We start from the raw sequence: 105436 nt of genomic DNA, 5'->3' as shown, positions 1-105436 counted from the left end.
AGTGCTACATGACTGCTTTCTTGTTTTGATAGAATACAGACTAACACAGCCATCTCTCTGTCTCCATGTATAGTAAAATGAACACAAAAAGTTTTTCATTCAACCTTAACCTGGTTGCTGCTCCTCCACCCTCAGATACTGCTCTCCCTGCAGACTCTGAGACTCTGGAGGAGACATGAGCCCTGACATGCTTTCTTTGCCTTTTTTTTCCTTCCTGAAGGTAATTACAAGTTTATAAACCCCAGCAGCAAATTATCCCCTTCCAGGCCACAATGTTTGGGAAAACTTGTTTCTGCTTCTGATTATTCTCCCTTGCTACTATCCAGCTGTTTTGCCTAAAAGGAAGTGTGGCTAATTTCATGTGTCACAGGACACACTCCCTGTCACAGCACCTCCTGCTGGTCAATGAGGGAATTAGCGCATTTCCTCCGCTGGCACCTCCCTCTGGCCAGTGTGTCATCCACCGCTACTCCCTGCTCTTGTCTGTGCTCTGTTTGGGATTTGCATCACTCACAGGATTCTTGGGTCCTCTTTGGGACACTACCTTCCAGTTGTACCCACTCTCATTACAAAACAAGATGGGAAGAAAGGGCTTTCAAAACCAGGGGGCTGTTTTGAAAAGCCCCTGGCTGCCCGGGTGGCATACATTTGGAAACTGGCAGTTTCAAAGTGTGTGCGGCTCCCATTATGGTAATGAGGCACTGCATATTCATGGAGAGCCTCATTATCATATTCCGACGTGCCACATTACTATAGACCTTCCGAGAGGAGGGGCTAGTGTGGCCACGGTCCTTAGGAAGAAGGTTGCTTTGGAAATCGGGGTACCCTTTCAAAGAAACCTGGTCTACACAGCTATTTTTATTTCAAAATCAGCACTTTTGACAGGCTGGATGGCTGCTGTTATGCAAACGAGGTGCTGAATATTCATATCAGCGCCTCATTTGCATTTTCAAATAGCTGTATTTACATGCACATTCTGAAAGGGAGCAGGGCTGTATCTCCACATGCCGCTTCTTCCAGAAGCAGCATGTTATTGAGCTAGCCAGAAGATGCTAATGAGGCATGGATGCAAATTTTGCATACCTCATTAGCATATTGGCACTTGGTTTGGAACCTTGAAGAAGCTCCTCCAGACTCTGAAGTACACGTGGAGACGTGCGGCCAGCGAGGATCTTCCAGAAGGAAACCCTCCTTCTGGAAGCCCCTTCCCCAAAATTTCCTTCTGGAAGATCCCCGCGGGCCGGACATCTTCACATGTACTTCAGAGTCCGGAAGAGCTTCTTCCGGGCACCAAACCACGTGCCAATATGCTAATGAGGTGCAGAAAATTTGAATCTGCACCTCATCAGCATCTTCCAGTTAGCTCATTAGCGTGCCGCTTCTGAAAGCGTGTCTTTTGGACAGGACCCATGAGTCCCAGGGCAGCCTGGGAGATTACGTGGGAGGCCAGGTACAGGGGACCAACAGGTGTCACCCCACCCCCTGCACTCACAGAGGGGAGCAGGAAGAGGAGTAACCTGGGCTCTGCTCTGCTCTGCTCTGAACAATGTAGGGTTTGGGGGAGCAGAGGCAACAGGAAGGCAAACCATGGCAAAGTGGAGCGCTGTGGGCTAAGAGAGGGGCAGTGGAATGGAGCAGACTGTGCTGAGTGCAAGGCTTGCAGAGAAGCAGCGTGGCTGCCCTGCACCAGGCTGCAGGTCATCTCCCAGCTCACATCAGTGAAGAGGTTGTCAAGGAAGGGGTACAGTGGGGGTTGGAGGTGGCAGAGGTAGGGGCGTGAAGGGGTGAGGTGGGGGTTGGGCCTGGAGCAGGAGCGGAGCCCCTGCCTCAGGTCCCCTTAGGAACATACTTGCTGCATTCATTCACTCATAAATCAACAAATATGCTTGTAACTGGACAAAAGACTTCAGGTCTGGCCCGGGCTGGTGATTCTCTGGATTATAACCACTGCCGTAACTGGAGGAGTGCAAAGGCTAGTTAGTGTTAACCTGCACAGCGGCTGTTTGCATGGGGGAACAGAGGCCACTGGTGCAGGGAGGTAACAGCTAAGTGCCCCTGCCCTGCCCCCTCCCGGCCCTGCCCAGGCCCCACTCCTTCTCTGCCCATGCCCCTCCCTGTCTCCCCCTGCTGTGTGCCCATGCTCCTCCCCTCCCATCTCTGCTCCGCCACCGTCTGCCTCTTCCCATGGCAGTGCCATGACGCTTCTGCAGGGTGCAGGGGCAGTCCCCCCACTCCCATGGAATTGCACAGCCTAGGAGTAGTGCTTTTGGGCCGCACTGCTGTGGAGGAGGAGGGAAAGGATTGCACCTGTACTCATCAGAAGTGGTGCAGCACTCACGGTGAATGTGTGTGTGTGTGTGTGCCGGGGGTGATATAGGGATCCATGCAGCCCCCTATGAACCCCACACACATTACCTATGCTGGGGGAGATCACTTCAAGGTTTCAGAAAGGCATACAATCCCCCCATCCACCTGTCCTATGAATTAATTTTCTCCACAAAAAAGTCAGCATTGCTTGGGTACCTCCAGACACGTCTTCAGAGGCAGATACTACCTATACTGCTTTGGCTTTTGCCCCATCACAGACCTCACACATTACACCTTTTTTCCTCACTCTATCACCTCATTTGCCACCAGACAACAATGCAAAAGGTCTTAGAGGAAACTTCTGGGCTTTAGTCAGATTTCAATTTGGTAACCAATGAACAGCAAATCAGATGACAGATATTTCAGGGGTATAAATTACTGTCAATATCTAAACAGCAGAAATAGGAAAATCGAGTCGTTAAAAATCTTTCAGACCAGCCAAATGAAGATCTCTTATTCAAAGCCCCACCTCCAAAACAAACCCTTTAAAACTACTCAAAGAACTGTAGTTACACACATTAGCCCTACAGGTTCCCTCTCCTCTGGGAGGGGACATGATAATGAAGCAATTCGTAAGATGCAAATGAGGTGCTGACATAAATATGCAGTGCCTCATTAACATAATGGCAGCCATGTGTGATTCAAAAGTGCCACTTTCAGAATGTACACCACCTGTGTAGACAGGGCCTTTCAAAAGAACCTTCTGACTTCCAAAGCCCCTTCTTCCTAAAACCAAAGGCTGTGGCCACATTTGGCCAAAACTTCAAAATTGCCACGCTAATGGCCAAATCAAAGTATACGAATGTGGCACTAAATTCAATATTCAGCACTTCATTAGCATTAGCATAGTGCCGCTTTTGAACACGTGTGGCTTGGCATGGCTACACAGGGGTCCTTTCAAAAAGGACCCCCGTGTAGCCGTGCTGAGCTGCGCGGGTTCAAAAGCAGCACTTTTGAAGCGCCGCGGCTGGCAGCATGCTAATGCTAATGAGGTGCTGAATATTCAGTTCAGTGCCTCATTAGTATGCTTTGATTTGGCCATTAGCGTGGCCATTTTGAAGTTTTGGTCAAGTGTGGCCACAGCCAAATAGGAAGAAGGGGCTTTCGAAATCAGGGGGGGTCCTTTTGAAAAGCCACTGTCTACACTTGTGGCATGTGTTCCAGAAGTGTCACTTTCGAAGTGCACATGGCCACCATTATGCTAATGAGGTGCTTCATATTCATGTCACCGCCTCATTAGCATCTTCCAAACTCCTTCATTAATATGCTTCCCAAAAATTTTTGGGAAGAAGGGGCCTCCAGAAGAAGGACTTCCTTCCTGAAGATGCCCAGGGGCTGCGCTTCTAAACAGTGTTTTGGAGTCCAGAAGAATGGTCTTCCGGACTCCAAAACACGTGACCGTATGCTCATGAGGCATGGGGAATTTACATCTGTGCCTCATTAGCATATTTTGGGCCGTGCATTACCATGCCACTTTCAGAGAAAGTGGCCTGTGTGGAAACGGCCTCTGGGAGGAGCTGTCTCTTATTCCAGGTCCTCCAATAGGAACAGCTGCTAATTTGCATACAGCAGGGGACCATTAAATAAGCCTGTGGACGTTATTTTGAGGGTATTACTTGTTATGAACTATATTGTTATTTAAGTATTATTCATCAGTTTGAATTACTATTGGGGAGGGAGATAATGAGAGAGCTGGAGCTGAGTCACTCTCAGCTCAGTAAATATCATCCATATTTGGATAGTTGTCCTGCGGCCTTTTCTTTGTGTTTTTACAGCTCTTTTAAGATTTGTTTAAACTGGTTTTCTGGTTTTTGTAAAAAACCTTTATTTGGTTAATTTAAGACAAATGTTAGTTGTTTTAAGGTATATTTTTTTAGCTGGGTCTCTGACTTGTAAAAGTAGTATGATCTGATTGATGAAAGTTGTTAGATAGGTTTCCAGATATTTTTAGCTCAGATTCCTTTGGTTGTGGGGAGGGAACCAAAGCTGGAAAAAGTTTAAGTGGTATAGCTTGAAAGAATTCAGATGAATAGGAAGAGTGTGCACCTTTGGAAAGATGGGTGTGGTGTACGTGGGGAGAGAGGTCCTTGGTATCTCATTTTTTTAAAAAAAATTGCCTTTCTTAGCACTTGTGTGTCTGAAGAAATGTTTGGAGATGTGACGGTGTTGTAAGTGAGGTTATGATGACTCTGCAAAATACCTGAAGAAGGGAGAGGAGCCCTCATTGACCTTACTGCATGGAAGTCAGATGGGAGAGGAGCCCTGGTTAACCTTACTGCATGGAAGTCAGCATGGTAGGTATGTTGCCTTCAGCTATGCAGGCTGGTAGCTGAAGTCGACGAACCATTAAGGTAAGTGCAGATGAGGTCTCAGAAGCATAACTTTTATTTACTGTGATTTTTCGATTTTTATTCGGTATGTTTTCTTTTTGTTCTAAGGAAATCCTGTTTGGGGTGGGGGCAGGGCTGATAAGTAATTATAGGGGTTTTGGGTTTTTTTGTTTGTATTATCAGTTTTGGTGTTTTATATTTACATAAGAACATAAGAATGGCCATACTGGGTCAGACCAAAGGTCCATCCAGCCCAGTATCCCGTCTGCTGACAGTGGCCAATGCCAGGTGCCCCAGAGAAGGAGAACAGAAGACAATGATCAAGTGATTTATCTCCTGCCATCCATCTCCTGCCCTTGTACTGAAGGCTAGGGCACCATACTTTACCCCTGGCTAATAGCCATTTATGGACCTAACCTGCAAAAATTTATCGAGCTCTTTTTTAAACCTTAATAGAGTCCTGGCCTTCACCGCCTCCTCTGGCAAGGAGTTCCACAGGTTGACTGTGCGCTGTGTGAAGAAAAATTTCCTTTTATTAGTTTTGAACCTACTACCCATCAATTTCATTTGGTGTCCCCTAGTTCTTGTATTATGGGAAAAGGTAAATAATTTTTCTATATTCACTTTCTCCACACCATTCATGATTTTATATACCTCTATCATATCGCCCCTCAGTCGCCTCTTTTCCAGACTGAAAAGTCCCAGTCTCTCTAGCCTCTCCCCATATGGGACCCGTTCCAAACCCCTAATCATCTTAGTCGCCCTTTTCTGAACCTTTTCTAATGCCAATATATCTTTTTTGAGGTGAGGAGACCACATCTGCACACAGTACTCAAGATGTGGGCATACCATAGTTTTATGTAGGGGAAGTATGAAATCTTTTGTCTTATTATCGATCCCTTTTTTAATAATTCCTAACATCCTATTTGCTTTACTAACTGCCACTGCACACTGTGTGGGTGTCTTCAGACAACTATCCACTAGCTATTCCTGATCTGTCGTAGCTAAATTTGACCCCATCATGTTGTACATGTAATTTGGGTTATTTTTTCCAATGTGCATTACCTTACACTTACCCACACTAAATTTCATTTGCCATTTTGCTGCCCAATCACTCAGTTTGCTGAGATCTTTTTGTAGTTCTTCACAATCCCTTTTGGTTTTGACTGTCCTGAACAACTTGGTGTCATCTGCAAACTTTGCCACCTCACTGCTTACCTCATTTTCTAGATCATTGATGAACAAGTTGAACAGGATCGGTCCCAGGACTGACCCCTGGGGAACACCACTAGTTACCCCCCTCCATTGTGAAAATTTACCATTTATTCCAACCCTTTGTTTTCTGTCTTTTAGCCAATTCCCGATCCATGAAAGGATCTTTCCTCCTATCCCATGACCACCTAATTTACATAAAAGCCTTTGGTGTGGGACCGTGTCAAAGGCTTTCTGGAAATCTAGGTATATTATGTCCACTGGGTGACCCTTGTCTGCATGTTTATTAACCCCTTCAAAGATTCTAATAGATTAGTTAGACACGACTTCCCTCTGCAGAAACCATGCTGACTTTTGCCCAACAATTTGTGCTCTTCTACGTGCCTTGCAATTTTATTCTTTACTATTGTTTCTACTAATTTGCCTGGTACTGATGTTAGACTTATCGGTCTATAATTGCCAGGGTCTCCTCTAGAGCCTTTTTTAAATATTTGCGTTATATTTCAGTCCTTGGCTTTACCTGTTCTGTAGAGCACTAACTGCCTCTACTGGAGGGAATGATCTTCCTCTCAATGCACCCTGAAAGCTCTTCAAATAACTCAGAGCTTAAACCTCCAGAGGGTGCTATGGTATCCTCTCGCGCCGAGGATGCTTCTCCGGGGCAGGGAGCACCAGCTGTTAGGAAGAAGCAGGTTTTAGTAGTGGGGGATTCGATCATTAGAAATATAGATAGTTGGGTTTGTGATGACCGGGAGAACCGTATGGTGACTTGCCTGCCTGGTGCAAAGGTTGCGGATCTCTCGAGGCATCTAGACAGACTTATGGGCAGTGCTGGGGAGGAGCCGGTGGTCGTGGTACATGTCGGTACCAATGACATAGGGAAGGGTAGAAGAGATGTTCTGGAGGCCAAATTTAGGTTACTAGGAAAGAGACTGAAATCCAGAACATCTATGGTGGCATTCTCTGGAATGCTTCCAGTTCCACGCGCAGGGCCAGATAGACAGGCAGAACTTCAGAGTCTCAATGCGTGGATGAGACGATGATGTAGGGAAGAGGGGTTTAGATTTATTAGGAACTGGGGACACTTTTGGGGTAGGGGGAGACTATACAGGAATGATGGGCTCCCCCTAAATCAAGGCGGATCCAGACTGCTGGCATTAAACATTAAAAAGGTCGTAGAGCAGTTTTTAAACTAAGAGGTGGGGAAAAGCCGATTGGTGCGGGGGAGCACCTGGATCGGACGGAGACTTCTCTTACATGAGGCTCCATAGATAGGGATTCCCTAGAAGTTAGTCAGATAGGGAATGTGGGAAATAATATATGGGCAAGATCAGATGTGAAACAATCACATATAAAAAAATCCAAGGCGTCTGTGAAAGGCGGACATATAAATAGCGGTAGTTTTTTAAAGTGCTTTTACACAAATGCTAGGAGTCTGTCTAATAAGATGGGTGAACTGGAGTACCTCATAGCAAAGGAGGAAGTTGACATAATAGGCATCACAGAAACATGGTGGAATGAGGACAATCAGTGGGACACTATCATACCGGGATATAAATTATATTGGAAAGATAGAACAGGTCATTCCGGTGGTGGAGTGGTACTATATGTGAAGGTTAATATAGAATCAAATGAAGCAAAAATCCTAAAGGAATCAAAATGTTCCATAGAATCATTATGGATAACAATTCATTCCTCTAATATGAATATGGCATTAGGAATATATTACCGACCACCTAACCAGGATAGTGATAGTGATGCTGAAATGTTAAGGGAGATTAGAGAGGCTATCAAAATAAAAAACACAGTAATAATAGGAGATTTCAATTATCCCCATATTGATTGGGTACATGTCACCTCAGCACGGGATTCAGAGATTAAATTTCTTGATGCCTTAAATGACTGCTTCTTGGAGCAGCTAGTACAGGAACCCACAAGAGGAGAGTCAATTCTCGATCTAGTCCTGACTGGAACGCAGGATCTGGTCCAAGAGGTAACTGTTACTGGACCGCTTGGAAATAGTGACCACAATATAATAACTTTTAATATTCCTGTGTTGGGAAGAACACCGCAGCGGTCAAACACTCCGGCATTTAATTTCAAAAAGGGGAATTACACTAAAATGAGGAAGCTAGTTAAACAGAAACTAAAAGATAGAGTAACTAAACTAAAATCCCTGGAAGCTGCATGGAAACTGTTTAAAGACACCATACTAGAGGCCCAACTTAAATGTATACCCCAAATAAAAAAATACAGTAAGAGACCTAACAAAGAACCACCATGGCTTAACAGCCATGTTAAAAAGGCAGTGAGAGAGAAAAGGGCAGCTTTTAAAAAGTGGAAGTCAAATCCTAGTGAGGAAAATAGAAAGGAACATAAACACTCCCAAATTAAGTGTCATAATGTAGTAAGAAAAGCCAAAAAAGATTTTGAGGAACATTCAAAAAATTCAAAAATTCAAAAAATGATAGTAAAATGTTTTTTAAATACATTAGAAGCAGGAAGCCTGCTAAAAAAGCAGTGAGGCCCTTGGACGATAAAGATATAAAAGGAGCGATCAAGGAAGACAGTGCCATTGCGAAGCGATTAAATGATTTCTTTGCTTCAGTCTTCACGGCTGAGGATGTTACAGAGGTTCCTAAATCTGAGCCAGCCTTTTTAGGTGACAAATCTGAGGAACTCTCCCAGATTGAAGTGACATTAGAGGAGGTTTTGGAGTTAATTGATAAGCTGAATAGTAACAAGTCTCCAGGACCAGACGGTATTCACCCAAGGGTTCTGAAAGAACTCAAATGTGAAATTGCGGAGTTATTAACAGTGGTTTGTAACCTATCCTTTAAATCTCATGATTTTTACGCCATTATTTCTTAGGGCTTGATTGTTGAATGGCAGAGGCAGGCAATACTGGATTTGTTTACATTTTTAAGGTGAAACAAAAAAGTAAACCAGTTATGATTCAGCTTTACATTTCTAGATGGCACTGACCCAAACACTGCTTTTGCCACCAGAAAAATCACAGACTCAGATATTTTTGTTTTTGAAAGGGTGGTGACTTCTTAACGGGTAAATAATCTAAGGCTGTAGCCTTTCTTCCTGTCTCTCCTTTCTTCCTCGTCTCCCTGTATTATTCTTTCACTTTGCTTTGTGCTCAGCTTTCTCTCTCTCCTCTCTTAACTTGGTCTGTGATTGTGAGTTCTGTATTTCCTTACTAGACTCTGTGCTTCAGAGAAGACCAATCAGCCCGTAGCTCTCCTTGCTTCCTGTCTCTCCCAGCTAGAGTAGGTGTGCCCCACTCACCTGAAAAGTTAGACACAAATGAAATACCTTCAGCCTCAGGGAAGACAGAAAAACTTAAATCTGATTCCTATTGTAGGAACGACAGCAGGAACAGCGACTGGAGCTGGGCTCAAAGCAAAGCACTGGCCCAAAAATCCAGGATGTGACACCCAGCAGGTAAGAGAACTGGATTGTGTCTCTCTTTGCAGTACTACGGGAGGGGAACTTTGCTTTATTGCCACATTCCAGAGGGAGCTGGGAAGGGAGAGACGTGAGGCCTTGTACAGGAATTGCAGCTGAGCCATGTCAGAAGATTTAATCAAGAATGTAATGGTGTCGAACAAGCAACTTCATGAAAGTAGGCAGGAGAGAGAGAGGAGAGTGGTCCACCATTTTAGGATACAACAAGAAGTCCTGTGGCATCTTATAGACTAACAGTTATTTTTGGAGCATAAGCTTTCATGGGCAAAGACCTGCTTAGGATACAAACGTAAATCTCCAGGGAATATTCCCTTCTAGGAATAATAGCAAGGGGGCCTGGTTGGTAGGTATATTTCCCTTCCTCAAGCACAGACATCAGGGGACTGAGTTTAATTCTGAATGGGGATATGTCCCTAAAGGCAGTGACTGTAGAGTCTGGATTCAGTCTTCACTGCACACATACCCCTCAGGAGATGACACTCTGTGAGATCTGGGTTCAGTCAAAGGCAGACCTGCATCCTTAGGGATAGTAGCAAGGAGGCCTGGTTCAAACCCCAGTGGGTGGAGCCCCAGGGGAAAAATAACCAATGGTTCTGTTCAACCTGCAGTGGTTAACCTGCACCTAAGTAGGGGAAACAGCCTGGGTTTAATTTGTCCAAAGAGTAAATCTCCTTCTGTCTTCCATCTCCTCCCTCTTATCTTCCCGATAGTAAGTAGGGCCTGAGGCCTACATCGACTCCTGGCTTCAGTGCCCAGCAGGGCATTTAATAGTGCCCCCACTCCGTCGGCAAAGGTGGGTAACCATGGTATTTGCTCTGACCCTGACAAGGCTGTTGAGGAAGTTGACTGGAGGTTCTGGACTGTCTGAACCCTGGGCACTTTATTGCTTTCCTGTGTGGTTTATTTGCTGAGTTTTCTGACTTTTATGGCACATAGGAGATAGGAAATCAGAGTGAGGTTCATGGTACCTGAATACTATTACTCTCCTTTCACTCTGTGCTTACCCAAGCAACCTTGATGGTGATGAGCAGAGATGGTCACAAAAACCTACCCTAAGGCCTTAATACCCATATTTCCCACTTCACTTGTCCCTCCTCCCATAATACTTACACTTCCTGTTGTGCTCCTGTTACAGACCTGAGGTTGTATGGATTGTTACAGTGGTATACTGGAGGTGGATATAGTCAAAGGAGGAGGCAGCTATATGCCAGTTCCTTAAGATATGGCAGACCTGGATCGGATCAGAGAGGGGGTGTCTGATGTGATTCTCAGACATGTTTTGGAGCTGGAGAGTGCAAGGAGAGATGGAGCCTGTGATTTGTTAACTGAATGATTTATTGGAGGTGGTGTGGTCAAGGGGATGATCTCTGATTCTGTTCGTAGAGGGTGTATATAAGCTGGACTGATTTAGGGGAAAACTATATGTGTGATCCATACTCCATTCAGAATATAGGAACTGAGAAAGGTCTCAGGGAGGAGATACATGAGACCTCATCCATGAAGTGGAATATGCATTTCAGGAGAAAAGTACGCCTCATCCCTATGGATGGACAAGCCTTGCTACTTCAGATCCAGTATGTCACTTTGCTAACATGGGATTGTCTCCTACAGTGCATGTTAGTAGTTCATCAAGCTGTCCAGTCATGTGTTAACTATCCCAAGCAATGGGGCTTCTGAACGTTCTTTGGGAAGCTATTTAAGAGCTTGATCAATCTTACTGACAGAAAGATATTCCTGATATTCAGGCCTTTCTTAACTGCCTCCCATTATTCTGAGTCATAGCCTCTTGCACTGACTTAATTCCTCTCCTTCCTTGAGATTCACTCTTTTCAAAGACTTCTGGATTGTTATCTAGATGTGGATGCAAATGGCAATAAGTTTTATACAAATGTTAATCTGAAAAAACAAAAAAAGAACTTTCTCCATTTTTGCTCATGCCCCTTCTGTGTTCACTTTCCCTGGTTATCCTTGTAAGGCTCATTTTAAAAAATATTGTAAAATGTTTGTGAAAAATGATATTTGAATTCAGTCTCATGAGTGTTCACACCCGACATGCCAAGAGTTAACCATTTTATCAGGGAACCAAATTTTAGCTGGTGACTTACGTATCTAATCAAAACGGATCACATTTTGTACGGTGAACTTCAAAACTGCATGCAACCACTCCACAAGCCAAGAAATTATCAGGTAAATCATTGCTGGTTACAAACAAATCTCACAACATTGCCTGTTGACAATTTCCACTAGCAAAATGAAGCAAATAAATTGTTCTGAGTTATTCTCCCAGTTCCTTGTTATCATGCCCACTACCTAGTGACTATCAGCTAAATTAAATGTATTTTGATAATATAATAGCCTCTTCTTAGTCAGTCCCTCCAGCCTCCATAATAGTTTTCGTAGGTCTTGTCTGCAATCCCTATTTTCTTTCTGCTAATGAGGCACCTAGAAATGAATTCAGTGATACAGGTGTAGTTCTACCCAGGTCTCAGTCATATAGCGAGGGAACACTGTCCCACTACTCAAGGAGGTGAAACTTCTGCTCATTCAGCCCAAAATTAATACAGGCTGAAATTTGGAGCCCAGAATGAACCAATGTGCTCATCTAGTATGACTATCTTTATACCCAAAGATAGTCACCTAATAATGTAGATACCAAGCTCAAAGTTTCTGTTTGAATGTTCTGTTAGAAAGACATCAGGCTTGATTTAAAGACTTCAAGTGATTGGAAATCTACCACAGCCACAGATAAATTGTTTCAATGGTTAATTACCCTTACTGTGACTCAGGAAAGCCTTATTTATTGTGTGAAGTTGTTTAACTTCTGCTTCCAGCCATTGGATCTTTTTATGTCTTTTTCTGCGAGGTGGAATTCCTAATTCTTGTTTGTTCAACGTACTGCCCATGATCATTCCCTAAATTTTTTAACAGATTATGCTTCAGTATAATACAGGTTGAACATCTCTTGGCCAGCACCCTCAGGACCTGACTGGTGCTGAACACGAGAATTTTCCAAAATTTTGTCTCACAGCATTAGCAACACTTCCACTGTTTACTGGACTCTTAGAAGATACTTAGGGGCAAATTAGAGCTAAATAACAGCACAGAACATTGAGAGCCAAGACTAGTGGCTGTAAACAAACTGAACGGGACCATGAGAAATTTGGCTGTACCCTTGATAACTGAACATCCAGATAACTAACATTGCACCGGACCATGGATGTTGCTGGACATGAGCATGCTGGACTAGAGAGGTTCAACCAGTAGAACAGCCTCAAGTGATATTATAGTTTATAGTGGGGACAGAGGGGTGGGTGGGCCCAGAGTACGTAACTGAGGCACAAAGGTATGTCCAAGTCACTTTGTCCCTCAGTTTCTCGGGAAGGGCAGTGGGGTGGGGAGTGTCTTTGCAGGACCTGAAAAATGGTCTTCTGGTCCCAGTATGCAGAACTAAGGGGGATATTGTCTGATACAGCAGGAGGGTGCACTGAAGCTGGATCCTGGGAAGAGGGGTTGTAACCTGGTTGTGATGTATCTGAAACTGACACATGCCAAAGTCACGAGGGAACGATTGTTCCACTCTGTGGATGTAAGGCTGTTAGCTTGTTTCACAGATTGAGCTGTGTGGGTGCAGGTTTGTGATAACCTGTCTGAACTGGTCTTTTCCACTCACAGGAACTTCTGGCTCTACTGTTTGTGTAGTTGAATTTCAGACTATTTGTACTGATGACCCGTTTCACATAGCAAGCTTCTGTATGCCACCCTCCTCCTTATATATTAAAAAGGGGGGTTAATTTAATTTAATGGGAGCTTAGTGCTGTCAGCCTCATGGAGTTGATAGATTGGGACCCGCATCTGACCCTGTGAGGGGTCATGACCCTTCCAGTTTGCAAACTCCTGAATTAATCTATCAATAAAATACTTCTGCCACCTCACCTAATTCACCTCTTGAGTTTTACGTAGTTTTATGCAAATACAACTACAGTGGAATTTCCACAGGGTAATCAATTAATAAATTAATCCATCAGGTTCAGGCAGCAGTGTCTCTGACTCCGATATTGAAAGATGGTTCTGAGCTCAGCCAAGACATGGGAGGAAGGTGTCTGGCCATAACACTGGAGGATGTTTCAGAGTTGAATGGGAGCAGGGAAGGGGACAGCCTGTGACTAGAGAGTGCCTCAGAGCTGCCTAGGGTCAGGGGAGGAAGATCTTGGCTGTGAATTCAGATGAGGTTTAGGAAGTGCATCAGGAGAGAAAGCAGGTTTCTGTGACTTGGCTTTGGTGTTTTCGAGCTGGAGGATGTGTAGAGGTCATCATAAGCAAGTGTATGGGATATGGACAGAACTGTTGAGGAGACATCTGCAACCTAGTCTTTGGAAGGCATGATGGAGCTGGACTGAGCTAGAGGAGGTATATCCCAGATGGATTCAGCCAGGCAGAAGTGTTTGGTGACCTAATCACTAGAAAGTGAAATGGAAACCTGATTGCACTGAGCAGAAGACACAGTCACTGGAGAATGCATTTTGAACTGGATGAGGAGGACGGGTGGAAGCATATGCTATTTAGTTATTGAGGATATTTCAGAACTGCATCAGATTAGGGAAGGAGACTCTGTAACTACCCTCTTGTGGTTGTGTCCAAGTTGGATTAGATCAGCCTCAGAAAGGATATATCCAGAACTAGAGCAGATCAGGTGAGGAGGCCTCTGGAGTAGGGCATCTAGGGTTAGGAAATTACAGCTAAATCATTTCATAGGAAGAAGGACAGCAGCCCAGTTCCAGAAAGCTTAATCTTGCTGGGAATGTATCATGGGAGGAGAGATTAGCAGCCTGACCACCAAAAGGCATAAGGGATGAGGTCCAAGTCAAAGAAGGAAGTGTTCTGCTCAGGTCTCCAGAGAGTTCTGCACAGAGCTGGTTCCTGGCTGTGACTGATTATACTAAGTCTCAAAAGTGCTTGAGCTCGTAACACAGACTTTACAAGATGACCCAGGCTGTAAGAACTGAGTCAAGGTACAGTATGTTGGGTGTTGCCATTGTTCATAACTGCCACAAGATGGCAAGGCATCCTTGACTCCAATACCGACTGCTATGTTTTCCCTCAATAATCAAAACAAATACATTCAAATCTGTACAGCCCTATGCAAATATAAAAATATGTATCAACAACTGACGCATGAGCTACAAAAATTACTTTCCTGTTGTGAGATCTTGTTTTCGGTTGCATATGACTTTGCAAAATCATAAAAATAGCATGTAATCATGTAATTAAACACTGTACCACAAATATATATGCGGAAGGTAATGACTTAAAGTTGATCAGTCAGTCTTCAGGCCATCTGTGGTAGTTCCTAACATTTTAGTGCTTGACTTTGCAACTTTAATATTACTCTTTTACTTGTCCTGTTGTGTACGTAACTAATGCTAGACTGGGGAGGAGGAGTGGTGACCTGATTGCTGGAGGTACACTGAAGCTGGATAGGCTCAGGAAAGAAGAATCTGTGAACTGATCCCTTTTTATATTGAATTTTTTGTCAGAGGATCTGCGTCTCTGCAAGAATTATCAAAGTTGGTTGAAGTCTGGGGAAGAAGGCATCTATAGTCCGGTGTCATATAAAACCACTTGGATCTCTACCCCTTTTCTAGGTTCCTCTCTTTGGTAGACGACGTAGTACAGAGTTTCCAGAATAGTCATGTTAGCATTTCAGGTGACACTACTGACTGTTTTACACATGGTGGGCATCTTTCTGGGCAAACTGGATCTCTTGAGATAAGTTGATCAAATTGCTAGCCAATCCAAAAGAGTAAGTCTTCTGCCCTCCTTGCTTCTTCCTCATGATCACGTGTTTAGGGTGAATTCTTATTAGCATACTTGGCTTGCATGAAAATGAGTAACTATATTCTTTTACAACCACATGAGTGAGGCGTCATTTCCGTGGTTATAGCTTTCTGGGATTACTCAATAACATTTTCCCATGCATTGCTATCCATATGGTTTTGCTTGTTTCACAACTTTCCTTTGTTCATTTATTTTTCTTGCCTTTTTTGCATTTGTCACTTTCATTGCTTACTGCTGGATTCTGGAGCACCATCAGGAGCTGCATGACCATTCCTTCCTGAATGATATCAGTAGAGGACTTTTTGTGAGGGAAACTTAAGAGGAAGGCTTGTTTTAGGGTTAAGCCCTGAGTGGGACTCAGGAGATCTCAGCTCAAATTCTGACTCTGTCACAGGTTGCTTGTGTAACCTGAGACAAGCGAGGTGATTTCTCTCTCTCAGCTCCTCAGCTGTAAAATGGAGATAATATTTCTGCACTTGGTCTGTTTCATCCAATGAGTCTGTAAGTGTCTCAGGGCAGGGACTGCTTCTGCTTCTGACTGTAAGTTAGTTCAGTGCCTCCCACAATCGAGGCCCTGATCTCAGCTGTACACTATTGTAATAGTGCTACAAATAGTGGCGGGTGCAAAATGTGGCACTGTATCTCTGGAACTGGTGAATCATTCTAAAGGGCCTACAGTATATGGGTGAGTTCTATTATGCTTAAATCAGATGGTTTTGGGTCTTATTCAGCTCTAACATGGCCAAGTGCACGCCCAGGTTCAGGTCTAATTTGCTGTTCTTGATGTTTAATTAGCAGATGCCCACTAGCCTCCTATGCTGCAGCAGAGGCAGAATATGCACAGGACCCTGTGGAGAAGCCCAGAACACTCCCTACCGGCTGTGCAGTGCACTGTCTCTGGATCCTTAATTCTTTTTGGCAACCTCTGGGAAGAGGGGGAGCTTTACTCTCCCTTTGTCTCCTCCCTATCTTTCCGTGATGCAGGGCTAGATTTAGGTGTAGGTGTCATAGGTGACAAAGGGCCTGGGGCTTGCAACAAAAGGGAAAATACAATGTTTGAAATAAAATGCTTTAGGTATTCATTTTGTCAATTCATTTTTCATTAACCACCTAAAATGTTTTGGACCTTTGCTGAATCTTATCAAACCTTCCAAATTTTGGGGGAACTACATTTTCCTTGGACTTCCTAGAAAATTCTCAGCCATGCCCTCATGGGTATACAATGGGTGTAGCATCTCCACTCAATGAATAGAAAAATGAAGTGAAGTGAGAACCCATCAGCTGTGTTGTTTTATTGTGAAACTGTGAAAGTGTCTTTGTTCTTTAAGACTTGAGGAGTATAGGTAGTGATTAATAAAAGATATATTTGGTGAGCTACCAGAGATATCAAACTCCTATCTAAGCAATAGTATGAAAGAAATACTGTTACTTCTTTTGCTAAGTGTAACACATAATGTTTGATGACTTTCTAGGACTGCAGAGCATAGACTTTTATTCTCCCTAATACTGTCTGTTTTCCCCTGTAGAAAATAATAGATGCCCCTGAGAAACCTTCAGGAGCTCAGTATAGGAAGCAAAGAGCTCAGTTGCAATCTGCTTTGCAACAAGGGGCAAATGTGATGAGAAAATATCACAGAAAGAACAACATAGACTGGTCTTTTTTCAGTTGCAATTGTCTCAGTGCAGAAGAAGTTGAGGTGTGAACCATAAATGATGAAAGCCCCGTGTCTGGGTATTAGCAGGTTTACTTGAAGGTAAGGAATGGAAGTTAGAAGAAAATGATGGAGAATTGTCCATTTTTTCTGCTGGTGTAAAGAAGAGAGATGATGGTAAAGAAGAATGTGTCTCACATGAAAATGATTCCATATGAAAAGGAGAGTAATGACAAAGAAGATTCAGCCTTGTGTGATGACATACAACATTGAGAAAAAATGCACACCACAAACCAATACATCAGATCCTGCTTTATGGCCAGCAAGCCTAAATTCTGCCGGTATTGATTATACAATTTTGAATGGGTCAGGCAAAACTGAGGCTATGACATTTCCAGTAATGAGCAAATGCAACACTTCTCAGTGTTACACTGTGAAAGAGCACTGGAGAATGGGGAGAAAGTGAATTGATGTTGCTTGTTCACTTGAAATCAACTGACTGTGTTTTGTTTTTCTTGCAAAATATTTGAGAAGAATGCCAAATCATTGCTTGTGCTTTCCAGGTACAACTAATGGCATAATTCAGCTGATGCTCTGAAGCAACATGAAAGGTCACCTGGCCATTTTATGGCCTACTCCAAATCTAACCCAGGTCAAGCTTCATAAATACAAAGATACAGAAAACCAGTGCATTATTAATGAATAAATCCAGCATTGGAGAAACACGCTGGAGCATCTGATCTGAATTCTCTTCCTTGCAAAGAGTAATTTGGATTTCTAGGGCTCATTGAATAAAATGTTTGCTGAACCAGAATGGTAATCTCAGTTTGGTAGAACTCCTTGGAAAATACAATGATTTCATGCAAGAGCATCTATGGTGGGTCATGTAAAGAAGTTATGAACCATTATGGCAGCAAAACTGATGAACCTCATGGCAAAGAAGGTGCTAGGTAGCATACTGATGTGGCTTGGCAAAGGGATTGAACTCCCAGTAGTATTCACAGTGAAAAGATGCCATTTACAGTTTGTTGATGATGAGGATGGCTGTTTCCAAGTAAAGGAATACTTCCTCTGCGTATGGTCTGGATGATTATACTGGAAAAGGCCTAACAGAACTGTTTATGAATGTTTTGAATTGGAATAAAGTAAAGTTTCAGGACTGCTGTGGCCAGGACTATGACAATGAGACTGACATGAAAGAAGAAGCAGTGGTGTGTTTGCAAGGTTCCTTATGTTGAATTTGAGAGCATTTTCCCTTCCCTCAACCTTGTTGCAGTGACTATAGCAGGGGGTGAGATAGCTCAGTAGTTTGCACCTTAGCCTGCTAAACCCAGGGTTGTGAGCTTAATCCTTAAGGGGGCCAGTTAGGAATCTGGGGCAAACAGATTCCAAAAAAAAAGGGGGGGAGGGTGCTTGGTCCTGCCAAGAGGGTGGGGGGCAGGGGCTGCACTTAATAACTTCCCAAGGTCCTTTCTAGCTCTGTGAGATGTGTGTCTCCATACTACTTTATTTTTAGCCTCCAGGAGGTTCTACAAAAGATATACATCCTATTTTCAACTTCAGCTATCAGGTGGAAGGTCTTCAGGGACAGTATGACAAATCTGAGCATGAAGCTAAGTGACACTCACTGGGAGAGCTGCATTGAGAGCATAAAAGGTCAGTGAGGTACCAAGTGACTGAGGTTTTCAATATGCTGATGGAACTGGTGCAGTCGTGGCCAGAATCGCACACAAAATGCAAAGCCTGGCAAGCCAGGTAACTGACTTCAAATTTCTGGTCTCTATTATGGTTTGACCTGATATCCTATTCCAAGGATCACAAACGCAGTCAATGGACATTGCAATCACTACAACTTTGCTGAGAGACCTCTTTGATTTCATTGTGGTCTACAGGGACAAGAGTTTTGAAAATGCCATCACTGCACAGTTGAGCCTTTGTCCCAGGTAACTTGTAGTCATTGGAATAAGAGACAGTTTGTTATAAGGCAAAGATGAGGTGATGGGAAGATGGGTGCATGGTGACACTGCTTGAGTGTCTGTCAAAGGAAGGTTTGGACAAATGAAGCTCTGCAAAGAGGCCTGGGGTAGGGGGCTAGGAGGGGGGTTGTATGATATTAGTGAGCTATAAGCAGACCAAAAATGCTCTTAAACAACTTCATGGACCTTCACTGGAGGCTGACTCATGGGGAAGGTTTAGACGTCATGATAAAGACCTCTGTGTTGAATTGGACAACATCTGTCATATTTTGCAACATGGGAAGTAGTCAAGCACGCTAAGTTCTCCAGTTCATTCAGGATGCAGAGATGAGGGGCACTTTTCCTAATGTGTGGAGAGCTTTATGGATTCTGCCCACTCTGATGGTCACAGTGGCGAGGGTGAGTTTTTCAAAGCTCAGGCTCCCTAAAACATATCTGAATTGATGATGGCCAATGAAAGACTCACATTGCTTTTGCTATTTTATTACTTGAAAATGCCATTGGTCAGTCTTTGAATCTGTACGATGGTGAGCTTCAGTTTGTGAGGGCTCAGGCACGAAAAGTGACCTTTCGAGCTAAAGGATTACAGATAACATTTTAAGGCTGGCACCTACTGTGACCCACTGGTTGATACAGGTCAACCCAATGTTGGTGCACTGTCCGATATCTTGATGTTAGATATTTCAGTTATTCTTAAAACTGAAAAGATTTTATAAGCTGAAAAGAAACATTTTTGTCTTTGTGTGTATGCCTTGAGGTCAAATTGTACAGGCTTCTGCACTAAGCTCTGGAGGTCCCAGGTTTAGGTACATCAGTAACCTGTAGGTGGTTACAGAGAGCCATTTTGGTTTGATGTCTGCAGACTCAATGAGCAACAATGATATGCATAAATAGAGATTTTCAGATCCTAGCTCGCAAATTTATCTTCTTACATGATAGGGATAAATTGTGCATGCAAATCATGCATCAAAGTCATGAAATGGGCTACAAATGCAAAAAAAACAAAATGTTTTCAGAAGTTTAATAAATGGAACTGAGGAGGCTCATTGTCATTTGGCCTAGAAACAGCCCTGGCTATGAGGGAGGAGCTTTGTACTCATTATTTCATCTGCTCCCTGCCTCACTCACAACTGTGAGAAGTGGACTCCTGTCCTCTCTACTTTCCTATCAGGAAGTGGGGTGTGTCTTCTCGCCTCTGCACTGCTGTAAGAGGGCGACTCTTTTTATTTCTTCTCTTTCTTTCCTCCTCTCCCCTTGCAAGACAGAGGCTATTCTCTATCCCTCCCTGCCTAGTTGCTGTGATAGCTCTTCTGCTTTTTCCTAATTCCCCTCATCTCAACTCTGCTAGCCTCTTCCCCCCCTTCTCCTCTACTCCCACATCCCCAGGTAGGATAGTGAAATCCTTCCACTTTTTTCCTTCTTCTTCTGCACCCTCCTACATTTTGACCCTCTCTTTCCAAGCTGCTCAGAAACATACCAATCTCAGCTCTGTGCTGCAGCTGCCTCTAGCGCACTTCTGGCTTAGCAAAACAGTCCAGAGTCTGTCAACTCTCACTGATTTTAGTGGAGGAGTTTGATGGGGGATGACAGCAGCTGCTGGGGAGAGTGGCTGCAGGAGCTGGATGTTCCAGGGCAGCTTTCTGAACACATGTGGGGGAAAGTGGTTTGCAGCTTCATTACTACTCAGGTTGCTCCAGGCGTGTCAGTGAAAATGAGTCCAGGCTGGCAAATTTCACTCTGCCAGTGCTGCTTAGTCCATAGAAAGCTTGCTAGCTCACCATACACTGTTGTTCCCTCCTGGCAGCAGCTCTGTTGACTCCTTTGTGTCTCCCGCATCTTGTGTTGAAATTTATCTGTAGACGATGTTGTAAGGCAGGCAAAGGAAACTGTTTCTGCCACAAACTACAGGGTGAGTCATCATGACTGTTCAAACACTTTAACTGCCCCACACCCTGACTTCCAGCCAGCACGCTAAAATAGTGAGCACCAGAGTGTTTAGGCATATAGATCCTACTTCTCCACTCTATTCCTCCTTTGGCACAGGAGGAAACTGGGGGAGGGTGGCTTAAGCATGAGCTTCCATACTTTTGACCAAGCCCCTGGTATAAATTACAACAGCCTCAAAGTTGCTTTAGCTTACATTCTGACTGCAAGGCCCACTCTGAGCCTTGTGCTACCCAAAAAAAGCTGGAGAACAGAGCATTCTATTATGCCCTTACATTGAGGACTAGGAAAAAGGATGACGTAGAGCTATTTCATTAGCTGCATGCTGTCCACTGTGAACCTCCTTTCATGGGGTAGTCCCTGGGAGTTGCATTTTCCTAGTTCATAGGTTTATGTCCCTTGATGGAGGATTCCTGTGTTTTCATTGGCTCTGGTCCTATCCTTTGATAATCACAGTGTGTATGTGGTACTCTTCTTGGCAAATGACTGGCAGGGCTGATGGACAGAAGGAACATTCTGGGAGTAGCTCAGTTCCTTTCAAAGTGGCCGCCTATTTGATCAGACTATCAAGCTTCATATTTTGCAATTGATCAAGAGATAGCAGCATGCTTAAAACATATGTTGATTAGGAGATCATAACTAGTGGGGTTTGAATGACTATAACATAAAATTAATGCTTCAACCTTGTTGGGTCATGTCTGCTTTCTATCTTGAATATGCTTCATAGGCTAAAGCGTTTCTTGTCATTTCCAGAGAGATGCATGGGAAATGAAATGATTTGTTTGCAGAATTTACACACTAGTTGAAATCTAATAATATACAGGGCTGATCCTGGGAGTGCTGATTGTCTTTTACATGCATTGGAGACAGTGAGGGTTGAGGTTGCTGAGCATCTTTACAGGATTGGGCCAGATGCAAATGGGTCTGACTAGATGTCAGCAAATACTTAGCGTGTGTATGATGGATCGGATTGTTGAGCATGGTTAGCACTGACCATGATGACAAAATTATAGTCTGCCACTAGTTGGTCATTAGTATGTACAGCTCAGTATGTCAAATACAAATGATTTTGCAAACTGAATGGTTTAATTTTGTAATGTAGGCAAGGCTCAAACAACTTAAAACCACAAACTAGAGCTTTCTAGACAGTACTGGAATGGTGAAAGAGAATGCAGTGGTTAGTACAACTTTTCCCCAGCCAACCTTAGAAAAATGCTTTTCAGAGAAGGGTTCCTCATTTCCTTGAAAAGATCTTACCTAGATCAGGTGGGCTGACAGCAACACATGAAGAAATAACTTTGCTGCTGAAATGCAGTATTAAAATAAAATTCTTTTCTGTGCTTAGAAAATATGTAAATATTGGCAAGTGCTCATTGCCCACATAAAGAAGCCAGGAGGAAACCCCCACAGAAAAGCCATTTCACATACCCAAAGCTGCAGGAATTAAGTAGGGACTGAACAGAAAGACACTAATGCAGAAATATGAAAAAGATGGTTGCTGAAATTCCAGTGTTGCTAAGTGTCACGATTTTATTGTGAGCCTCCAGCTATTCTTTGCTTTTCTTAAAGACCCACTTCCTGGAGTCATACGTGTCTGGGAGACTCTCAGTTTGCATTTAAGAGAAGTATATTTCAGCCCACCTGGTGCCGATGACTAGCTCAAAAGCATGAAGCCGAAAGGCTCAAAACACAGAAGGCAAAGAAAAGGAACATCCACAAACAAAAAACAAACAAACAAACAAACAAAAAATGAAAACATGATCTTTAAGCCAATCCCCTGGTTTTGGTGTTTAACAGTTGGGGTTTCTAACACAAATCAGTATTGCCAACTCTTTTAATTTTTATCACAAGTCTCATCCTATGTCCTGTTTGCATTAAAGCCTCAGCTCCTTGATCATTGAGATCACTGAGTGTCACCTTTCCTTTTTTAAAAAAATAAGTTTTGAGCCCTCATCGCTGCAGAAAATAGTCTGAAATTTATGAACTTTAAAGACTCAAAAACAAGAGGGCAAATAAATAGAATCATGTATTTGTTCTTTTTTAAAGACATGCTATTTTGGGTTTGTTGCCTGATTTGTGAACCCCTTGAGGTCAGCAGTACTTTTACCAAGCATTGCTCAACTGGCCCAGTACTGAGGATGGCAAAGCTGTGAGTAAAGAGAAGGACAATCTTTATTCAGCTTTCTTTCAGCTTGCCATTACCAGAGACATGGTTGACTGTTCACAAAACAAAAAAGCCGTCCTGTAGCACCTTAAAAACTATCAATATAATGTATTAGGTGATGAGCTTTCATGGGACAGACCCACTTCTTCAGACCTGGAGAATCCTGATAACTGATAACTGAGACAAAGAGATTTTAAAGGAAAGATAGAAAAAATGAAATAAAAACTGGTGAAATCAGCTGGATAGGACAGAAGGAAGGAGCGGGGAAGGGGGAGAAAAGCAGTTTCTGTAAGTGTCTGTTAAGTTAAATGGTCTGCCTGGGGTCACTGTGAATATCAAAGGTGGGGAAATTGTCCTTGTCATGGGTAAGGTAATTGATATCTTTAGCTGTTGTTTGCCCTTATCTACAACAGCAGCTTAACTGTGCTCAGTACCACTGCAGCTAAAATGCTTGTTTGATGCCTGTTCTCTGCAATGGGTCAGTGGTTCAGTGCAGACAAGGCCAGTGTTTAAAGAGTTTTACTTTATTGGGGCATTTAACGGACTTTGTACCTATGACAACCCACATTTGCTTTAAATATCACCTATGCTTTATCTTTACAAAAAGAGACCCTTGCTATTCCATGCTCTACTAACCTGCATGATTCTGAATAGTAACAGAGAGGTAGCTGTGCTAGTCTGTACTCCATGAAAACAAAGAGGCAGAAATGTAGCACTTTCAAGGCTAACAAAATGATTTATTTGGTGATGAGCTTTTGTGGGACAGACCCACTTCTTCAGATCCATGATTCTGTTTTTCATGATCTCCATGATTCTGGTTCTTGCTATGGCCCCTGTCTGCTCTGGGGCCATTGCAGAAGAACATGAATTGTGCTTGCCACCAGCCAGAGAATTGCCCCAGGACTGGAACTGATTAGAGCCCTATGTAAATGGCCCTGTGTAAATCCCCCTGTAAATGCTGGCATTATGCACGTGGCATGTCAGGAGCATAAAGAACAGGTGGGCAACTCTCATGACATACATTATGGTGTGGATTCTTGGCCACTATGAAACAGCTTAGTAGGCAGCCTGCTGGAAGAAGGAATTGATATCAGGCACAGCATCTCCTGGCTGAAGGCTGCACTGGCACCTGATACAGCCCAGGAAAGATGCAAAGTTGACTTAATGGCCCTTTTGTCCTTGCCATCCCAGAACTATGTTGTATTTGCCGTCTCTCCAAAAAATGCAACACATGGTCTCTACTCACTGCTCAGGAAAGATTTAATGGCAGATGCTGTAGCGGAGTGTCATTAGCCCAAAATGTCAAGATTTTTAAAAATGAGACAGCATGGCATGCAATAGTAGCATCATTTAAACAAAACCAAAGGGGTCAGCACTGGGAACAAAGTATAAATGTTGGTCTTTCAAACAAGTGAGTCGCCAGGTCATTAAAAAGCAGTAAAGGAGCACTTTGAAGACTAACAAAATAATTTATTAGGTGAGCTTTCGTGGGACAGACCACTTCTTCAGACCATAGCCAGACCAGAACAGACTCAAGTGGGTCTGTCCCATGAAAGCTCACCTAATAAATTATTTTGTTAGTCTTTAAAGTGCTACTTTACTGCTTTTTTGTTTTGATAGTATGTAGACTAGCACGGCTTTCTCTCTGTTACAGGTCATTAAAAAGTTCACAATGAGCCCGCCGTCCATTAAGGCAAATTAGTGAGGTGCTAATGTAAGCTGAGCACCTTGGCATAATCTGTGCTTGTTCCCTATGGAGATCCTGTATCACAGTAGTAGCCCTGTTAGTCTGTATCCTCAAAAAACAAGGAGGAGTCCTGTGGCACCTTATAGATAACAGATATTTTGGTGCATAAGCATTCATGGGCAAAGACCCACTTCGAGAGCAGATGTGCATCTCACAAAGTGAGTCTTTGCACAAAGCTTATGCTCCAAAAAGTCTGTTAGTCTATAAGGTGCCACAGGACTTCTCATTGTTTTTATGGAGAGTCTGTCGTTTCCAATCAATCTGTAGCAGGAAATAGCTCTGTTTCCCCTTTTTTGGGAGGTGGGGGATTTGCTTTCTAGGGGAGCAGATAACATCGATTTCACTAGGAGATTTTCTCTCTCTCTCCCTCTCTCTCACACACACGCACACACACACACAAAACGTTCTATTGTGTTTTAGGTAAATATGCTGGAAGGACGCAGACGTCTGGAAGAACAGCTTTGATTTCCAGATGCAAGATGGACATTTACCCAAAGAAACCCACTTTAGCAGGGTAGTAACAGAGACGGAGCTGTGTTCATCTGTATTCTGACAAAACAAACCAGTGGACACGTAGCACTTTAACGACTAACACATCATTTTGCTAGTCTTTGAAGTGCTACATGACTGCGGGTTTGTTTTACTTTAGCAGGAGTGGCTGTACATACACTAGTGAGATAAATGTGAGTGAGGACGGCACATTCTGTTACAGAGTAGGTCAAGGGGGCAGGATCATAACTAGAGAAACTCCTGTCATCAGTTGCTCCCATCAAACTGCAGCTCACTTCCTCAACAAGCTGCCACTAACTACCATTTGCCTGGTGCCATCTTTTGTGGACCAGACACTATCATGCGTCTCTCCTCTATGTGTCTCGCTGTCCTCTCCTGGGCTTGTCAAGGATGTAGTGGTAATGAGCCTCTGGCCTATTGCCAGTACTATTGCTAATAAGCCCATAGGTATTTAAAACTTCATGCCATGAGGTAGGGGAGTGGTGCGATGAAATCAGCAACTTAGAAGGATTGGGTGGCAGGCTGGTCATGCATTCTCTGGGCACAGCCTGGTAGAGCAAAGTCAGATACTTTGACACATGGAGAGGCCAGGGGGTCATAAGCCTGCTCTTTAACACTGGCACCCAGCACGCATGTAAGTGTGCACCTGGGAGACCAGGAAAGAAAATCAAGGCCTGGGGGAGAGGAAATGGCAGGTTGCAGAGGTAGAAAGGGACCCCCTGAGCCAGCGTAGTCCATCCTGGCTTTTCTTAGAAGTGCTGAGCCCTTAGCAAAATGTACATGTGACGGGCTTCGAGGTTCATTTTCTTACCAATAGCAGACCGGTTTTTCCTTCTCTTGTGTTTCTTCACAAAAGGGGCGCACAGCTCTCCAGCTTAAAACTAGCAGATCTGCTGTAGGAGAACCACTGGCCCTGTCAAGGTGTCCGTCCATCCATCCGCCTGTCTGTGTGTCCCCCCCGCACTCCTCAGGACTCAGGGTGGTGTGAGGTGTCTGCGAAGCGCTAGAAGCAGCAAATGGAATGGAATGTGCAGCAGTAAACACAAGACCACACCCCGTACTAATGAACTCCTGGAACCAGGCTTAGCTTGAGAAGGGGGAGGGACTGGAGAGAAAACGGCGAGCAAGGTAGGCTCAGAAACTCCTCACGGGAGGGAGATTTTCATGTCTTATGTTGCTGTTCCCACAGAAAAGAAGGGCAAGTCGATCGGCCATCTCAGCCAGCCGTCTGTGTTAGCTCATCTCCGACACAGAGACATTTGAAGGGCGGAGCAGGGATTTCCCTGCCAGGTGGTGTGTTTCAACAGCCAGGGTGCGTGCGTGTGCAGGCTATGCTCTGCCTCAGCACAGCTGCCAGGGCCTGGGGCAGGGGAACTGGAACAGACAGGCAGCACAGTGTGCTCCACACACTGTACTAATATGTGTCCATAATTTGGGGAAGAGAATCTGAGAGCCTGCTGAATAAGGGCAAAGAGGGCCGAGAAAGCTAGAGCTTTTCTAATTTGAGTGTGAGAATCTTAGGGCTTGTATACAACTGGAGTCATTCCTGACTAACTGCACGTGAGACACGCTTCTTCCAGAGTGCCCTGTTCCCGTTTCATTTAAGAACTTGTCTGCAGTTGAAAACTGTTGCAGGTTAATGTGGGTTTCTTGGGCATAAATTGCCTTGTGTCCACACACAAGTCTGGTTTAAATAATCTGTCCCTGCTTTGATAAACTCACTTTGGAAGCAAGTTTACTGACATTCAGGGTAAGTTTTCTCCACAACCAAAGTTGGGGTGGAAACTGTGACAGATAGAGCGGTTTCCTACCACATACTTGGGAGACCTTATTGAGTGTCTATTATATTGTATGTATAATTGGGGGGCAGGGGTTGTGTTTAATTCCATAGGGGTGACCTACAGGTCCCCCAGGAACTCAGGAGAGTGGCAGAGGGTTGCCTGTATGTGTTGGGGGCAGGGTAATTAGGCTAATTCTGTCAGGTTTTAGTACCTCTGGAGAAGTACCAGTCTGTGGAGAAACTCACGTAGTGGTTCAAATAGGATTCTGGAGAGACTGGCAGACAAAGAAGGGACTTTTGGATAAACAGCCTGAGGTTAACCTGACTCAGGGCCTTCTTTCTGATCCAGCAAAGAGTTCGGACCTCCTGTCCAAGGGTAGCCCTAATCCTTCCTGGGAAGGGTCAGAAGGACTTTATCAGCTGAGACTACGTGAGAGTGATTGGCAACCTCAGGTAAGCTTTTAGCACATGCATAAGACCTTCTGGTGATTTTTATGTTTTCTCTGTAATGCTTTCACCTTAATAATAAATGGGCTTGCTTATGAAGGGCTGTGTGGTAACTTAGAACTGCTGGCCATCATGTTGTTCATAGGCTCCAAAGAGAAAGCAAAGATTCCAGAGTATTCCAGCAATCTAATTAGCTGGGAATAATACAGCATAGAATGGTGCAACCTGGAAAAATCCTAATCGGGAAGGAGAGAGATGCAAGTCTCCACTCATGCTCCGTGCATCTGCATAAGCATGTACCTTGCCATTTGCAGAGAGGACTGTGCCCAGGCCCATGTCAGCAGAATGCCCAGATCTCCAAGGTCCCACCCCTGGCCAAGCCAGAAACCAGGCCTGGCCCTTTAACTTGCTTCGGAGGCAAAAGCAGCCCCGGACCAAGTCCCTGCTTCGCAGGTTACCTACCCAGGGCAAGTGAAGGGTCTGCGGCTCCCCATACCTGCCTGCACAGCTCTTACCCCAATCTGGCTCCAGCTTCTAGCCTGGCACATTTGCTCCCAAGATGCCAAGCAGGACGTATTGATCCAGGCAGCCAGGGTGTCTGACCTACTAAACTCAAAATGCAGAGACAGTGCAGACACTCCTGCCAAATTACACTGGGAGAACCAGTGTGTCAGTACAGGAGAGGGAAACTCGTCCCATAAGTATGTGGTGCTCAGTACTATACCACTATTACAATACAACTGTGGGGGACTGAAATACCTTTGCTCCAGGTACTATGTGGGTACCCCCATGTTTAGCTGCCATCTCTCCACTCCTCTTTTAGCTAACTTACTGCCCCTTGAGCATATAGAGAAGCTTTCCTGCCTTCCATTCCTGAGTGGGAACACAGAGCTTACCTTCAACACAGCTGCCACTCCTGCACTCATAAAGTAACCTCTCATTGTGTATGAGGGAGTTCCCTTTCCACATCCACTCATGTCCCTCTCGTGCAGACCAATAATTCCAGCTTTAGCCTCACTGCAGACTTCTAACATGATTCCCACTCTCCCTGCATATCCCCTGTCCTCCTGCTAGCTTTCTCTCTTCACTGTCCCCAACTTCCCAATGCACCCTTCTCTTGTGGCAATGCAATCATGAGGTCAATTTCCTGACCTTTGATATTGAAGGATTTGGCAATATGGAGGGAGGAAAAAGTGATACATTTGTTTATCTGATTTTGGGTTGGGGAGGAAGAAATCCCAATTCCTTCCTGCTAGAAGAGCTAGTACGATGAATTTTCTCTGTGTGGCATTATCTAAAGACTCTGGTGACAGAATTGGGCACGTTGGTGAAGTAAGCTTTTATGTGAAGGGATATGGGATGATTGCTGTGTAACCAAGAATGAATGGCAGGACTGTTCATTGGCTGTCTGGATAGTTTGACACCTGAAAGATGAGGTGGAGAAGGTTTGTTTGGAGATGGGCCTGAAAGGACTGAGATGGCTGAGCATGGCAGAGGGGATTATAGTGTGGCTTCAGAACTAAAGTACAGGTTTTCCCATAGTGCTATAGTATCCAATACGTGATGTATGTAGCAGTTTAAAAGCATGTCTATCTTCCATTGATTTCATTAGAGAACATAAGAACGGCCATACTGACTCAGACCAAAGGTCCATCTAGCCCTGTATCCCGTCTTCCAAGAGTGACCAATGCCAGATGCTCCAGAGAGAGGGACCAGAACAGGTAATCATTGAGTGATGCCTCTCCTGTCATCCATTTCTAGTCTCTGACAAACAGAGGCTAGAAACACCATTCCTACCCATTGTGGCTCATAAGTATTGATGGACCTATCCTCCATGAATTTGTCTAGTTCTCTTTTGAACCCAGATAAAACCCTGATCTTCACAACATCCTCTGGCAAGGAGTTCCACAGGTTCACTGTGTGAAGCAAAACTTCTTTTTTTGTTTGTTTTAAATCTGCTACCCCTTAGTTTAATTGGGTGACGCCTAGTTCTTATGGGAACAAATAAATAACTTTTCCTTATTCACTTTCTGCACGCCTGTCATGGTTTTATAGGTCTTTTATCATATCCCACCTTAGTCTCCTCTTTTCTAAGATGAAAAGTTGCAGTCTTCTTAATCTTTCTTCATATGGCACCCATTTCAAACCATAATAATTTTTGTTGCCCTTTTCTGAAGCTTTTCCAATGCTAATATATCTTTTTTGAGATGAGGAGACCACATCTGTATGCAGTATTCAAGATGTGGGCACACCATGGATTTTATATAGAGACAATAAGATATTATTTGTCTTATTCTCTACCCCTTTTTAAATGATTCCTAACGTTCTGTTTGCTTTTTTGGCTGCTGCAGTACATTGAGTGGATGTTTTCAGAGAACTATCCAAAGTCACTCCCAGATCTCTCTCGAGTGGTTATAGCTAAATTACTCCCCATCATCGTGTATGTTCAATTGGGATTATTTTTTTCCAATGTGAATTTCTTTGCATTTATCAACATTGAAATTGGAGAAGAAGCTAGCACAACCATGGAAAATGGCTGAGGAAGAGAAACCATCTCACAGAGGGCAGGGACAAGATACGGCCCAGACAGGTAGAGGCAGTAGATTAGATTCTTCCTTGTTTTTCACACATGAACCCCCTACTAAGGTCAGAAAGCTTCTGTAGTATAAGTGTAGCTGAATTAGACCCATTGTTTTAGACCAGCACTGTCCCGAAGCCTCTCCAGCTGCAGCCCAAGACTACACCAATTTGTTTGTTGCCTTATCATGTTATAAACCATCACCCCTACCATTACTGTTTCCTGACTCCCTCCAGCTGTTTGGGTGTGTGTTTCATTTTTTTCCTCAAACACACGAGCTTCTTTCCTCCAAGCAGACTAGGTGAATCAGATCACAGTTTCCAAACTAGCCATAATATAAAGTATTTGCTTTCTCATTTACAGGATGTCTCACTGATGGAATCTGAAGAAGCCAATGTAGGAGACCCCATCCCCCCAGCAACCAGCAGTGCTACTGAGGAAAACCCAGATCCTGTACCAGCCGAAAGGGAACATCATGCCATAAGTGAATCCACAGAGATGAGCAGAGAGCTGCTGGATTCTGTAGAAGGAGCACAGATCTGCATTGTCCGGGATGCCCTGAGACATCTCTCAGTTGGGGAATCAGCAGAGATGTGTGGCAGATCCTCTGACCCTGTTTCAGCAGGGCTGGAACAAGGGGAGAGAGATTTAATGCACCAGAGAAGCCTGTCAGAGTTGGAGAAAGACCCTGCAGAACAAGAGACATCTTTGGAAACAGGGAGATGGGATCACTCCTCAGATTCTGCCCAGGGAAAATTAGCTTATCCTGAAAGCAGTCAGTATTCTTCCTTTCTCAACACAGTCCCACAGGCACCTGCCACTGACGACACAAACCTGTGGGAACAGTCCCCAGCCCTTCATATGGAATTTCCTGCAGATCAGAATCAATCCTTGCCCTGTCATGCTGCTGTCCCCCATGTGCAGCATAAGGAAACCTCCGTGACAGACACTGTTCCCAGCCAGAGGGAGCCAGCCACTAAACATTTCCTGGTATGTGAAGAAATTTCAGAGGTTCATTGCAAGACTGAGATTTTGCAAGATGACATTGTTGGGGATTCCCTCTTGCAGGGGTTAGATCTAGCAAATGGGGCTAACAGAGAGCACCCCCCAAGGACTGAAACAGTGGCAGGGACTGACAGAGACCTATCTCTTTGGATGGATGCAGCAGGCAGGATGAAACCCATGCCTTCTGTAGATGACTATGAAAAAGTGGGAGGCTTACAGGGAGGGGGAAAGGATACAGACTCTTGCTCTTCACATCTCCCATCCTACCCTTTATTGGATGACAGCCAAGGAAATTCCCACCCGAGGGGAGTAGATGCAGGTGATAAGATGGCCCTGTCATCCCAGGAGAGAGGGAACAATCCCTTGGCCACAGATCAGAAAACAGGAGTGGCTGCGAGGCAAAGTCCATCTGGTTCTATAAATCTCCTGCAGGAGGAGAAAGGAGCAGATGATGGAAGAGCAGAAGGCAGCACTGAATCTCCAGAAGAATGCATCTTCCACACACAGAATTCTGAAAAAAATACAGAGGAGGAGGAGGAGCATCAGCATCCTGAGCAGATAGAATGCGGGGAGGAGCCAGACGAGGAGGAGCAGGCAGAACAGAAGCAGGCACAGCTGGAATGGGAGGAGCCAGAAAGGAAGAAGTGGGAGGAGAAAGTGAAACCAGTGCAGGAAGAGCTAGCATGGGAGAGAGAAAATCAGAAGGAAAAGAGGTGGGACAAGTTGGAACAAGAGCCAGGGTGGGAAGAGGCGAAGGTAGAGGCTCTACCACCAGCACTCAGTCCATCACCACTTCTCTCCCAGCAAAACTGGCAACTCTGCGATGCGGAGGAGAACATCTCATCAGCTGATGGAACAGGACAGACATCTGTGCTTCAGGAATCATTCTCTGAAGATGACTGTCCTGATGAGTTTGTACAGTCCAGCAGAGTGGTAAAGGCCTGCAGTGGAAGAACAAATGCTGTGCTAATGTCCGACAGTCAGAACCCAGTGGATGGAAGTTGCATGACGTGCTCTCCGGCCTGCCACATCTCTGAGCACTGGGGGGACCTAGGGGCTTCTGGTGCTTCCAGCTCCATTTCTGTCAATGGCCAAGATTGTGGACAAACCAGTCAGGATGATGCAGCCAGTAACGGTGAGGACAACCATAGTGGCAGAGACGGATGGACAGTGCAGAGCTTGGATGATGGAGGAGCCATCTCTCCATTCTGCAGGGAAGTAACCTTATCTAGTGCAGAGAACCCAGACCCTTCCAGGACTCTGGACCTTTTTGCTGGTGCCAAGAACTTAGGATCCCTTGGTTATGCAGATCCTGCTTCTGTTGCAGAAAATGCAGTGTTTTCCAGTCATTATAATTTCACTCCTGCCTCACCATCAGAGCTCAACTCAGCTGCATCTGCAGCTGGCCCATCTCAGGACGATGCTGATGAAAGTTCCCATGGGAGCCCTGTGGAATGTACTGACTTGGAGAAAGCACCAAGTTCTGTACAGGACCTCCACAGCCAGACTTCTCCTTATCTGCAGGAGGCAGCTTGTGTTGAAGGAGTCTCAGTGTCTGCCAGCACAGAGTGTGTTCAGACTCCTCATGGGCTGCTGACACCTGAGAAGGGCCTTGATGAAAAGCTGACTGCCCAGCCTTTCACCTCCCAGGCTTTCAGAAGTTGCCCTCCAAGACAGAGCCTGTCCAGGGACAGAGAGGCACTAGAATCCACTTCTGCAGCTACAATGTACCTGGAGTCATCCGAAGCATCAGATATGGCTCCCACTCCCCACAATTACCTGGAGGAAGTTCAGAGGCAAGAAAAGCCCCCAGCAAGAAGCTCTGTTTCCCAGGGAGCAGAGATGGAAGCAAATATAGATCATCAAGCACAACAAAACATTTTACCTGATCAGTCACATTTGAGCTTACAGGTGGAAGTGCCAGGAACAGGGAGTGCCCTTAATTCTGTATTTCAGCCCCCAGAAGAAACAGTAATCCTTGCCCTGGAGCAGCACACACGGCCTCCTCTTCCTAAGCCTGACTCCAGCTCACCTCTGGTCAATGTGCCTGGCACCAACCAGCTCACCCACCCTCCAGCTCCTGCACCCAGCTCACCTCTATCTCCTGTGCCTGACACCAACCAGCTCGTCCACCCTTTGGCTCCTGCGCCCAGCTCACCTCTGTCTCCTGTGCCTGACGTCAACCAGCTCACCCACCCTCTGATTCCTGCACCCAGCTCACCTCTGTCTCCTGTGCCTGGCGCCAACCAGCTCACCCACCCTCTGGCTCCTGCACCCAGCTCACCTCTATCTCCTGTGCCTGACACCAACCAGCTCGTCCACCCTCCGGCTCCTGCACCCAGCTCACCTCTATCTCCTGTGCCTGACGTCAACCAGCTCACCCACCCTCTGATTCCTGCACTCAGCTCACCTCTGTCTCCTGTGCCCGGCACCAACCAGCTCGTCCACCCTCCGGCTCCTGCACCCAGCTCACCTCCATCTCCTGTGCCTGACGTCAACCAGCTCACCCACCCTCTGATTCCTGCACCCAGCTCACCTCTGTCTCCTGTGCCCGGCACCAACCAGCTCGTCCACCCTCCGGCTCCTGCACCCAGCTCACCTCCATCTCCTGTGCCTGACACCAACCAGCTCACCCACCCTCTGATTCCTGCACCCAGCTCACCTCTGTCTCCTGTGCCTGACACCAACCAGCTCGTCCACCCTCTGACTCCTGTGCCCAGCTCACCTCGGTCTTCTGTGCCTGACACCAACCAGCTCGTCCACCCTCCGACTCCTGAGCCTGATGCCAACCAGCTCGTCCACCTTCTGGCTCACGTGCCTGATGCTGTCCAGCTTCCCCAGTCTCTTTCCCTTGTTCCCAATGCCAGCCAGACTACAGCCCCTGCACACGATATTGACCAGCCTCTGCCTCCTTTATCTAGCTCCAGGCCACCTCTAGAATGCATAACAGATTCAAGTCACTTTCTGGCCACTGCCCCCACTCCCAGTTGCTGTGCCCAGGCTCCAGCCTCTGTGCCCGATGCAGACAGCCTTGTGCATGCTCTGGTCCCTGCCTCTGCTGCGGAAGATGGAGAAGAAAACCCCCTTCAAATGCAGAAGACCCGAGAGGTAATATATGCTGTCCAGTGGGATTCTGACCTCTCACTTACCCCAGATGTGGTGGACACCAGTGACTCAGGGGTCACTTTGTTGGCCAAGAAATCAGACTTCCCCAGTATAGAGAATGAGGGACCTCAAGGCCACTCGGACATCAGCCGTGAAGTCAGGGGTCAGCACCTGGTTACACAGGCACATAGTGGAAAGCCCACACCCGATGTCTCCTGGCCGTCCCTGGGATGGTGGGGAGCCTCTGTGGACTCTCATAGTAGAGATTCAGCACAGCCATCCCCAGTGCTAGCCTTCTCCAACCCAATCCACTTCCTGCAGCTCGGCCCGCCGTCGCCACCAGCCATCCGAACACTGTACCGACAGGAAGCTGTCTTTGAGGAGCCACAATGGGACCAGGCACAGGCAGGCCCCACCAGCCCAGCTATGAGGAACACATCAGCCCCTGCTGTGATGACAGAGACAGCCGAGGGTGCTAGAATACTCAAGCAAAGTGCGGACGGGCAGAGAGAACCACTTTGCCTCATGGCCCCAGTGAAAGGGCAGGTGGCCCGACATGCGCCCTTAGAGAAGTCATCAAGTTGTCCAGATAAAGTCATCAGGATGGACGTGAAGGAGCCGAGATTCAGTTCAGGGAGTCAGGAAAATGAGATCAAATGCCGAGCAAAAAGCAAAGACTGGCACCGGCAGGGCCTGAAGAAGACATCAGTAGTATCATACAGCTTACCAGGTGAGAACCCTCTCCTGCCCTGTGTCCCAGATACCAAATCTCAACATAAATGGTGGAGGACTGAGGGAGTGAAAATAGCTACAGCCATAGATAGCGGTGCTGATGGCCACCACAGGCTCCAGGGCAAGGTGGGATGGGGGGCCCAGCTCCACGCCCCAGAAGGGGCAGAGACAAGGGCAGAATGGGCAGGACCTATGCATTAGGACCACAGTGCCCCTGGATTACAGTGGTGGCTCCTCCCACCCCTCAACCATGTGCAGCAGCACTTCCTCGGCGATTCAAAGGGGCCCGGTGCTTCAGCTGCAACTGCTGCCAATGTAGTAGTGGCCACAGCTTTGGGTTCCTTTGTAATGCCAGGGCTGGGGGCAACTATCCCCTTTGCCTCCCCTCCCCCATTGGTGGGCCTGGCCAGAGATTCCTTTCCAAAGCTATCCACACAGAGCTTTGCCCGGCCTCTTTATCCAGCCCTGCAGACCTCTTGCTATTCCAGTTCTGGGCTTTGCTAATGCCCCTCTGTACCCTTAGGAAATATATCCCTTTACAACTAAAACTGAGCTGAAGTATTGGGGTTTCCAGAGATAAAAACCTATTAGCTTCGCCTCAGGTATTTTCCTGCTTTAAACTGTTATCTCCATCTCCATCTCCACTCTCCAGCTTGGCCAATGTAATAATGGCTACCAGCCACACGTGCAATTCCTATTCCATTTAATTAATCCCTCTTCAGCCACCTGCTCAGCATCAGTTCTCACCACCCTTCCAGCCGGCTCCTCCAGCTTCCCTTCTCTCCTGCCTTGCCTGCCCACTGAGGGAGTGAAATTAGTGATAGCCAGCACCAGTTAACAGACTCGGGTTAGTTGGGCTCCTGCCACTGCTCCAAAATCAGCTGTACTGGCAGCACCGTGAGGGTGTGTGGCTTGGGATGGAGCTCGAGTTCTGAAGCTTAGGGAGAAAAGGTGGGCTTCAGAGCCCAAGCTGCAACTGTCAGCCTCTGTGTGCACAGCCACTTCAGAGCACTAGCAGAGGCACTGCTAGCTAGTCTGGCTGAGGGTTGCCAGGTATCTGATTTTCAACCAGAAGGCCGAGTTGAAAAGGGACCTTGGCAGCTCCAATTAGCACAAGTGCCAGGGCTGTTAAGTCTGGACAGTGGTACAGTGTGGCTAAGGTAGGATCCCTGACTGTCCAAGATTTGCACTGTGACCTGAAAGTGGCCAACAAGTCTGGCTCCTAGTCTCGGGAAGGGAGAACGTGTTATGCTGGGGGAGGTCTAGGTTAGATATTAGGAAAAACTGTTTCACCAGGAGATCGGGGAGCACTGGAATGAGGTACCCAGAAAGGTGGTGGAATCTGCATCCCTAGAGGTTTTCAAGTCCTGGCTTGACAAAGTCCTGACTGGGATGATTTAGTTGGGGTTGATCCTGCTTTGGTGACGGGGCTGGACTCAATGGCCTCCTGACATCTCTTCCTGCCCTAGGATTCTATGATATGCAGCTCCATGTAGTACCCCCACCCTGAGTACCAACTCTGCATTCCCATTAACCAGGAACCATGGCAAATGGGAGCTGCAGAGGTGGTGCCTGTGGACAAGAGCACCGCACAGAGACATGCCCCCCCACTAGGATCTGGACCTGCCAGCCACTTCTGGGGCATAGTGCAAAGCCAGGAGAGGTAGGGAGCCTGCCTTAACCCCATGGTACCACTGACTGGATAGCAGTCCAAGGCAAACCCCAAGTCCTAACTTCTTGACTTAACCCTGAGCCCTGCAAATCTGGGGTCCTCTCCTACATCCAATCCCCTCATCCCTGACCCCACCCATAGCTCACACCCCCAAGTAAAGCTTGCCCCCCCTTTTGCATCCTAGTACTCTGCCTGAGCCTAGAGCCCCCACACTCACTCTGAAATCCTCATGTCTCGACCCACCCCAGAGCCCACACCTCCTCCTGCACCTCAGCCCCTTACCCCAGCCCAGTGAAAGTGGAGAAGAGCGAGCTACTGAGGGAGGGGGAAATGTAGTGAGTTGTGGGGACAGAGCCTCCGGAAAGAGGCTGGACATGGGGCATGTCCTTAGGGAAGGGGTAGGACTAGGGTGTTCTGTTTTGTGTGGAAAGTTGGCAACTTGTCTCCTGATCTGGCCTGGGAGGCTCACTCTGTAACCACACTCTGTTCTTATTCTGAGTTCTAGTCCTTTTCCTTAAGCATGCTGTGGTGTCACTGGTATTAACCCTTTTACAGTAAGCTGTTTGCCTGTGAGGGGTAGAGATCTCTGGTGCACTTAAAGGTGGCCCCTCTTTAATGACACACTTGAGCCATTCAATTTTATTCAGAAATCTTCAGCTCTCAGTCTGACCCCATGCTACTTTTGGCAACATTTTTCATAAGAATACAGATTTTCAGATAGTGCATCACAATGCTAATCTCATCAGATCCAGTGACCTGTCTTTGGTGGAAGTTAATGACCAGTAGCCAGTATGTACCTAGTGTGTATGTGGGAGGATGAGACGGCTATTCCCTTTCTAAATTCAGATACTGGGCTGGGTGAAATTAGTGAGAATTTTGGTATATTTTTGCCATTTTTGGCATATTTGCGTTTTATGTTTTTTTCCCCACTGCATATGTATTGGCGTTTGGGGATAATGGAAGTGGTTTTTACACTGATGCCACTTTGCTTCAAAAATTGCACTTATACATTTTTGGCCCTCAGAGTAGAAGTTAGTGGAGCAGTTTTCAAACTGTGGGTCAGGACTCCAAAGTCGGTCATGGCCCCATTTTAATGGGGTCGCCAGGGCTGGCATTATACTTATTGAGGCTCAGGGCTGAAGCCCAAATCCAAGCCTCACTGCTCACGGCTGAAGCCCTTATGCTTGGGCATCCTCCAGAGCAGTGGGGCTAGGGCCCGTTGTCCAGGATGGTGGGACTTGGGCTTCAGTCCCTTCTCCCAAGGTAGTGCAGTAATTCTCGCTGTCAGGAGGAGGTTGTGGTACAGTAAAGTTTGAAAAACCCTAAGTTAACTGTAAGTGGTCCCCTCACCTGCTCCACTAGGCTTTGTTCTCATCTCTGTCACCATCTGGTCTTAATAACCCTTTACCACATACGTAGTTCTTTCCTTGCATGGTGACAAGTATCAGAGAGGTAGCCGTGTTAGTCTGTATCTTCGAGAACAACAAGAAGTCCTGTGTCACAGGACTTCTTGTTCTCATAGTTCTTTCCTGACACTTCGTTAGGCCCCTCCATCAAACAAGGTCAATATTTTCACCTTTCTACAAACAAAACTGTGCTTCAGAGAGACTGACGTCTCAAAGGTCACCTAATGATCTAGAATCCAAATCATAATGGACCCAGCTCTGACATCCAGGCTCAATCCTCTTAAGCACAGCGCTCCCAACACATATGTATAGGGTGATTTTTCAGAGGTGTTGAGTACTCACAACTGTGAAGTCAGTCAGAGGTTTGGGACCTGACCATTTTCAAGAACAAGGCTTGGTTTTTCAGAAAAGACTAGTTAGTTAGGCTGTGTCATCCTGAGTCATTTTAAAGGGACCTCATTTCCCTAAAATGCTGAGTCATCCACCTTTTGATAAATCAGGCCGCTTTCTGGCACGCCAAATTGGGCACCCAAAGTCATTGTCACTTTTGAAAATCCTATCTTCTTCCAATTTGGTGGCTTGGAAAAGTGGGTGTGTGAAAGAAAAGAACTATTGTCTAAAGCAGGGGTCAGTAGCCTTTCCAAGGCGGACTGCCAAAATGTGACCTTTTAACCTTTATGTACAAACTCAGTGCTGGTGATACTTTTTAAAATCACTAATAGTCCTACTTACAACAGTTTATTCATTTTTTACCCATTAATAAATAAATAAAGATGCAGAGGTTTACTATTTAGGTGGCAGTTGGTAGCACTAGCTGGTCTTTGTTAACCACAGGTGGCATGGCTTTGAGCAAGCTCCTGGTTGCATGGGGGAGGAGGGGTGGGGCTGAGCTCCTGCCTCATGTGCCGATGAAAATTGGCTCGCATGCCACTCTTGTCACATGTGCCCAGGGTGGCTGATCCTGGTCTAAATGATAGGTGTGAAGTGTTAATTATTATTAGAGCCATGAAGCTGCAGTTAGGAATAAAACCTCAGGAGGGCACTGGTTCCAGTCCCAGACTGCTGGCTCTATATACGCAGGTTTTAAGATGTGGTACCCTCACACTGCTTCACATCCTTGAAGTTGGCTGTTTGAAATCTCTCTCTTTTGCTTGCTGTCTCATTGGGAGCAAGTGGGATAACCTCTCTTGTCCTTTCAGAGGAGGGAACATACAAGGACCATCGAGCCAGCTCAGACAAAGTTATATTCCGGTGAGTCTGTAGATTTGCTTCTAATCCCTTGCACCTGATATACTGGGGCCCAGAACTTTCTGGTGATTCTTTAGGGACCCAAAAACGGACAACAGAGCAAAATGGTCTCTGAGATGGGCTAGCTAAGCTTCAGCCCAGGCAATCCATGCAATGGGATCCCCTTTCACAAGGGGCAAGAGGGGAATCCATGTCCCTTTACTTCTGAATTTCCATCACCATGAAAACGGGCCTTCTTAGGAGACATGCAGAATGCAGACTCTGAACTTGACGGAGAAAGAATTCCCAGCTGTTCCATACTAAATGACCAAGATCTGGCTGAACTGCACCCAGTTCAGCATTTCTTATTTTCATCTATCTTCTCCTCTTCCCTGACAGGGAGAAGCAACCTGTAACCACACTGGAGAACCTCAGCCGCCGACATTCCAAACTGATCCACTCCTGTAAGTACCTCCCATCCAAGCGCTTGCCAGAACCCCAGCCATTACCCCTCCCATTTGGAGAGCTGAAGAGAGGATATCTGCAGCCTCTTGCTAGAGTGAAATTAGGTGGGAGTATCAGTAAGAGTAGATAGTGAGGACAATGTAACCATTACTGTATAATGTGATTAGAGATATGCAGAGCTGTATTGGTGCATTATAAACATCATAGGCTCTTACATGTCCTATGTACTGAAACCATAATGGAGCCTTCTCCACCCAGCATTACTGTACTGCAGGAGTAATGGAGCTTTCTCTACCCAAGGAGTTCGGTAGGAAGGGGAGTCACTGCTTTAGAATGAATATGAACTGCAGGCCTTCCTCCACAGCAAAGTTACTCTACCAAGAATACAGTGATGTGGCTCTGAACAAGGCAATCCAGAGCCAGAAGAGAGCAGATTCCTTGGCAGAGGACTTGGAACTGAACACTCCAAGCTCCCCAAGGTTACGAAGGAAAGGACAGTCTCCACAGGACTCTTACCTGCAACGTCTGTCAGTCTCAGCCAACGCGTCCCTCTGGCAGGACATCCCCATGATCCGAGGAAGCAGAATGCTGCTGAACATGTCCCGAGATGATCAGAAACTACAGGAGGTAATGGTTGGATGCCGTAGGCAGATGGATGGTGATTGGCCAGGTGGGACAGCATACATGGATGGACAAATCAGAGAGCATAAATTCATGAAGCAGGAATGGGTGAATAGGAAGAGAAATAATTTAGAATGTGCATCCAGTTTAAAAGGAAGTTTGGTACCTGTGACTGTGAGCTAATTGAATTTAGCATTGTACTACAAAGGTGTACAAGGGTAAGGAATGGGATGATAGCTCCTACCAGTACATTAAGGGAAAGCAAATTGGGAGTGATTACAAAATCTTGTGGCATGAGGGGAGTAAACTTGGAAGGGGTCTCCTGGGTTCTGAAGTTCAGTTATTAAGCTAAACCAAGTATGGAAGAAGCTGGAAAATTACATTAGTCAAGGCCATAAATGCTGTAGAAATAAAAAAAATCAGGATCAAAAGTTGGCGATTGAGTACATGAGGTGAACTTGGAAGGCACTGGGCAGGCAGATTCAGAGAAGCAGGATGGGAAGAACAAGGGGAATCAGGAGGAAATGGAGCAGAAGCAGTGGGAATGAGGATCCAGGGAAGGAGGAGAAAATGAGGACATGGAGGAAATTTGAGGACCCTGATAAGGCAACAAGAAGTTTAACGGAGGAGATCAGATGCCCCATGAAAAAGAGTGGTGGAGGTGGGATAAGTAAAGAAATGATCAGCACAGGTGAATCTTTGGAGAAAGGAGAACACATGAGGGTATTGTGCTTATTTCAGGTTTTTAAAGCAAGAAAATACATACTACAGTTGCAAGTCAAGTTGATGAATAGATTCAAAATTGTACCACATGCTTGTCTTTCAATCTCAATAAATGGATAGACGAAGTAAGGAGCAGGCTGATGTCCTCATCTGTCTCTGCCAGCCAGTATACTGCCAGCTCTCTCTTTATACTGCCTTCTCAGAGAGAGCTTGGCTCCTTCTCCATTATGAATCAGCAGCTAGACACCACTATGCTGGAAGCCAGGAATGTTCCTGGCTTTCACCCCTTCATTGTTCAGTAACACTCGTTTACATCCCTCATAGGCATACCTGGTATGTTGACACTGTGTCCTTTCCTCTCCTCTTGTACAGACCAAATTTGAGTTGATCATGTCAGAGGCTTCATACTTGCGGAGTTTAAATGTGGCAGTGGATCACTTCCAGCGCTCATCGGAACTCCAGGCGCTCCTCACCAATCAGGAGCGCAAGTGGCTTTTCTCCCGCCTACAGGAAGTGCATGATGTCAGTGCCAGGTGAGCCCTGATCCTTCACTTCAGAGACCACCAGGGTCTGTGAAGTGCAGATACAGCCCAAGGTTAAAAAAAGACAAAACCTCTTAATAGACCTCTCACCACATGTTGGTTCAGTCCTGCGGAACACACCCCTTTCTCAGAAGGACATCTGCCCCTCCTGGAACAAACCTCAGTTTTCCTTTGGATGCAAGAGTAATCCAGATAGTCTTGTTCATTAAGTATGGCACATGCAGAAATTGTAGTGTCCTTGTACAAAGAGATGATAGCAGGAAAACAGAGTATCTAAACTGCCCTCAGCCAGAACTCAGGGCCTGCCTATGTTGATCTTAACCAAATGAGAATTACCAAATCTAGCCCCAAGCAAAACAACACAGAACCCCCGACCCAATTTTAGAAAATTAAAGCCACCATCTGGCAAATCCCAACCTGGATCTATTTAGCAACAGCCAGAAGCCTGAACCAGAAGCATTGCCACCACATGCCAGACATCTTGGTGTGCATTCTGTTATCTCAGAGCCTTTTCTTTTCTTTTGTGAGGCTTGACTGAGGGCATCGGCCACTTCTTAAAATTCTAGTACAAGGCTGGGTTGTTTTTATTTTAAACTCTCAGATCTTTGTGACAGTAGCTTAAACAGCAGTAAACAGGAGTTTACAGGAGCTGAAATCCTTTTTGCCTTAATTATGAGGTATTTTGGAATTCCCCAACTTTCTTTCACACTGGAAGACAAACCACTAATCCCTAGACCTGTCATCCTAAAGTGGAGCCCAACCTTGTGATTAGTGTATGGGCCTTGCCCGTAGCACAGCAAGGGAAGGAGGGTGGTGCCTGATAGAGACAAAAGGACATTCTGGCTTTGCTTGTGCTCTCCGAATGTTTCTGTGTCCATCTGTGTCTTATTCTTAGAGTCTCAGCTCCTTGAGGCAGGGACCATGCTTTTGTTCCAGGTGTGTACAGTGCCTTGCACCATGGAATCCTGGACTGTGGTTATGGTTCCAAGGTGCTACGGTAACACCAATAACAAACACCACCACCACCTGCTCTGTAACCCACACCCCTACGTGTAGTGTGCTGTCCCACGTAGCTGCACCGAGACCACTTCACAGTGAAGGAATGAGTGTCCTCTACAGCCTAAGCTGAGCAGGCTTTTAGCTCAAGCTGTAGAGGTGCCTGCACTAAGCTCTGGAGGTCCCAGGTGTGACTCTGCCCAGTTACAAACTGCACATTAGTAACACTGTTTCTCTCTCCTTTCATGGCGACGTATGGGGCATTACAGTTTCCTCTTCGACCTGGAGGAGAAGTTTGAGGAGAACATGTTCACCTTCAACGTGTGTGATGTGGCTCTGAGACACGCCCCTGAATTCCGCAGGGTGTATCTTCCATACGTGACCAATCAGACCTACCAGGAGCAGATTTTCCAGAGGCTAATGTAAGAACACTGCTCTGTTCCCACCCCACCCTCTCTTCTCCTTGCTGCAACTCCTAAGAGCCCTTTATCAGGCAGGCAGAGCTGAGCAATTGCAGGTTGCCCCCAGGTGGTCCTACCCCATCTACCGGGATGTGGATGTTAGTAATCAGAGGCTCTCTTTCAGTGTAACAGAAATCATCCTTTGGGTGGGAAGCTCCAGGCTCCTGTGGTTTAACAGTCAGAGAAAGGGAAAGACTATTCAGCTTTTTATTCTACCAAGCATCAGAGCATCTGGCTGGAGAAGGCAGAAATTAATAATTGCAGGTTCATGCCACCCCATCACACTGAAGAAGGCAGATATGACTGGCTGGGAGGATTCGGTTCACCTTGGCCGTGGAGGTCATCTGGATAATGATCTTATATGGGGAGGGATCCCAGAACAGAGTGAGACTGCCTCACTAACAACTTTCCCAGCATCTCCGCACAAGAATGCAGTCCCCATGGAAGCTGCACACAAACTGTCTTTCTTCTTTTCCCGGAGAAGAGCACTGTCCTAACTGAACCACCCCTTGTACGGATTCTCACTGCCTCCCAGTACTGATGGAGGCTGCCTTGGTACCAACCCATCCCTTCAGACCACCAGGGAGGGCTCAATTCCAAATGGAGAGAGCCTCGGGGATGCCACCTGAGCCCTAGAGAAAGGAGGCGCACACAGACATTGTCTCTACCTCTATGGAAGGGCCCTACTACTGAGGGAGAAATGGGAATGTGGCTATGCCCTCTGTAGGGTGATATCTCCCTATTGCAGAGGGCATCTCTTGCCCAGCAGAAAAGGGAGTGAATAGAGAAGTGGGAAAGTTTGCAGATGATACAAAATTATTCAAGATTGTTAAGTCCAAAGTTGGCTGTGAAGAGTTACCAAGTGGTCTCACAAAACTGGGCGAATGGGCAACCGAATGTCAGATGATATTCCACATTGATAAGTGCACGTTATCAATGATAAGGAATAATGCACAAAGGAAAGTATTATCTCAACTACACATGTATAACGATAGGGTCTCAAGAAAGATCTTGGAATCACCATCGATAGTTCTCTGAAAATTTCAGCTCAGTCTCCAGCTGCAGTCCAAAATGCTGATAATATTAGGAGCTATTAAGAAAGGCATAGAAAATAAGACACAGATCATCTCTTAATACCACTACATAAATACATGGTGCATCCTCACCTTCAGTACTGCGTTCAGTTCTGGTCACCTTCTCTCAAAAAGGGTATAATGGAAGTAACAAAGCTTCAGAGAAGCGTAGCAAAGATTATCAAGGGTACGGAACAGCTTCCGCCTGAGAGAAGAATAAAAAGATTAGGGCCGTTTACCATAGAAAAGTGAGGCACACAAAACTGGTCTGTAAAACATTGAATGGTGTAGAAAAATAGAGAAGTATTATTTATTTTTTCCCACAATATAAAAACCAGGGGGCAGCCAGTGACATCAATGGTCAATAGACTTACTACAAAGAAGACGCAGCAATTTTTCCACACAATGCACAGTACACCTTTGGAACTCATTGCCATCAGATGCTATGGTGACCACAGGTATAACTGGGTTCAAAAAAAGAAGTAGGTACATTCATAGGAAGTAGGGCCATAAGTGACTATTAGCCAGGATGGTCAGAAATGTTATCCCATGCTTGGGCAGCCCTACACCTCTGACTGCCAGAAGCCGGGAGGCAAAGACTGTGGGGATCACTCCAGCTGCCCTCTTCTGTAAACTTTCTCTGCAGTTCTTGTTCTGGTCATTGTCGGAGTCCTGTGCCTGTTGCACCACTGGTCTAACCCACTAGGGCCATTTCTCTCAAGAAGGAAAGAGATCCAAGTGGCACCACAGATGCTGAGTTACTAATCTGCTGGGGGGGGGAGTTCCCTCCCAGGCCCCACTCCTGCCCCACGCTACCCTCCTTCCCATTCCTCCTCCACCCCCACTCTCACTCTGCCCCTTGCCCACCCTGTTCCACCTATTTCCCCCAAGCACACTGCACCCCTCCCTCCCCCCCCAGCCCCTCCTGGCCAGCATTCCCTCTATGCTGTGTGCTTGGGCAGCTGCCCAGGAGTGATTCAGGTGCCACCCAGCTCCTTAGCTGAGCACCCACAGCTGGCAGCAGCAGATGTTTCTATTAGTAGTGCCCATCAGCACATGCCTCAGTGCACGTTATAAAATTTATTCTGCACATGAATGGAAAAAATTGGAACGTTTCTCCTGAGACCACCAAACATCTTATCCATGGTGGGCTGGAGGCACAGGCAGGCAATAAGAATTGCTGCTCAGCAGGGCCCACCAGCAAGCAGGAGGGTGCTGGGACAGGGGGAAGTTCTGACAGGTGGCTGTCAGTGGGCGCAGAGCACCCACCATTTTTCCTCCAAGTGCCGCAGCCCTGACACACCCAGGGAGTCAGTCCCGATGACTTTCTCACTGTCGTCCTGCTGAGAGATCAGTTCCCAAAGGGCCAGCCTGCACGCTACCTCTTCCCCAGCAGGAGGGCTGAGCTCCATTGAAAGGCACCGATCACTGCAGGGAAAGAGAGTCAGTTCCCCAGTAATGGCAGTTCTGCTGCTTGGTTGCATCCAGCTGTGATCCAACCTCTGCCCTTGCTGAAGGCACCACAGCTTTGTTGTTCTGTATGACTCCTTGATTTCCCTCTCTCTCTCTCCTTGGCAGGAATGGAAATGCACGGTTCCAGCAAGCGCTAGAGAGGCTGGAGAGTGATCCTGTGTGCCAGCGCCGCTCCCTCAAATCTTTCCTCATTCTCCCCTTCCAACGCATCACCCGACTCAAGCTCCTCCTACAGGTAACAGTGCTGCGACCTCAGGACAATCGAGGTCTTGCCGGCACTATTTGCCCCTCCCTCACTGCACAAACACAAGTCACTGCCCAGGAATCCCATCCAGGGCCAGATAGGGAAAGAATGAGGAGCTGAGGGGACCAGGAGGGAAGTTTGCCTGTTCACAGCCATGCTATGCAGGCCATTGCTAATTGTGGGGGCTCTGAGACCAAAGCCAGCTATGTTATAAGTTTTAGAGACTTGTCTTCTAGAGTTTGGTTTTATTGCACAGCCAACATTTTTTAAAAAAATACCTTTACCTACACTTGAAAGCAAGTGAGAACCAATGTAACATACAGGCCGTGTGTACACTAGCCCCAAACTTCGAAAAGGCCGTGCAAATGGCCATTTCGAAGTTTACTAATGAAGCGCTGAAGTGCATATTCAGTGCTTCATTAGCATGCGGGCGGCCACAGCGTTTCGAAATTCGACGGGGCTCCTTTTCGAAAGGACCCCGCCTACTTCGAAGTCCCCTTATTCCCATGAGCAGATGGGAATAAGGGGACTTCGAAGTAGGCGGGGTCCTTTCGAAAAGGAGCCCCGTCAGGATGAGCCGCGCGGCGGTGAGGCGCGTCAATTTCAAAGTGCCACGGCCGCCCGCATGCTAATGAAGCGCTGAATATGCATTTCAGCGCTTCATTAGTAAACTTCGAAATGGCCATTTGAATGGCCATTTCGAAGTTTGGGGCTAGTGTAGACACGGCCTCCATTTCCCTGTTCACCCCCAGAACTGCCTGAGGTGAACAAGCTGCAATCCAGCATAGGAGTGAGCAGCAATGCCAGCTGCTCTGTGCATCCAGCTGGGTCAGTTTTCCCATGTGGTTGCAGGAGGGGGTGCTGGAGGCACAAGGGGTTGGCGTGAAGGGGCACAGTGCAGGATTAGTGGCATAGGAGCGAGGTGCTAGCAGTGGGGCAAAGAGAGCATAGTGCAGGGGTTGGGGTAGTGTGGGGAGCCTAGCAGGGACATGGGGCAATAGGGAGCACCACAACCACGTGGCCAGGGGGCACCAAAACACCATTTTCCCCAAAGGCCAACCCTCTTCAAGACTCTTACCCTGGAAGACCCCTCAGGCAGCAACTGGTCAGGTGCAAGGTCTATCCTCTTCTCTTGCTGTCCTCGCTGGGGGGGGGGGGGGCGGGGCGGGCCTGGGCTGGGTGGGAGGACTGCTAATCATATCACATCCTCTTCCCCTACTGGCCAGATGGAGAAGGCAGGGATCACCTGCTGTCAGCCTGCTGCCTCAGACACTGTGTTTGCAGGTCCTTTACAGCTCTGCCTGAAGCAGTGTTCACACTGAGAGACTGGGTCTCTGAACATTGCTGGAGCTGAGCACTATGCTGTGAATATTCATGTGGCTGGGGCACCAGTAGCCTATGTAACTCCCTGTCCCCATTTCTTGCCTACCGTTGCCTGTCCTGTTGTCTCCTTGCCCCTCTCACATCCTTGGGATCTGTTCTCAGCCTCTGTCCTGAGATGCTTTTTGTGGTTCTTCTGCAGAATATATTGAAAAGAACCCCACCTGAGTCTGAGGAAGAAGTCCAGGCCACGCAGGCTTATGATGCACTTGAGAAGGTAAGGCACACCAGCCCATGATCCCCTTGCAGTGCCATAGCCAAGCCACCTACGCTGCTTCAGATAGCGAAGCAAACAGCTGCAGGGATCCCAAATGCATGAGGCCAGATCTTCTCCCTGCCCCAACCCCCACCAGCACGGCGGGGAGGGGAGCAGAGCAGCACAGCATCCTCCCACAGCTGCTGGCCATGTCCTGGGGGCAGTCCTGTCCCTCCCAAGTGACACAGCTAGCAGCAAGGGAGCAAAGCTGTGGTGTTCTGCTTACCCTGTTGCTACCCCTGAGCATGGGGGTGCCTGACCCCAGCTGCAGCTATGAGACTCCACTGCTGGACCTGTGGGCCTCCCAGAGGCTGTGATCCCTTGTCCCTCCTGCCCATGGTGTTTGGGGTGTGTGCGTCAAGTGCCCCTCTGTCCTCCCCCTCACGTCACCCCTCTCAGGGACAGATTTAAATGCTCACATGATCTTACTGCTCATGTGAATGGTCTCCAAGAGGTAGCTGTGTTCATCTGTATTGTTGCAAAACAAAGCAAGCAGTCCTGTAGCACCTTAAGACTAACTATTATTTATTAGGTCATGAGCTGTCCTGGGAAAGACCCACTTTTCCTCTCAGTTCTGCTCCAAAATCTGAAGACCCACAAAAGCTCATTACTTAATAAGGAATATTGTAAGTCTTTTAGGTGCTACAGGACTACTTGGTTTGTTTTACTGCTCATGTTAGTGCCACTTGCTCTTCAAGTGAAAGCTGGGAGCATATGGGCAAGAGCTAGTCACGGACTGAGGCTGGCACAGTCCTGCTTTACATGGATGATGTCAGACTGTTTTCATTCTGGGCTCTTTCCCATATGTTGATTGGCTTTTGTTGTTCTGTTTAAACCAATTGGGCTAAACAAAAACCATCGCAGGAACTGCTCCTGTGTTTCTCCCCACTGTGGTCCAGCAAGGGCACCCACTGAAAGGCTTCTCACGCCCCAGCCATCTGTTTTCTCTGGTAGAGACCCAAGGCTGTCTCCTTCCTGACCTGGCTTTTTCAACACAGCACAGCTCCCTGCCTGTCCAGAGTTCCCCTGCAAGTCAGGCTGCCTCAGCAGGCCTCCTTTGCTTTCTCATCAGAGGCTAGTATAAATAGTGTCATTGCCCACGGTAACAAGCTAACCACCATCTGTTCTAATTTCTTAAGGTGAAAGTAGAGAAAACGTTAAATACACCAAAGGAACCTACCTGCATAGTAAAAGCCTTACCAGAGAGTACCCCCAGCTCTGGCCAGTGATCAGTTCTTCAAACCCCTTAGTGGGTTTTTGCTGTAGTAACTAATAGCAGCTGTTAAATTCACAGGGGAGCTTGTTCTGAGCTAGAATTTTCCTTCTTTTTGCAGCCTGTGGCTGTAATAACCCTATTCCAGCAGTAGGTAATCAAAAGACAAGGGGTTTCTCCTTGTAGCACACTTTCAAAGGGCTAGGTCCAGAGGAGGGAATTTGCATTTACCTACTCCCAAGTATTTCCTAGGAAGTCCCTCAACTTTGTTTGTTCCAAAGGTTCCTTCTTGTCTGGCATATTCTTTTAAAACTTTGAAACTTATATAACTTCCCAGGGTTTATGCTAGTCACATCTACCCCTGAGTAAAGTTGCAATTCTACATCAGTACATAAACTTTGCACCTTTAGTGCAATGGATTCCAAAGCTACTTTATTTTATAAAGGTTTTTCAAGGATATTGCAGGAAACTGCTAGATTCTTCTCATACACATCCCAAAAATCAAGGCAACAACATACCACGTGTACAACCATCAATCTGCATGTGTCCCTTCCTTACCCTTTGTCTATTTAGTCTGATAGTCTTATCCACAAGACTATCTACCTGGGGCGATGGTTTGTGGGGAACATGAAGGGTCATGTGCTCCAAAGTACCATGTCGGGGACCGGCAAGGAGCCAGCAGGCAGTTTTTGCCATTGCATCCACTGGATGGTTCAGGACAGGGTAGCCTGTAGGACTAGTAGGGGGAGAGGGTATCAGCAGTAAGGGTCAGGCTCACCTTCATGCTCACAAGAGGTGGGAAGCAGAGTGACCTGGCCCCAGCCTGCTCTGCTCCTCCAACTCCCAGGCACACCAGTCACATGGCTGGTGCCCTCCTTTGTGTCCTTCCTCTGCAGTCTCCTCTGCTGGAGCCTGCCTACCTGCCCGCCCGGGGTCCTTGTCACCAGCCCATTCCCACAGGTGGCCAGCATGGACCCTAGGCCTCAGGCCCCCTTGTATGTAGACGGAAGGCAGGAGTCCCAGCACAGTGCTCCTACTTGCAAGCATCACCTCTCACAGCACCAACTGGCCAGAATCTGTGGCCAAGAGAAGCTGAGGGGGTGACACCAGCAGCAAGAAGCAGCACACAGAGCCATATGCTCCCTGCCTCCCACCCCTAGGGCCACAGGGGCATGTTGGACCCTTCCTGGAGCAGCATGGGGCCAGGGCAGACAGGGTACTTGCCTTAGCACTGCACTGCCAACTGGATCTGCCCTGCAGCAAGTGCCGCTCGGCAGGCCACATCCCCAACTCAATAGCCACAACTCAATAGCCAACATACCTCCTTCCAACAGCCACAACCCCACACTCCCGCCTGCACCCCAAGCCCCAGCTCTGACCCCCCGTCCCAGACCCAGCACCCCACACTCCCTCCTGCATCCCAAGCCCCTGCCCCAGGCTCAGCCCAATTCCCCCCTCTCAGCCCAGTGAAAATGAGCAAGGATGGGGGACAGCAAGCAGCTGAGATGGGGATTAAGTGAATTGGGTGCGGCTTTGGGGAGGGGGCAGGGTAGATCTTGGGTTCCACTTCAATTCAGAAAATGGTCATGGGCACATAAAGCTGGAGACCACCGCCATGCCCCAAATCCTGCACCCTGGAGCAAAACAGGCCCTAGCTTGTACTTGAGCTAGTCCTACCGGCTGGAGTGTTACTCCCTCCTCCTGTAAATCCACACTGCCAGGCACTGTGAGCAGCTGGTGGGTTTCAACCACCTTATCGGCTCGCTCTATATTTAAGGCTGAGAAGCATCCTCCTCACGTGGGGATAGGGAACAGATTCAGTGGAGGAGGTGGTGGGTTGGAACCATGCAAAGGCAGGGTTAGTGGCTAAGTTATCTAATAAACCCTCAGTCTCCTGTACACTGGAGATGCTGCCTGTGGGGAGTACTGCTCCCAGATGGCCAGTGACTTGACCAAACTCCCAAGAAGTAACAGTCTTTCAATGCTTTTACTGCTTCCCAGACAACCTGGTATTGTTCTAGCACCCAGGAGCCCTTTGTGCAAGGCACTGTACAAACACAGGTCAGACAAACTGAACTATCTGGGGCTGGAACTAGGTATAAACAGGAGACCACAAGGAAACGATAGTGGTCAGCAAGATAAGCTGTCATCTCACTATACCAGCAGCCTAACCCCATGCTGAGTTTTTTGGTAGGCATCACCAGCAAAAGCAGCACGTGAAGGTGGAAAATGAGTTAGTTTTGCAAATGCTTACAGGAACTCTGCCCAAGTCTGAGGGCGTTGTTCAAAAAAAGAGGCTGACAGGACACAATGATAGAGTTTGTTACCCGCACAAATTTCTCATCTGTTCCACACTCAGGGACATACATACCTTTACCCAATCTGTAGGGCTCAAGGCATGACCCTGTTAAACTCCCACCCATACCCAGTTCCTAGAGCTCAGGATGTAATTCCATGCGGATATGCAGGACCTGAGCCACTGAAAAAGCCTTACACAATAATATTCTTATTCTCTATTTATTTACAATTACCAAGAAAGCAGAATACATGTTAATCACACAGTGTCATGCTCACCAATCCTGATAAGGTAGGCAGGCAGACATCCACTGTCAGGACAGTCACTCTCTGGATGTTGGTTGCTGCACCTCAGGGCCTTCGGGGTTCTTGGGCAGGGAGTCCTCATTAAGTTGTTCCTTCTTCCCTCCTGCTTGATGTTCTGTTCTTCTTTCCTCTCCCCACCTTTTTCCTTCTTGGACCCCAGTTTAAATAGTGAAACTTGAGTCCTGCTTAGCTCTACCTTGACCAATTATTTTAGTACAATTCTACTAACCAATCAAACTACGGTAACAGAATTTGCCTTACCAATCATAATCCACCACCTTAACTGATTTATACAGCAGCCAGCAGCAATTACAAACCAGAAGATTATACAGAAAACAGTAGAAAAATGAAGACAATCATCAGAGAATGTTGGTTCCACCGCCTCAGCCATTCATAAGTCATTGCCTGCCAGACAAAATGCTGTTAACTAAGTTTTCTTTACCCATCTTGAGATCCACTTAACAATGGGTGGCATTAGGATGTGATGTTCTTTTTAACAGCCTAATGTGACACTACTGTGCTGGAATGTAGATGGAACGTGAGTATGTGACTTGTAGCTTCACAGTTAATGGCTGCTGCTGTTTAGCCTGGCTGCAGACAAGCTACACGCCTCTCAATATGGCTAGAGAAACCATATTGGTTATACAAACAAAAAAGCAGTCAAGTAGCACTTTAAAGACTAACAGAATAATTTATTAGGTGAGCTTTTGTGGGACAGACCCACTTCTTCAGACCACCTGGCCTTACTTGCCTTTTGCCAGGTGGTCTGAAGAAGTGGGTCTGTCCCACAAAAGCTCACCTAATAAATTATTTTGTTAGTCTTTAAAGTGCTACTTGACTGCTTTTTTGTTTTGATAGTATATAGACTAGCACGGCTCCTGCTCCGTTACTATTCAACATATTGGTTATACTGTTACACTGTACACGTCAAACCTCTCTCATCCGGCACCCTGTGGACCTGACTGGTGCTGGACAAAAGAATTTGACAGACAATGGGTGGTCAATATTCTCTACCACATTAGCAACACTTCCACTGCTTACTGGGCTCTTCGAAGACATTGAAGGGTAAGTAAATAACAGCACAGAACACAGAGCAAGGACTGGTGACTGTAAACAAAATTTATGGGACTGTGGGGAATTTGATCACACCCATGATAAGTGGTCATCCAGCTAACTAAAATCATGTCAGATTACAGAGTTTGCTGGACAAGCGTGTTCTGGATCAGAGAGGTTCAACCTGTAGTACCATGAGGCAGACTATGGCAGAAAAAGGCCATGAAAGACCCATAATGCCAAAGACAAAAGAAGGAAGAGACAATACGAGGCAGAGTGAGGAGTGTCATGGTCACAGCAACAGGCTGGGAGAGTGCTTTTTGCAGCCACATTCTTAACACCTATCAATGGACAAGCATGGATTTGCCAAAACCAGACACAAGGTATCTGCAGTAAGTGAGACAGCAGGAGCAGTGCTCCTCACACAGAGCAGAGCTCGAGATCAAAGACAAAACCTCCACAGTGGGTAAAACTATCAAAACAACAAGCAGTCAAGTAGCACTTTAAAGACTAGCAAAATAGTTTATTAGGTGAGCTTTCGTGGGACAGACCCACTTCTTCAGACCATAGCCAGACCAGAACAGACTCAATATTTAAGACACAGAGAACTAAAAACATTTGGCTGAGAAAGCACAGCATCCTCTCTTTGGAAAATAAGGTTCTGGGCGAGAGAATCCTGAAGGTTGTGCCATCTTCATCTACTGCATCCACTCCCACTGGGCAGCTCCCAACAACCTCTTTCTCCTTTCCCTCCACAGCTCATAAAGGACTGCAATGAAAACGTCCAGCGCATGAAGAATACGGAGGAGCTGATTTACTTAAGACAAAAAATTGATTTTGAATGCAAGGTGAGAATGCTTACTTAAGACCAAAAAATGATTTTGAATGCTATGATTTTCACTTTAGTCCTACCTACCACTAACCCACCAAGCCACACACACTGCATTTTCCAGTACAGGGGGAGCACTGATTAACTAATATAGATCACACAAATTAGAGACACTAAGCCTGTGCTGTTCAATAACCTGGCTTACCAAGGCACATCAGCCCTCTTGTGCAAGGAGGTGAGTGAGAGTTGATTCTGGTGTCTACTCCCCTGAATTACGCCAGGTACAAGAGCCAAACTTCAGAGGTGAAAAATGTATCCAGAAAGTTGAGTAAAAGTGTGCCTGCTTTGGGAGAACGTACTTAAGTCACCAGTGTCCCTCTGGAAAACTACTTGCATAAAAGTACACACACACACACACACACACACACACCCCCCATCTTGATTGTATTCAAGTATCCAGAAGTGAAAGCAGCTGTACTTTTACTCCAGTAACTTTTTGGATACTCTCTTCACCTCCGCCAAATCTACCCAATTCGTCTACCTTGCCCTGGAGTTGGAGGAAGCGGACTCAGATCGCAACTTGCCCACGCACAAGAGGGGAAGTGAGAGCAATCTCAAAGTTCATCTTACTCATTCAATAAGGGGTTCCAGATAACCTCCAGTTCTAGTGCACCAACTTCCATGGGCTATCTGATCATGGCATTCTTCCAATTTACAGATCTTCCCGCTGGTGTCTCAGTCAAGGCGGCTGGTGAAGTGTGGTGAGCTGATGGCATTGGACTACAACACTCTAAGCCCCAAGTGGAAACTTAGCACCCGCCCCATCTACCTGCACCTCTTCAATGACCGCCTGCTCCTGTCCCGGCCCAGGGAGTGAGTCCTCCCAGACTGCATCTCTCACAAACTCTACAGTCTTGGGTTCAGAAAGGGGTGGGGATATTGGTGACGTAGCATCCCTTCCACATTCTATAGCCACTTTTATTGACTAGGTTGCTCAATTTAACTCATTATGTGGTATCTTCACTTCCAAACCATTTATTACAGCATTTTTAGGTAGTTCAACATCTCTTGCTTCCCTTAGTACATCCCCTTTTGTGCTGCATGGCATAACAATTCAGTTCAATTTTGTTCAAGGCTAAAGCATTTCTCTTCCAACTGTTTTTAAGGAGTGTCTGGCTGATCAGAGAGCTGGGGATGTGGGGTTTGGGGTTATGGCATAACAAGAAGCTGAAACCTGAGTAGTTGAAGATTCTTTAGCCCTGACATTTTTTTTTAATAAGCTGTGGAGTATTTAACCAGCTGTGATGAACACTTGGGAGAGAAAAATTGTCTGACAAAGGTTCAAACGACTCCTGCCCTTTCCACTGGGGGCTACAAAAAAAATCCTGTTCCAATTCTCTCACCATCCAAGGAGCAAAAACAGGGATGATGTGACTGGATATGTTTACAATAGGACACTTCTCCTCTCACTCCGCCCTTTTAAGCTTTCTTGACCTATCAGAGCAGCAAGAAAGGGCCTATCCCCCAACGCTTTACCCTGCATAGGTCACTTCTAAAGCTAACACACAAGTTTCTCTAATTTCCACCCCCCCCCTCTCTTTAGGAGTGGGCGGTTTGTTGTGTTTGATCACGCTGGATTTTCCGATGTGCGTGGGGAGAAGTGCGAGGTGAAGCTGCACGGGGCAAATAAAAATGTCTTTCGCCTTTTTCTACTTAAGAACAACCAGGGAAAGAGAGTGGAATTCCTCTTCCGCACAGAAACACAGTAAGAGCCAGAGATTATTTGCACTGAATTCCAGCACCGCTTATAGACTTGGTTGCAGCTCCCAAAATCCTGGACCTCTCTCATCTGCCTTGATACCAAAATCCTCTACTCCTTCTGTGACCCACTGTTAGAATGAAGTTGCAAGCCTCCCACCATGCTTCCCAGTGAATCATATTTCTTGTCATCTCCACCTATTAATCCCACCCACTGACTCTTTCTCCAGACCCTCCTGTACCAGTAACCCATTCCACACCCTTTTCTCAGCTTACCTCAGTCAATGACCCAGATACCTCAAGCTTGTAACACTGTCTCTGAAATATTAACCCCCAAAATGTGGGAAATCATTTTTTCAGCCCATTTCCATTCCCTCCTCCACTTTGCCCCAGATTCTCACTAACACATTTTCCACAAAAGGTGGTGGCAGAGACTTTCTTCAAACCCTGCCCCATCTCCCCCACCTTAATATCATCCTTGACTGCACCACCTCTCTCTCCAGCATCTGTATTTTGATATTTTCTAGCAGTGAGAAGCTGCGATGGATCTCTGCTCTCGCACCACCACGAGGAGAACCAGATCTCTTTGAAAGCCCTGGTGAGACTGCTCAGGTGCTGCAGGGATGGGTGGGAGGACTTGCCTAGGGAGCAAAGATGTATCTCAGTGAGGAGGAAGATACAAAGGTAACAGACATGAGTGAGACTGAAGAGAAGCATTCGCCCTCTCCTTTCCTTATTTTACAAGTATCGAACTTAATTCTTCTTTCCCCCCTCAATCTCCAAAAAATGCCCCTCCGTCTCAACCTGCTTCATCTCCTCCACAGCCTCAGACATTCCTGACAGGTGTCACCCTTAACAGGTGTCACCATTTTCAACTCCCCACTTATCAGACACTGGGCCTCACCCTAAAAGTGTCTTCCTCACCCCTCAGGTGTTGGGCCTGACCTTACGTTCTTCCTCCCTTGGGGAGGATGCAGTACCTGACACTTGGCCATCCCTCTCACTTCTCCAGCCCACTTGCACTCTGCACCCCTCTCTCTTTCTCTCAGACTCCCCTCAGGTTCAGTGCATACGGACATACAAAGCTCGGCAGAATGATGAGCTGGCTCTAGAGAAAGCAGATATCATCATGGTCATGCAGAACAGCAATGATGGTGAGTGGAAACAGTAGTGATCTTCTTGAAGGGGGCAAGGGAGGGTATGAACTAAATTGTATTAGAATGTCTTTTTGGCGACAGGTCCATCAGGTTATTTAAGAGGTGGACGGAAGTTCTCTTCTTAGAAAATATCTTGCCCTTTGCCTATGGGACTGAGAGGAGATTCTCCCTTGCCTGCCTTTTATCTGGGGTCTCACTGAAATCATCACACAAAATTGACCATGTGGCCTGCAAGGGGGAACTCTTTTGGCTGGTGTCTTGTTCTAGCATGTGCAGTTGGTGTGGGGCTTTTACGGGGAGGGGGAAGGGGGAGTGGGGGTGAAAAAGGGAAATCCGGTAGTTTGTCCCATGTGCTCTGTGTCTGCTTTCACCCCTGCAGGTTGGATGGAAGGAGTGAAACTTTCAGATGGGGAGAGAGGTTGGTTTCCCTCAGAACATGTGGAACTGATCTCCAGCAAGCATGCACGCCAGATGAACCTGAAGGCAGAGCAGCGTGTGAAGAATGCCAAACAGCAGGTCTTCTGCAAGAAATAGGATTCTTCACCTTCTGTTGCACCCTGTACTGTCTCCCTGGCATGGAGAAACCTGATTAAGAAACCATCTTTATATCACATACTGGAAGAAACAATTCTGCACACATAAAAATGAGCACTTAGTACTCTCAGACAAAGTGCTGCTACTAAAGAAAGCAGGAACTCAGCCAGGAGTACAAATGTTCACTTCTACTGCCTCTATGGTCATGGTGAAACCAAGGAAGAAAAAGAAGCTGCATATGTTGCTTACTTTGTAATAGGAGTGAGGCAACATAATAGAGCAGAGGTCTGGGAGTGAGGAGTCTTAAGAAACTATGCCTGATTTTGCCACTGACAACATGTGTGACTTTGGGCAAGTCACTTCAGAACTCTGCCTCAGTTTCCCCATCTGTAAAATGGGGATAATACCTACCTCACGGAACATTGTGAGGCTAAATCTTTCATATTTGTAAAGCGCTTTGAGTTCCTGAGAAGGAAGGCACTATAGACATACAAAGCACACTGTAGTTAAGGTTGAGAAGAGCTTTCCATTATAACCTCTTCTTAGTGTTCTTTAAGTGGTCTTAATTTTCACATATTTCCATTTAGGATTATATGCAATGGGCCAAATCTTCTGTCAATGTAAGTGAGTTCAATTCCATTGACTTCAACGGTTTCCACACTTTTATGCCAGCTTCATTCATTACAATCTAATAGTATGTCTACATTACACAGAAGATAGATCCAGTTAGGGTTAATCTTCCAGGGTTTGATTTCACATGCCTGACAGTTTGATTTTGCTTATCCCTATTTGGGCTCAGCAGTTGATCTCTGTACTCCTGAATATTGTGAGCAGTATGGGAGGTTGCTGGGAGGGCTTCTCCAAGCGACCTCCCATCTGAGGGTGGCCAGGTAAGTCGATTGCTGATACGTTGATTCTAGCTATGCAATTGCCATAGCTAGAATTGTGTATCTACAGTCAACTTTAATGCCCAATGTAGATTTGGCCTCAGTGCTAAGATGCGTTTTAGATAGTGTGAGAAAAAGGCTGTTGAGTTAGGTGAGCATGGGCAAAGAAATTTTCTCTCTAAAAAGTGTTTTCAGATCTTTTCTGACAATTTTCAAAAACGAGCAATGATTTTTTGGACTGTCTGAGACACCTTGAAGGAGCCTGATTTTCAAGAAGTTCTGGTCACCCACCTTTGGGGAACAGTGTCACAATCACCAGTCACTTTTGAAAGTCTTTACCAAGATTGTTTTACATGTTGGCACAAGCTCTGTACTTAAATTTAGTTCTTGAACAACAGGAAAGTGGAACTGTACTGCATACACCTAATCTATTATGGCATATGTGATGCAACATTTTGCACAATTATAAATTGTGAGGAAATCAACCTTTTTTTTAAAGCAAAACATACCAGTGCAGTTAGTTGAGGTTCCATTTCTGCACAAAGTCATCAGGCTTTAAGTGCTGTTTATGCGTAGAACCTGTCCACTGGAGAACACTGCTTCAACTGTAAAATATCTATCCTTCTGTGTTAAACAAAGGAAGATTTTTGCATGTAATTATGCTTAGACACTATCCAGGTTGAGAATTTACACACAACACGTGTAGCTGTCTTGCTTATAACGTATTTGAAGAATTATTGACCTCTGTATCTCTGTAATATCTTTTTTTGCTCTTTTGATTTCCCATTTATATTGTATCTGGCATAGTTTCTTCCAGCATATTTATGCCAGTCATTTGAGCTGGATTTGCCTTTTTTTTTTTTAAAAAAAAAAAAATTGACCTAATAAACTTATGCACTTCTCCAGCTAAGAGATACAAATGTACCTGTCCTGTTTCATTTAGTTTATCTATTCATAGGAACACAAGCTCTGTGCTTGTAACAGCTGCCAACATTTGAATGCTTCCCTCACACACACGAAAATAATTTTTCATCTACAACTACCCTCCCAGAATGGATCAATTTGTAAAAGTTAGCTTTTTCTTCTGCCTTGGCAGCTTTCTTCATTTTTACATCAGCAATAGAATAGAATAGATTATGTGGTGCAGTTAGAGTACAATGTAACCTCCATACCACATGCATCCTCTGTCACCAATCATGGATAACAAGGTGACCTGGGAGAATGTCTTACTGAGAGAGGACATCCAACATACTGATACTGAAGGACAAGTTGGTTATGTTGTTCTAGCCATTCAAAAGATTGGTCCACAAACTATACAGTGCCTCCTTTTGAGAGAACTAAAACTAATCCGGGTGTCCACTTTTAACATGTGAAATCTGTGCTTGGAAAGAAGGCAAAGACAACCTAACTTCAAACTGTGGGAAGTGACAGTCTAACAAAGATAATCTTCAGCCAACCACTTAAACTCCTACCATACTCCAAATACAAGATTTCAAATTTCCTGCATACATGATACAAATCAAATAATCTGGGACAAACTCATGGTTCTCATGAGTTCCTGAATCACCTTTAAGGAGTGAATAATCCTTGAAGTTACTCAAGAGTATAAGTCTGCATGAGAACTCTCAGTTGAGTGAGGCAGTCCGAAATTCAGTCATGCAGCATGAATGTCACAGGTATTTCAACCGTAACCTTGTCCCAAAAATGCAGAGTTACCAAGGTCTGTTTCTGAGGGGATAGATTGTAAGAACATATGAATTGCCATATGAGATCAGACGCATGATCCATTCAGTGCAGTACCCTGTCTGACTGTGATTAGCACTAGATGCTTCAGAGAAAGATACAACAGCAAACCACGAAACAATTTGTCCAGAACAACAGTTCATTTGTTGCCTTCAGCACAGGGGTGAGTAATAAGATGGATGTAGTATGCCGGGGTAGCCCCTGGCAGGTTGCTGCCCCGGTATTTACATGTGCCTCCGCAAGTAGGGGATGCTTACACATGCTGTTGGCTGTGGATCACCTTTCCTGGCAAACTGGAGCTGCATGAAGCAGTACAGACAGGGACACTGCTTCCTAGAGTTTCCATTGGCCAGTAATGGTGATCCAGGGCCAATAGGAGCTACAAGAACTGGTAACTGTAAAAGCATAGTTAAATTCAGCACCAGCAGCCTGCCAGGTGGTAACCCTGGGGAATGGTGTCAGACCCACATTGCTCATTGCTACTCTAGCAGTTAGACTGGCATAAACCTCTAAGCATGAGGCTTACTCCACCTTCAAAAAAATAAATTAAAAATATCATAATTGAAATTGATGTTCTCATTAACTGTATAAATTATTTTTTGGTAGTCTTGTAAATTCTTGGTCTCAATTTCATTGTAACACTGAGTTCCACAGTCTTACTGTAGAATGGATTAAGAGTGTTTCTTTTTATCTACATTAAATGTATTGCCCTTCCAACTGGTTAAACATTCCCTCATTCTTGTACTAGGAGAGATGGAGCACTTGTGTTTGTTTCATTTCTACACCAAGGGCTTGTCTACACTAGCTCCCTACTTTGAAGGGAGGATGCTAAGTAGGGTGTTGGGAGTTTACTAACAAAATGCTGTGCTGCATATGCAGCACTTCATTAAGTAAACTCCCCCACCCCCACCAGTGGCAACTCCAAAGTTTTAAACTTTGAAGTGCCGGCTCGCATGTAACCGCAGCTCACCCGTCAGTACTTTGAAGTGCTTGGGGTACTCCGAAGTCCCTTTACTCCTCATTCCCTTCGGCGTTGCCGTGCGGGAGGGATTTGCTTAATGAAATGCTGCATATGCAGTGCAGCACTTCATTAATAATCTCCCAACACCCTACTTACCATCCTCCCTTCAAAGTAGGGAGCTAGTGTAGACAAGCCCCAATCGTTTTTATGCATCTGAAATCAATTGCAGAGTATTACAGCTTCTCTCCTAACCATCTCTCAGTGCATGGAAGAAAAAAAAAAAAAATCAACCATCTGTAAAGAGTGGCACAAAAAAAGGCTCTCTGTATCATTCAGTCCAGTCTCAGATGTAAAAGCAATGTCAGAGCCTTATACACAAGTAAATGATTGACAGCAATAACTTGATTCACCATCAAAATTGCATGAACAACATGAACAGAAAGGGCAGGGTAACTGCCAGCCAGTTCCCTAGGGGTATGTTCCCAAACAATACCACTGGGACAGACGGACAAACTGGATCTACGCAAAGGCCTCAACAAATGCTGTCTTCCCATGTTCACAGTTGGAATCAGAGACCCCCCCACCACCCCAGTCAGCTTATGTTACCCGCCCATCAAATAGCTCCTTTCCAATACCTGAGGAGGCCTATGCCGGGTAAGGACCTAGACTTCCTCAGTGGATACCCAGTGGGTATCACAGACCTTTTGTCACCGTGCTGAAGACAAGTTGGTATTTCTATAAATTGAAAAACGGGGCACATTTTCAGGTCTTTCCTTCTATCCCCATCATCTTCTTCCATACAGCATTCAAAAGAAACAACCAATCCAATTAAACATCCCAACCAACACCATAAATCAGTGGTAGGCAAACTACAGAACATCAGAGTTCCGTGTGTGGCCCATAAGAGGTTTTGTTTACCATTGCCCATGCACGGGATTACCAGATTCCTCTGGTTTCCATCCACGTAGCTCCCCCCCACCCCCCTCCAGTATTACTCAACTGACATGCATGGAAAGCAAGAGCCTGTGAAATGAGGTGCCTGTTGATTGCACACAGTACTGAATGTGACAGCTGTGCACTCCCACAACCAGTGAAAGGGCCGTTACAGTTGAGTCAGCACACACCCCAAATTCTAGGTATGCAAACCCAGTTAGCAAAACTGCCTTATCCCAGGAGACTCGCTTAGTTACCTTAATCTCACAGCCCCCTGAGATGAAGGAAGGCCACTCATGCAGCCCACTCACTAGCCTGGGTTGCCCATTGCTGCAATGCACCATCCAATTGGTAATTTGCGGTGCCAAATGATCCAATTCCTGGGGGTGGGAGCATCTTGGACTCTTGCTCACCCCCAGCTCCTCTTTGGGGGATCCTGCCCAGCGGGCAGTGGCGGCATTATAAGGCCCCCTCCCTACCGCTCTACAGCTGTGCAGCAGGAAGGCAGCCCTGGGCTGGGTAGGGGGCACCGAAGCGGCTGCGCCCAGGGGTGTGACAGGTGTGACTCCAGCCCGGCCAACAACCCGCCTGTGCTCACTGCGGTGAGAGAGTAGGCGCAGGGTTGGCTCTTCCCCGGCCACGTCGGGACGCAGCTTGGCCCTTGCCTGGGCCAGTCTTGGGGGACCCGGGACGTTGGGGCCCCCGGCGCGGAAGGGTTGGCCCATCTCCCCTAGGACCCGGTGGATCTCGGGGCCGAGCGTCCGGCTCTCTCCCTCCGCCTCGGGGAGGGCTGGGCGCGGCGCGGCGCTGCCCAGGCCGGCGGCCCCAGGTGCGCGTGATGAGGCTCCGGGCGCGGGGCCCCCACGTCCGCGGCTCGCTCACGCCGCGCCCCGCCACACGCCCGCGCGGAGGCAGCGGCGCAGCCCGCCCGGAGCATGGCCGGGGAGCAGCAGCCGCCGCGGGGCTCGGGTAAGCGCAGGGCGCGCAGCAGCGCCGGGCTTAATGGCTCCGGGGGAGGCCTAATGAGCGCAGCCCCCGCGGGCCCTAACGAGCCCGAACGCGCCCTGCGGCGCCCAGCCCGGGGCAGCGCCGGCCAGGCGCTGCCCCGGGGCTGATTAGCAGCTGGGCGCAGGGCAGGGGGCCAGTCCTTGCTCATTAGCATTACTGCTCCCCGGCCGTTGCTGCGGGCCCGTCTCCCTGGTGCTCGCTAGGCAGTCGGCGTCGCTCCACCTCTTGCTCCTCAGGTCAGCCCTGGGAGAGGTCCCCCAGGCAGCGCTTTAGGAGCTGCGGCGTGTCACCGCATCAGCGCGGGCGGGCGGGACCCGACGCGCTCGCCATAAAGGTCACAGCAAAGCGTAACCAGGGGGCTGCGCCTATCAAAGCCTGGGGCGCGCTGTGCTGGCGGTGACCTCAGCGGGCGCAGGTCTGGCTCTAGCTGGTTACTAGCAATGGCGCTAAATTCCAGCTCAGAGCCACCTTTGGGGTCCAAACTTTCTTGGGCGTCCTTGGGAGTTTGGACCCTACAGACCTGCGTGGTGCTGGCTGTGTCTGCTTTTGTTGGTATCTTAAGACTCATGGATGTGACTGGCTGGGGGATCTGTAGCATAGCCCCTAAGGGCTGGGGAGAGCTTTGTTCCTTATTATGATTGTAAGCTCTAAAACCACGTTTCCCTTTCTCTTGGCTTTCTCATGGGTTTGTGTTGCCTTCCTCCATAAGCTCCTCCACCTTCACTTTTCTTTTTTCCTTCCTCAACCTGGTTGCCTGGGTCCCTACAGCCCTGATTTTGCCTAGCTGCCAGCCCTAATGTTATTCAGGAGCAACGTGTGGTAGAGGGAGGACGGGAATGGTCATGTATGCTCCCCCCAACACCCAGGTGGAGGGGCAAAGGGCCAGCAGCTGTCTAGCTTCCCCAGCCCCTGTTCTTCAGGGGGCTCCATCGGGCAAAAGAGGTTAGTGAGGGCTTGGTTCCTGCTGTAGGAGTTACTGGCCACGGTAAGAAGTGGAATGACCTAGTTCCCAGCCATGTTCCTCCTCTTACCACCACCAGCAAGTAGGACGTGTTTCTCCTCCTTCCCCTGTTCTCCAGCAACGTGGACTAGTGGGGGCCCTAGTGCGGGCTACAGGGGTCAGGGCCCTCCGCATTCACCAGCAGCTGCAGGAGATGGTGTCCCTGCCCAGGCCACTCCACTCCCCTGGCTCCCAGCTGTGTTACTAGGGGAGTAGTAGAATTGCCTCCACTCTCACTGGTAGTAGGAAGTGGAGCAATGGAGCTGGGGAAGTAGAGCAGTCTGGGTCTCTCCCCTTCCCACTGATAGCACTGGTGAGTTCAAAATGGGCGTGACCCCTTATAGCCAGTGCCAGGACCACCCTGTTACTCCTCTGGGCCACATCACTCAGGGGAGGGAGATTTGTGAAAGAGGGAGAGCCAAGGCAGGGGTTTTTGGGAAGGGGTAGAGTGGGGCTTAGCAGAGGAAGGAAAAGGTGGGACCTCTTCCTGCTTTCCCCACCTAGGGGTGGCATGGGGAGGAGTCATGTTGGAGTGGTCAAGGGACAGATGCCCTCACTTGTGTCCCTCCCTAGTGCCACTGAGGTTATTTGGTGTCTTATCTTCAACATAATTTTAGAAAACTCCCATGTCCTTGTTCTAGCAGTTATACCAAAGCACAAAACTTTTAGGGAGGTGCTGGGAGCTGAAGGTGAAGCAAAAGAACACAACAGTTGTTACCTCAGCTCTTTGATTAACCAGCTGTTTGAAGTTCTAATGGCTGACCATTCCCATCAATTAAAATTTCTTCTAGTTGTGGCTCTTTCTCTAGAGGTGGAATAAGTTTCTTACAAGTACTGTTGCATGGTGCCCCTCCCCCCAGGAGAGGGGGTGTTGGAGGATAGGGGGAGTGTTATGACAGTAACTGTAAGAAATGTATATGTGGGGTGGAGTGGGTGGGGGCTCAGGGCAGGGGGATGGAGAGTGTCGGGGGCAGGAGCTTGGGGGTGGGAGGCTCAGAGTAGGGGGCTGGGTGGGTGAGAGAGTGCAGGAGTCATGGTTGGGAGGTGCAAGAATCAGGGCAGTGGGCTGGCAGGGTGGGAGTCCCAGAGCAGGGAGTGTGGAATCAGGACAGGGGTTCTGAAAGTGGTGGTGGGGTCTCAGGGGAGGTGCTTAGGAGGTGTAGGAGTGAGTGCAGTGGGGCAAGGGCTGCAGCCACACGTGGCGGTATGCTGCTGCTCTTCTTCCCCTTCCCCTGATGATCAGGGAGTGAGGCGAAAGTGCACAGCTAGCATGAAGTACTCCTCTGTCCCTCCCCTCAGCAGCCAGGAGCAAGAGGAAGGTAAAAAGCTATGCACTTTCCACTCACTCCCTGATAGTCAGGGGAAGGGGAAGAAGCACAGAGTGGTGGTATACATGGCTGCTGCCTCCCACCTGCCCTCTTGAAATGTCACCAGGGTTAGGGGGGTGTAGGGCTGGGGCAGTCCGAGACCCATAGGGGCATCTGCAGCCAGCCCCTTTTGCCTACCTGGCTGCTTGCTGCTTAGCACGGCAGCCTGCAGGAAGCCCCAGGAGCCAGCTGGGAGTGGCTGTGCCTCCTCTTCCAGCCATACAGCACAGCCTGCTGGCTTCTTCTTGCTGCATTGGCACATCAGGGTGCATCAGCTTACTTCACCTCTGGTTCCATCTAATCTGTCACTCCCTGTTTCCCTTCCTTGACAGCAGCAGGAACCAGTAGGGACTGTTCAGTCCTTTGCTACTGTAAGGGTCCATCTTTCTGCCAGACCCCCACTGTCAATTAGATCCCTTATCATCAATGTGTCTCTGAAGTATATGGCTTCCAGGTCCTTATAATTTGGGAGGAAAGAATTGGTGGTTGATAATCCTTATGATACACCTGGAAGTGAGACCCCCTGCAGAAGGCAAAGCATTCTCACTGCAACATCTCCCCATGAACTTTCTTATCCAGAAACTACTTTCTTCTCAGCTGGAATAGATAATGAGAGTAGTCTTGCTGTGTGCATTTTCTTTGTAGTGGGTGAGGAGGAGCAAGAACAAGGAGGCGAAGAGTCACCGCTGAGCACTGAGCATTTCATTGCAGATGTGGTTCATGGCCCAGGGAACAGCTTGCTATCTACTTTCCACACCGTGATTATAAAAGATGAGTCTGGGAGTATCCTTGAAACAGCACATGGTGCTGATCCCTTAGAGGAAGAAGACGGAGATGGAAACTATTGCATGGTGCAGGTGGGAGGGTCACGCAGCCTACACCCACCAGCCCTAGACTGCCAGCCTGGCAGTATCTTGGGAACAAGAGATAGTGCTGACCCTGTAAAGGGGGAAAGTGGAGGTGGAAACCACTGCACGACACATGTTTCTGGATCATCCACCCTGCACCCACCAGCTCTGGACTGCCAGCTCAACTATGGCACCATGTGTGGGCCCCTGCCCCCTTTCTTTGGCAACATGAACTCTGTACCCCGAGTCCCTGGGGCTGAGTTTACCCAGGAGATCTCAGATCAATCACAGGAACGAGCTGAGGGGTGTTACCCTGACAGCGCAGAAAAAGAGACCAAGAAACAAAAAATCCATGCCAGCAGTGGAGTGTGCTCCCCAAAGACATCCAGTGTTGCTCCTGAGGATTTTTACAGCCTGGCTCAGCTCCCAGATGTGAATCTGAATCTTGGCCATGCAACCCGCAGATCAGCCAGGTGTGCAGCAGCCACCACTGCAGGTCGGCAGTCCTACAGGGTGTCGTCATTCCAGGAATCTAAAGGCAGTCAGGATGTGGTCAAGCAGAAGAAAGTGCCAGCAGAGAACCTAGAAGAGCAGGGACCTCTGCCACCCGTCCGAAAAAAAACACGCACCTTCTACTGTGCAGGTAAGCACTGGAAGGATACTGGGAACATCTGGTAGATAGTAGTGCTCGTAGACTAGGATACTAGAGTTACTGAGGGCATATTGCAAGGTATTGGGCTGCAGGTGTGAGACACTGGCTGCTGATGTTTGCACAGTATGTTTTCCACTATTAAATGCTCAGGAACATCTCCACTTGAATTAACCTACAAAGTTGCAAAATGTGTTGGGCATATGACATCATTAGTAATGCAGTTCATTCTTGTGTGAAAAATTTTTGTTTGAGGTGGTAATATATTTCTGGTTTGAAGATGTCTTTTTATACCATATTTGTGTATTTTGAAAATCACGTTTTCTTTTTTCCCTTCTTGTTGGATTCTTTCTTGCCTTCTCATGTCACACATTCTTTCCTGCTCTCCACTTCTTTCTTTCTCTTTTCTCTCTCTTTCAACAATGCATGCTTTCCAGAACAGCTAGAGGAGTTGGAGAGGATGTTCCAGGAAGACCATTATCCTGACAATGAGAAGAGGCGGGAGATTGCTGCTGCTGTTGGGGTAACACCACAGCGCATCATGGTGAGTCCATCATGGTTAACAGGCACTGCACCAGAAGAACAAGAGAAAAGGTGAAATGGAGCCAGGAGGGATGTAGGGAGAGGAGTTCAGCTGGAAAGAGAGGGAAACTGCAGGTGCCAGGGAAGTAAGAAGCAGGAAAGTAACTCCCAAGAAAGGACAGTGACAAAAGAAAATGTCAAGGGAGCTTCTGTTGACTTCGCTGTCTCTCCTTAGCTGCGTCTACACGTGCACGCTACTTCGAAGTAGCGGCACCAACTTCGAAATAGCGCCCGTCGCGTCTACACGCGTCGGGCGCTATTTCGAAGTTAACTTCGACGTTAGGCGGCGAGACGTCGAAGTCACTAACCTCATGAGGAGATAGGAATAGCGCCCTACTTCGACGTTCAACGTCGAAGTAGGGACCGTGTAGACGATCCACGTCCCGCAACGTCGAAATTGCTGGGTCCTCCATGGCGGCCATCAGCTGGGGGTTTGAGAGATGCTCTCTCTCCAGCCCCTGCGGGGCTCTATGGTCACCGTGGGCAGCAGCCCTTAGCCCAGGGCTTCTGGCTGCTTCTGCGGCAGCTGGGGATCTATGCTGCAGGCACAGGGTCTGCAACCAGTTGTCAGCTCTGTGTATCTTGCGTTGTTTAGTGCAACTGTGTCTGGGAGGGGCCCTTTAAAGGAGCGGCTTGCTGTTGAGTCCGCCCTGTGACCCTGTCTGCAGCTGTGCCTGGCATCCCTATTTCGATGTGTGCTACTTTGACGTGTAGACGTTCCCTCGCTGCGCCTATTTCGATGTTGGCTGCACGTGTAGACGTAGCCCTTGTCTGTTTCTGTGAGGTCAGAGATTGTGAGTGGGAAGGGATGCAAATAATAGTGGGCTCCTTGCTCAGCCTCCTTGTCTTTGTCCTGGGGGTGGTTGAAGAGGAATGGGGGTAAATGGGACTTGCGGCTGATATTCCTGCTGCCCTCCCCTAAGGGCATTCTGGAGGAGACAAGAGGTTGGGGCTACTTTCTACAGATTTGTCTCTCCCTCTATCTACTGGGATGGACATTTTCAGGGACATCAGGTACTGGGGGATAGGCTTCTTGTAGGTTTGTTTTTCAGAGTAGACTGTGGGCATGATCTTTGTTGAATTCTGTCTGTGCTCCAGTGGACTTTGGAGGAAGAGATGCAGATGGTCTTCTCTCCAAGTGTTTCTTTTTATCACTGTGTCAGGTCTGGTTTCAGAATCGCAGAGCAAAGTGGCGAAAAATGGAGAAACTGACAGTGAAAGGAAGCAAGAAATGCCCAGCATCATCAACCCTGTCAGTCCCTTCAGGACCAAGCACTTGTGGGTGAGGGACCTACCCCCTCTCTCTTCTTTTTGTTACCAGGCATTATGAATGAGAGTTCCTACCCTCTCCGCTGCCACATTTCAATGGAGCCAGGAGCCTTACGGGTAGCTGCAGCTCCTGGATCCCTGCCCTTTGCCCCACGCCCTGCACCCAATTCACCTCCTCCTACCCCTACTTTGCCTCCCTCTTGCCCCCATTGCATCCTTCCCCCCAAATCTCCTCCCGCAAGTGATGCAGTCTGGGAGATTACTGGGGCGGGGGGGAGTAATGGGCAAGGAGGAGGGGATGAGGTAAAAGAGCGATCTAGTAGATTTGTTTTCCCCCTTTAACTTGTATGAGCATGTTGTCCAAGGACCTTCATGTATCTTATTCTCCTCATAGCGTAAGGGCTGCTGGGGTCGGGGGGATATTTTCCCTCTCTTCCCTGACCCACTCGTGTTTTTCTCAGAGAAGATGGGGTTCACTGGAGAAGTAGAAGTTGGATTCTTTGGAGGAAATGGGTTTATATGCGGCAGGTGAAATGGGTGTATGCAAAGATTTTCCAGGGAGAAGAGGATCCTCCAAGTGAGTGAGTGGAAGGGAAGATCTTTCAGTGGTAGAGACACATAAAGGGAGAGTTAAGAGTGTAGGTCTCTCCAGGTCGGAGGTTATCTCACTCTGCCCTCACTTCCTTCATTCTCTTCTCATTCATCTTTTACTTTTCTCTCCAGGCCACCTCTCCTGCCTATGCCTCCCCTGCCTGACATCATTCATGACCAGTCTGCCATGCTCAACATGGATGCCACAGTTGGGAACTATCCCAGCATGCTCAGTGGGCATCCTGCACCACTTGTCTCCTCATCAGGTGAAAGCCATTCATGGTTGTCTCTCAGTACAAGTTTGTGTTTCTGTGTGACATTGTTTGGAGATGTTTTTGCTGCCTCCAGGATTCTGAACACAGCCAAAAGAATGTCGCACTGGCTCCCACACCAAGTAGAAACTGTGAAATGGATTTAATACACTCTGCATGTGCCTTCTGTGTTGAGTGACTTGTCAGCATTGAAACTGGGGTCAAAGTCTGCTGAAGTCATTACTAACTCCTTACTCAGGTCTGACATCTATGAGGCCAGACACAATCAGCCTCACTTCCTGTAATCCCAGTTTGCTCAATGTTAGATACTGGCACTGTTAGTGGTGCTTCCCTGAAAGATCATGTCATGTTTGTTCTGGTTGTTTGTGTTCCACAGCAGCTTTTGTAACTGAATGTGAGCCAGGCTCCATGCTGGCTGAGCGCCAGGGATACAGGCCAGAATAGACCCTTCTAGATCTTTGTACACATTTCTGTCTCTCTTGACCAGAATAAGGTCAGAGCAATGGCCTTGCCATTGTCCTACCCCATCCATACATTCTGCAGAGTCACTACTATTACTGTTGGCATCAGACGTCACTGGGTCATTGTGCACTGACAGCCTGAGGACCAGGATTGTGCTTCGCCCAGAGGAGCAGAAGAGAATGAGGGTGAGATTTCTTATAAAAAATGACGAGAAGTCCTGTGGCATCTTAAAAAGTAACAAAGTTGTTTGGGCATAAGCTTTTGTGGGCTGGAGCCTACTTTGTCAGATGCATGCAATGGAAGCCTCCGTTTGTCAGGTATTTGTACATACATGCAAAGACGGCAGCAGGGGTGACAGACAGGTGGGGTTGCTCAAGGGGTCTCAGGCACCTCCCCTGTGGTCTCCCTGCCAACACGCACCAGCAGCACTTCTGGAGGAAGAGGAGATGAGGGGTGGAGCAAGGGCAGGGCCGAGGCTGAGGAGCCCTCACCAGTGGACACTGGATGGGAGCGTGACATTACTAAGTAGAAGACCAGTGCTAACAAGGCCATCTGCCCTGGTCCTCTGCATACTAATGTAACACTCCCACATTTCCATGTAGGTATAAACACCTGCCAATCTGAAGTTTCCACTTCATCAGACAAAATGGGCTCCAGCCCATGAAAGCTCTTGCCAAAATAAATGTATTAGTATTTAAGGTAGCACAGGACTCCTCGTTGCATTTGTTGAACCAGACTTGATTTAATTTCTGTTGCCATATCCCTAGAAATCAATAGGGTGTGCTCTTGGACCAGCTTTCCACCTGAGATGCTGCTAGTCTGCAGAGAGAAAAGACTTGTTACATTTTATGCTGCATGCCATAGGGGCCAATACATCTCACAGATTCAGATTTTGTCCCTCTGTTCCATTTCTCAGCATTTGCTTCAGATGGTATTTTCTCCGCCTCCTTAGGGAGAGTAATCCATCCTAATAACTCTGAATTTTCACAAGCAAATACCTGATATTTGGCCAAAATGAATCCCTTTCCTTAGTTCCATATGCTTAGTTATAGCCAGTGTTCCCTCTAATCTTTTCCAGCCATGTGCAGAATAAATTTTTCAATTTTACAGCAAAGCATGTGCGAATGTGCACAACAAGTAGATGTAAATGTCTAGCTGTGGGTGCTCTGCTGATCAGATGGGCAACATCTGAATCTCTCCTGAACATCTGCGCAAGCACATGGCTTACAGGAAATGCTGGTTGTACTATCTGTTGTACCATGCTAAATGCAGACACACCTATATTAATGGAATGACAGAGGGATCCACAAAAATTGGATGCTCTATGGAAATGGTTTTCTCATGAATTTGGAGAAACGCTGAATCCAGGCAACTAAAAACAAAAGAATTAAACTATTCAAGATTAAATAATATTTATTCAGTACTGAAATATTTTGATGTATAAAACCTCAGTAAGAAATATTTATAAGTTTACTTAGTTTTCATAAACAAGCACATAAGCATAGGATAAAGTACTAAAATAAAATACATTGCCAATGCTATACTACAGTACTTCACTTCTATACCCTAATTGTGTCAGTGAGAAGTATCGCAGAAGCTAGGACTGTATGAGTAGATTCTATGAGCTTTTTAGCCAGTGTGTCTTTAATTCTATTAGTTGATTCCAGTATTTGCAGATTTTGTTGCATTGTCATGGGAGTTGAATAAACCATTGCTTCCCAGAATGATGTTGTGACACAATTGATGAGTCCTACACTTGGTTCAATAAGCTCAGGGTCCAGGATGTTTCAAAAATGGCTATTTACTGAAAGAAGACATGCAAACAAAATACTCAGATATACCTGTAACTGTCTGTGGATGACCTACAAGATCCATAGCAGTTTCACAGACATGCTTCCAGGAGAGGAAAGCTCTGCTACAGTGTGTGAGCCGAGACCAAAAATTTTGTCTGTTCATCTTCAATTCAACTGTAACCAAGTTATTTCGCCTTCTGGGTGCTTTTGCTCTCAGAAGTCTGTACACCTGGACGCACACCCTTCCCAGGGTATAGATTTCCCTCAGGAAGTGCAATAGTCACAAAGTAACTTAAAATATGCAGTGGCCTTCCCAGTTCTCCATATGCTGTGGGGGGAAAAGAAACGGCACTTCCTGCCCAATCACTCCCTAGCATTCCATTCTCAGGGATCCTAAAACCAAAGAACAAACAGTAGAATCCCAACTTCCTGCCCAAAACGAGTGCACTGGAATTTGCTGACTACTATCACCATTTCATCTACTCTGTGTCCATTGAGATGTCATCAAATTCAGCAGTCACCAGTGCCAGTCCAGTGTCTTCAATGAAGCCTGCACACATCATGATTGGAAATACAGTTGACTGTTTAATTGCTGGATGTACCTGCTGAAACAGAATCCTGTGCCCCCTGTGTTCGTGTTAGCTGTGTTAGTTCTAGAGGGCTCACAGGAGCAAAAAGCAGTGAACACCTATTTTTGTTCACTAAAGGTAGCAGATATCAGTCTGAAAGCACCCAGAAAACTGGTCTGGTCAGGAAGAAGAAGCCATTTTTCCCAATATCTGTTTTCAGAAAAGAACCACAATTTGACACTGCAACTGTGCAGTGCTTTTAAATAAAGCATTGGCAGAACTGACTGTTCAGTGAATGAGAATAAAAAACAAGTGGAACAAAAAATAAATCGTGTTTTTACATCAGCTTTCTTCTTGACGAAGTCAACTTGCCAACCAAATTGGATCAAGTTAAACGTGTGGTGCCACCACTGGGTGTCATTAGAAGATGCAAAGAAAAGTTGGAAGAGAGAGATAGAACTTGGGTAGGATTAAATCCAGAATAATGGAACTGAATTAAAAGACTAAACAGATGATTGACAAAGTCAATCAATTAAAAGGCAAAAGTGGTTTCTAAATAATAGACATATTATTTGAACATATTATCTCAGTAAGTGAAAGTAATCTGACAGCTAACTGCCGATTTGAGCCATTAGAGAATGCCCTCTGGAAATGTAATACTTGCCTTTCTTAATAGAGGATGGTTTGTATACATGTATAATTGTGTGCCTAATTGTAGTCATTGTGTGAGCAAAACAGGTAGTTGTTTGTGCAAGTAATAGATGATCAGTATGTGTGTAAATGCCTGACTGTAGCAATTGCACAAGCAAATTAGGCATATTTAGTTGCAATATACAGTTCTGCATGTGGCCTTGGGCTCCTGGTGCTTTGAATATCAGGCCTTTGTTATGGTAGCTACTGCAAAGAGTGAAGAAAAGTCTTAATGTGTGCATTTGCTCACACCATTTAATTGGTTCTGTGATAGAAAGAGTCCATTTCTAATACTGAAGACGGCCTTTCCAAGTCTACAATGAGAGAGAACTGGCCAGTTCTGCAAAATTCTGTATGCATGTTCTCAGGGCTCAGTCCCAAAACCCAAAGAGACAGTCCAATGAAAGAATAAAGAACAGCAACGAATTGGTGGACATGGTAGGTTTTTAAGTTCTGTAGCCCCTCAGAGCCATTAAGACTGTGTAAGGAGTTTGTGCACTGCTCCAATACAGGGCTATGCTTAAAAGGCATAACTGAGCCATGAGAATTAATGTGTATTCTTGCAGCCATGGAGTGAAATGAAGAGTTAAAACAAAAGAGAATGTGGTTGAAATAACATTATGTTTGGAGCCTTTTCCAGGCTGGCTGTGGATAATGCTCATTCTTCGCAGTGTTCTGGAATCTGATAGCACTGATGAGCAACATGTTGGCCTAGTTGAGGTTGTTAATACTTTTCAGAGCAAGAATTTGTGTCCCAGAGAACTCTGTGTTGAGTAGCACACATTTTGTGTAAGTGACTGTTCTGTGTCAGTCAGAATGATACCACTGGTATGTTTCCAGTCACTCAGCTCCAAGAGACTTGTGGTAAACTGAGCTAAATGCAATAATGCTTTTGTTTATTATCTCTATTGTTCGCAGTCCAGTCCTTTTTCTCTCCCACCACCTTATCCATCCCCTTGCATTCTTTATCCCGGCCCTCCGCCTTGCCTTGCTGTCCTGCTTCCCCCAGGTCTATCACACCTTTTGCTGTCTCCATTTGACCTGTATATGACACAATCTCTTGCTTTCTTCCATTGTAGTCTCCTCGGTAACTGGCATGGTGACGTGTGGCGAGGCAGGTCAGACAAAGGCACTATCTCAGGGCAGCTTTGGTTCCAGCAGGATGGAGTGCTTCCCCTCAATTCCCAGCCCTCCACCAATTCGCAGGGCCAGCCTCCCTCTCAATATGACCTTCAACCCAAACAATCACATTGTTCCACTGATGCTGGACACTCCCAACAGTGAAAGCAGCCCATCCAGTCAGGACAGCAGCTCCAGAGAGGTCCTTGCTTACAGCCTCCAGAGTCAAGGGTATGGGCAATGAGCTTTCTACGAGAAAGATGTGGAAAGCAAACTTTAGAGGGGTTGGGATGGGGAAAACTGAGAGCGTGGGAGAATGCTAGAGGACAGAAAGCTAGGGTTGGGTTGTTCATGCAAAGAGGGGATACTAAGGGAAAAGGAAAGGGAAAGAGCATCCACCTGAAATTATGGAGGCTGGGGGCTAAACATAAGGAAAGGGAGATCTCTTGAGAGAATGTGGTTGGAATTCATAGGTGTGTGGGAAAGTTGGGATTTGAAGTGCAGAGAGTGGTAATCCGTGAGGGAGAGGATACAGGGGGATTGGAATGTGCATGGAGGATGGGAAACTTGAGTATAAAGATGCCACCCCATTGCCTCAACTTCAGATCTGCTGACATGTCCTTATCTGCTCTTGCCCTGTGCCTGGGAGTTGGAGAGGTGGTGTAGGTATCAGCTGGGAGTTGGGAGACAGGGGCTGGTTCAACAGTTGTTTTCAGCACATGTTGCTTTAATGGCTCTTCACCTTCCAGCCTGTGAACTGTTTCTCTCCACAGCGTCAGCTCACCAACTTCCTGCAATTACCCTGAACAGTTGGAGCCCACCGCTAACCTTGAGACCCCATATTATCACTACAATAACCAGCCTGGAACCTACCAGCTGCCCCAGTATCCCCAACAGCACCAGCTCTCCCAGTTCCACCACCTCTCAGTCCCTCTTGCCAGCAATGTGTTGCCCAGTGTCCGCCTCACACCTACGACCCCCAACGAATCCAACCCAGCTTTCTTCACTTTGGCTGGCAATAGTGGTGTTGTGACCTACGGAGCAGCAAGTGCCTCACGAGGGTATTTACAGCACCACGTAGGGGGACAGATCCTGTTACAACAGCCTGCTGGGAGCTCAGGTGAGTGCCCCCAAATCAACTGGGATCCCCCAACCACTCTGGGGTACTAATTGGTTTAATGAAGGGCAAAAATATGCATCAGTTTGACTCACTAACCAGGAACAAGAAAAGAAGCACTGCTCTCCCCCAGCGAAGAGACAGATTTAGGGCAACAGCCCCTCTGCAAACCAACACAGATGTTGAACTAGCTCAGCTCTGGGAGGGCTCAGCTATCGGGCCTTGACAGCATTTAGGGGCATAGCTCTCCAAAGGGACCAAAATCTGAAATAAATCCATCTTACTCTGTATAGAAGTTTTACACAGAGAAAGCTCATAAGATGTTCACTCTCAGTGAAAGAGAGAGATGCACAGTGATTCCTCCCCTCCTAGTAGTAGGCATCCTTCGATCCTGAGGGATCATGGGTTTCCGCCCCAGTTGGACTGATTCGAGCAGCGTCTTCTGTGGCTGTGCAATCCAATCCGGGAGTGGCAGTCCTTTCCGCACTGTGAGCAGCAGTAGGCAGATGGCGCTCTGGTATCACGGGCATGGATCTTCCTGAGGGTTCTCCTGTCTTCCGCTTCCTTCACCAAGGTAGTTTCATACATTACAAGAGCTTCCTTCACTCCCTGTTTCCAGGCATGCCTGTCTGAGGCACACGAATGCCAGGTGTTCACACTGATAGAGCGCTGAGGTCACGCTTGCATGTGTCCTTTTAGCGCAATTTAGGTCACCCTTTCGGCCTCGTTCCAGACGCCAGTTCGCCGAAGAGGAGGTCCTTCGGTATTTGGCCATCCGTCATGTGTGAGACATGGCCCAGCCAGCGCATACGCCTCTGTTTGAGAAGGGTGAGCATGGAGGCGGTGCCTGCCCTCTCAAGCACTGCGCTACTGGGGACCTTGTCCTGCCATGAGATACCGACTATGCGCCTAAGGCAGCGCATGTGGAATGTATTGAGCCGCTGCTCTTGTTTTGAGCGCAAAGGCCATGTTTCACTGGCATACAGCAGTGTGCTCAAAACACAGGCTGTGTAGACCTGCACCTTGGTGTGTACAGTGAGCTTATTGTTAGCCCATACTGTCTTCGTCAGCCTGGAGAATGTTGTGGCGGCTTTTCCAATGCGCTTGTTGATCTCAATATCAAGTGACAAGTTGTCCAAGATCGTCGAGCCTAGGTACATGAACTCATGGAGGACTTCCAGTTCGTAGTCTAGCACGTTGATAGATGGCTCATTACCCACATTTTGGCCCATCACCTGGGTCTTCTTTAAGCTGATTATGAGGCCAAATTCCATACATGCATCCGCACAGTGAGTTATGAGTGACTGCAGTTCCTGCTGAGTGTGAGCAGCAATAGCTGAATCATCAGCAAACAGGAACTCCCTTAGACGCTTCGTAAGCACCTTGGTCTTCACTCTAAGCCTCAACAGTTTGAAGAGGTTCCCGTCCATTCTCGTGCAGAGAGAGATGCCCTCTGTAGCAGTTCCGAAGGCATATTTGAGGAAAACTGCAAAGAAGATGCCGAACAGTGTTGGAGCCAGCACACGCCCCTGCTTCACTCGGCTGAGAATCTCAAAGGGTTCGGGTGTGGATCCGTCGTATACGACTGTCCCCTTCATGCCTTCATGGAAGGCCCTAATAATGCTGAGCAGAGTTGGGGGACAGCCGATCTTAGCCAGAATCGAGAACAGACCTTTTCTGCTGACGAGGTCAAATGCCTTGGTCAGGTCGATGAAGGCAATATACAGAGGTTTGTTCTGCTCCCTGCATTTTTCTTGTAGTTGCCTAACAGAGAAAACCATGTCTATGGTGGACTGTTCAGCTCTGAACCCACACTGAGACTCAGGGTAGACTCTCTCCGCAAGAACATTGAGCCTCTTCAGAACAACACGTGCAAATAGCTTCCCCACGGTACTGAGAAGGGAGATGTAGCGATAGTCTTTACAATCACTTTTGTCACCCTTGTTCTTGTAGACAGTAACGATGTTAGCATCCCTCATATCTTGCGGTATGCTGCCTTCTCTCCAGCATTGGCAAAGTATTCCATGCAGCCCTGAAACTAGGGTACCATTGGCGCATTTGAGGATTTCTGAGGGAATACCATCTTTCCCTGGGGCTTTTCCAGAAGAGAGTGCTTTTAGCGCGTCGCTGAGTTCCTCCAAGTTGGGCTCAGCATTGAGTTCAGTCATGGTGGGCAGAGGCTCGATAGCATTCAGGGCTCTCTCTGTAACTATGGTCTCTCTGGCATACAACTGTGAGTAGTGTTCACCCAGCGTTCCATCTGCTTGGTTCCGTCCTTCAAGACCTAGCCTTTGGCCGACTTAAGCGGGGCAGTCTTTCTTTGTGATGGACCTATGGCCTGCTTGATCCCATTGTACATTCCTCGCGTGTTACCAGTGTCTGCAGCCTGCTGAATCTTGGAGCAGAGTTGGAGCCAGTAATCATTGGCACACCGCCGAGCAACCTGCTGCACTTGACTCCGAGCAGACCAGAGCGCCTGCAGGTTCACCTCACTGGGAGAGGACCTGTATGCAGCCAGTGCCTGTCTCTTCTTCTCAATCAGGGGCATCAGCACTTCAGTGTGGGCTTCAAACCAATCTGCAGACTTGACTGTCTTCTTCCCAAAGGTAGATATTGCAGTATTATAAATAGCTTCCCATAGTTGTTCCCATCTCTTCCTGATACCTCCCCCCCCAGGTAACAATTATTTACGTAATTATTTTGTTTAATAAGCAAATGTGTTTTTATTGAATATAAAAAGTGGAATGCAAGGGATTGCAAGTGAAAACAGATCAAAGTGAGTTGTTAAGTCAAAATAAGCAAAGCACACCAGTTAAACCTAATATACTAACAAACTTGGTACATGCAAATTCTTAGCCCAACAGTTGTTCTAAATGTCTTTTTCACAAGCTAGGCAGCCGCCTAGCTTGGGCCCAGTCCTTCCCCCTGTTCAGTCTTCAATGTTTTCAGCAGGCATCTTGGGAGGTAAGTGGGGGTCTCCTGGCAACTGGTCACTCCCCTCTATTGTTTGGTTTCTCATCTTCATACCCCCTTGCCCAAGTGGGAATTCTTTGTGTTCAGTTCAAATTTTTTTCACTTTGAGTGGAAAAGTACAAGATCCAAAATGTGTTCCAGTGCTAGGTGGCCTGTTCACATGTCTTTACAGGACCAACCACACTTTGGGCTTACAGGAAAAGCAAAGCCATTCACAGATGTTGGTTTGAGTATCTAGCCATCATGTTTCCGACATATCACTAATGGCCCTCATTAATACCTTTAGAATTATAAACAGATTAATGCTTCATATTTTTCACTTCACATACAAGAATTATACATGTACAGAAATATAATATACAGAAGGTTGTAACTTTAAAATAGATGTTACATGATGTATTTTGTTAAAAACATTTGAGTTATGCATATTCATATTCTCAAGTCAATTTTCATGTAGCATGACACTGATATTGATTTGATTTATGGCCATGGTTATATTACTTCAAATAATTGTTCTCTGAAATGGAGGTTTGTCAAAATGGCATCTTTGGGCTCACACTTTATTTGTTTAAGTGATTTCCCTATCAAACCTGATCAGTTGACCCGTAAAACAAGGCATTGGCACTCTCACTACAGCATTGTCTGGATATGTGCTCCCAGCTTTCTTTGATATACCACCAACTTCCTTAGGAAACTACAGTTCATTGGTGACCTTCCTGAAAACCCCATCCTGGCCACCATGGATGTACAGGCCCTTTACACCAATATCCCACAGGATGATGGACTTCAAGCTGTTAGGAACATTATCCCTGATGAGACCGAGGCACAGATGGTGGCGGAGCTTTGTAACTTTGTCCTCTCCCACAACTATTTCAGATTTGAGGACAATTTATACCTTCAAATCAGTGGCACTGCTATGGGCACCTGCATGGCCCCACAGTATGCCAACATTTTTATGGCTGACCTGGAACAACGCTTCCTCAGCTCTTATCCCCTAGTGCCCCTCCTCCTACTTGCACTACATTGATGACATCTTCATCATCTGGACCCATGGGAAAGAGGCTCTTGAAGAGTTCCATTGTGATTTCAACAGTTTCCACCCCACCATCAACCTCAGCCTGGACCAATCCACACAAAAGATCCAGTTCCTGGACACTGCTATGCAAATTAAAGTGATGGTCACATAAATACCACCCTATACCAAAAACCCACGGACCACTGTGCTTACCCATATGCCTCCAGCTTCCATCCAGAGCACACTACACGATCCATTGTGTACACCCAGGCACTAAGGTACAACTGCATTTGCTTCAATCCATCAGACAGAGACAAACATCTACAATACCTTTACCAAGCTTTCCTGAAACTACAATACCCTACTAAGGGAGTGGAGAAACAGATTGACAGAGCCAGAGGTGTACCCTGAAGTCACATGCTACAAGCCAGGCCCAACAAGGAAAACAAGAGAACACCACTCGCCATCACATACAGCCCCCAGCTAACGCCTCTCCAGCGCATCATCATTGATCTACAACCCATCCTGGACAACGATACTTCACTCTCACAGACCTTGGGAGGCAGGCCTGTCCTCACCTGCAGACAGCCGGCCAGCCTTAAACAAATTCTCACCAGCCACTGTAGACCACAACAGAGTAACTCTAAAGTTGGAACCAATCCCTGCAACAAACCTCACTGCCAACTCTGCTCACATATCTACACCAGCGATATCATTACAGGGCCTAACATCAACCACACCATCAGGGACTCTTTCACCTGCACATATATTAATATAAAATGTGCCAGCAATGCCCCACTGCAATTTACATTGGCCAAACTGGACAGTCCCTACGTAAAAGAATAAATGGACATAAATCAGACATCAGTAACGGTAACATACAAAAACCTATAGGAGAGCACCTCCATCTCCCTGGACACTCAGTAGCAGATTTAAAAGTAGCAGTCCTACAACAAAGAAATTTCAGAAATATAATGCAAAAAGAAATTTCTGAGCTGCAATTCATTTGCAAATTTGACTCCATCAACCAAGGATTGAACAGTGACTGGTAGTGGCTGGCCCATTACAAAAGAAGTTTCTCGGCTCTTGATGTTCACCCATCCACATTTGCAACTGACAATGGGCCATATACCCCCTGACTGAATACACCTTGTCAGCTGTGGCCCTTCCCTTTACCGAGACTCCCTCTTTTAATCCTCCTCTGAATCCTGCCCGCCATTCATGCTTCTGATGAAGCGGGTCTTTGCCTACGAAAGCTCATGCTCCAAAATATCTGTTAGTCTGTAAGGTGCCACAGGACTTCTTGTTGTTTTTTTATAAAATGAGATGTTTCTTTTTTTAAACTGGCAGCTATGCAAACTCAGTCTGAGATTTGAGGACTAGGCTGGGTTCCTACTATTCTATACATCATCATGAATAATTAAGGTTCTTCACGCCAAATGTTTCCCTTCTCTTCAGCTGTAAACAATGGGAATCTCAGCCCTGACCATGAAAATATTTACACCCATCTTTAAGCAAGTGAACAGTCCCATTCAATTCCCATGCAGAAAGAGAAGTGTGGGCAGAGGTGTTTGCAGAACCATGACCATTTCTGTTGATGGTGCACAAGAGGAAGAGACTCTTGGTGCACAAGAGTCAGAGGGCCATTTTACATAGCTACTCTTCAGATTAGAATCGCATTTTAGTCCTGCTGCTCCTCAGTTTTGCCCTCCTGTTCAGTTTGTATTGCATAAGAATATTTACTATACTGCATACCCCAAAGTTAACCTTTCCTTTACTGCACTACTTTAGGTATGTATTTCTGCAGAGTTGCCTTGCATTGAACACATCTGACTGTGCTCCCAGAAATACTGCATTTTTAGTTTGGACTCTCTGACAAGGGCAATTTTATAGTACTCAGTTTTTGCAGATAAATCACTTGGAAAATCCTCTGTTGAGTGACGCTATCTAAGTGTATTATTCCACTTGCCTTTGCTCTTCCGACTTCTCTGCTTTTTTTTTTGTAGGGGGTATCGCGGCCTACCAGGCTGTTCCCTGGAATGATTTCTACATGCAGGGACCTCCATTCTCCAATCAGCTTTGCTCTCGAATGCCATTTTCCAGCACTGCTGCAGGACATTACTCAGCAGAGCAGGTTCCCTACGCTCAGAACCCTGGTATGCAGCCCACACCCTGTTTCCTCCAGCTGCCCCGAGGGGGAGTATCAGGCTCAAGGTTGGTTGCTGAAAAACAAAGGGCAGTGCCAGCACTGGACCAAACTTCCTATCAGAACCACCAGCCGCAGATGGCCGCAGCTGAAAGAGAGGACCCAGAGAGCAGCAGCAGCAGCAACGTAGTCAAGGATGAGGAAAGTGCTACCGGTAATTGACAGGCCTCCTGGTGTTTGCAGTGGGGAAGAGAGGATGAGGAAAGAATTTCTGAGACAGGCAGAACTCCCTGGATAGACATGTGAGACCAGAGCTGTGGTGGGTAGGTGGGATGGATGGCCGCCCCTGGGTTGCTGTCTCAGAAAGGTTTCCAGAGGCACAGGGAAATTATACTAGATGCAGAATCTGTGATCGTTCTGTGGCTGGGAATATGGGGCAGCTGCCCTGGGGTGGTCTTGTAGATGAAAAGTGATGTGAATTCAGTCCTATGTCTGTATGTCCTCCCTCCCACTCCATTTCTTGATGTTTTCCTGACTGGGGTTCTGAAATTGGATCTGTGCCTGAGTGAGAACCTCTGTAGAGGTGGTGGCCCACAGCTGGGCTTCCCAGTTTGGTCTAGTCTCTGGTAGTGATATGTGACTGCACCTGGGGGTAGTCCAGATAAGGGTCAGAGGAAGGTAGGTCCTGAGAGAGTGCAAAGGTGAATTCTATCCTACTGGGTTTTTCTGGCCAGTAAAAATGTTTAAATTTAAAAAGTGGACTGACTTTATAATTGGTCAGAAATCCAGGGGGAAAGGTCATCTGACATTTTCTTGGGTTTGTTTGTTTGCTTGGTTTTTTTCAGGGATGTTCATTTCTAATTTTGGAATGACAAAATTTTGAAATTTTAAAAAGTCTGGAGCAGCTCTAGTTCTGGATGACTTTTTTCCACAGGGTGTTCTGAGATTGGTCTTATATAATTTTTTTTTCAGATGACGAAGAGAATACAAACTGACTCTGCACTTTGAAAGAAACTAAGAGGAAAGGATGTTCTTATTACTATCATTATTATTTATTATTATACACTGCACTTTGAGAGAAACAGAGAAAAACAGTATATTATTTGCAATGAAAGTGCTTTTTTGTTTCTTTTGGGATTTTTGTTGTTGCCATGATTGTTCTCCTGCTGAGTAAAGAAGCAGTGAAGTTTCAATCAATAAAAGTTTCTGGTCTGTGCTTTTTGCAAATCTCCTGACTTCTGAGTTTTACTAAGAAAAATTATTGTTAGCCTAAAAAAGGTAACAATGACTGAGTAGACAGATGTGGCTGGAAACAAGAATCCATTGATGACAGATGGCACAGAAAGGAGAGTCCTTTGACAGGAGTCTGGATATAGTGACCATTGTTCCCAATGAAAACATGGGATACATGCAGGGTGGCCTGACCTACTTGTTTGACCCTCTCGTCTCCCACCCCATGAGGCTGGGGTCACTGCTTTCATAAGTTCTGTCTGCCCCACACAGGTGAGACTGTGGCTGGCATCACTGCACATTTGAGCTCTGCCTGACCCCCTGTCTTTGCCCTGGGCATGGGGCTGCTAACCTCCAACACCTGAGTTTCTTGACAAAAGTAAGCATTTGTCCTATTTGTTCTTGCTAACTGACCAAATTAAAAAGAGCAACAAATGCCCGCTTTTGCCAAAATCCAGGACAACCAGAACAGTGCTTAAAAAGGGGACTGTCCCAACCAAAACAGCACAAATGTTCACCCTCTGTTTGGACTGATGGACAGTGTTGTAAGGCTAAGGCCTGCCAGAAGGTCAAATGGAACCAAGATCAGAAAATCCTGTCCTACCTGCCCCTATTCAACAGAAAGTGATTTTGGATGGTAAACATTTTAAGTCTCGTGTTTTGGATGTTATATGTTATTGTGGCATTACGGAAGCCTTGCACATACACCCTCTCACTGAGACTTTCCTAGTGAAAATATAGTTTAGGTTGGTAAACACAGAAGACTTAATATGTGATCTTTTTCACAAAGTTCTGTCATTACATTCTGCAGAATAGTTGCTAGAACGGAAAAGGATGTTGACTGAAATTTAGCAACCCACACAATGATTTGTATGGAAGTCTATCGCACTTGTTTTTAGGTTCAGATCCTAAATTAGTGAAGTTTCACTTGGTTTGGCATTTTTAGATAATTTTTTCTCACATAACTAATCACAGTTGATTGTGATTTTCATACATCAGTTGATAGTATTAGGCATGAATTGATCAGGGATCAATTCATGCTTAAAACAGCTCCCTTGACTTCCTTAGAGTTAAAACCAAGGGTGGCTTAGCCTACAATGTGTACAATATAACTTCATGGAGATCTTGGAATACCATCATTTTCCACTCTAATTCCACTTATCTCTTTCTCCAAGATTTGTTCTAAGACTTTGCTAGACGAGAATTGGCTGGTGAGTATTGAATTAACAGCATAGCACAAAGGTAATTTTCAAAGAAAATGGTGTACTGGTCTGGATTTATTTCCTAGCAAGTATTTTTAGTTTAAACTCCTTGGCTATGTCGATACTGAAACAAAACTTCAAAATGGATATGCAAATGGCCATTTCAAAGACTACTAATGAGCACTGAAATGCATATTCAGCGCCTCATTAGCATGCCGCTGGCTGCGGCTCTTCGAAATTGCTGCATTTGGGTGCCGCATGGCTCATCCAGATGGGGGTCCTTTTGAAAGGACCCCACCAACTTCAAAATCCCCTTATTCCTATCTGCTGCTTGAGGAAAACCTCTAGCAAATGGAAACCAATTTATTTTTATAGCAAAAATTGTCAATACAATTTTATTTTCCCTTGTACCGTATGCAGACTGACTTACTAAAAACTGCTGATAGGAATAAGGGGATTTCGAAGTTGGCAGGGTCCTTTCGAAAAGGACCCCCATCTGGATGAGCTGTGCGGCAGCAAAATATGGCAATTTCAAAGAGCTGTAGCTGGCAGCATGCTAATGAGGCACTGAATATACATTTCAGGACCTCATTAGTAATCTTCGAAATGTCCATTTGCGTGGCCCTTTCGAAGTTTTGTCTCAGTGTAGACACAGCCCTTGTGTTCTGCTTACAGGCTTTTATGTAGGATACAGAAAGTCAAGCTGAATCCGCAGATATATTCACTTCTCTGTAAGATGATAGGAGCACACTCAGAATCCTTCATCTTATTGGAGGCCTGTGTTTCCTCACCCAGGAATTATCAGACATAGGCAGGAATTCGCCTACATCTGTGTGATTAGCATATCCTGTACTAAACTTGTTAAATATACGTTATTACAGGAGGAAACTCTCTGGTCTGGCATGATTGTAAGTAGCTGGATGTCCACTTATGGGTGTGGACAAGTTTCCTGTGGTCTCATAAAGATTGTTTCCAGCCACCAGTCCTGGCTCTCAGTGTTCAGTGCTGTTATTAGCTCTAATTTATCCCTAAATGTCTCCTAAGAGTCCAGTAAGCAGTGATAAGTGTTGGTAATGTTGCTGGACAATATTGACTTCTTGTGGTTCAGCAAATTGTCAGGTTCGGCACCAGTCAGGTTCCGAGGGTGCCAGACTAGAGACGTTCAACCTGTAGGATATATATGCAGCATTGCTTGGGTCCTTTACTCAATTAATTTTTGTTGCTCTGGGGTGGGTCTGAGTCTGAGGGGTTCCAGGGGTGGGTCTGACAGGTTGCCCTGTGGAGAGAGAACTACCCCAGCTCTCTCTCACTGCAGCTTGAGGCCAGATGAGAAGCACCTCTGCTAGGCTGCTGTAGGTATAGCAGGCAGAGCCAGGAGAGAGGTGCACACACTGAGCCAACCCCTTCACCTGCCTGATGATTCTGTCTCTTTTCTGGATAGATTTATGAGAAGCAATCCAATTCCAGGCTCATCCCATTTTCCTGGCACAACCAAACCCTTATCCTGCTTTACCTCACTGCACCCCTGTGATCAACGTACAGTACAGCTGTCCTTGCTGTCCATCCTGTATCCCTTGCTGTCCTCTTGTAGTCATTATATAGCAGAACCTTCCCTTTCCACTTTATGAGGAGCTATCCAATTCCAGGCACAGCCCATTTTCCTGGCACAACCAAACTCTTTCCTTACTTTAAGTTATGATAACAGGAAGCTGTATATCAAATTTAGTCATCCTAACTCTTAGGCTACATCTAAAGTGCGGAGATCTTTTGAAAGGAGCTCTTCCAGAAGATCTCTTCCGAAAGAACTTCTTTCGAAAGCGAGCGTCCACACACAAAAAAGCAGATCAAAAAAGCGATCTGCTCTTTTAAAAGAGAGCGTTTACACAGCCCCTGCTCTTTTGAAAGAACATGCCAGGGATCAAAAAATCAGGCCCCATGAGGACTGCTCTTTCAGAAAAACAGTGCTTGCAGAGCATCTACGCATTTTTTTTTGAAAGAAGCTTCTGAAAGGGGGCGCTCTTCCTGAAATGGGAAATGCAGAGAGATTTCAAAAGGCGTGCCACATTCTTTTGATTTTCTTTTAAAAATGCTCTGTGTGTGTAGATGCTTTCAAAAGAAGAGGAGGAGGAGCTAAACAGTAAGGCTGTGTCTACACTAGCAAGTTCTTTCGAAAGATTTTTTGAAAGAAGGGGGCTCTTTCGAAAGCATCTACACACACAAAGCATTTTCAAAAGAAAATCAAAAGAATGTAACACGCCTTTTGAAAGACCAACAGATAGTGAGACAAACTCTTTCAAATATATGGTAGATTAATAAAAACCTTTCCAAATGAGTCATGAGCTGCTTGCTATTTAGAAATGGAGCAAAATGGAACAATTTTCCGGTAAAATAGATAGCAGTTTTTTCTCTAATGGAGTGATTTAGTGGCCGGAAAGCCAAACTCTGGAGTTATTTATTTGTCCAGGGCTCATGCACTATTACAAATGAGAGCAAAAGTTGATGCAATACGTATATCCCCTCCCCACCAACATAAAATAAATACAGAATTTTGTTTGTTAAACTGGCCACAGCAAATGTTCAATTAAATATTACATATATTGTCCTTAAGCTTAACACGTATTTTTAGTATCAGTTTCTAAAATTATGGTTTTAAACCATAAGTATAAAGGTCTGAATACAATGTTTCTGTGCTGTATGGTAGAGCCCTTAGTTTATGAACTAGTTGGGTACGGAGAAATTCAGAACATCATGAAACTGAACATCTCAAAATTATGGTAGGTAATGAGCATGGGTTACAATACAGGGCACTGCATCATTTTCTTGTTCTTCAAACTGCAAAGCAATTTCCAGTGCATTGGATTGTGACAGGATAGTGATTCATTTTTCACCGCTATCACTTTGGCTATGTGATTATTTTTTTCTGTTGGGGAAAATGGTTTATGCAACTGGTCATTCATAAGACTAGTGTTCACAAAAAATCAAGCTTCTAGTAGTCCATCATTAATCTTCTTTGTGCGCATCCAGTAGCTTAGCCAGCACGTGCATACTATTTCCTCCAAATGCAACATAGACACAATAAAGCGGTTAATATTCTGAGTGAATGCTGTTGGCTTAGTTGAGAAGAAAACACCAGATTTCCAGGCTTAAGTTTCTTGTAAAGTGAATAGTATTATAAAGGATCAAGATTTGCCCTGTCTAATAGTTAAATTTCTCATGGTATTTGTTGCCTCTCTGAGAACCCGGATAGCATGGGAAAGTCAGCTGTAGATGGATGTAAACACTGATTTTGCATGTTGCTCACTATAGGTTTAAAATCATCTGGGGCAGCAAGGGTTCTAGGGCTAAAAATTTACTTTGTTATTAAAAACAATAGATACAGCAAAACAGTGAAGTAAGAAAATCTATAAAATGGCAACAACATAAAAACTCACAGAATCATAGGGCTGGAAGGGACCTCAGGAGGTCATCTAGTCCAGCCCCCTGCTTCAAGCAGGATCAACCCCTACTAAGTCATCCCAGCCAGGACCTTGTCCAGCCGGGACTTGAAAACCTCAAGGGATGGAGAATCCACCACCTCTCTAGGCAACGCATTCCAATGCTTCACCACCCGCCTGGTGAAGAAGGTTTTCCTAATATCTAACCTACACCCTTCCCTCTTCAATTTCTGACCATTACTCCTTGTTCTGCCATCTGACACCACTGAGAACAGTTTCTCACCATCCTCTTTAGAGCTCCCCTTCAGGAAGTTGAAGGCTGCTATTGAATCACCTCTAAGCCTTCTGTTCTGTAAACTAAACAAGCCCAAATCCCTCAGCCTATCCTCATAGGTCTTGTGCTCCAGACCCTTAATCATTTTTGTTGCCCTTCGCTGAACCTGCTCCAGCAAATCCACATCCTTTTTATACTGGGGGGCCCAAAACTGGACACAATATTCCAGATGTGGCCTGACCAGTGCCGAATAAAGAGGAATAACTACTTCCCTAGATCTGCTCGAAATGCTCCTCCTAATGCACCCCAGTATGCCGTTAGCTTTCTTGGCAACAAGGGCACACTGTTTGCTCATAGCCAGCCTTTCAACCACCATAACCCCTAGGTCCCTTTCCATCGTACTGCTGCTGAGCCAGTCGGTCCCCAGCCTGTAACTGTTTGGAATTCTTCCACCCCAGGCACAGGATTCTACACTTCTCCTTATTGAACTGCATCAGATTTCTTTTGGCTCAGTCCTCCAATTTATCCAGGTTCCTCTGGATTCTCTCTCTACCCTCCAACGTATCTACCTCTCCCCCTAGTTTTGTGTCATCCACAAACTTGCTGAGGGTGCAACCCAGTCCCTCATCCAGGTCATTAATAAAGATGTTGAATAACACCGGCCCCAGAACCGAGCCTTGCGGCACTCCACTTGAAACAGACTGCCATCCAGATATTGAGCCATTGACCACTACCCGTTGGGCCCGACCATCAAGCCAGCTTTCTACTCATCTTATAGTCCAAGGATCCAATCCATATTTCCTTAACTTATGGACAAGAATGTTGGTGGGAGACCGTATCAAAAGCCTTGCTGAAGTCAAGATATATCACATCCACTGACTTCCTCATGTCCACAGAGCTTGTTACGTCATCATAGAAGCTGATCAGATTGGTGAGGCAGGACTTGCCCCGGTGAATCCATGTTGGCTATTTTTGATCACTTTCCCCTCTTCCAAGTGCTTCAAAATGGATTCCTTGAGGATTCCCTCCATTATTTTCCCAGGGATTGAGGTAAGGCTGACTGGTCTATAGTTCCCTGGATTGTCCTTCTTTCCTTTTTTAAAGATGGCCACTACATTTGCCTTCTTCCAGTCATCCGGTATCTCCCCCAATCTCCAAGAGTCTTCGAGGATAATGGCCAAAGGTTCAGCAATGACCTCTGCCAATTCCCTCAGTACCCTGGGGTGCATTAAATCCAGACCCATGGACTTGTGCACATCTAGTTTTTCTAGCTAGCTCAGAACTTGTTCCTTCCCCACAGATGGCTGCCCTCCACCTTCCCATACTGCATCATCTAGGACCATCACTGGGAAGCTGACTTTGTCTGTGAAGACTGAGGCAAAAAAAGCATTGAGTACTTCAGCTTTTCCTGCATCATCTGTCACTAGGTTACCTCCCTCATCCAGTAATGGCCTCACACCTTCTCTGATGACCTGTTTATTGTTCACATGCCTGTAGAAACCCTTCTTGTTACTCTTCACATCCCTTGCCAGCTGCAGTTCCATAGATGAATGTTGACCAGAAGACAAAGCAATATTCTCATCTGTGACTTATCACATAAATCAAGTGGGGCAAGGTGGAAGGGGTGGGGCCAAGAGCAGAACAGGCGGAGCCTAGAATATTCCGCCCTCAGTGCAGTCTGGCCCAAAGTGGTGCCCACCGCCACATGCTCCCTCACAGCCACATGCAGCAGCGCGGCTGTGGCATTTCAAAGGGGCCCAGAGCTCCAGCTGCAACAAAGTAGCAATAGCAATGGCTGGAGCTCTGGGCTCCTTTGAAACACCAAGCCTGGGGGCAACTGCCCCCCTTTGCCTCCCACTGGGGGCAGGCCTGCTTAGGAATCATTTATAAACTTACAGAGTTCACTCTGTAGGCATGGCCTGGCACAGAGGGAGAGTAAGAAAATCCCTGATTCGCCATTTCGTCCCCAGATGCAAGCACACCACCTGGAGTGCTTCTCACACCAGGAAGTTGATGTCAAGCTGCAAACCTCTGACAGGCTTTGCACTTACAGAGCCGTCCACAGACAGGCCTGAGATTGGGGGAAGGAGAGGGGAGGGAAGAGGGCAATGGTCGTTGGGCATTTCAAAAAGGCACAGAGCTTCAGCTGCTACCACTGCCAAAGTAGCAGCTGCAGTGTCCAGAGCTCCAGTGGCCACATTTAAGCCACATCTACACTAGCTGGCTATTTCCAAATAGCTGGTCCAACTTTGAAACAGCGCGTGGCCGTGCGCTATTTTGAAGTTGAAATCAACGCAAGGTGGTGAGACGTCAAAATCGCTATCCCTGTCAGAAGATGGGAATAGCGCCCTACCTCGACGTTCACCGTCAAAGTAGGGCATGTGTAGATGATCCGCATCCCGCTACATCGAAATAGCGGGGTCCTCCATGGTGGCCATCAGCTGAAGGGTTGAGAGACGCTCTGTCCAGCCCCTGCGGGGCTCTATGGTCGCCGCGCACAACAGCCCTTAAAGCTCCACGCCCCTGGATTTCCTGTGGCAGGAAGCTAAGAGCATGCAGGCAGCAGCACAGACACGTGCACACCCTGCATGCCCTCCAAATGCCCCGATCCACCACCCAGCACCCATGGCAGCTAGCCAGCCCTCTGAGCACCCCCAGGGCACCCAGCTGTCCAGCTGGGGGAGGAAGAGGCAGCGGGGCCCCTCCTGGTCGGACACCAAGATCCAGGACCTGCTGGGACTTTGGGGAGAGGAGGAGGTGCTCCGGGTAATGGGGAGCAAGCGACGAAACGCAGACACGTTCACCCGGCTGGACGAGAGCCTGGCCGCCCGGGGTCACCCTGTCCGCACTCCTGACCATTCAGGAGTAAGGTCAAAGAGCTGTAGGAGGGTTATGCCCAGGCCTGGGACACAGCCAGCCGGTCTGGGGCCACCCCCACTGCTTTCCCCTTTTACAAGAAGCTCAGGGAGATTCTGGGCCCCCAGTAACCTCCTCCTCCCCGCCCCCGGCCACCTTGACACCTCAGCCGAGAATCCCCAGCAGGGCCCGGAGCTAGAGTCCGGCCTGGAGGCCAGCCCTGCACCCCAGAGGAGCCCACACCTGGGACAGCAGAGGAGAAGGAGGGCTCCAGCAACGGGGCAGGGGAAGGGGATGGCTCCTGACTGACCTCCCCTCCCGCAGTTCCAGCAGGGCATCCGCCCGATGGGTGTCCCCTGACCATGGGAGTGGACCATCAGGTATGTACCCCAGGTACACACCCCTGGGTTAAGGGGTGAGGGCAAGGGACTTGACCAGGACCCCCCACACACCCAGCTGACCCCAGCCCACTGGGGCCCAGCCAGACCATGGCCTTGGGACAGCGGAGGCATGGTCCCCAGAGCCCATCAGCACTTGTTCCCCAGGACAGTGCCATGCCCCATCCCTGGGGGTAGGAGGGAGCAGAACCCCTGAAGGGGGTCACCCATGGGGACACCACACCCATCATCCTCGAGGACAGGGGATGGGGACCCAGCAGCGGAGGGGTGAGGGGCGTGGGCCACGGGTCAGGGCCCAGACTAACAGCTGTTAGTAGAGGAGCATGAGAAAGTGCCCGTGATTCTGTGAGTAACCCGGTTAGGTCCAGTGATGGTATTTCCAGAAAAGATATGTGGACAAAGCTGGCAGCGGGCTTTGTTGCAAGGAAAGGTTCCAGGACTGGTATTCCTGGGGTATAGACTGTGGCTGTTTGTGAGGATCCTCATAAGGTTGGGTGGTTGTCTGTAGGAGAGAACAGGCTTGTCACCCAGGGCCTTCTGGAGTGTGGCATCCTGGTTAAGGACAGGTTGTAGATCTTTAGTAACTCGTTGCAGTGGTTTGAGTTGGGGGCTCCTCTGCTAACATCATATGTGTCAACAATGCCCAGATGCTTCGTATATTGGACAGACTTCTAACTCCCTTACACAAAGGGTTAATGGGCACAAAACAGACAACAAAACACTCCAGATCCACAAACCAGTTAGTCAACATTTTAATGGAATGGGGCATTCTGTCAATGACCTAAAGGTATGTGTGTTACTGAAAAAAAACTTTTGCACCGTTCTTCAAAGAGATACAGCCGAGCTGGCTTTTATATTCAAATTTGGCACATTAACACATGGTTTAAACCAGGACGGGAACTTTCTGAGTCACTATAGGGGCTCGTCTGCATACTTGGCTTAATCTAATTCTTGACCTTCCCCCCCCTGCCCCCCGCCACCCCTCCACTCTCTGATTTGCTCACCTTGATCATTTGTTTTTGATTTGTCCTCCTTGCTTACTGTTTTTGGTTCTCTATGCTTTATATATTGAGTCTGTTCCGGTCTGGCTATGGTCTGAAGAAGTGGGTCTGTCCCACGAAAGCTCACCTAATAAACTATTTTGCTAGTCTTTAAAGTGCTACTTGACTGTTTTTTGTTTTGATAGTGTGTAGACTAGCACGGCTCCCCCTCTGTTACTAGTTCTAATATGAGTGACATCTATGCGAGAAGCCTCTGTCGCCAGAAGTGACAGTTGGAAGGGATTTCCCAGCAAAACTTCTGTTGACAGATTGAGTCTGCACCTAAAAGTGGATTGAAAGAACAAGCTGCTCTGTTGGCAGAGAGCAGCCAGGCTGCCTGGACCTCTCTTGACAGAACGGCTGGCCGGAAGCTCTGCAGGTAGGACTACCTGGTGAACCGGAAGCCCTGTCTGTTGACAAAAGGGCCCCGGAGTATCCACACTGCCGTTTTGTTGACAGAACACTGTCGAGAGAAGTGGTATATGTGGAGGGGAGAGGTATAATACTGCTGGCTGATGTGCTGGGTTTTGTCAACAAACTGTCAACACAGAGCATTTTCCGTGTAGACAATCCGTGATTTTTCCCGACAAAAGCCCAGTTTTACTACAAAGAGCATCTCATGTAGATGTAGCCCTGGTGTTTTGCACAGGTAGATCTGAAAGCACTTTACAATGCAGGTCATTAGGATTTTACACGTGGGGAAACTGAGGCCCAGAGCGTGGAAGAGACTTGCTTAAGGTCATCCAGCAGCACAGCTAAGACGAGAACCCAGAGCGCTTGTTCACCCCTCAAGCTACTAGGACACACTGTCTCTCCACTGGGACACACTGTCTGTTGTTCATAAGTAGCCAGCGCTCCACACTGCAGGCTGCATGAGGCCTGAAGTCACTGAGCGCCTCCCTGGGTAGAATATGGATAGAATAACTTCTGGGCCTATACATTAGTTTTAAGTTCAGGTGTTGTAGAAAAGAAGAAGCCAAAGTAAGAAGCTGTAGGGCTACAAAAACCCAGGCCTGATCGAACCCAGGCCCTCTGAGAAGGCCCACCCTCCCCAGAGTGGAAGTGATGTGGTGCCCACAGCAAATTTCCATAGGGAGCACAGGGTATCAGAACGAACGGCATCTCTGTGCTGGAGCCAAATCCACCTGGCAGAGCTGCCCAGAAGGCATTTAGCTCTGGAGCATAGTGAAAGTTGACTTTTAGCAGCAGCTGTAGCCATACCTCTTGCCCAGAACTGAGTTGGCACATCAGGAAGCTGCACATTCTTGCAGCCACAAAGAACGACTTGCTTCTCGGTTGTTTATACTGCATGGGGTTTGCTCTGTTGGAGCACAACAAAGCCAGAGGGCTGAATGTATTTCCCATAACTTCTGGTCTCTGACGAAAGCCGGTGTTTATTTTCATCATATTCTCACATTTTGAAAGGCACCTTCCTGTTTTGTAACATTCCCCAGCAACGGAAGACTACAGACCCTCTGAGTAAATGGAAGATTCAGTCCTGTGACTAGGCTCTGGAGCAAAGCTATACAGTGCATCTGTAGGCATAAGCACTTGGATGATTCATTTTCTTTATGATTTACAGAGAAAAGACCCTTTGTATGCGGAGGGCTGAACAGCAGCCAACTTAGTCATCAAGCAAAAATCTGACTGCCTTTTCACCAGGCTCCACACCCATGTGAGTTCTTAGCAAGTTTGAAGTTTCCTCTGAGTGATTAACAGCAGTTATAACAGAGGCAGGTGAGACAAAATAATAGGTGGAATATTTTCTGTTTGTGTCAATCTAGGGAAATTTGTAATAAAGTCAAGTATCCACGAATCTCTTCATGGCCAATTTAAAATGTGGCTCTGCTCTGAAAAGAGAACATCACAGAGCCTCTATGTTTATGGTCTTGTGATCATTTCCATAGCAAATGTGTTTGGTTTACGAGCAAACTACGTCGTTTCTAACTGCCTGCAAATAGTGGCTGGGAGCTATGAGTCACGCTAGCTTCAGGTGTCACTGTGACCACTAATAAAGAGTCTGTGAGCTTTATCCTGTGACACTTCTGCAGCCTTCCATTACACAGTTTTACATGAGTTAGGAGCTCAGTTTCCCGGATGGCAGCAGCCCTGTCTCTCTGAGCTGTGAGGGTGAGCAGGAGTTGCTTGGTCAATGTTAATTCAGCCTCTTTGTGGATCTACATTTTAATACATGAGCCCATGCTATTTGTTTATGCTATCTCCCATGTTTAGCTACCCATTATTTTTTTTTAAATCCTTCTCATGTAGCGTGTGGTCCATGCCCTTATTTACTGCACAGAGTCCAAACCCTGCTCTGAATACACAATTATTAATTTCATTCTGGGTATTTCTATGATGCTTGTCATTACAGTACCTGAGTGCTTCACTGACATTAAGGATGTTATTTCAATGGGATAGCCAGGTTAGTCTGTTTCAGCAAAGACAACAAGGGCTCCAATGGCACTTTAAAACCTAACACATTTATTAAGGCATAAGCCAGGCATGGGGAACCCTGGACTTGCCTGGATCTGGCCTCCCAGGCTCGGGGCTCCCCAGCATCTGCCCCATGAAAGGGTGAGGGCTGTGGAGCCCCAGGCTTCATGGGCAAGAGTCAGGCAAGCGGGAGCTGGATCCAGCCCCTGGGTTCTGCTGGGCAGGGCAGGAAGCGACTCAGCGTGGTGTGGCTGCCGCTTGCTGCCACTCCTGCAGCTGAAGAAGGGAATGAGGGAGTGGCAGTGGCAGTGCTGCCTGGAGGCTTTATCCAGCTGCTCTGATTGGCCAGAATTATGGCCAATCAGAGCAGTGGAGGGCAGTGCTGGGAGCATGGGGACAGACCACAGAGACATGTCTTTTGGGGGAGCTGCACAGGTAAACAGCACGCTTGTTGCTCAGACCCTGTTCCCCCAGACAGCTCCTGTATCCTGCACCGTCCCAAATCTCTCAAACATGCTCCTGCACCCTCCCTCCTGCCTTTTTTTTTTTTTTTTTTTTTTTTTTGCTTCCCGCTCATGTGACAACTGACTATTTTTCTGTGGGTCAGTTGCTCCCAATCCAAAAAGTTTCGCCACACCTGACATAAGCTTTTGTGAGATCCAACTCACTTCTTCAGATGCTTGAAGAGAAAAGCAAAGGAAAAAGGTTGGGACAGAGAGCTGAGAGTGCTCCATCACCTCCAAAAGTGATGAGAAGAAGTGAAAGCTTATGCCCTAATAAATTTGTTAGTCTTGAAAGTGCCACCGGACTCCTTGTCATTAATGAATTTGTTTTCATGACACTCCTGTATGGTTATGTGACCTATACGGAGGCTATTTATACAATCCCATTCCAGGCAAACTGATAAACTGGCGGCAATACTCTAGATATGGTTTCGTCAGTGCTGAACAGAGGGGAATAATCACTTCTCTCAATCTGCTGAAAATCACCTACTAATGCAGCCCAACATGCCATTAGCTTTCTTGGCAACAACGGCACAATGTTGACTCATATCCAGCTTTTCACTCAGGATAAGCCCCAGGTCCTTTTCTGTGGAGTAGCTGTTTAGCCAGTCATGCCTTAGTCTGTAGCACTGAATGAGATTCTTCCAGCCTAAAAGCAGGACTGTGCACATGTCCTTGCTGAACCACATCAGACTTCTCTTTGCTTAATCCTCCAATTTGTTTAGGTCACTCTGGACCCTAGCCTACCCTCTGGCATATCTACCTCTCTCCCCAGTTTAATATAATCAATGAACTTGCTGAGGGTGAAATCCAGCCCATCATCCAGATCATTGATGAAGATGCTGAACAAAACTGGATCCAGGACCAGTCCCTGGGACTCTCTGCTTGATACCGACTGCCAACTAGACATCAAGTCGTGGATCACTATCCATTGAGCTAGACAATCTAACCAGCTTTCTACCCACATTATAATGCATTCATCCAATCCATCCTTCTTTAACTTGCTGACAAGAATACTGTGGGAGACCATATCAAAAGCTTTGCTAAAATGAAAATATATCACATCCACGCCTTTTGCCATGTTCACAGAACCAACTATCTCATCATAGAGGACAATTAGATTGGTCAGGCAAAACTTGCCCTTGGTGACTCCATGTTGACTGTTTCTGATCACCTTCTCCTCCTCAAAGTGTTTCAAAATGGATTCCTTAAGGACCTGCTCCATGGGAGGCTGACAGTTCTGTCATTCACTGGATTCCCCTTCTTTCCTTTTTAAAGAGAGGCAATATGTTTGCCTTTTTCCAGTCATCCAAGACCTCCCCCCGATCAACATGAGTTTTGAAAGATAATGGCCAATGGCTTGGCAGTTACATCAGCCAGCTCCCTCAGCACCCCCAGATGCGTTAGGTCCAGTCCCAGGGATTTGCACATATCCAGCTTTTTCAAATAGTCCTCACTGTATTCTTTCACTACTGAGGGTGGCTCACTTTGTTCTTTTATTGTGCTGTCCTAGTGTCCTCTTATACCTGTCTACTTCTCTAGCCCTAGCTACTCTCTCACACTAACTCCTGCTTGTATTACCCTACACTTATCCAACCCTGTTTACCAGCTCCTCCATCTCCCAAAACATGAGCTCCTGACGTCATCTGCTTCTCCACCGTCCCAGCTCCTGTCCCTCCTTTGTTTATGCTTTAATTTCTGAAGCCTGGCACTAAAACAGGTAGAAGTAACAACCAGAGAGAAAATCCTGTTTATCCTGCGCTGAGCTTTCTCAGTGCACAAGGAATCTTTGAAGAATTTAGCTGCCAGATTTGAACAAGTCTCTGCTGACAATGTACAAAGTGATTTTTCAAGGTAAGGCTTACAACTTGACCATCCTTGGGCATTTTTTTTCTCAGACATATCAGGACACCTGTCACCAGGGCACACCCCGCCCATGCCATATATCAAGCCCCCCATGCCAACGCACGGTGGTGCTAGAGTTTCTCAGTGAAACAATTTTTTTTAACATGGGGAAAAAAGATTTTTAAACCTATCTTCATATAATAGAAATGCTCCTTTGAGCCAAATGGGGCATTTATCAGAAGCCCAGTGGTGAGGAGAGTCCATGACAAGCAATTGATAGAAATGGTGGGTTTACTCATATCAGTCAAAACGTTGTGGACGAATGTATGTGGTGATGATGATAAGACACGGGAAATCACTGAACAGGTCTAGGCAGCTCCCCTTCAGACTATCAGATGGGCAGAGGGCCATGCATGAGACTATGGAAAAGGAAAATCCATGCTAAGAAAAGGCTGGTGAGTGGGCTCAAAGCCAGCAGCTGGAGCCTTTTGCGGCATGAAGTGAAAGACAGATTTGGCCTGTCCCTGGGGAAGGAGGATCTGAATCACTGTGATGGGGCTCAGGGGTGTGACAGTGGCAATGTTAACAGAGGGCATAGACCTGGATGCAAACAGCTAGTATGGAAATCATGGAGACCAAGAGAAATGGCACATTATTTTCAAATAGATACATACAAAGATACATTTCCTCAGCTACCCCCACCCTCTTTCTGGCATCAGTTTTGGTTTTTTATCATGGGCCATATCTCTCCATACCATCGTAAAGTGTTTCTGAATGGATGCTGCCTCTTTTATGATTAAGGCTTTGATTTAGTCACAGAGGCTGGGGAAGGCATGGAGTCCGTGACTTCCAGCATCCTTTATGACTTCAGCCTGTGGTGGCTGAGAGCTGCATGATCTCTCCACTGCCTGCAGGTCCCTAAAGCTGCTGTGGGCATGGGGGCCACCATAGCTCCCAGTCACCGTGGGAGGTGAGGGAACCCCCCAAGCTCCTGGCCACTACAGGCCCCTGGAACTGCAGGTGGAAGGAAAACCTGGGAGCTTTCAGGTGCCACAGGTGGCAGGGCACCCCACTTCTCCTAACTGAATTGCAACTGCCCTGCTTCAGATAGTATGGGGGCCCTCAGATCCCCATTTTGTCACAGATAGTTTTAGTCATGGGCAGGCCATGGGGCCCATTAATTTTTCTTTTTTGCCTCGACTTTTACTAAAAATGCCTTGGACAAAACCTGAGTCTCATTTATGAACCAGTAACTGAAGGAAAATTGATCAATTGCTTTGGCAAATAGCATCCAAAGTTGGAATAACCCTGACAGCTAAGAGACTTGGGTACAGCCAGTGGCCTTTCTCCTTTAAAAAACAGCTGCATAAAAATAGTCACATCCATGAACTTTCCTGTTCAACAAACCACAAACAAAGGAAACAAGGGCATTGGTGACTAAGGTGGGGGAAGGAGAGTGGATTTTTTTCCCTCCAAGGCCATGTTTACCTCAGGAGTGCTTTGCCAGGATAGCTACCCCTACAGACTACACTTGCAAAATGCTCTAGTGTGGGGTCAAGTTCTACTAGGAAGGTTGCTCTTGGCCACCATAGCTAATTCCACCACATCCCTGAGCAAAACAAGCTGTATTAGTAAAAGGACAGTTTTTGCCAATATAACTGTATCTACACTTAGGAACTTTTAACAGCATTCAAAGCTCTCAGAACTTCACTCCCCTGCCTGACACTACTATGATGGCCACCATCTGCAGGGTAGATGTGGTCTCTGTTTAAATTATTTGCACCTGTAAATAATTCACAGATTTCCCAACTTTCAGTTAGTCTGTGCCTTTGCTTTGGGCACGTTTCAGGATGGGGGGAAGGGCAAGTCGTTTTAATCTACCTTTGCGCTTCTTCTGTTGCAGAGAAACTGGAGCAATGCCCAGTCCCTGGTGTGAATTGGAGAAGCCTGTTCTCTATTGGCCACAGGAAGCAGAGAACAGCGTTAGTGCAGTGCATTTTGGCAATACCCACCGCTTGCTGCCTTTTGTTGGGAGCCAGGAACAGGTCAGCAAAGCTCTTACACCAGCTCCATGCCAGTCAGGTGGAGCTCTTGATTAATTGCTGTTCTGCGTGAAAGGTCCATGTAGGAGTGATGGTGGCAGAACTGGTGCACGATAGGGAAAAATGCAGCGGACGGGGTGCAAAGTTGTGGGTGGGAGAGTGGGGATGCAGAGTTAATTAATGGGTGGGGGGAGAGATGGGCAGATGTGGGGCTGAGAGAAAGTGTTAAATAATTAGAAGGTTTGGTTTGAGGAAAAGCTGGAAGTTCTGAAGGCTGAGGCAGCCTTTTTTACAAACTGTTGTAATTTGATTGTAATTGGTGTTTCCAGTGATAACTGGGGCGGGGGGGGACACACATACACACACGTGTGCGCACAGAGAGAATGGCAGGAAGTGTTCAACAATTGAAAGGCAGCTCAAGAAACACCAGATAGTTTTATTTTTAAATTCTAACGCGTTTACAGCCAGAGTCATGACTTTTGGGGTCTGACTCATAAGTTGTGAACTTCTGGGGTTGACAGGCTGGGAATCATTTCCATTCCATAAGCTTCCTTTACTTAGTGTAATAAAAAGGGACCCAAGCAAAACTGAGACCCAGAGCTGGTCATTAATTCCCCCTTTTATATTTAAGCAGAGCCATAACTCCATTGTCACCTTCAGCTGCTGGCAAGACTAGCAGTGTGCTAATTTTCACTGTGGCTGCTGTTACAGGGTGAAAGCCCGTTCACCTCGCATGTGTGACTGGCCCCAGCAAACTGTGCATCTGACTGCGGTGAGTGGGAATTGGCTCAGAGTCATCTTTAGCATCCAAGACCCATGTGCCAGGTCGGCTGCTTTTCAACAGCCCTTTACTGTTTTGCTTCCAAACAAAATTCCCAGCTGCACATGGAAGGAGTCACCAACAACTACAACTTTTGTATGTGCCTGGGCTAGATACACCACTGAGGGAGGAAATTCTTCATGCGCCACAAAAAATGCTGCATCTTGTAGCACATGACTAATTAAAATAATAGCACACTTTAATCCTACTAGTCGGATGGTAAAATTGGGGTCTAACAAACTGCTGGCCTATAAATCACAGTGGCTGCATGTTACAGAGGAACAGCCTTTTAAGTCCGGGCTTGCCGGGAACAGTACTCTCCAGAAACAATATGTGATGGCAAGAACTCAGGTGACCAAGCCTCATGTGACTGCTTAATTTGTGCCAGGCCTTGCCTGCATTGAGCCCCAACAAATTAAGCCTTGCTAGCACCTCCATAAAGGAAGCTGACTCCTGAGAAGCTCAGCACACTGTCAGGACTTTGTGAGGTTTCTGTAAAGCTGTGGTGTCCCCTCTTATCAGTAATGGAATCTGTCTGGTTTCTCTCCCCTCTCCCATCATTGCACAATTGGGATGAAGGCAGATCTGGGCCTGCTACACATCCTCCAAACGTTCCTTGGCAGCTTCCAATGAGCCCAATCCCCACAGACTGGGGCTACTGTGCAAAAGGACCTGGTAGAAGGCTTAAGGGATAGCCATGAAGATCAGTCTAGGGCAGATGTGTGCAAAGGGGAGGGGAGACCTCCCTCTGGGGTGTGGGGGTACCTAGTTTTGTAAGGGAGGTACAGCACAATCAGCTGCCGAGTCTCAGGCTCATCCAGCTCCTTAAAAATGTTTTGATATATTGCTGTTTCTATGTACGTGTCCTCGCATTTATATACCCAAAGGTTCTTTTTTTTTCATATGAACATAACCAAAATTTTTGTCAGTTTGGATTACCTTAGACTGGTTGGGGGTCCCTTCTAATTGCAGGGACAAAAAGTGGGGCCCGACCTAAAAAGTTTGTCCACCCCTAGCATAAGAGATAGGGTGAGTCAAACTGTGCAAAATGATACACGACAATCCAAGAGAGTTAAGTCCAAGGCAGCCATGGAGACAGGGTAGACATTGGGATGCAGGAGTGGATGCAGGGGGCAGGCTCTGGGAGGGAGTTTGGGTGCAGAAGGGGTGAGGGTTTGGGCTCTGGGAAAGAGTTTGGCTATGGAAAACGGGGTGGGGAAAAGGATTTGGGAGGGAGTTTGGGGGTGGGAGGGAGTGTGGAAGAAGGGGGGGGCAGTGCTATTCTGGGGCACCCCTTGGTGGCAGAAGCTCCTGGGTGGGGGGCTGGGGAGTCTCTGAACACTGCTGCCTGCAGACACTGCCCCTTCAGTTGCCATTGGCTGAAGAAGTGCTTGGGCTGTGAGCCGTGTGCAGACACCCCTCCCCATCTAGGCACATGCCGGCAGCTGTGCACAGCGTGAGAGTGGACAGGATGTCGCTCTAGCCCTGCCACACTACTGGTGGTGGTGGCAGGGGTCCCTGGGCCCTTGTAAATCACCCAGGTTGTCAGGGGAATGCCCTGGGGAGGCATGGGGGAGGGGGAGTGTGTGTGGAAGGTGAGGCCTGGAGAGAGACCCAGCCTCAAACTTAGCTGGAGGTGGGCTCCTGGGCTGGAGATATTCCTGGTGCTTGGATACCACAGGCCTGGAGAATTCACTGCCCCTGAGAGCAGGCAGCGAAGAGCTGCAAAGAGATCTCACAGAACAGTGTGACCAGGCAACAGAATGGCTGATGAAATTCAATGTTGATAGTGGCAAAATAAGGCACATTGGGAAACATAATCCCAACCATACTTATACAGTGATGAGGACGGTAGAAGAAAACTCTTATTTAGTACCAAAGCGTGTTCAGCCTTGGACAGGACAGGAACATAGTAATTGCCATGTCAAATTAGACCAAAGTCTGTTTGGTTCAGCATCTTGCTAGGGGTGGCTTTAGGGGAGGGCAGTCAGGGAAGTCATCTTGGGTACAAACTTCTAGGAGCATTCTGTCAACACCCAGAGGTATGGGGCACCACAACACATGGCTGCTCTTGGACTTTTTTAAAACTTTGAGCTGAAATGGGAGGTGACAAAACCAATTTCTTCCCTGGGTGGTGAAACAGTGAGGGTTGTCCTTTGCATCCTGTTATAGATGTTGACAGCAGTATTAGTTGCGTCAAAGGCAGTTCTTTCCTGGCAATCTGGGTAGCCCAGAGAGAGGATTAAGGAGGTAATTTACACCCCCTTAGGCCCCTGGACAGGCCTGTTGGGCAAGCATATTGCCTCTTCCTGTTGAAGTGAACATAAAGACATGTGATGGTCCAGTGCCAAAACAGTAGCTGAGGACTCAGGTGATGCACCTTCAGTTCTCTGGCTGGTGCAACCTGGACAAGACTCGTGGTTCCTAAGCTCTGCTATCTAGCCTACCTTGCCTCACAGTGTTGATGAGGTAAACAACACATTGAAGGTAGGGAGGTGCTCGGACACTATGGTGATAACTGGGGCCATATAAGTACCTGACATAACACTAGCAGGTTCTTTTGAAAGAAGGGGGCTCTTCCAAAAGATCCCGCAGGCTGTCTACACACAAAAAGTGTTCTTTTGAAAGTAAATCAAAAGAATAGGGTGCTCCTGTCGAAATTGTTCTTTCTTTCTCGTTTCAAGAAGAGCGCCCCCTTGCAAAAGCTTCTTTTGAAAGAAAACACATAGATGCTTTGCAGGCCCTTTTCCCGAAAGAGCAGTCCTCATGGCACCCGATTTTTCAGTCCCTGGCCCATTCTTTTGAAAAAGCAGGGGCTGTGTGAACGCTCTCTTTTGAAAGAGCGGATCACTCTTTTGATCCAATTTTTGTGTATGGATGCTCTCTTTTGAAAGAAGTTCTTTCGGAAGAGATCTTTTGGAAGGGTTTCTTTTGAAAGATCTCTGTAACATAGATGTAATCATGGTGTCTTCATCAGAAATACTTCAAAACCTTAGAATGTTGAATTTAAATGCAATTTTTATTTAACAAAACACTCCACTGAGATCAGATGAGAGGTTTTGAATGTGTTGTCAAATTCTTGCAAGAAGAGGTATTCAGAGACAAACCAATGGGCTTTTACTACTAACAAAGTCCAAAAGATGGAAGAAACATTGACTTGGCACTTGACTTTTCCACCAGTCGTAAGCTTGGATTTTCTTTCTCCCTGTAATAACCTTGTAATCTTATAACATTCTCATACATCCCTGCAACACACACAAACATCTTAAAACAGCTTTTCAATACTTAATGCTCACAGATTAGCAAGAGCTGTTTCTGCTGTACAACACAGCAGGACTGTGACAGCTGGATGGGCTGGAAATTTGTGATAAAGTCAGTGTTAAGAAAATGCATAAATGGTCACTACTAAGCCTCAGTTTGAATATCAATTGAGCATCACACAAGCGTTTACTAAAGTGAAACATTCAGATTCTATGAATAGATGCCTTGTGGGTTTATTTTCTACTAGACTAGAATGTAGAAGCCTACATCCCACAGTGGAAAATCCTACTCATCTATTTTTAGCCCTGTTAATGAAGTCTGCAAACATTGTAGAGGCTACAGCTTCATTTAAAAGCGACTTCTTTCTAGTGCTTGAAATCCTGAATGCTGTTAGGTTGAACTAGGTTAGTTTCATACAGCTGCTGACAAGCAGAAACCAGAAATGCAGATTAGCACATGATCATAGCAATTATACAGTAGCCCTCAGGCACAAGCTACCTTCTAAACATAGAAACCCAGGAAAGGTAGCTTTGCACTGTGCTGAGTTAATGGTCACACTTGTCTGTTTCTTAGTTTTTAACAGTAGTTTTCCAGATAAACAATGCCACCCTTATTACTGATTTCCCTGGGGACCCGGAAACATTGGTGTTATTGCATGGCCTGGAGATGGCACAGGCCTTGGGAACTCTGGGGGGTTCCTTTTTTGCAGGCTAGTGGATGGGATGTGCAGGCATTCCTATAACACCAGGGCACGTTTTTGCCTGGCTGCTGGTTGTTGCTCCCTGCAGTTTCTTGGCTACTCCCTTTCTTAAAGGGACAATGAGATTTTTTTGCACTGTCCTGTCTTTCAAACCTCTTGGCTACATCTACACGTGAAGCCAACATCGAAATAGGCTATTTCGATGAATAACATCTACACATCCTCCAGGGCTGGCAACGTCGATGTTCAACTTCGACGTTGCGCGGCACCACATCGAAATAGGCGCAGCGAGGGAACGTCTACACGCCAAAGTAGCACACATCGAAATAAGGGTGCCAGGCACAGCTGCAGACAGGGTCACAGGGTGGACTCAACAGCAAGCCGCTCCCTTAAAGGGCCCCTCCCAGACACAGTTGCACTAAACAACACAAGAGCCACAGAGCCGACAACTGGTTGCAGACCCTGTGCATGCAGCATGGATCCCCAGCTGCCGCAGCAGCAGCCAGAAGCCCTGGGCTAAGGGCTGCTGCCCACGGTGACCATAGAGCCCCGCAGGGGCTGGAGAGAGAGCGTCTCTCAACCCCTCAGCTGATGGCCGCCATGGCGGATCCCGCTATTTCGACGTTGCGGGACGCGGATCGTCTACACGGTCCCTACTTCGACGTTGAACGTCGAAGTAGGGCGCTATTCCGATCCCCTCATGAGGTTAGCGACTTCGACGTCTCACCGCCTAACGTCGAAGTTAACTTCGAAATAGCGCCCGACGCGTGTAGCCGCAACGGGCGCTATTTCGAAGTTAGTGCCGCTACTTCGAAGTAGCGTGCACGTGTAGACACAGCTCTTGTGTCACATTTCCAGCTTCTCCCTGAGGAAAGGGAGCAATCTCCTCTCTAGTCACTTACAATACGTGAAGGTTTTTATTAGTCCTTTTAATTGTCATTTGTACGCATGGCAGCGTCTTTTATAAGGTGACCTGAAGGGAACTGCCCGGAACAGGTTTAATGGGGAGGATGCTGTGAGGATGGACAGTGCAAGGCAGAAAGCTCATTGTGGAAGTTTCTTTCAAAGCCAAAGGCTGTGGAAGCAAGGACGTGCACAGAAATCCAGTGTGATGCTCAACTTGTGCAAGTCAGAGTAGCTCTAGTAGAAGTCAATGCAACCCATGGAGATTTAGGACAGGTCTACACTAGACATTAAAGTCGATTGTAGATATGCAATTTGAGCTATGGCAATTGCACAGCTAGAATCGACTTACCTGCAATTGACTTAACCAGGCTGTCCTCACAGAGGGAGGCTGATAAGAGAAACTCTCCAGTCGACTTCCCTTATTCCTCACAATATCGAGGAATACAAGGATCAACTGTCAACCCTAGATATTTCGATTTCATGCATCTGTAATAGGCATGTTAAATTGAACCCTGAAAGATTGACCTGTAGTGATGACATAGGGTTAGTTCTTGTTTCAATAAAAACAGACCACAGCACCCCAAAACCAATGTCATAACATACTAGCTATATGTCTGTGTACTAGCCTTACTAGCTTTTGTTGATGTTTGCTTTGTTCAAAAATCTGCTACTGAACTGAAGCCAGGAGAGGGGTTATTTATATGTTTGAGCCAATAGCACTAGAAGAGGAAGCAAAGAACAAACCCAGCTGAAACCAAAGGAAAGTGGTTTAGGTCATCAAAGCCAGATTATACGTACAACTCCCCTGCACACCACGGTCTTAGCTAAAGTCTGGTAGATCTACTGAAAAAACTGAACTGGATTCTTCGTATATGCAAGTGTCCAGGTCCTCTTAAGTCTCATATTAAATATAGCACCTCTTTCAATACTGGGCTCCCTGCCTCCATGCTGTGGTGCTGGGAGTGCACCACTTCTGAAGAAAGGGTGTCACTTCCTGAGTCACCAGTTCCAGCATAATATTGGGTTTTCTCTTCAGGGAGTTTCCCATGCAAGGAGAGAACTGAGCCTAGCCCTAGCTGCTTTGAAGGAGGATAAAATGTCCTAGAGAAGTGAGGTTATAAGCATCATCCCGAATGATGCACGCAGAGTTTGCTTTGCTGGTTTAGCAATAAAGCTAGGAACTCAGCATGTTAAGCATGAGCAGCAAATGGATTTCCTTAACAGTATCTGCTAGAGGTAGTTCTCTACATGAAATGGAGGTATTAACAAATTCAATAGGTGCAAACTGAGCTATGCTTTATGAGTGGAATGGTGCAGGAAAAAAAAAAGAATCACACATTAAGGAGAAATACATGCACTCTCTGGGGTCTTCATAATGTAAGGTGAGCATTACTTAGTCTTGCAACCACACATGCAGAGAACAGAATAGTGAACGCATAACTGTTGTTACAGTAGCACCTAGAGACCCCAGTTGAAAGGAGGGCCCCAACTGTGTTAGGCATGGCACACAGTGTAAGAGAAAAAGGGGCACAGTGGGCTCAAGATCACACTGCAGGTCTCAGGCAAAAGCAGAAATTGGGGTGCAAGTCTTTTGACACAAATGCTTTAGCTCAGGGGTGAGGAAATTTCAGTGCACAGGCCGTGTGTGGTTTATCAGGGATAGCCCGGCATGTACCATTTCCTGCAGTTCCCGTTGCCTGTGAATGGCACACCACAGACACTGGGAGCTGTAAGCAGCTGTGCCCGTGGATACTCAGGTAAACAAACCATCTGGCAGCCCACCAGTAGCTAACCTTGATGAACCGCATGGAGTCAGTATACTGCGGGTTCCCTACTCCTGCAAAAACTTAAATAAAACCCCTGCCACTTCTGCCCCCCGGCCCCAAACACAAATCTTAATGCAATATTCAGAATGTATCTGCAAAAGAGGCTGGTCACACACAGTAAAGATCC

General features: G+C 46.7%; 1 protein-coding gene across 2 annotated transcripts; it reads left to right on the top strand.

Moving 5' to 3' along the window:
* Positions 1 to 9224: 9224 nt before the first annotated feature.
* ARHGEF5 (Rho guanine nucleotide exchange factor 5) lies at positions 9225 to 58774 on the top strand. Of its 2 annotated transcripts, XM_075003083.1 has the most exons (15): positions 9225 to 9362; positions 30383 to 34859; positions 39139 to 39190; positions 39566 to 39630; positions 39996 to 40258; positions 41348 to 41508; positions 42783 to 42935; positions 45626 to 45755; positions 47287 to 47361; positions 53026 to 53115; positions 53815 to 53969; positions 54700 to 54861; positions 55382 to 55452; positions 55904 to 56008; positions 56391 to 58774. In XM_075003083.1, exons 1-15 carry the CDS (start codon positions 9225 to 9227, stop codon positions 56543 to 56545), a joined length of 6252 nt encoding a protein of 2083 aa, XP_074859184.1. In that variant the 3' UTR covers positions 56546 to 58774. The 2 variants fall into 2 exon arrangements, with proteins under 2 accessions (XP_074859184.1, XP_074859192.1); XM_075003091.1 differs by lacking the exon at positions 54700 to 54861 and having other exon boundaries at positions 53815 to 53857; positions 56391 to 56522.
* The last annotated feature ends 46662 nt before the right edge of the window (positions 58775 to 105436 follow it).

The sequence above is a fragment of the Carettochelys insculpta genome, chromosome 1, assembly GCF_033958435.1.
Source record: "Carettochelys insculpta isolate YL-2023 chromosome 1, ASM3395843v1, whole genome shotgun sequence".
Classification (NCBI taxonomy): Eukaryota; Metazoa; Chordata; order Testudines; family Carettochelyidae; genus Carettochelys; species Carettochelys insculpta.
The sequence above is the reverse complement of the archived record's forward strand: the minus strand, read 5'-3'. Positions and strand labels throughout refer to the sequence as shown.

Coding starts and splice junctions, on each gene's coding strand:
- ARHGEF5 (XM_075003083.1), top strand. CDS start 9,225: ATGAAATACCTTCAGCCTCAGGGAAGACAGAAAAACTTAAATCTGATT. Junction 34,860..39,138: donor AGTATCATACAGCTTACCAG/GTGAGAACCCTC, acceptor TTGTCCTTTCAG/AGGAGGGAACATACAAGGAC. Junction 39,191..39,565: donor TCAGACAAAGTTATATTCCG/GTGAGTCTGTAG, acceptor CTTCCCTGACAG/GGAGAAGCAACCTGTAACCA.